Source organism: Antechinus flavipes, chromosome 2 (assembly GCF_016432865.1).
Source record: "Antechinus flavipes isolate AdamAnt ecotype Samford, QLD, Australia chromosome 2, AdamAnt_v2, whole genome shotgun sequence".
NCBI classification, from domain to species: domain Eukaryota; kingdom Metazoa; phylum Chordata; class Mammalia; order Dasyuromorphia; family Dasyuridae; genus Antechinus; species Antechinus flavipes.
This window is the reverse complement of record NC_067399.1, coordinates 201,073,458-201,217,636: the sequence shown is the minus strand read 5'-3', so window position 1 is coordinate 201,217,636 and position 144,179 is coordinate 201,073,458. Positions and strand designations below refer to the sequence as shown.

Genomic DNA, 144,179 nt, shown 5'->3' with positions numbered 1-144,179 from the left:
TAATCCCAAACCTAAAATAGTTTACATTTTACTATCATATATGTATCCTCCATGGAAAGGAGGAGTGAGACCAAAGAAGAGATCTAAAAAATTACCCTATGAAAATTTGGGGAGGAAGAGAACATGGCAGCAGGTGAGATAAGGAAAGCAAAGGTACCATTAGAAGAATATTACAATAATCCAGATGAGAAGAGCTCCCTTACTTCTCATATCCCATTACTCAAAGCCCCTTTACATCTTCTACTATACTCTCCTACCCTTATTATAATCTCTGAAAAAGACTTGCATAGGATTTCAAGGCTAATATATAGATGGAAAGTCTTCTACATAAAAGTGATCCTTAAAATCATAAGAACCAGCAAAATCACTGATGATGGGAATTCAATAAGGGGTTAAATAACAGCTTAGATTTGAAAATTGGGGCATACACAATAAAGAAGAGGAGGACCAGTCAGTAAAGGAAATTTAATAGCAAAAAGACTGAATGGAATAAGCATCTATTAAGCTTTTATCTATTATGTGTAAAAATGCTTTTACAAATATTAACTCATTTGATCTTTACAAAAACCTTGAAAAACAGGTGCTACTAATTATTATCCATATTTCACAGTTGAGGAAAATGTCAGAAAGAAGTGACTTGACCAACTAGTAAGATTGGATTTGACCTCAGGTCTTCCTGATTCCAGTCTTAGTTCTCTATTATTTGTGTCACCAGCTGCCTACAATGTTCAACCAGACAGGAGAAAAACAAGTAGAAAAGTACATTTTGGTGGCCAGAGATGTTGTAATACGGGAGCTACCTGCCAGTGGCTGCTGGAGGTCTATCTCAAACCTGTAAAATGGATCTCTTCATGTGAAAGGATGTAATATTCTTCTCTAAAATATAATTTTCTCTGTGAGTAGGTTTCTTGGGGGGGGGGGGGAGGAGGGGCTTCTGGAGGTAGCCTGGGAGCAAGTTTCTTTTCAGTTCAATAATCACCTCAAATGCAGCCAGGAGTTAAAGTCCAAATCCTTTATTGTCCCCTTCAAAATCTTATCTCCTTTACTTGGGGGTCAGCTAATTTTCTGGAGGCCCTCTGGATCTTGATTTCAGTGTTCTCCACAGGACAGCCTGCTACCACTTCTCTGTCTTCCTTTGGTTGCCCGACTGCCTTCTTTGGCTTGTGAATCTCCTCGACTGAATCCTGGCTGAGGCTCAAAGCTTCTACTGGGCTTCTCGTCTAGTGGGCTTGTCCTGCTTGGTCCTGACAGCTCCTCCTTATATATGCTCCCTTAAAGGTGTGAATCTTGTGGAATTATAGTAAGTACTAAGTACATGTAAATTAGAGAATTATTATCTCATCAATTCCACTGACCTGGCACCTTGTAAGAATCCTAACAAAAGGGTGACAACAAAATAAGGAGCCTAAGAGGCAGTTGCATTCTCTGAGCGCTCTTCTCTTCCCTCTTGTCTCCAACTTATTTCATTCCCAATCCACAAGGAACATCTGCGTTAGTAAAGGCTGCTTTACAACTCCTTCAAGTGTTACAATTCTCAGCTGTAAAGGCTTTCAGAGAATTGACCTACCCCTTCACTTAGGCATGGTTCTTAACACAAAGAAGGAAAAATAAAAGAAAGGAGATAGTGACTAATAATTCTGAAGGGTATAAAAATAGGATTGAAAAGAGAAATGGCCATCAAGTGAAAAATTGAATTCATTGGTCGCATCATGTGAAATAGGATCTAAAGAAAAGAGAATGAGTAAATATGTAGGAAATGTTTTGAGGATGAAATAAGAAAACTCCTAACAAAAGATATGTTTTTCTGAGTAAATAAGAACCATCATTTGGTAAGTGAATTTAAAGCTGGGGTCTTGAAGAGAGAGGGTACATTTTGTAATATCACAATGGAACACATGATAGAGTACAAATCAGAAATCATTTCTTTAAAACTGCTACAGAATGATAGGGACTAGTTTAGGTTACAGAACATAACATTGTAGTATTGCCAGTCATCACATTTTCATGCCTTTACTCAAATGCGTTCAGTACACAAGAATGAGTTTAGAAAAGACAATTGTTCTGTGTGATCAAGAATTCAGTATGAGCAAGATATAATCTGCATAAAAAAGGAAAGAAAAAGATATTAAGGCAGAGAACACTTTCTTGTTGAAGTGATTAAATCTATGGTCAAAGTTGTAAATGGTAAGAAAATGTGATATGATAAGAATAATGGATTGTAAAGTTAGAAAGGGATTGAAAGGCTAAAAGATGTGTTAAAAGATAAAGAGTAACTCCAGGAGTGAAGCAGTAAGAAAGGGAGAAGGGAAGAACATTTAAATTCTTGCATGTGGAACAATTGGGAATAACAGGTCTATAGTATGACAACAACTATACATTTATGAGATAAGAGTAGGAATGAAGTTCATGTAAATGGAAGAAATTAATGAACATAAGGGCCAAATTTTTTTAATAGTCTCGTCAAAAGTCAAAATATGTCAAAAATAGAGACCAGGAATTAGGGTAAAGAAGAAAACTGTGAACCAAGCAATGATTTTTTATTGTTGAGGCAATTGGGGTTAAGTGACTTGCCCAGGGTCACACAGCCAGAAAGTGTTAAGTGTTTGAGGTCATATTTGAACTCATGTCCTCCTGAATTCAGGGCTGGTGCTCCATCCACTGCACCAACTAGCTGCCCCTAAGTAATGAATTCGAAAATAAGTAAAAGAAGGAGCAGGGGGAAGAGAAAGAGGAAGAGAAGAAGGAAAAAGAAGGAAGACAACAGCAAGAATTGAAAGGTTGTAAATAATAGTAGTCAATATCTTGCAAAGATTATATTACTGGTTGAAATTACCTTTAAAAAAGATGGATGTTTACTAATGACAGAGGAAAAAAGAGGAAATGGAAGTGTCTGTGGGAAATAAGGAGTATCGTAAATCTTTCTTCTTTCCCAGAGAAAGTATGGGAACAATGTAAAAAATGCAAAAAATTGAGATATTTTAAAGAAAAAATCAGGTTTCAGGGAATCTAATAAAATGGGAAAAAAGGTTAGAGGAAGATATCTAGGATATAGGGGAATATATGTTTTAAAAGGTATATGGATATCACAGAGTACAACCAAAGAGAAAGATGGAAATACTTAAGTTCTAGAGTACTTAAAGATGAATCAACATGACTGCATAGGGTAAGTTGGTGAGAAAGATTTTTTGTTATTGTTTTTATTTTTTTAACTGAGTAGAATCACAGAAATCAGAGGAACATGAAACAACAATTATTCCTTTTAGTCATAGGGCAGAGGATGGACTGAACAAGAAATTGTATTCTAAATAAATTATATAGTTCTAATCAGAAATCTAATATGATAGTATCAGCTATTTGCTAACCTTTTAGCTGATTAAAATAAAGAAAGTGATGGTCAATGGAGATGTCAGTTTTGGTTGATGAAAAGGTAAAAGAGAATGACAATTTTTTTACAATTTTAATCTCTATGTGAAATCCATTCAAGTGAACAAGTGAAAAGAACCCATCAAAATATCAACTTTATAGAGTAAGAAAAAACAATAATGAAATTTATCTGGAAAACACAAAATCAAAGACTTCAAGGTAAGAAAGGGAAAAAAAGTGGAAAAATGGAGTCTTGGAAGTCCCATATTTCAAATTATACTTCAAATTATTAATCAGTATAATGATTTAATAATGGTTAAAAATAGAGAGTTCAATTAGAGAGGCAGAGTCAAGATGGCAGAGAGAAGACATGTCTTTATCTGAGCTCACCCTGATGTTCTAAAAACTGATCTGGTTTTTAAGTGACAGAATGCACAAATAATAATCGGAGCATAACAAATTTCCAGCACAATATATTTTGGAAGAAAGTAGGGAGGTGGCTGATCACAGACACAGTGCAGAGACCCAGAGCAGTGCAGGCTTCACCTGATGGAGAATATAATAGAAGGAATCTATAGCAATGTTGGTTACTTTGTCATGGTTGCAAGCCAGTACAGCAGATTATTTGTAAGACATCTAACACAAATACAAAAGGAAAATAGTGAATCCCTAAAACCCATAATAATGTGGGACCTGGCCATGGCCACTCAGCACCAGAAATTAATTAGTATCAACCCATCACAACCACTATCACCTGTAGAGGAAGCTTGGATAATTTCCCCTTTAACCTAAAAGCAGGCATCAACTTTTTTTAAAAAAAAGCAGAAAAGCGACTTCCGGTTAAGATGGCGGAGAGGAGGCTCACAGCTGCATAAGCTCCACGCTTTCTCTCACTATCCACTTCATTACAAGCCTCTGAATCAATGCTTGACTGAAAAAAACCCACATATAGTTACCAAGAGAAGCCATCCTTGAGATCCGCCAAGAAAGGTCTGTCTTTACTGGAGGGCTGGGACGGTTTTAGATCGGGCGCAGGCGGCGGGCAGTGGCAGTGAGAGCACAGAAGCAGACTGGAGAGGGGGTGGGGAGTGATCGCAGCCGTCTCTGCGGGGAGAGCTTCGCTACAGGTTTGGATACTTTGCTCCGGCAGCAAGTCAGCAGCCCAGTAGAGAAGCTAAAAACACCGGGGCTGAAGAATACAACCCCAAACAGCTGGAGTCTCTCAGGACCTGGCCGCCCCCCCCTTCCTCCCCCACAGTGACTCAGCACGCTCTGGGATCTCAGAGCCCACGTGCACACAGTCCTGCTAGTGCCTCACTACTGCCCCCTGCAGTCTGTAGAGGAAGCTCGATAACACACCCAGCCCCCCCCCCCCCAAAAGAAAGACTCCAGTTTTTTCTGTTTTTCTTTGGTAGTTTGTCTTTGATTATTAGACAGAATGAGCAAGAAGCTGAAGAAGACTTTAACCCTTGACAGCTTCTATACAGATAGAGAGCAGACTCTAAATCCTGAGGAGACTAAAAACAGGCAGTCCCCAGGTGAATCCCCAAAGGAGGAGATCGTCTGTTCCTCAGCACAGATGAACCTCATAGAAGTGATTAAAAAGGCTCTCACAAGGGAGCTAGAAGAAAAATGGGAAAAGCAGAGTGAGGCTTGGCAAAAGAGCCTGGAGAAGTCAGTTAAAGAGAGAGTGGATAAAGAAGTAAAATCCTTGAAAAATAGGATTAGTGAACTGGAAACAGAAAACAGCTCTCTAAAAAATAAAATTGGTGAAATGGAAAAAAATTCCACAGAACAAAAGAACTCAATTGGACAATTAGAAAAAGATTTTTAAAAAGTGAGTGAAGAGAATACTTCACTGAAAATCAGAATTGAACAAGTGGAATTGAATGACTCGAGGAGACAAGAAGAATCAGTCAAGCAAATCCAAAAAAATCAAACAATGGAGAAAAATGTGAAATACCTTCTGGGGAAGACAACAGACCTGGAAAACAGATCCAGGAGAGACAATCTGAGAATCATTGGACTCCCAGAAAAACATGATGAAAAAAAGAGCCTGGACACTATTTTCCAGGAAATTATCAAAGAGAACTGCCCAGAAGTCATAGAAACAGAGGAAAAAATAAACATTGAAAGGATTCATCGATCACCCACTGAAAGGGATCCTAAAATCAAAACACCAAGGAATATAGTGGCCAAATGCCAGAACCCTCAGATGAAGGAAAAAATATTGCAAGCGGCTAGAAAAACCCAATTCAAGTATCAAGGAGCCACAATAAGGATCACCCAGGATCTGGCAGCATCCACATTAAAAGATCGAAGGGCCTGGAATATGATATTCCGAAAGGCTAAGGAACTTGGTATGCAACCAAAAATAACTTACCCAGCGAGAATGAGCATCTTTTTCTAGGGAAGAAGATGGACATTCAACGAAGTAAGCGAATTTCATCTATTTCTGATGAAAAAACCAGAACTTAACAAAAAGTTTGATCTACAAATATAGAACTCAAGAGAAATCTAAAAAGGTAAAGATTAATCTTGGGAACTATATTTTGACTATATAGATGTATAAAGAATACATGTATACCTTGTTCTAGAAATTGATGTGGAAAGGACATTGTACCAGAAAAAGGGTAAAGTGGGGGTAGTACATCTCATGAAGAGGCATAGGAAACCTATTATATCTGAGAGAAAGAATGGAGGGGGATGAATATAGTGGGTATCTTACTGCCTTCAGAATTGGCTTTAAGTGAAAAATCTTAAGACATATTCAATCTATGGTGAAACTTCTCCCATCTCATTGAAAAGTGAGAAGGGAAAAGTGAAAAGGGAAGGAATAAGCTAAGAGGAAGGGAATACAGGAACTGGGAGGGAAAGGGGTAAGATAGGGGGAGGAACTCTAAGGCGGGGGGAGGGATACTAAAAAGGGAGGGCTGTGAGAAGCAAGTGGTGCTCACAAGCTTAATACTGGGAAGGGGGGAAAGGGGAAAGAAGGGAGAAAAGCATAAACCGGGGTTAACAAGATGTCAAGTAATACAGAATTGGTCATTCTAACCATAAACGTGAACGGGGTAAACTCCCCCATAAAGAGGAAGCGGTTAGCAGAATGGATTAAAAGCCAGAATCCTACAATATGTTGTTTACAGGAAACACACCTGAAGCGGGGAGATACATGCAGGTTAAAGGTAAAAGGTTGGAGCAAAATCTACTATGCTTCAGGTGAAGTCAAAAAAGCAGGGGTAGCCATCTTGATCTCAGATCAATCTAAAGCAAAAATTGATCTAATTAAAAGAGATAAGGAAGGACACTATATCTTGCTAAAGGGTAGCATGGATAATGAAGCACTATCTATATTAAACATATATGCACCAAGTGGGGTAGCATCTAAATTCTTAAAAGAGAAACTAAGAGAGCTGCAAGAAGAAATAGACAGTAAAACTATAATAGTGGGAGATCTTAACCTTGCACTCTCAGAATTAGATAAATCAAACCACAAAATAAATAAGAAAGAAGTCAAAGAGGTAAATAGAATACTAGAAAAGTTAGATATGATAGATCTCTGGAGAAAATGTAATGGAGACAGAAAGGAATACACTTTCTTTTCAGCAGTTCATGGAACCTATACAAAAATTGACCATATATTAGGACATAAAAACCTCAAACTCAAATGTAGTAAGGCAGAAATAGTAAATGCATCCTTTTCAGACCATGATGCAATGAAAATTACATTCAACAAAAAAGCAGGGGGAAGTAGACCAAAAAATAATTGGAAACTAAATAATCTCATAATAAAGAATGATTTGGTGAAACAGCAAATCATAGACATAATTAATAACTTCACCCAAGAAAACGATAATAATGAGACATCATACCAAAATGTATGGGATGCAGCCAAAGCGGTAATAAGGGGAAATTTCATATCTCTAGAAGCCTATTTGTATAAAATAGAGAAAGAGAAGGTCAATGAATTGGGTTTGCAATTAAAAATGCTAGAAAAGGAACAAATTAAAAACCCCCAGTCAAACACTAAACTTGAAATTCTAAAAATAAAAGGTGAGATCAATAAAATTGAAAGTAAAAAACCTATTGAATTGATTAATAAAACTAAGAGTTGTTTCTATGAAAAAACCAACAAAATAGACAAACCCTTAGTAAATCTGATTAAAAAAAGGAAAGAGGAAAATCAAATTGTTAGTCTTAAAAATGAAAAGGGAGAACTCACCACTAACGAAGAGGAAATTAGAGCAATAATTAGGAGTTACTTTGCCCAACTTTATGCCAATAAATTCGACAACTTAAATGAAATAGAAAAATACCTCCAAAAATACAGCTTGCCCAAACTAACAGAGGAAGAAGTAAATATCCTAAACAGTCCCATCTCAGAAAAAGAAATAGAACAAACTATCAATCAACTCCCTAAGAAAAAATCCCCAGGACCAGATGGATTTACATGTGAATTCTACCAAACATTTAAAGAACAATTAACTCCAATGTTATATAAACTATTTGAAAAAATAGGGATTGAAGGAGTCCTACCAAACTCCTTTTATAACACAGACATGGTACTGATACCTAAACCAGGTAGGCTGAAAACAGAGAAAGAAAATTATAGACTAATCTCCCTAATGAATATTGATGCTAAAATCTTAAATAAAATATTAGCAAAAAGATTACAGAAAATCGTCACCAGGATAATACACTATGACCAAGTAGGATTTATACCAGGAATGCAGGGCTGGTTCAATATTAGGAAAACTATTAGCATAATTGACTATATCAATACCCAAACAAACAAAAACCACATGATCATCTCAATAGATGCAGAAAAAGCATTTGATAAAATCCAACATCCATTCCTAATAAAAACACTTGAGAGCATAGGAATAAATGGACTTTTCCTTAAAATAGTCAAGAGCATATATTTAAAACCATCAGTAAGCATCATATGCAATGGGGAAAAACTGGAACCTTTCTCAGTAAGATCTGGAGTGAAGCAAGGTTGCCCACTATCACCATTATTATTTAATATCGTATTAGAAACACTAGCCTCGGCAATAAGAGTCGAGAAAGATATTAAAGGAATTAGAGTAGGCAATGAGGAAACCAAACTATCACTCTTTGCAGATGATATGATGGTATACCTAGAGAACCCCAGAGATTCTACCAAAAAGCTATTGGAAATAATTCATAATTTTAGCAAAGTAGCTGGCTACAAAATAAATCCCCATAAATCCTCAGCATTTTTATACATCACCAACAAAACCCAACAGCAAGAGATACAAAGAGAAATTCCATTCAGAATAACTGTTGATACCATAAAATATTTGGGAATCTATCTACCAAAGGAAAGTCAGGAATTATATGAGCAAAATTATAAAAAAGTCTCCACACAAATAAAGTCAGACTTAAATAATTGGAAAAATATTAAGTGCTCTTGGATCGGCCGAGCGAACATAATAAAGATGACAATACTCCCTAAACTAATCTATTTATTTAGTGCTATACCAATCAGACTTCCAAGAAAATATTTTATTGATCTAGAAAAAATAACAACAAAATTCATATGGAACAATAAAAAGTCGAGAATCTCAAGGGAATTAATGAAAAAAAAATCAAATGAAGGTGGCCTAGCTGTACCTGATCTAAAATTATATTATAAAGCAGCAGTCACCAAAACCATTTGGTATTGGCTAAGAAATAGATTAGTGGATCAGTGGAAAAGGCTAGGCTCACAAGACAGAATAGTAAATTATAGCAATCTAGTGTTTGACAAACCCAAAGCCCCTAACTTCTGGGAAAAGAATTCATTATTTGATAAAAACTGCTGGGATAATTGGAAATTAGTATGGCAGAAATTAGGCATGGACCCACACTTAACACCATATACCAAGATAAGATCAAAATGGGTCTATGACCTAGGCATAAAGAACGAGATTATAAATAAATTAGAGGAACATAGAATAGTTTATCTCTCAGACTTGTGGAGGAGAAAGAAATTTGTGACCAAAGATGAACTAGAGACCATTACTGATCACAAAATAGAAAATTTCGATTACATCAAATTAAAAAGCCTTTGTACAAAGAAAACTAATGCAAACAAGATTAGAAGGGAAGCAACAAACTGGGAAAACATTTTCACAGTTAAAGGTTCTGATAAAGGCCTCATTTCCAAAATATATAGAGAACTGACTCAAATTTATAAGAAATCAAGCCATTCTCCAATTGATAAATGGTCAAAGGATATGAACAGACAATTTTCAGAGGATGAAATTGAAACTATTACCACTCATATGAAAGAGTGCTCCAAATCATTATTGATCAGAGAAATGCAAATTAAGACAACTCTGAGATACCACTACACACCTGTCAGATTGGCTAAGATGACAGGAAAAAATAATGATGAATGTTCGAGGGGATGCGGGAAAACTGGGACACTAATGCATTGTTGGTGGAGTTGTGAACGAATCCAACCATTCTGGAGAGCAATCTGGAATTATGCCCAAAAAATTATCAAATTGTGCATACCCTTTGATCCAGCAGTGTTTCTATTGGGCTTATATCCCAAAGAAATACTAAAGAAGGGAAAGGGACCTGTATGTGCCAAAATGTTTGTAGCAGCCCTGTTTGTAGTGGCCAGAAACTGGAAAATGAATGGATGCCCATCAATTGGAGAATGGCTGGGTAAATTGTGGTATATGAATGTTATGGAATATTACTGTTCTGTAAGAAATGACCAGCAGGATGAATACAGAGAGGACTGGAGAGACTTACATGAACTGATGCTAAGTGAAATGAGCAGAACCAGGAGATCATTATACACTTCAACAACGATATTGTATGAGGACATATTTTGATGGAAGTGGATTTCTTTGACAAAGAGACCTGAGTTTCAATTGATAAATGACGGACAAAAGCAGCTACACCCAAAGAAAGAACACTGGGAAACGAATGTGAACTATCTGCATTTATGTTTTTCTTCCCGGGTTATTTATACCTTCTGAATCCAATTCTCCCTATGCAACAAGAGAACTGTTCGGTTCTGCAAACATATATTGTATCTAGGATATACTGCAACATATCCAACATATAAAGGACTGCTTGCCATCTAGGGGAGGGGGTGGAGGGAGGGAGGGGAAAAAAATCGGAACAGAAACGAGTGTCAATATAAAGTAATTATTAAATAAAAAATTAAAAAAAATTTAAAAAATAAAAGCAGAAAAGCAAAAAGAACTCTGACCATAGATAGTTTTTATTTATAAAGAGAAGAACAGATCTCAAATTCTGAGGAAACTAAAAGCACATCATCTCCAGATGAAACTCCAAAGGGTGATATGAATTGGTTTCCATCTTACTGGGCTCTCTTGGAAGAATTCAAAAAGTATCTTAAAATAGAGTTAGAAGAAAAATGGGGAAAAGAAAAGAGAACATTGAAGGAGAATTTGGAAAAGGAAAAACAAATTATCTGAAGAAAACTCCTTACAAATTACATCTGATAAAATGGAAAAAGAAAACAACTCTTTGAAAAACAGAATTTGTGAAATGGAAAAAAAATTATCCATTAAACAAAACAACTCATTTAAAAATTCAATTGGCCAAATTCAAAAGGAGCTAAAAAAAGTAACTGAATAAAATAATTCACTAAGAATTAGAATTGAACAAATGAAAATGAATGACTCAATGAGACAGAAAGAGACAGTCAAACAAAACCAGAAAAAAATGTAAAATAACTCATTGAAAAGACAACTGATCAGGAAAATAGATCTAGGAGAGACAATCTAAACTTCAATGATACAAGTCATTTGTATTTATTTCTTATAAAAAGACCACAGATGAACAGAAAATTTGCTCTCCAAACATAGAACTCAAGAGAAGCATAAAAAGATAAAAAGGAAATTTATTCTTGAGAACTATATCTCTGTTATGGATATGGTTGCAAGTAGTTTGATTATATTGTGATAATATAAAAAAGAAACTAGAGGTGGAAAGGGGATCATAATGGAAGAAGAGGAAAATGGAAGTAAAATGAAGTGAATTACATCTCATGAAGAGGCAAAGAAAACCTACTATAAATGAGGGAAAGAAGGGAGGGGGGTGAACATTGTGTGAATTTTACTCTCATCAGATTTGGTTCAAAAAGAGAATATCAGATATTTTTGACTTCACACAGAAGCTTGTCTCATCCTATAGGCAAGTAGAAGGGAAAGGAAAACATGAGGCTGATAGAAGGGAAAACAGAAGTAGTATAAGAAAGGGAGAGGGTATGTAAAGGTGGAGGGCTTTTTGAGGGAGGTGGTGGTCAAAATACTGGTGAAGAGGGAAAGGGGAAAAGCATGAGAAAGCATAACTTGGGGAAAATCAGATAGCAGGAAATAGTTATTATATCTGTAAATGTGAATGGGATGAACTCTCCTATGAAACAGAAGTGGATAACAGACTGAATTAAAAGCTAGAATCCTACAATATGCTCTTTAAATAGATAGCAAAATTATACTAGTGGGGGATCTCAACCTTGCTCTCTCAGAACTAGATAAATCAAACCACAAAATAAATTTTTAAAAAATAAGTTAAGGAGGTAAATAGAATTTTAGAAAAGTTAGCTATAATGGATCTTTGGAGAAAATTGAATTGAGGCAGAAAGGAGTCTACTTTTTTTTTTTTTTCGGTTCATGTAACCTAGATAAAAATTGGCCATATGATAAGGTACAAAAACTCTAAATCAAATGCAAAAATATAAAAACAGTAAATGCATCTTTTTCAGATCATGATGCAACAAGAATCCCATGTAATAAAGAGCCAGGGAAAAATAGGCCAAACATTAATTGGAACCTGTATAATTTAATTCTAAAGAATTAGTGGGTAAAACAACAAATCATAAACATAATGGATAATTTCATTGAAAAGAATGACAATAATGAGACAATATATCAAAATTTCTGGGATGCAGCCAAAACAGTTTTTAGGGAAGATTTATATTTCTATCTAAAAGCTGCTTTTTATAAATTTGGTAGAATTCACATGCAAATCCATCTTGCCCTATGCAAAATTGAGGATTTTGTTTGATTAAAATAGAAAAAGAGAAGATCAATGGATTGGGCTAAAAAAAGAAAGAAAAAGAACAAATTAAAAATCCTCAATTAAATGCCAAATTTGAAATTCTGAGAAAAGAGGAGATTAATAAAAATGAAAGTAAAAAAAATCTATTGCACTAATAAACAAAACTAAGAGCTAGTTCTATTTAAAAAAAATAGATAAACTTTTAGTTAATTTGATCAGAAAAAGAAAAGAAAAAATAACATTTTTAGTATGCAAAATGAAAATGGTAAACTTTCCATAAGTGAAGAAGGAATTAAAGCAAAAATTAGGAGTTATTTTGCATAACTGTATACCAATAAATCTGATAATCTAACTGAAATGGATGAATATTTTTTAAAATATAGATTGCCCAGAATAACAGAGGTGGAAGTAAAATACTTAAATAGTCTCATTTTAGAAAAAGAAATTGAACATGCTATTAATTAATTCCCTAAGAAGATACAGCAAGATGGATTTGCATGTGAATTCTACCAAATTTATAAAAAAAATAATTTCAAAAAAAAATAATTTCATTATGAAACTCTTTGGGAAAAAATGAAAGAAGGAACCCTACTATTTTTTTTTTAAATGTCCCTGACATGGTTCTGATACCTAAACCAAGAAGCGTCAAACAGAGAAAGAAAATTATAGACATATTTCTTTAAGGAATATTGATACAAAAATCTTAAATAAATTGGGGGGAAATTCTGATAAAGGGCTCATTTCTAAAATGTGTAAATTTATAAGAATTCAAGCCATTTTCCAGATGATAAATGGTCAAAGGATATGAACAGGCAATTTTCAGATGATGAAATTAAAAACATTTCTATGCATATTAAAAGATGCTCTAAATCAAATTAATCAGAGAAATCTGAGATTCCACTACTCATCTCTCATATTGGCTAAGATGACAGGAAAAGATAATTTTCTGTAATCTTTTTGCTAATATTTTATTTAAGATTTTAGCATCAATATTCATTAGGGAGATTAGTCTATAATTTTCTTTCTCTGTTTTCAGCCTACCTGGTTTAGGTATCAGTACCATATCTGTGTCATAAAAGGAGTTTGGTAGGACTCCTTCAATCCCTATTTTTTCAAATAGTTTATATAACATTGGAGTTAATTGTTCTTTAAATGTTTGGTAGAATTCACATGTAAATCCATCTGGTCCTGGGGATTTTTTCTTAGGGAGTTGATTGATAGTTTGTTCTATTTCTTTTTCTGAGATGGGACTGTTTAGGATATTTACTTTTTCCTCTGTTAGTTTGGGCAAGCTGTATTTTTGGAGGTATTTTTCTATTTCATTTAAATTGTCGAATTTATTGGCATAAAGTTGGGCAAAGTAACTCCTAATTATTGCTCTAATTTCTTCTTCGTTAGTGGTGAGTTCTCCCTTTTCATTTTTAAGACTAACAATTTGATTTTCCTCTTTCCTTTTTTTAATCAGCTTTACTAAGGGTTTGTCTATTTTGTTGGTTTTTTCATAGAACCAACTCTTAGTTTTATTAATCAATTCAATAGTTTTTTTTACTTTCAATTTTATTGATCTCACCTTTTACTTTTAGAATTTCAAGTTTAGTGTTTGACTGGGGGTTTTTAATTTGTTCCTTTTCTAGCATTTTTAATTGCAAACCCAATTCATTGACCTTCTCTTTCTCTATTTTATACAAATAGGCCTCTAGAGATATGAAATTTCCCCTTATTACCGCTTTGCTGCATCCCATACATTTTGGTATGATGTCTCATTATTATCGTTTTCTTGGGTGAAGTTATTAATTATGTCTATGATTTGCTGTTTCACCCAATCATTCTTTAGTATGAGATTATTTAGTTTCCAATTATTTTTTGGTCTACTTCCCCCTGCTTTTTTGTTGAATGTAATTTTCATTGCATCGTGGTCTGAAAAGGATGCATTTACTATTTCTGCCTTACTACATTTGAGTTTGAGGTTTTTATGTCCTAATATATGGTCAATTTTTGTATAGGTTCCATGAACTGCTGAAAAGAAAGTGTATTCCTTTCTGTCTCCATTACATTTTCTCCAAGATCTATCATATCTAACTTTTCTAGTATTCTATTTACCTCTTTGACTTCTTTCTTATTTATTTTGTGTTTGATTTATCTAATTCTGAGAGTGCAAGGTTAAGATCTCCCACTATTATAGTTTTACTGTCTATTTCTTCTTGCAGCTCTTTTAGTTTCTCTTTTAAGAATTTAGATGCTACCCCACTTGGTGCATATATGTTTAATATAGATAGTGCTTCATTATCCATGCTACCCTTTAGCAAGATATAGTGTCCTTCCTTATCTCTTTTAATTAGGTCAATTTTTGCTTTAGCTTGATCTGAGATCAGGATGGCTACCCCTGCTTTTTTGACTTCACCTGAAGCATTAAAGATTTTGCTCCAACCTTTTACCTTTAACCTGCATGTATCTCCCCGCTTCAGGTGTGTTTCCTGTAAACAACATATTGTAGGATTCTGGCTTTTAATCCATTCTGCTAACCGCTTCCTCTTTATGGGGGAGTTTACCCCGTTCACGTTTATGGTTAGAATGACCAATTCTGTATTACTTGCCATCTTGTTAACCCCGGTTTATGCTTTCCTCCCTTCTTTCCCCTTTCCCCCCCTTCCAAGTATTAAGCTTGTGAGCACCCCTTGCTTCTCACAGCCCTCCCTTTTTAGTATCCCTCCCCCCGCCTTAGAGTTCCTCCCCCTATCTTACCCCTTTCCCTCCCAGTTCCCGTATTCCCTTCCGCTTAGCTTATTCCTTCCCTTTCCACTTTTCCCTTCTCACTTTTCAATGAGATGGGAGAAGTTTCACCATAGATTGAATATGTCTTAAGATTTTTCACTTAAAGCCAATTCTGAAGGCAGTAAGATACCCACTATATTCATCCCCCTCCATTCTTTCTCTCAGATATAATAGGTTTCCTATGCCTCTTCATGAGATGTACTACCCCCACTTTACCCTTTTTCTGGTACATCTAATAGCTTTTTGATAGAACCTCTGGGGTTCTCTAAGTATACCATCATATCATCTGCAAAGAGTGTTAGTTTGGTTTCCTCATTGTCTACTCTAATTCCTTTAATCTCTTTCTCGACTTTTATTGCCAAGGCTAGTGTTTCTAATAAATATTGAATAATAATGGTGAGAGTGGGCAACCTTGCTTCACTCCAGATCTTACTAGGGAAGTCTCCAATTTTTCCCCATTGAATATGATGCTTACTGATGGTTTTAAATATATGCTCCTGACTATTTTAAGGAAAATCCATTTATTCTTATCCTCTCAAGTGTTTTTTATTAGGAATGGATGTCGAATTTTACCAAATACTTTTTCTTCATCTATTGAGATGATGATATGATTTTTGTTAGTTTGGTTATTGATATAGTCAATTATGCTAGTAGTTTTCCTAATACTGAACCAGCCCTGCATTCCTGGTATAAATCCTACTTGGTCATAGTGTATTATCCTGGGGATGATTTTCTGCAATCTTTTTGCTAATATTTTATTTAAGATTTTAGCATCAATGTTCATTAGGGATATTGGTCTATAATTTTCTTTCTCTGTTTTCAACCTACCTGGTTTAGGTATCCATACCATGTCTGTGTCATAAAAGGAATTTGGTAGGACTCCTTCAATCCCTATTTTTTTCATATAGTTTATATAGCATTGGAGTTAATTGTTCTTTAATGTTTGGTAGAATTCACATGCAAATCCATCTGGTCCTGGGGATTTTTTTCTTAGAGAGTTGGTTAATAGCTTGTTCTATTTCTTTTTCTAAAATGGGACTATTTAGGGTATTTACTTCTTCCTCTGTTAATCTGGGCAAGCTATATTTTTGAAGGTATTTTTCCATTTCATTTAAGTTGTCGAATTTATTGGCATAAAGTTGGGCAGAGTATCTCCCAATTATTGCTCTAATTTCCTCTTTGTTAGTGGCGCGTTCTCCCTTTTCATTTTTAAGACTAACAATTTGATTTTCCTCTTACCTTTTTTAATCAGATTTACTAAGGGTTTGTCTATTTTGTGGGTTTTTTCATAGAAGCAACTCTTAATTTTATTAATTAATTCAATAGTTTTTTTTTTTTACTTTCAATTTTATTGAGCTCTCCTTTTATTTTTAGAATTTCAAGTTTAGTGTTTGACTGGGGGTTTTAAATTTGTTCCTTTTCTAGCATTTTTAGTTGCAAGCCCAATTCACTGAACTTCTCTTTCTTTATTTTATGCAAGTAGGTCTCTGGAGACATGAAATTTCCCCTTATTACTGTTTTGGCTGCATCTCACACATTTTGGTCTCATTATTGTCATTTTCTTGGGTGAAGTTATTAATTATGTCTATGATATGCTGTTTCACCCAATCATTCTTTAGTATGAGATTATTTAGTTTCCAATTATTTTTTGGTCTATTTTCTCTGGTTTTTTGTTGAATGTAATTATCATTGCATCATGGTCTGAAAAGGATGCATTTACTATTTCTGCCTTACTGCATTTGAGTTACTGCCACTATTTACCTCTTTGACTTCTTTCTTATTTATTTTGTGGTTTGATTTATCTAATTCTGAGAGTGCAAGGTTGAGATCTCCCACTATTATAGTTTTGCTGTCTATTTCTTCCTGCAGCTCTCTTAATTTCTCTTTTAAGAATTTAGCTGCTACACCATTTGGTGCATATATGTTTAATATTGATATTGCTTCATTAGCTATGTTACCCTTTAGCAAAATATAGTGCCCTTCCTTATCTCTTTTAATTAAATCAAATTTTGCTTTTGCTTGATTTGAGATCAGGATGGCTACCCCTGCTTTTTTGACTTCACCTGACACATAGTAGATTCTGCTCCAATCTTTTACCTTTTCTCTGCATGTATCTCCCTGCTTCAGATGTTTCCTGTAAACAACATATTGTAGGATTCTGGCTTTTAATCCATTCTGCTAACCACTTCCTCTTTATGGGGAAGTTTACCCCATTCACATTTATGGTTAAAATGACCAATTCTGTATTACTTGCCATCTTATTAACCCCTGTTTATGCTTTTCTCCCTTCTTTCCCTCTTACCCCCTCTCCCCAGTATTAAACTTGTGAGCACCACTTACTTCTCACAGCCTTCCCTTTTTAGTATTCCTCCCCCCATTTTAGAGTTCCTACCCCTATCTTACCCCTTTCCCTCCCAGTTTCTGTATTCCCTTCCGCTTAGCTTCTCTTTTTCCCTTTTCCCTTTTCCCTTCCCACTTTTCAATGAGGTGGGAGAAGTTTCACCATAAATTGAATTTGTCTAAATTTTTTCTCTTAAAGCCAATTCTGATGGCAGTAAGATACCCACTATATTCATCCCCCTCCATTCTTTCTCTTGGATATAATAGGTTTCCTTTGCCTCTTCCTGAAATGTAGTACCTTTTCCTGGTACAATGTGCTTTCTACCTCTAGTTTCTAGAACAAGGTATACATGTATTCTTTGTATATCTTTATAGCAGAAATGCAGTTCCCAAGATTTCTTTTTACCTTTTTAGGTTTCTCTTGAGTTCTATATTTGCAGATCAAACTTTTTGTTAAATTCTGTTTTTTTCATCAAAAATAGATGAAATTTGCTTATTTCATTGAATGTCCATCTTCTTCTCTGGAAAAAGATGTTCATTCTGGCTGGGTAAATTATTTTTGGTTGCATACCAAGTTCCTTAGCTTTTCGGAATATCATATTTCAGGGCCTTCTATCTTTTAATGTGGACACTGCTAGATCCTAGGTAATCCTTATTGTGGCTCCTCTATATTTGAATTGGGTTTTTCTATCTGCTTGCAGTATTTTTTTCCTTCATCTGAGGGTTCTGGCATTTGGCCACTATATTTCGTGGTGTTTTGATTTTAGGATCCCTTTCAGTAGATGATCAATAAATTCTTTCAATGTCTATTATCCCCTCTGTTTCTATGACTTTTGGGCAGTTCTCTTTGATAATTTTCTGGAAAAGAGAGTCCAGGCTCTTTTTTTCATCATATTTTTCTGGGAGTCCAATAATTCTCAGATTGTCTCTCCTAGATCTATTTTCCAGGTCCATTGTTTTCCCAAGAAGGTATTTCACATTTTTTACATTGTTTGATTTTTTTGGTTTTGTTTGACTGATTCTTGTTGTCTCCTTGAGTCATTCAATTTCATTTGTTCAATTCTGATTTTCAATGAAGTATTTTCTTTACTAACTTTTTAAAATATCTTTTTCTAATTGTCCAATTGAGTTTTTCAGTGAGTTGTTTTGTTCTATGAAATTTTTTTCCTTTTCGCCAATTTTGTTTTTTAGAGAGCGATTTTCTATTTCCACTTCACTAATTCTATTTTTCAATGATTTAATTTCTTTATACACTCTGTCTTTAAGTGAGTGGGAGGACTTCTCCAGACTCTCTTGCCAAGCCTCCCTTTCCTTTCCCCATTTTTCTTCTAGCTCTCTTATGAGAACCTTTTTAATTTCTTCTATGAGATTCATCTGTGCTGAGGAACAAATGATCTCCTTTGGGGATTCACCTGGAGACAGTCTGTTTTAAGTCTCCTCAGGGTTTAGAGTCTGCTCTCTGTCCATATAGAAGCTGTCAATGGTTAAGGTCCGTTTCGATTTTTTGCTCATTTTGTCAGAGAAGAATCAAAGACAAACTAGCAAAGAAAAAAAAAATGGAATCTGCTTTCTTTTTTGGGCTGGGTGGTGTTATTGAGCTTCCTCCACAGACTGTGGGGGCATAGCAGTGAGGCACTAGCAGGACAGCAATGGCTGCAAATATAGAACTCAAGAGAAACCTAAAAAGGTAAAAAGAAATCTTGGGAACTGCGTTTCTGCTATAAAGATATACAAAGAATACATGTATACCTTGTTCTAGAAACTAGAGGTAGAAAGGACATTGTACCCCTGTGTTTTTAGCTTCTCTGCTTGTCTGCTGGCTTGCTGCCAGGGCAAAGTAGCCAATCCTGTAACAAAGCTCTCCCTGCAGAGACCGCTGAGATCACACCCCACCCCCCTCTGGTCTGCTAGACTGTGAGCTGCCTGCCTTGCTCTCGCTGCTGCTGCTGAGGCCCTCAGCCTGCGCTGGATCTAAAACCGTCCCCATCCTTGAGCAAAAACAAATCTTTCCTGGTGAATTTCAAGGATGTCTTCTCTTGGTAACTATTTGTGGGTTTTTTTTTTTTCAGTCAATCATTAATTCAGAGGCTTGTCATGAAATGAATTCTGAGAGTAAACGTAGAGCTTACACAGCTCTGTGCCTCCTCTCTGCCACCTTGGCCAGAAGTGAACCAAATCAGTTCTAATGGACCAGTAATGAACTGAACCAGCTACACCCAGAGAAAGAACCTGGGAGATGGCTAAGAACCATTACATTGAATTCCCAATCCCTATATTTTTGGCCACCTGCATGTTTTGATTTCCTTCACAGGCTAATTGTACAATATTTCAAAGTCCAATTCTTTTTGTAACATAACAGTTTGGACATGTATACTTATTTTGTATTAAATTTATACTTTAATATATTTAACATGTATTGGTCATCCTGCCATCTAGGGAAGGGGGTGAAGGGAAGGAGGGGAAAAATTGGAACAAAAGGTTGGCAATTGTCAATGCTGTAAAATTACCCATGCATATTAAAAGCTATTAAAATTTTAAAAATTATTCCCTTTTCCACTGATCAGACAGGTATTTTCCCCATTTTCCTCTAATTTATTTTTGATATCATCATTTATCTCTAAACTATACACCTATTGTGATCTTTTATTGCTATATGTTGTGAGATGTTGGTCTATAACCAAACTGCCAAACTGCTTTATCATTTTCCCAGTGATTTTTGTCAAATAATGACTTCTTACTCCAAAAGCTTGGATCTTTGGATTTATTAAATAATGTATCCCTATGGTCAGTTACTAAAATATAATGGTTACATAATCTATTAGAATTATCCACCACTCTATTTTTTTTAACCTAGAATCAGATTGTTTTGATTATTACCAATTTGTATTGTACTTTGAACTCTAGTTCTTTCAATAGTTTTCATTGATTCCTTTAATAATTCTTGACCTTTTATTTTTCCAGATGAATTTTATTATTATTTTTTCTAGCTATATGGATTTTTTGAAAATTTGATTGGAAAGGCAGTGGATAAGCAAATTGATTGTTATAGATTGGTCATTTTATCATGTTTGGTCAGCCCAAATACAAAAAATCAATATTTCTCTAGTTACTTAGATGTCTTTATTTGTGTTGAAAATGGTTTTCATTATGTTCATATAGTTCTGTGTTTGTTTTAGCAGGTAGCCTCCAAGTATTTTATATTTTCTGAAATTACCTTAAATGAAATTCCTCTATGTGCTACTACTAGAATTTGTTGGTAATCTATAGAAATATTCATGATTTATTTGATCTTATTTATTATCCAGAAACTTTGCTAAGTTGTTATTTATTTTAACCAATAAAATACTGGTTACTTAGGTAATTCTCTACCTCCTAATGGTCTTCAAAGAATGATAGTTTTAGTTCTGCATTGCTTTTTCATATTCCTTCATTTTTTTCTTATTGCTATAACTAGAATTTCTAATACAATATTAAATAATAATGATTAATAATAGATATCCATCCTTTACCCTTTTTCTGACTGGGAAGACTTTTAGTTTATTATCATTATAGATTATGCTTGTGCTGGGTTTTTAGATAAATATTACTTCTTATTTAAAGAAGAGCTCTATTTGTTCCTAGAAATCCTTTTGTTATTAGTAGGAATGGGTATCTATTTTTTCTTTATTTATTGAGATTAGTGTTTGTCGGTATTATTGATATTCTTGATTATGTTTCAGGTTTTTCTAATATTGAACCAGTCCCTCATTCCTGTTTTAAATTACAACTGATCATGGTATATAATCTTTGAGATATATTGCTGTAAAATACAAAGCAAATAAGTAGCTCTGTCGCTTCCTCTTATACCCACCAGACTGGTAAAGAAGGAAAAAAAGAGAAACATAACAAATGTTGAAAGGAAAACAGTTAAATGGAGTATAATAATGCAATTTTTGTAGGGCTGTGAAGTAGTCCAGTCATTCTGTAAAGCAATTTGTAATTAAGCTCAAGAATTACTAAACTGTGCATACTCTTTGAATCATTACTACCATTTATAGATTTATACTCTTAATAAAGTTAAAGAAACAAGTCTCATAAGCACACAATTTTTGCAGCTCTCTTCGTAGTAGCAAATAGCAACCAAAAAATCTGAAATTTATTGAGGTTCACATCAATTGGAGAAAAGCTAAACAAAATATTGTATTAAATGTAATTAAATATTTTTCTCCATTAAATTGGAAAAATGGACAAATGCAAAGGAACTTGGGTGGAAAAATTACTAAGATTTATGCAGAGTAAAATGAGAAAAATAAAGAGAAATTTTATGTGATAAAACTGTAAAGAAAAACAAGTTTGAAGACTATACAATGATCAATTCTGATGGATATGGCTCTCTTCAACAATGAAATGATTTAAATCAATTCCAGTTGTTGAATGAAGAAGAGACCCATCTATACCCAAAAAGAGGACTGTGGTTGCTGAGTGTGGACCACAATATAGCATTCTCACTCTTTTCTGTTGTTGTTTGCTTGCATTCTGTTTTCTTTCCCAGTTTTTTTCTTTTCCTTCTTGATCTGGTTTTTCTTGGGCAGCAAGATAACTATAAATATGTATACATATATTGGATTTAATATATATTTAACTTATTTAACATGTATTAGACTACTTGTCATTTAGGGGAGGGGGAGGGGAAAGGAGGGGATAATTTGGAACAGAGGGCTTTGCAAGGCTCAATATTGAAAAATTACTTATGCATATGTTTATAAATAAAAAGCTTAAATAAAAAAATTTAAAAAATGAAAAAACAAGTTTGGATAACTAGATTTTTGACAGATGAAAAACTAGTATTCCAGAAAACTACATATGAAGATTGTATCTACCAGAAACATAATGCACTTAAAATGAAAACTATGACATGCTTATTTGATATAGCCAATGTGCAGTTTTGTTTTGTTTGATATTCATAAAGGTTTTTGAGGGGTTTCTTTTTTTATTTTATTCATTAATTCATCCATGGGAAATTGATGGAGATAAAGTAAGTGCCTATTATTTTGCAAAACTGAAATTAAATTGAAAAAAGGAAATGAATGTAATGTAAAAAACAATGATCAATGAAATGTGTTTCATTAAAAAAAAAAGTAATGAAAAAAAAAGTAATGTTTCAAAGTACTTAAGTAAATTGATCATAGAATCATAGATGTATAATTGAAAGAGAAAAAGAGGTTATTTGATTCCACCTTGTCATTTTAAAGATGAGAAACCTGAGAACTTAAAAAATGATGTTATTTTCCTGAGGTTTTATAAGAAAAAAAAAGTAAGTAGGAAAGATGAGGATTGAATGCAGGTTCTGTGTCTCTAAAACCAGTGCTCCTTCCAGTGCTCTACATTTCCTCTCTCTTGTTATGAGACGCTACCATGAGTCCTCTGGCTAAATAGTTACTTTGTTTTGTGCCAGCTGTTTTTATTGATCCCTATATGCCATTGTCTCTAGTTTCCTTACCACATTGATCACTTTCCTCTGGATATATTCTAGTTTGTTAATGTTCTTCCTAAAATGAAGTTCCAAAACTAAATAGAATGAATACCTTAGATTTTGTCTGAACAGTGCAAAGTAAAAGATGATCAATTTGTCAATAAATTTGTACTGATTAACTAATCACTTTTCTAAATAAAGTGACAGATCACTTTCTTCATTCTGACTATTTTCCCTCTGTTATGTTATATAATGATTAGAATTCAGAATAGTCTCTATCGATATGGTATTTCCTAGAGAGTGTAGATCAGTATTTTACACATGTAGATACTTAATAATTGTTCATTAAATGAATCTCTATTTCTGATCACAGAGCACATGTTTTCTTGTTTTTTTTTTCCATATAAACAGCAGTAAACAAAAGGCTCTGGGAGGACAGTGGTGGAAATGGGAATTATTTACTAGAGCAACCTTGACTGTCAGGTCCCTTGAGCGATTATTTACACACTCATTTGCATGGATCTGCATAAATCATGATGCCATCTGTACTCTTCTTCTGTGATTAAATTTAACACAGTAAAATAACTTTGCTATAGCAAAAGTTGTCATGTTTGATGTCTTCTCTATCATTTTTGATCACTCCCTATCTCAGCCTCCCAGGTTCTTCAGATACAGGCAGTCAACCTAGAGCCACTGACTAATATGTTTTGGTCACAACCTCTTTTTAAGTCCTAATTTCCACAGTAACAATAAAAATACACACATTTTAAAAAGATTTTAAAGAAATGTTTGGATCCTCCCACTCACTGAAAATATATGTTTTGGTGGGGTCTGTTTCTCTTGGGTGGTAAGAAGATATGAAAACTCTTGTGTGTCACTTGAAACACTGTGTTTCCATAGCCACCAATCTGCTGATTTTAAGTTTGTGTAATAGGCAATAACTGTATTGACCTGATTGAATAAAATATGGACATGTTGGGATATCAATTCAAAAGAAAAGGAAGCAAAGGATGCAGCTATCATACAAGACTGCTGATTTAGTGAAATTGGTAGAGTCATACAAACACCATTTTCTTGAACATACCAATCCTTCAAGTGATAAAACTGGATCAGGATGAACCAGATTTAAATCTACCTGTTAATGTTTCCTAATTGAGTTAATATGGACATATAACTTAAATTTTCTATTCCTCAGTTTCTTTATATGTAAAAAAGAATCTAATAAGTTTCAAATTCCCTCACAGAGTCATTGTGAAAGCAACATAAGACATTCCCAAAGTGTTTTGCAAACTTTGATTAAGTTCTATAAATATTAGCTATAATTATCACTCCAGTTTTCTCATTTTTTTCCTGATTGAGTTCAGCTATCAATAATCTTGAGACAGATCTCCATACTTTTTTAAATTAAATGTTATTAAAATTAATGAAAAGGTGGATAAAATTAATGTGCTCTAGAGACTTAAGTAATCTATCTAAACTCATTCCTCTGTTAGTAACAAATTCCAACTCAATCATAATCTCCTATCTCTCAGTGATTTTGAACTCCTGAATTATTCTTCAATTGTCATTTAATGCCTCTCATGCCTATTTCTTTATTCCTATCCCTTCAACCCAACCCTTCCCATCGACAATGTCCTCTAAGCAAGAAGCTTGGTTTCATCTTAATTTATTTTTCTTTGCTGGTTCTTCCCTTTTTTAGATCTCACTGATATGTTTAATTCCTGGTGATACAATCTTCCTTTCCAAAAATGTTTGAACTTCAACTCACTTCCACTGACTCAATAATCAGATTAGGGAAATCAAAATACTCCTTGATCCCTGCTGTCATTTCCAAGCTTGTCTTCTATCAGCATTACCCAGTCACCTCTCATGCCCTGAACTTAATTTAATCCATATTCACTATCCTATTAAAATTCTGGTACCTGTTGAATAATGTCCAAGACATTCCTCTTCTTTCTATAATGACTTCAATGACTGTCTCTCCTCTCCAGCACCTACCTTTATACAAGACAATTTCAAATATCCCAAATACCTCTCAGTTCCCCAAGTTGGTTGTTTCTCATTATCTTCTTCCCTAACCAACCTCAGCTACACACAGAGATTGTCATGCCCTTGCTATAACTCCCAAATGTAAACTTTCATGTTCTTGAACTTTAATGTTTCCTTATTGGATCATAACTTTAGCTATTCTATTTCTTCCTTTGGCTTGCATCCTCAAATCCTGATCTTCATATTAGCTGTGATTTTCAAATTTTTGCCTCCATAATTCTTTCCTAAGTTGTCATCTCTGTCTTGCCTACTACACTATTCTTTCTGTAATAAAATTGTTTAATCAAAAGTTTAGTTTTATATGTGTCTAGAATATATATATATATATATATATATATATATATATATATATATATATATATATGTGTGTGTGTGTGTGTGTGTGTGTGTGTGTGTGTGTATGTGTATACATATATATAAAACTTTTGATTAAACAGTTCAAATTAATACTGTCCTCCTTTCACTACTCCTCTGCTCCAATATCTTATCATAATGCTTGCCCTTTCAAGGCTCATCACTTCACCTATCAAGTGTCACCATTCCTATTCATGTGCTGCTCAATAAAGCTAGAGAAAACCATAAAAGTTTTCTAATTCTACTATAAGTTTTTGTTACATGATCTCCATTGGGTCCTCATTATTAAAATAAAGGTGTTTGATAATTCTATAATCAACTGACTTTCCCACTCACCATGTCTTTGCCAATCTTTTTTCATCACATTCTTGTTGGAATCCTTACTAACTGCTAAGTAATTATGTAATTTGCTGTAAGGAATAGGACTAAGCCCAGTTCATGTCTGTTGGACTGTTTCCCAGTTTTCTAGCCATTTTAATCAAGGGGGAACTTTTTCTTAAATAATTTGTTTCCTAGTTTATCAAATACTGGGCTATTGAGGTCCATTGGTTTTGATTCTTCTTTGTTAGTATGTCCAATTTTAATCAATATCAAATAGTTTTGGAGACTCTTGCTGTCTAAGTTTCACTATTCAGTTCTAGAAAAGTCATTTCCCTTTTATTCCAACATCTCCCCCTTTCTTTTGTTTTAAATCACCTGGCTGCTTTTTGAGAAGAAAAAGCTCACAACATTATGGCGCCCTGAACGTGGGACAAACAGACCCCTCAGTGGATTTCAGTGGAAAAGCTACGATCCTGATTCAAGTGGAAAAGCCTCTGATCCTGATCCAGTGGAAAAGACTCTTCAACCCAGAAATTAGAGTGAGTACAACAAAGAAATTTTGTTAAAAGAGTTAAAGTAGAATTTCATCTAAGATGGGACAGATATTTAGAAAACAGCCTGTTTCTGTTCAAGGAAAATGTTTAGAGAGCATTGTCAAAATTATGAAAAGCCAAGGTTTAATTATAAGTTTACAGCAAATCACTGAATTTTTACAAACTGTAAAGGACATATGTCCTTGTTTCTCTCTTGATAAGGAATTAGATCTAAATGAATGGAAATTGGTTGGAGAGGATCTTTGTCAATTCTATGATAAAAATGGGCCTAACTCAATAATTAATACATATAATGTAATACAATTGGCTATAAGAAGTTATTTAAGTGATAGAATGATGAAAATGAAAGTACAGGAGGAAGAATTGCCAACTTTACTAGGTGAAAAGGAGGACGAATCAGATGAGAATGGAGTTAATTACAATTCTGAGTATGATACTTCACAGCAGGAGGAATTAGGTGATTCTACATCTCATGACCCTCCCCCCGCAATTAACCCTTCATGGGTGGAACAAGGGGGAGGGAGAGAGACAGAAACACAGTCAGCTTCTCCTGTAAAGCAGAATTTGACGAGATTAGAAAAAGCATTAATTAAAGCAAAAAATGAAGGAGAAGATATATCTGATTTTATAAATGCATATCCTGTGATTGAAGAGCTCAACTCCTCAGGTCAGAAAGGGAGAAGATACACTCCTTTTAATTTGGAAAAAATTAAAGATTTGAAAAAGAGTTGCACTCTTTATGGGGCTACATCATCTTATGTGAAGATGTTACTGGATAATTTGTCTTATGAAATCCTAACCCCAAATGACTGGAAATCCATAACGAAAACTTGTCTAGAACCGGGACAAAATTTATTGTGGCTTTCGGAGTTTCATGAATTATGTAGGATTCAAGCCCAACGCAATAGGCAAACAGGAGCTATTGTACAAGTTGCTTTTGACCAACTAGCTGGTGAAGGTCAGTATGCAGAGAGTTCAGAACAGATTTATTATCCCATAACAGTGTATGAGCAAATTTCTAAGGCTGCAATAAAAGCTTGGAATTCTCTCCCTGGACAGAAAGATGGAAATAATGTTTTCACAAAAATAGAGCAAGGTCCCAATGAACCTTTTGCAGATTTTGTGGGACGTTTACAAACAGCTGTAATAAGAACCATTGGAGACAATGCAGCAACAGAAATAATGACTAGACATTTGGCTAAGGAAAATGCCAATGAGATTTGCAAGAGAATTATATGGGGGCTAGACAAAAATGCTCCTTTAGAAGAAATCATAAGATGCTGTGCCACAGTGGGCACAAATGCTTATTATGCCCAGACTATGATGAACATGGAAAGACAAGGTCCTTCTTGGCAGAGGAATTCTAGAGAAACTCGTCGATGTTTTCAGTGCGGAAAAGTTGGACATTTGAGAGCTCATTGTAGATATGGAGATAGAGTGAGAATACAGGGTGAGAGAAAACCCAAAACCCCATGTCCAAAATGTAACCGAGGCTTTCACTGGGCCTCTAAATGTATATTGACCCAGAGGAATGAGAGGCAGGGCCCAGCTCTAAAGTATCAATCAAAGGACAGGTGGGGCATGATAGCAGCTGAGGTCACACCCAGAGAGACTTTAGAAATTCAGAACTCTGATGTCATCAACCAACAGAAAAGCAATCAGGATTACAGTTGGGAAGAATACAGGCCTTTTAAGACAACAAGACAATATCCAATGCAAACAGCTCCAATGTAATTACCAGATGATGAGGAGAAATCCCAAATTTGGTAAATAGAAGGGAATTAGATTAACTGCTTGGGGAAGAGGATCTGCTTATATTTCCACTGATGAAGAAAGAATCAGATGGCTGACAATGAGACTGTCAAAAGGACTCTTAAAATCTTCAGAAATCTTTGAATTTCCTAACACAAGATGAAACTATTTCAGTTCCTGAAAAACCAGCAAGAATCATTGGGTTCCCTGAGATGAAAAATTGTTGATGAGACTTTTGCAGTACTTCAGAGCTTACAGGAATTATTAGATTCCTGGCGCATGAACTAATGAACAATGGATTCCTTATGGACTATTTCTAGGACTTATGGACATTTGTAAATTTTCAGGTCGATTTATGTTGTTACATTACTACTAGCCTGTGTTATATTACTTATGTGCTTATGTATTTTAAGCAATTGCAAGAATCATTGGATTTCTTGAGATGAAAGATTGTTGATGAGACTTTTGCAGTAGTTAAATTTTCATGTTGATTCATGTTATTTGTTACATTACCACTAGCCTGTGTTATATTGCTGTGTGCTTTTGTAAATTATGTATAATGCCTCCCATATTGATGGATTTATGTATACCATGTATATCTGTTACAAAGTTCTGGCCCATATTGATGGATTTATGTGTACCCCTCAGAAACCCCCTATGTTTTAAAACAAAAGAAAGGGGGAGATGTTGGAATCCTTACTAACTGCTAAGTAATTAGAGTTGATCTAATCTTACAAGAAGTTGTTTTGGCCAGAACCTGAAACAAGGTACTAAGTAGAACTAATTAATACAAGGCTTGTGTTCACACCTTTACTCATTGAAGTTCAATGAGTTCACACCTCCCTTGAAGCTCGTTGGGCCAGAGAGCACTATGGGAGAAAACCCATAATCCCTCTCTCTCGTATCCCACAATTCCTCCCTCTTGGATAAAAGAAACAGACAGAAGCTCTCGGTCAGATTTCAGTAGAGTTACGCCAGAAGCCCTCTCTCCGAGGCAAGGCAGAATATTTTCCACTTGGCTGGCTGGAGGCCCAGGAATCCCATTCTAAATACCATCAGGCTGCTCGAGCTTTGCGTTTACAGTTTGGGATTACAAAAGAAGAAGCTAGGAGCATAGTGAAAAGCTGTACAGCTTGCCTTCCCTTCCACGCTCCTACACTGCCTCCAGGGAAGAACCCTCGTGGTTTGAGACCCAATGAAATCTGGCAAATGGATGTGACTCATTATAAAACTTTTGGTCGTCTGTCTTTTATCCACGTTGTGGTAGACACCTTTTCAGGATTCACTTTTGCCATACCAGCAGCAAAAGAGACAGCCCGAGTGGTCACTGAATTCCTCATTCAAGCATTCGCAATTATGGGTGTGCCACAAGAAATAAAAACAGATAATGGACCGCATATACCTCCAAACATTTTGAACACTTTTGTGCACAGTATAAGATTCTACACACTACTGGCATACCCTTCAATCCTCAAGGTCAAGCAATAGTAGAAAGAAGAAACAGAGACATTAAGACACTTCTCCAAAAACAAAAGAAAGGGGGAGCCACGGGTAACCCTAGAGAACTTCTAAATTTAGTTCTCTATACCATTAATTTTTTAATCTTTGATAAAGATGCACTGGCTCCAGCAGACAGGTTTTATAACCCACCAGAAGAGCAGTGTCCAGTGCGAGCAGCTCCACTATCCTTAGATAATCGCCAGGTGATGTGGAGAGACCCAGAAAGTGGTGAATGGAAGGGACCAGATAGGCTAACTGCTTGGGGGAGAGGATTTGCTTGCATCTCTACAGGTGGAGAAGGAATCAGATGGGTGCCTACGAGCCGCATTCGCCTTGTCCATCACAGAAAGATGGAGCAGACCCTTGAAACAAAGGAGAAGACCCAAGAAATATCGGGTGGTTCTGTTGCTGATTGTGCTCATAAGAATTATTAGATTCCTGGCACATGAACTAATGGACAATGGAATCCTATTGGACTGTTTCTAGGACTTATGGACATGTGTAAATTTTCAGATTGATTCTTGTTATTTGTTACATTACTACTAGCCTGTGTTATATTGCTATGTGCTCATGTAAATTATGTATAATGCCTCCCATATTGATGGATTTATGTATACCATGTATATCTGTTACAAAGTTCTGGCCCATATTAATGGATTTATGTGTACCCCCTCAGAAACCCCCTATGTTTTAAAACAAAAGAAAGGGGGAGATGTTGGAATCCTTACTAACTGCTAAGTAATTATGTAATTTGCTGTAAGGAATAGGACTAAGCCCAGTTCATGTCTGTTGGACTGTTTCCCAGTTTTCTAGCCATTTTAATCGAGGGGGAACTTTTTCTTAAATAATTTGTTTCCTAGTTTATCAAATACTGGGCTATTGAGGTCCATTGGTTTTGATTCTTCTTTGTTAGTATGTCCAATTTTAATCAATATCAAATAGTTTTGGAGACTCTTGCTGTCTAAGTTTCACTATTCAGTTCTAGAAAAGTCATTTCCCTTTTATTCCGCTTTTCATAATTTTGACAATGCTCTCTAAACATTTTCCTTGAACAGAAACAGGCTGTTTTCTAAATATCTGTCCCATCTTAGATGAAATTCTACTTTAACTCTTTTAACAAAATTTCTTTGTTGTACTCACTCTAATTTCTGGGTTGAAGAGTCTTTTCCACTGGATCAGGATCAGAGGCTTTTCCACTTGAATCAGGATCGTAGCTTTTCCACTGAAATCCACTGAGGGGTCTGTTTGCCCCACGTTGGGCGCCAAAATGTTGTGAACTTTTTCTTCTCAAAACACAGCCAGGTGATAAAAGTTCAGATCTTTTATTATCCCAATATAGCCCGGTTAGCTTAGAGGCCTATCTCTCTGCTTGGTTCCAAGAGCTCTCTCCGAATGTCACCAAATCCAAAGGTCTGATCCTTCAGCCTCTGCCTCAGTTTTCTTCAGCCTCCAGCCAGCTCCAACTCTTCATGTCATTCCGCTGAAATCTCGACTTGTAGCATCTTCACTCTCCGAAGAACACTTCTGCCACCAGCCAGCCAAGTGGAAAATATTCTGCCTTGCCTCGGAGAGAGGGCTTCTGGCGTAACTCTACTGAAATCTGACCGAGAGCTTCTGTCTGTTTCTTTTATCCAAGAGGGAGGAATTGTGGGATACGAGAGAGAGGGATTATGGGTTTTCTCCCATAGTGCTCTCTGGCCCAACGAGCTTCAAGGGAGGTGTGAACTCATTGAACTTCAATGAGTAAAGGTGTGAACACAAGCCTTGTATTAATTAGTTCTACTTAGTACCTTGTTTCAGGTTCTGGCCAAAACAACTTCTTGTAAGATTAGATCAACTCTAATTACTTAGCAGTTAGTAAGGATTCCAACACATTCTTAACTTTATTATTTCATCACTAAACTTCTCTATTCTCTCAACCTTTGAAATTACTACATATTGCTATCTACAGATAGGATTGTTCCCATAGTTCCATCTAAGAGTGACTATAGCAACCATGATGTGATACTAGCATCTGGGAAGTTTCTGATCTAGCTCTAAAGCAGGTGAGAAGCAGGATATCTGGGCAGTAAAAATAGATATTCATTCCTTTATAGGCTGCTCACTACCCAGTCATTATTCAAACCAAGCTGAGAAAGGTCTATTTTGACAATTCATAGGCAGGGAAACTAACTGTGTTCTCCCTTTAGCATGGGCACAGATCATCAAGTTTAATTACATCACCAGACATATCCAAGTTGAAAGTCTATATGCAATGGACTTATCTAAAACTATAATTTATTCCCTGGCTTACTTATCTGTCAACTCCTTCAGTTAGATAGATAGATAGATATTTGTTTATACATATACATAAACTTTAGATAAATAATAGAAATGTATGTGATTCTATAAAATAGAATATATATACCTAACATATAATACACATGCATTTAAAGCTAAATGTGAAGCAAATAAAACAAATTATGTTTCCTGTTTTATATATATGAAACATATACAAATAATATATTTGCATATGTGTATATAGAAACATAGGTTTACATGGATACATAACTAAAAATATTTTTTCATTTGTAATACAAAGCATAAATACATAATTTATATGTATTCATGGATACATATGTATACATATCAATAAATGCAGATCTATCTAGAGCTATGCTTTTTTTGTATACCTAAACATGTAGTGTATCTAAACCACAGTAATCAGTAGATATAGCTATATGGATAGACAAATCTAGAGCTATGAATATCTGTATTATATATACATATATATTTATTTATTTATGCAAATTCTATATATCAACATATGTATTTATGTAATTTGTACACAGGTATGTGTACATAAGTGTATCTATGTATATTATATACAAGTATATATATGCTATATACCTTCTATTGGAGGTGTGTGATTTCCTTAATATTATATATAATCATTATACATTATAGGTTTATATATTTATGTAATATTTAATAATGATTATTCTATATATGATATTTAATTACACTTTATTATATTTAATATTATATATATATACATTATTTAATATCATATACAATTATTATATTATGTATAACAATAGCTAACATAATCAGAACTCACATATATATGTATGTATGTGTGTATATATATATATATATATATATATAAACTCACACTAATATATAATCAGAACTTTGTAATTCACAAAGAAAAATTTGTATATGTTATGACATTTAGTTTATCTCTCATGGCAATCCTATAACATAGGTATTATTATCACCACTTTATAGATTAGGAAATTGAGACTGAATATCACACAGCTTGGAAATGGATAAGTCATTAAATAAACTCTGATCTTTCTATATCTAAGCCCAGTACTCTCTTCTACACCAAGGCTTCTTAAACTTTTCCCACTCACTGCCTCTTTGTTCCTGAGAAATTTTTACATAATCCTAGGTCTTTATGTATACAAAATAGGTATAGAAATCAAACATTTACTGATAATAAATCTAAATTTCACAACCTCCACATTCAGGTAAGAGACCCCATTTGTAGTTGTAACTGAAGTTTAAGAAGCTTTGCTCTATACCAACTAACTTCTTCTAAATCTTTTGGCTCTCATCCAAGTAGTATTTTTTTCTCCACTGCACTACATTCTATGATTTTTATAATTCTTTAAGGGATATTAAATTTGCTGGATTTGGCAGATGCTCCTGTAGCTTCTCTTTGAGAAAAACAGTTGGGGTTTGGGAACCAATGTTCTTGGTCCTCCTGGTTTCACATTGTCTTTTTGATTCAGTTTCACTATGAACTCCCTTGTGAAAAGAATGGTAGCAATCCCCAATTTTTCTCTCTATTTTCTATGGAGTTGAATTTGTTATAAGTGTCCTATTGTCTATTCCTGTCTTGTTTAAAAATGATTAGAGAGGTCATATCTATACTCCATTGACTATAGTAAAATTTTAGACTTTTTAAAAAGTGAACAATTTTTGAAGCACAAATATTTTTCAAAGGTCATTTAAAGTTTCCAGTGGGAAACTAGTCCAATGTTCAAATGATATTAAACCCCAAAAAAGCCTTAAAAAGGTACATTGAAGTAGAAGAAAGAAATTCTAGCATATTGCTTTTATTTAGACCTAGAAAGAGGTCACAACATGTACATTATTCTGTAGGTAATGTACTTTGCTAAATTAAACATTTCTTTTCAATTGGCTAAACTAGAGAATGTAGAAAACAAAATGGTTTTCTTATGATCATAGGTACATACTAAATGAAAGGACTCTCAATAGGTAATTCATGTGAAATAGGAATATTAGTTTTATTACGGCTTCCCTTTTTTACCCAATTGTAAATGTCATTATTGGCTTGCAGGATTATTACATCTAGTACCAAAAAAAAGCATTTCAATGCCATCTAATCATAAGATTATATCTTCAGAAATAAAAAAAAAAACACTTCGAAAAGCATATAATCAAAACCACTCCAATTTACAAAAGAATAAACTGAGGCTTACGTAGAAAAAATAGCTTATTCATAAGAAAAACTTTAAAATTGGGTATTTTGACTCCTCAAAATGTCTCTATTCATATTTATCCATCAGGTACTATTCTGGCATTGATGGGATCAATAAAAGGTTATATTTAACATTGTAGAGGGCAGGAACTCTGAAAAAGTATACCTAAGGCTCATTATGATTATGTAGTCTTACAACAAGATATTAACTCAGTGGAATTAATTGATGAGATAATGGTTCCCTAGTGATATAATGATTGGTTTATACTCAGTATGATGAATTGATGTAATTGTAATAGAATATTTGAGAGATCAGAGTCAGACTGAAGTCAGAGACTGAGATGTACAGACTGTTGACTGGACGGCTGGAAGAAATGAGAGACTGTAGACTGGCTGACTGACTGAGACTGCTAGCTGACTGTCTGAAACTAAAGGAGACAATAAAGACTTTGGACTTTATTCCTGACTATTCTTGTGGTGATTATTCTTCTGAGACCAAGGCTGGTCCCAAGGCCCTCCAGAAAGCTAGCCCAGACATTACAAACATGAAATTAGCAAAGCTGTTTTATATGCTAGAGGAAAAAAACCCCTACTATATGATGTGCTTACCATTAGCAAATCTTCAGTATGGTGTGATGAAAAATACACTCAACTAAAAACTGAAACCAAGATTTGAATCCTGGTTTTGGCAAATGGATGAATATTCATTCAAATAATAGAAGTCATGTAATATTTCTTAAAGTCCTACTTAGACTAGATAGTTTTTGATATTCTTTCCACTTCTGATGTCCTATGATTTGCAATGCTAACTGTGATATCATAGGAAATAAATGAGCCATTTTACATATAGGGCCTCAGTTGCTTCATTTGTAAAACAGGATAAAAATAGTTGCATTCCATAACATTCAGAATTTTTTGTAAGTGAAGCCTTCCTTTACAATCTGTAAACTTTAAAGGGGTACATAATTGGGAGTTATCATTATAACTATTACAAAAAGAGAGAACTTCAAAGGTCTTTAATGCAGTCTTCAAAGATTTGCCAAAATCTTCTTGCAAAATTGAATCTGGATTAAAATCATAGTTCAGGGCATTTATATCATTCATCTCCAACCATAGCTTTCCTCTTTTTTGTCCACCTAAGAGACATCATAGTACTTTGGGAAAAAATTGAACTGGAGGCCTAAGGACCTGATTAAAAATTGCAATCTTTCCAACCACTTATTACCTGTGAGACATTGGCAAACTCATCTAAATATCCTAGTCTTTGATTTCTACTGTCTAAAATGAGGGAATTGGACTAGATCTCTGAGATTTCAGATCTAGCTCCATAAGCTTTTATTTTATGAAGTGCAGATCTCGAAGAAACATACTTATTGGTATAAAGATCATATCTGTGTGTAGAACTACCACTTTGTACTACTAAACCAGTAAATTGGATAACGGATAGTACTGGACTTGAAGTCAAGAAATTTGAATCTTAATTTTGCTTGTTACTTCCTACTCATTTGACAAAGGGAAAGTCACTTCACTTCCCTTATTTGTAAAATGGGGATAATAGCATTCATTTCTCAGAATTGTTGGAATGATGAAATGAAATTATGTATAGAAAAGTTTTTATAAACCTTAAAGTTATATAAAAGCTATGACGATGATGATAATGGACCTGGTGATGACTAAATACCGTTGCACAAGATTATACAGTATCCTTTAGTTACTTGAAAACATACTGAGATTGAGAAAGAAAGAAAATCACACAGTACAGAGCTGTGAGTCAGAGGTCAAAAAAGAAAAGAAGTAGCTATTTGGAAACATCAATGGATTTTTTTTTTAATTTCTCTACAGGGTTTATTCCAAAATGTTAGAGACCTTCCTTGTTTTTTGTTGACATTATGAGATTATAGCATAAATCATATCACTTTATATGTGACATAAATAAATTATAGAGTATTCATTAAGCACCTACAATGTGCCAACCACAGTGCAAATATTTTAAAATATAAAGACAATAAATGAAATAATATCTATTCATAAGGAATTTACATATCAAATAAATATAAATAATTAAATAAAAGGTAATAAAAGAATGAATCATTTATAAATTGTATTGCTGTCCTTCCAATAAAAAGTCAGTATGGATTACCTTATTTGAATGAACATGTTCTTCCAATTATTTTCCTAGCAGAGAAGATATAAACTGGTTAATTCATACTTCCTCTCAGTACTGCCATAACCCAGAGCAACTCAAAAGGAGAACAATGAAAGTAGAGTCTCAATTCCTTGCATCTACTTACTCTTTCTCTATATCTCTTTGTTTCTCTCAGTCTCTCTTGGAGTCTGTGTCTCTGTCTTTGTCTATCTATCTCTGTCTCTCTGTTTTCTCTTTCTGTTCTCTCTCTCTTTCTCTCTCTCTCTCTCTCTCTCTCTCTCTCTCTCTCTCTCTTTCTCTCTCTCTCTCTCTCTCTCTCTCTCTCTCTCTCTCTCTCTCTCTCTCTCTCTCTGATACAGTGATAAGTACACTAGAGTTGGAGTCAAGAATCCTGGCTCTATTGCCAGTTACCTGTACAGTTTGGTCAATTAACTTCTTTGGACCTTAAAAAGAGTTGTTATACCTGATACCTTCTAAGTTCCCTTCCAATCCTAAACACAGGGTGATTATAGAGGTAATAGATTTAGAGTTAGAAAGAATCGTAGAGGTTATTTAGACTGTCTTCATTTCAGACAATGAAACAATTTTAACATCTCTAGGTACCAATTTATTTCATAAAATGAAGGACGTTTGCTACATTAGCTCTGCAATGATATTATTAGATGAAAATGAAATAACATATATAACTGATTTTCCACAAGTTAAAAAATTACATAAATGTCAATTTTATTGTCATTACTATTATTGTACTTCTGAATCTTATATATATTTTTTGCCATGATGGCTATAATATTATCGTTTAGCAATTAATGTTTTTATTGATGAGTTCATAATCAACTATAAATACCCGAAAGTGTCTGATATTCTGCTAAACCCTGGTCATACAAAGGAGGGCAAAAAAAAATCTCTACTCTCAACAAGATCACAGGTTAGTAAAGGGTTCTCATAATAGATGAATGAGCCTGGAAGATATCCCAATCTGCCTTTGGTTCCAATTTAATTCAATGAGTATTATTTAATCACCTACTGTATGCAAAACCAATTTATCATGGATACTAAAAAAATAGTTTCCATAACTCCTGATTTCACTAGGTTTGCTTTCTGATTTAAGTCTGGTCTAGTGCCATAATACACTATATTTTTCTATGCACAGCTGTAAACACTACAAAGATAACGAAACTTCATGGAAACCCACTGTGTGATCAGTGATGAAGCCGAGTGGTGCTCCTAAAGGCAAAGACTGCATTTATTCCCGGGACAGTTTACAGTTCATTAGCAAGCAGCAGTCAAAGCCATCTGACAGTTGGCCAGAACAGAGTGCTAAACTGGATTCTAATGAGCTTTGGAAAATTTCTTAGAGGGATGCAAGTATCCCAGGAGTAGCCCCTGATTGCCCAGAGAAAAATTGCAAAGAGTTTGATAGATCTTTGCCTTTGGAGTGTCTCTGGGGTAATTTTGTAATGCAGCATTAGGAAGGCACAAACACATTTTCACAGGAAGAGGCCGCTTCTGCCAAAAGCCAGTAGCAAACTTGATGAGCTCCACAGACTCTGTGTCTCTGATTCACCATGGTGAATTCAACTGACTCTGTGAATGCAGGACCTGGAATATGAAACCAGTGATACTTCTAGGGGATATGAGGAGGGTCAATTAGTCAACTGAATTTTATGATAATGTCATAGAATCATAGAATTTAGGAATGTAGGGGGATCTTAGTGGCTATTTAGTATTATTTTTTAATAAAAAAATAAATAAAATACATATGGAATAAGAAATTTTATAATATAATATAACACAACAAAACACAACATAACATAACATAATATAATATAATATGCATAAATCTTTATAGTCCATATCCAAAGTCCTTTCACCAATGATTGTAATGATATGAATGACAATGCAAGTTTTTTATTACTGTGCAGTGAGGGTTTCCTTTTCTCTCGGTTTTCAGGTAATTTTTCAGTCAATATAAACATTTTAAAATAATAATTATGTGATCTAAACAATTAGAAAAATGTTAAGTGCTCTTGGATACGCCAAGCAAATATAATAAAGATGACAATACTACCTAAACTAATCTATTTATTTAGTGCTATGCCAATCAGACTCCTAAGAAACTATTTTAATGAACTAGAAAAAATAGCAGCGAAATTCATATGGAAGAACAAAAGGTCAAGAATTTCAAGGGAACTAATGAAAAAAAAAATCAAATGAAGATGGCCTAGCTGTACTTGTCTAAAACTATATTATAAAGCAGAAGTCATCAAAACATTTGGTATTGACTAAGAAATAGAATAGTTGATCAGTGGTTTGGGTTAGGTTTACAGGACAAAATGGTCAATAACTATAGCAATCTAGTGTTCCAAACCTAAAAACTCCAGCCTTTGGGATAAGAATTCATTATTTGACAAAAATTGCTGGGAAAATTGGAAATTAGTACGGCAGAAACTAGGCATTGACCCATACTTACCACCGTACACTAAGATAAGATCAAAATGGGTCCATGATTTAGGCATAAAGAATGAGATTATAAACAAATCAGAAGAACATAAGACCGTTTACCTCTCAGACTTGTGGGGGAGGAAGGAATTTGTGACCAAAGAAGAACTAGAGGCCATTATTGATCACAAAATAGAAAATTTTGATTATATCAAATTAAAAAGCTTTTGTACAAACAAAACTAATGCGGACAGGATTAGAAGGGAAGCAACAAACTGAGAAAACATTTTTAAAGTTGAAGGTTCTGATAAAGGCTCATTTCCAAAATATAGAGAGAATTCACTCTAATTTATAAGAAATCAATCCATTCTCCAATTGATAAATGGTCAAAGGATATGAACAGATGATTTTAGATGATGAAATTTTAACTATTTCTACTCATATGAAACAGTGTTCCAAATTACTATTGATCAAATTAAGACAACTCTGAGATATTACTACACACCTGTCAGATTGGCTAAGATGACAGAAAAAAATAATGACAAGAATACCGTACATTGTTGGGGAAGTTGTGAATGGAAGTTGGGAAGGATATCAGACAACAGTTCAGAAGAATATTCCCAGGAATTCTTTGCTGGCAACAGGAGCAGGATTCTATTGAATTGACTGTATTTGGGTCTGGGTCACTGTCCTAAGTCTTAGTTTAAGGGTGAGAAGAAGTATTAGCACAGCAGAACTTGTTGTCTCTGAACCAAGATCCTGTTGACTGTTCCAAGTTGGAAAAAATGCTTATGATTGCATTATTATAGAAGAGTAATAAACACACCTCTTCCTGGGTCATATAACCTTATCATATAGCCAAAAATGCACAGATCCTCAGAATAACCTCTGAAACAAAAAACTTGAAGCTTGGGACAATGCTCCATCCACTTGAGAAGTAGAGCTCCACTTTAGCATAAAGTTAAAAATCAAGATAGAGGCTAGAAAATGATCAAAAAACAACAACAAAAAATTCTTACCATAAAAAGTTAATAAGATGATATGGAAGATCAAAGCTCACACTCAGAAAAAGTATGGATGCAAAATTCCTGCATCCAACGAATAATATAAGTAGATTTTGGAACAATGAAGAGTTTGAAAAGATTTTTAAAAATCAAGATTGGTAGAGGAAAATTTGGGGGAGGGGGATGAGAGTAATGCAGGAAAATCATGAAAAACCTTGGTAAATAAGGAACAAAAATACTGGAGAAAATATCACTTTAAAAAAAGAACAGACTACATGGTAAAAAGAGGTACAAGAATTAAATGAAGAAAAGAATGCCTTGAAAGTATGTATGTGTGTATGTGTATGTGTGTGTGTGTGTATACACACACACACACACACACACACACACATGTTTACACAAAAATTCACTGATTTTTAAAAATTCCTTATATAGTAGAATCGGTCCAATGAAAGGGAGATGCAAAAATATACTGAAAAAAATAAATCTTTAAAAATTAGAATCTGGCAGGTGGAAATTAATGATTTCATGAGATAGCAAGAATTAGTCAAACAAATCAAAAGAATGAAAAAATATATAGAAGAAAATGTGAAACAGTTCATTGGAAAAACAACCAACTTAGAAAATAGATCTGGGAGAACTAATTTAAGTAATATTGCATTACCTGAAATTCATGACTAAAAAACACTCTAGATATCATCTTTCAAGAAATTATCAAGTAAAACTACCCTGGTATTCTAGAAGCCCAAACATAAAATAGAAATTGAAAGAATCCACCAATCACCTACTGAAAGAGAACCCAAAATGTATACTCTCAGAAGTAGCATGACCAAAATTTAGACCTCCAAGATCAAGTATAAAATGCTGCAAGGAGCCAAAAAGAAACAATTCAAATATTATGGAAGAACAATCAGGATACCACATGATTTAGTAGCTTCTACGAAAGACTCACAAATTTGGAATATAATATTCTGGAGGGCAAAAGAGTTAAGTTTACAACCAAGAATTACCTATCCAGCAAAATTGAGCATAATCCTTTGTTTGATGTGAGAGGGAGGAGTGGGGAATAGACATTCAATGAAATCTGATAAAAAGATGGGATCCTGAATATAATTTGACTTTCAAATACAAGATGCAAAAAAAGAATTAAAAGGTAAACCAGAAAGAGAAGTCATAATGGATTCAACAAAATGAAAGTTTTTATATTCCTATATGGAAAATGGTATTTATAGCTCTGAAAACTGTTATCATTAATAGCACAACTAGGAGTACAACCTAGACAGAAACCAGAGGTGTGAATTGAATGTGATGATATGTTTATCTAAAAAACAAACAAACAAACAAACAAAAAAAAAAACCTTAAAGGATAAGAAAAGAGAATGCACTGAAAAAAAAAGGCAAAGGAAGAAGTAGAATTAGAGATAAATTATCTGCCATAAAAGAGTCTTGAATATGATTTTACAGTAGAGGAGGAAATAGGGAAAGGGTGGAAGAGAGCACATTAACCTTACTCGCATCAGAATTGACTTAAAGAGAGGATAATATATACACTCTCAGTTGGGTATAAAAGTCTGTCTCACATATCATAAAGTGATAAAGAAAAGGGATAGCAGATTGGAGCAGGTGAGAATAGACAGGGATAAAGAAGGAAAGACAAAGATAAACAGAGAAGAAATAGAATGGAGGAAAATACATAAATGGTGATCATTACTGTGAAAAAAACTTACACTGAATTTCTCTGATAGAAAATTAATTTCTCAAACATATAGAAAATTGAGTCAAATTTATAGAAATAAGAGCTTTTGGAACTATTTCCAATGATCTATAAAACCATGAATACCTTTTGACCAAACAATACTACTACTAGAACCGTATCCCAAAGAGATAACTCACAAAAAAGAAAAGGATCTCTATGTACAAAAATATTTATAACAATATTAGTGGTGGCAAGGAATTGGAAATTGATGAGATGTATATCCATTGGCTGTTTTTCTAGTGTCTATTTGTCTCCTACTTTAGTTCTGAAAAACAAAACAAGTTAAATTATTAATTTGTCAGACTTCAGTTTTATAAAATACTCAGAGTATTATTGTACCTTCTACTGAAAAAGATAACAGAAATAATGAAATCCATATATCTCATTTTATCCATGGGAAAAAATCAGCCTTCGTCATGTCAATCCTAGACTCAAAGAGTTGTAATGGCTCCTCATTTCCTCAAAGATAAAAGATAAGGTCCTCTGTTGGATATTTAAAAACTTTCATAATCTGATTCCAGCCCATCCTTCCAGATTGACTCAACATTTCAACTCATTACACATTTATATTAAATTGTCTATTTGCTCTTCTGTTGATGACATTGCATTTCCTACTCCTGTTTGCCTTTACACAGTTTATTATGTTCTTCTTTCACAGACTGCTATATCTCTTCACCACTATTTCTTGAACTCCCTAATTCTCCTCAGTGTTCAGTAAAAGTAGCTCTTTCCCTGAGGTCCTGTCTAATTCTCTAAATTGTTAATCCTTCCTACTCTGACCCCTAATACTTTGAATATGCCTTAATATTCTTAGTATGCATTGATTTCCTCTACTAGAATATAAGTTTCATGAGGGCAGAAGAGCTATCTTCTTTTATCTTTCTAAACCTTGTACTCACTTAATAAATATTTGTTGAAATAAACTTAAATAAACTCACTTCCTTCCTAGTACTCTAACTTCAAACCAACCTGAACTAATTGCCATCATTTGTTTGTGTCTTGCCTTCTCTAATCTTGATGATTTTGTTCCTGATGTTCCCCAGATTGGACCAGACTCTTTCCTCTATCCTCCAATCATCAATTTCCATTAAGTTTTCTCCTGCCCTTTGAGGGCTAATTCAGTAGCCATGTCTTCCACAAAACTTTTCCTGATCTCTGGATAAAAGTGATCTCTCTCTCCACCTGTTTGATATCCCTTTGCTGAACTTCTGATTTTCCCTTATTATATTTACCTTATAGCAAGCTTATTTAAATATGAGTTGTTTCCTTCCCATAAGCTTTTGGAGGGCAAGATGTATGTCATTTTTCATCTTTTTATGCCTAGCACCTGCCAGAGTGCTTTGTGCATGCTTGATTACTAATAAATGTTTGCTGAATTTTAATTTGAAAGATAAAGTACATGGGGAAATACTAAAATGCTTTCCAAAGCATTTCTCAAATCTATTATCTCTCACTTTTGCTATGCTTTGGCTCCCCAGGGATAATATTCATTTTTGATTATTGGAACTTCATCTTTGCATAGATCCATTTCTAAAATTTCCCCCCTCTCTAATTCCAAATTTTAGAATCTTGAATAAGTTTAAGACTAAACTCAAATGTTATCTCTTTAAAGAGGTATTGCAATCCCCAAACTGATAATACCTTTCCCTATAAAGATACTCCATTTATTCTGTATTATCTTGTACACACTGGTTTATATTCACATTGTTTTGCCTATTCGAATATAATCTCCTTGAATACAAGAATGATTTTGGCTATTCCTTTTCTTGTTCTCAGCACTTAGTATGCTTCTTTTTGCCTGATTTTTTAGTAAAATGAAAGGATTGGATGGTCTCATCACTAAGAGTCATAGAAAGATTTCTAATTCTATGATTCTCTATGTGCTAAATGACAAATAATTCAGAGAAATGGAAGAGGTTTACGTGTTGCTAATAAAAAATGGAAAAAAAAACTTTTAAAAGGACAATTCCATTTTTAAGTGCTATTGTTATTAACCATAAAAATACAAAATGAGACCAAGACTTACTATTGAAATAAATATAACTAAACATTTTATGTATTATATGCATATGTTGTATGTATTGTATATATTTTATGTATTATGTATTATGTATTACCCTAAATTCTACATTTAATTAATTATTTTCTCACATTTGAAATATTCCACTTCCAGTGTTTCCTTTGATAATCTTTTTCAAAAAATATTATTTAACACTAGATCTGGATTTAGAAAGAAGGTCTGAGTTCACATCCATTGTTAGATACTTACGCTGAGTGACCCAGAAAAATCACTTTTGCTTCAGTTTCCTCATTTAAAAAATGGAGATATAATACTTTCCTCCCAGGATTGTTACAAGGTTTAAAAGAGATAATATTTGTAAATTTCTTTGGAAGGCTTAGGGAACTATATAAATTTTAGTTATTTGTATTACCGTTATTATTATCCTTGCATCCATTTTATGTGCAGAAGAGATTTAAGTTTCCCTACAAGTCAAAAATATATTTAAATGTAGAAACCTTGACTAGATCAAAATTGTAAGGAACATTTATATTATTGTGATGATTGTGATTATGAGGGTGAATGTCCCACTTTGAGGCAATATCATACAATGGAATACAATATAGATGTTTATTATTGACATCATTACTGGGGCAATAGTTACAACAATAGTTGTGATAATAGTAGTAGTAGTAGTAGCAGCAGCAGCAGCAGCAGTTTTAGAAGCAGTAATAACAGTAACATTAGTAGCAGCAGTAGTGTTGGTGGTAGTAGTAGTAATGGTAGTGATAGTTGTAGTGGTAGTTATATTAGTAGCAACAACAGCAGCATCTGTAGTTATTTAGCAATAATAGTATTTATTGTTTTTGTTTTCCAGAGTCATGTAACTAGCAAGTATCATACTCAGAAATTGATAGGAGCACTCACATCCCGTAGTGTGAAAAAATAAATACAACACTGAACAATATTGAAGAGTAAATAAAAGTTAAAATTGATTTTTATCTGTAATGCTTACTAGCTGTGTAGCACTGAGTGAGGTACTAGGTCTCTTTAAATCAGTTTGTAAAATGAAGGTGTAGTCTCCTCACAGAATTGTCAGAATCAGATTATTTAATATACATAAAGTACTTTGCAAAACTAAAAGCTCTCTAGAATGCAAAATATGATTATAGAAAGATGTGGCACAAAATCAAATATTTTAGTATAGTGATAATAATAATAGCTATCATTTATATAGTACTTTAATGTTTACAATTTTCTCTACATATTTGATTTTATTTCATCTACCCAAGAATTTTGGGAGGTAAGTATTGTGATTATGCCCATTTTACAGATGACAAAAAAATTAAGTGAGTTGTTCAGGATTCAAACAGATAGTATGTCTAAGCAGACCTTGAACTCACATCTTCAAGTTTATCTAATTTCAAGTCAGCACACTATCTCTGTGATTTATAGATGCTGGATATAGAAAGAAGGAAAGAAAGAAAGAAAGAAAGAAAAGAAAGAAAGAAAGAAAGAAAGAAAGAAAGAAAGAAAGAAAGAAAGAAAGAAAGAAAGAAAGAAAGAAAGAAAGAAAAGAAAGAAAGAAGAAAGAAAGAAAGAAAAATGAGAGAATGAGGGAAGGAAGGAAAGAAAAAGAAAGAAAAATGAGAGAATGAGGGAAGGAAGGAAAGAAAAAGAAGAAAAGAATCAAGGAAAGAAGGAAGAGGGGGGAGAGAGCAGGGAGAGAGAGAGAGAGAGAAGGAGAAAGGAAGGAAGGAAAAGAAAAAAAGAATTATATGTAAATATAGCTATAAATACATGTAGGTAGATGAACAGATAGAAAATATATAGCTGGATATATATATATATATATATATATATATATATATATATATATATATATGATAACATTTGTAATATGTATAACTAAATATACTTTCTTTGTTCAGATCACTGTACAAATAAAATTACCCTTCTAAAAAATAATGTTATACAAACTTGGTACTTTTTTTAATATTTAGAAGTATTCTGAATGCAGACCAATGGATAAATACATTCTCAAAAAGCAGAAAGATTTGATCAAATTCTTGAAAAAACATCAGTCTACTAAAAAGGTCAGTAACATGACATTTTTAAAGACCTTAGGAAAATGAATCACTGTGGCATTTTTCTGCATGGATATATGTATATATGCATATATGCATGTGATCAATTTGAGACATTTGGATCCATTTTTATATGGCTATTTGCAGCATGCCTCTAACTTTACACATCACAAGGTTCCATTTTGGCATCAGCTCCACATACACATTTCTAAGAGCTCCACACCGCCTCTGAATCTTTCCTCAAAATGTTCTGACAGCAGTTTAAATGGTAAAGGGCCCAGGGATGTTTAAGGGATTCTTTTCATGGCCTATTGAAGGATAACAGCTTGCAGAGACAAGGGGGAGGTGTGTGTGTGTGTGTGTGTGTGTGTGTGTGTGTGTGTGTGTGTGTGTTTGTGTGCCTCCGTGTGTGATTTGTAAGTTGTCTGGGTAACTCATGTTTATTGTCATTGTTTCTACCACACAGAATGAGAGGTGTTGTATGGTGCAAGGAAAGTTCTCCTCCAATGACCCCAACAGACTGTGAGAATCTTGTGTTTGGTAACAGAAGACTTTCTTTCTTTTTTCTTTTTCTGTTGCAAGAGATCCGGAAGCTTTTCACTTAGTATAAAAGATATTATGACTGCTTCTTGAAATATCTTTCTAGAGAATAACAAGAATCTTTCCTAATATTAACAATCTTGGTAAGGAAGTTGAACCACTGTGACATCTCCAATGGAACATTGGTATCAGGCCAAAAGAAATGAGTTCAAATCCTTCCTTTAGCATATGCTGCTTGTGTGGAACTCAATAAATCACTTAACCTCTGAGTGTTTTAGGCAGCTCTGTAATACTACAAATTCCAATTTGCCTCAGTTTCCCCACTGGAAATTAGTCAGTCAACAAGATCTACTTTGACATGGGTCTAATTCAATAATCTTAATCAAATTCACATTTTATAATGATTTGTGGCATTCAAAAACATTTTTCCTACAATTACCCTTTGAAATAGGTTTTCCAATGATCAAAAAGATTGAATAATTCAGGGAGATTCAGAGAGATTCAGAGCGAACTCGAAAAAGAGATCATAGGAGAGGCCAGGGGGAGGGGAGAGGAAAAAGGTAAGTGGAGGGAGAGAGGGGGAACAGGGGAAGAGAAAGAGGAGGAAGGGAGAAAGAGAGGCAGAAAAAGGGAGAAGGGAGCGGGAGAGAGATAGTTTGTTTAAATGGTAATCTTCAGGAAGTCATGGATTCTTACCTACCTTTTTTTCTGAGGGAAATTTTCTGTCTGGAGGGAAATAGGAGATTGTGATCATGAAATTGACATGATTTCTTTTTCTCAGAGAAAGAATATCATACTAGAATAACATATATCATATAATATCTATAAGGTTGTTGTCCATCCTTCTCTAAGATGACCCAAATGATATCACTATGTGAGGATCTCATTATAGTGTATCTGTTGTGGCTGATCAGACCAATATGAGCTTGGGATGCTCTGACATAGGTTGGACACAAATATTATCTACAAACATTTGAGATAGTTTTGCCTAATTTTGCAAATTTCGTGTTTCTTCTGAGCTGACTCAATTCTGCTTTGCTCATATAATACAGCATATTCTCTGATGAGGACACAACATACTGGTGGTACTGTCCCAGTGTCTTCCATGTCATTCAATCATTTCTAAAGTTCTTAAGACAGACCTAACTAGTGACCTTGCATCAATTTTTCTGCCACTCTGTGAGCACTTACACTGGGTAAGTTCTCCATAAAGTAATCATTTTGGCAAGCATACATTTGACATTTGAACAATGTGGTCAGTCCAATGGAGTTGTGCTTTCTGTAATAGAGTTGGAGTGCCTAGCAATTTAGTTCAAAAAAGAATCTTGATGTCTGATAGGTCTCCTTGGGGTATGGGTGGGGAAGGCTCTCTTACATGCTTTCTGAAAGGTCAAATTGAGAATTTTAATCTTATTTTTTGTAAAGATGCCCTGAGTTTCTCAGCATTTGTATAAATAGGTAAATGGGGCTTTGAATTTCTTCCATAGTTTTAATGATGTTATATTAAATGGCATGAACTCCTTCCATTAGAAAAGTTACTTGCTATATATCAAAAAGACATGGAATACAAATCTTTGAAGAATTAACAACAGACATGGGATAATGGACAGCACATTGGGTGTGAGCATGATGAACCCTATCATTAATGAACTTTGAAGTAACAAGAATAAAAGCTGTAATCAGAGGCTAGGAAGAGATGGGCTGATAATATACTGAAGAAGAGGAATGATAGGTGACAGTTAATGTTCTAATCTATTTATTTTTAATACACATTGCTTTAGAATCATGTTGGGAGAGAAAAATAAAAAAATAGAAAAGAGAAGTGAACATATCATGCGTTGATTTACTTTCAGAATCCTTAGTTCTTTTCCTGGATACAGTTGTCATTTTCTGTGCAAAGTCTATTGGGATTGCTTTGGATCACTGAATGATTGAGACTGAAGTCTTTCATAGTTGACAATCACACATTCTTGCTGTTATTGTATACAATGTATTCCTTGTTCTGCTTGTTTCACTCAGCATCAGTTCATGGAAATCTTTCCAGGCCTTTCTATAATCAGCTTGTTCATCATTTTTATAGAAAAAAATATTCCTTTACCTTTATGTACCACAACTTGTTCAGTCCTTCCCCCATTGATGGGCATCTACTCCTTTTCTAATTCTTTGTTCCCACAAAAAGAACTGCTACAAAAAGTTTTGCACATAGAAAAATCCTTTTCCCCTGTTAATAATTTCCTTTGGATACAAACTTAATAATGGCAATGCTGGGTCAAAAGATATGCACAGTTTAATAATCCTTTGTGCATAGTTCCAAATTTCTGGAATGGTCCAACCATTTCACAACTCTACCAACAATGCATTAAGTGTCCCTGTTTTCCCACATCCCCTTCAAGATTTATCACTATCTTTTCCTGTCATTTCAGCTAATCTCAGAGCTGTGAGGTGGTACCTCAAAGTTGTAATTTACATTTCTCTAATCAATAGTGATTTTAAAGCATTTTTTCATAAAACCATAAATGGATTTAATATAGCCATGTGAAAATTGTCTGGTCATATCCTTTGACCATTTATCCACTGGGGAGTGACTTGCATTCTTACAAATTTGACACAGTTATTTATATATTTTAGAAATGATACCCTTATGAGAAATACTGTCTATAAAGATTTTTTCTAGCTTTGTACTTCCCTTTTAATCTTGTTTCTGTTGTTTTTGCTTGTGCAAAATGTTTTTAATTTAATGTAATCAAAATTGGTCCTTTTGCCTTTCATAATGTTCTCTAGTTCTTCTTTGGCCATAAATTTTTTTCCTTCTCCAAAGGTCTGATAGGTAAATGATCCCATGTTCTACTAATATGTTTCTGGTATTCTGCTTTCATGCCCAAATCATGTATCCATTTTGCTTTATTTTATTATAGGACTATCACAATTCTTTTTTCATGTTAACCCATTCAGGAGTTCTCTTGGGAATCATCAGATTCCTCTGATTCTTCAGGTATTGATTTATTTTTCTTTGCTTTATAATTTTAATCCCTAGACTCTTTTGATTGATCTGGGGCCCATATTCTATTCTGATAACAATATCTTTTCTGTTGATTTATCTTCTTAATTTAAAAGTCTTTGACTAAATTTTCTTTCTCCTGACATGTTTGGTAATTTATGTCTTTACTATTTCTTTCTCTCTATTGCTCACCTTCTCATTTCTTTCTTTTTGATGGAGGTTTCCCTAGGGATTAGGAACTCAAAACCATCTCAGATTTTTCTTACTTTGAACAATTCATGTTTGAGCACCCTAGATTTCTTCACCAAATGATTTCTGGGAGAATAGAACAGGCTCCAACTGGGTTCTGAGCTCTTTATCTCAAGGATAGTAGAAGTTTGCATGACCACATGTACATCGCTTGCCCAAATTCCTCTGTTCCTAATATTCTGGTCAAACTGTACTGCAGCATGAAATGCTGTCAAACTACTGTCCCAACCAGAGCAAAACTTTTATTTTTTTGCTTTTTGATTTTTCAAAGCTCTATTGGGAGAAGAGAGTGAAGGTTGTGGAGTAGTATTGGATTCTATTCCATTCATAAATTTCTATAATCTCGCTGAAGGGGAAGTGCTGAGTGAGCAAATTAAGAATTAGAGATTAGGGCTCAGCATTTTTACTGTTAATTCATTAGGTTATTACCTTTTAGAGACCAGAGATTTTAAATCCAAGATCATGAAGGTAGGTGAAGTTGCTTTTATTCTGTATACATAATTTTTATCTGGAAAAGATTTGAGAGGTCCTGAAGATCAGAGAAAATATCTAGTTTATTTCTTGGTCACATGACCCAAAATTATTCTCTGAATTATTTTAAAAATTCTTCACAATCTAAATCTAGATCTAGTCTTATTACTAGTCTCTCCATAGTCTAGCCTATCAGGTCTTCTTACTATTACTCATGTATGATACTCTGTCCCAAAACTCAATTCTTCTCCTCTGGATATCCTTCATGCTTAGAGCACACTTCTACTTCACCACTTTCTCTGTAAATTCTTTTTGTTCTATTTAAAAGAAATTAAATTTCTAATCACCTCAACTTTATATCCTTGCTACATATACATATATACCTCCATACATATACATATATATGTGCAGGATACTCCCAAAAGATTTGGTGAGGGTTTGTTTTAATAGCTACTAGCTTAAGCTATTAAAAATTTAAATTTCACTATTTCAGCAGTGTAATTCAATTTGTCAATTGAATCCTATAATTTTGAATAGTATACTTAATTTGACATTTTTACATATAATTGCTTTAGATTGCTATATGCTTGATATTGGCCTTAAGATATCAATGATAAATTTCTCTCTTGAAGTGCTATCTAACATGCATTTTTAGTGACAAATTTGTTGAGTTATAAACAATCACCTGACTGAAGATTAATATTGAAAGAAATACTCTTGCCAATATTGTTTATAATGGGCTGATTTATTTTAGTGATAAAAGTCACATATGCTCACTTTTTATATATCATTTTTGTAATGGAATATTTATAATCATGATAACATAATGGTTTTCTAAATGTGACTTTCTCTTAAGATAGAATTGTTCCTTTTTTAACTCTCATTGTTTTATTTACCTATTTAGGGTCTTTCCTTTTTTTGGCTTTTTTAAGGTGAGGGAGGCATGTGCCCATCTGCTGGTATGGGGCATAGGCCAAGGCTGGGGTTGGCACAGCTAGACCCAGACGGCTCCTTGCACACCCACTTTGGTATCACAAATTTTTCATGCTGATCTTCTAAGTTGTCTTCAGCTGAAAATGGTTCTCCTACATTTTGGCCGTGTTCTGATGTTCTAAAATTTATGTAGAGTCATTATTTAAAGGAATTTGAAGCAGTTTGTGAGAAAGGTTGGCAAGTTCCTGACCTTACTCCAAGATCTTGATTCTGCCTCTCTCCCTCATTTTACAGGTAAAGACAATGATAGGGAATTTAATATCTTTCCCAAAGTCATATAGCAGATGGGAAACTTAAAGAGAGATCCTCTGACTACAGAATCAGTTCTCTTTCTGTTGTACCAAGGTATCTGCTAGCAATGTTAGACTTTTTTGTTAGATTTTTTTCCCCATTTGTATAAATACAAAATCATGGACCAAATTCATATCAAAAGTATAATACAAAATTCTTTAAATTCTAGAAATACAGATCCTCAGAGTAAAAAGGGGTCTCCAATGATGGCTATACCAACATGTACTTGAACAATAATCTCCTCTCTAACATTTCATTTCTTCAACATTTCCTCAATTTTATGTAGCCCCTCCTCTTCTCATGATACTGGTTGCTCTCTTTTCAATATCAATCAGCTCATTAGTGTTTTTAAAATGTGGCAAATGAAATAAAACAGAAAATTTTGTTTAGTTATAATTAATAATTAGTAAAGCTGTCCTTTAATTTAACTTGCTCAGAATGCAATTTGAGTAATATAATCTCTTACTCATAAAGTTTTTTTTAACTTACCATGTAACACAATTTATTTAAATTGCATGTGCATTCCTCTAAAAATCACATTTTTGTATTATTTTGCTTTTATTTTTTTTCATAAGCACTATTTTTATGTCCATATCCACTCCTTCCTTTGTGTAGTTCTTTTCTTGAATCTAATTATAGAACTTTTCAATTATTGTCATTAAGTGTTATCATAGTAGATTTGGTCTGTCATTCTAATTTATTGAAGTTTGGGGGATCATCCAATAAGTTAATCAATAAACATTTTTTTAATTCCTAGTAGGTGCTGAGAAATGTGCTAAATACTAATGATTAATTTTAATAAGATGTCACAGTAACTATAACAAAAAAGTAATCATATACTATTATATATTAAAAGACAAAGGAAAAAAAGTCTCATGAGCAGGCATAATATCTTGGAGGGGGAGGAGAAGAATGAGTGTGATCCCCTGAAGGAAAAAAAAGAAACTTTAATAGACTAGAAAATTTTTCCATAGAAAAACATTCCATGTGTAAAACCAGATTTTGATAAGACCTTAAAAACCTAAAGGGAAAAGACATATAAAAGTGGAAAGGCACATATATTTGAGTAATTTTTAAATATAAAATTATGGTTAAATTCTAAAAATTCTTATAAGCAGAGAAGAGAAGATTATTTTTTCAGAAGTTCACTGTCTTCAGGGATATAAAAGGGAGTTAAAAAAACACAAATTGAAAGCTTCAGTGAGATTTTTTTTTGCAAACTTTTTTTTCTTTTAATAGGAAAAGGGAAGAAAATGAGAAAAAACAGACACAAGGGAAGGGTAGAATGTGACTTCTTTTAATGCAAGTGTAACAAAGGAAAAGATGGCTATGGTTGTTGGGGCAGATTAGCAGGCACGTCATGAACCTAATTCTTGCATAAGAAGAAGTGTAATTGAACATAAACAATACTAATATGCTACATGATCATATACAAACACAAATACCCCCCAAAATGTTAGTGTAAAAAATACATTAAAGTCAATAGAGAAATAGAAAAGGACAGTCAGAACAAAGGTATTTATTTAAGAGAAAGGGCAAAACTGAGGAGGAAAAAATTACAAGGAGAATAACTAGCTATAAAAAGATGATGATAAAGTGGAGCTTCAAAAGAGAGAAAGAAATAGTTAAATTAACTAGATCTAGACTGATTGGATGGAGAGAAGAAAGGCAGAAGAGTAAGATTATAGATTATGAGTGTTTTCGCATTTCTTTTCTGTGTAAATGGGTAGTAAATAGGTAATAATAAGAAAAAGTTAGAATAAAAATGAGTGGAGAAAAGCTAACAATTACAGGACACAAAATTCATGTGAAATTTCAAGATTCATACAGAGATTAAAAAAATAAGGTGCAAAATAGCATCTATTAGTTAAATCTAAAAATGATGAGCTGGTAATCATTATCTTAGGTATAATAAAAAGGAGATATAATTAAAACAAATAAGGAGGGAAATTAGATTATACTTTAAGTTAGCATAGGTAATAAAAGCATCCATACAAAACATATATGCAATAAATGAGGTAATATATAGTACTTAAAGGAAGAAAATTAATCAGAAGTAAAATACATGGAAAAGAATAACCACTGGGGACTCAAATATGCCACTTTAAGATGTAGATGAATCTAACAAAAGGATAAAGGCAAAGAAATTAAGGGTTTGAATAGAATTTTAGAAAAGTTAGATATGATAGATTTCAATTTCTAAACAGTGAACATAAGAAGCATATGTTTCTTGTTTTACATTACATTATTTTAAGACTACATATTAAGACATAAATGACTCAAAATTTAACATGGAAAAACAGAAATGTTGAACACAACACAATGGACTGCAATATGAATATATATATATATATGTATGTGTATACACACACACATATATAGATACACACATATATATCAACAAAGGGAACTGAGGAAAACATTCAGATTTAAACGTCAACTAAATAATACATTTCTAAAACTGAGTGAGCCCAAGGATGAATTATATACTCATATGGTGGTTTTACTGAAGACATAACATATCCAATCTTTTGAAATAGAACCAAAGTAATCATAAGAAGAATACATGACAGAGCAGCTAGGTGGCACAGTAAATAGAGCACCAACCCTGAAGTCAGGAGGACCAGAGTTCTAATCTGGCCTCAGACATTTAACACTTCCTAGCTATGTGACCCTGGGCAAGTCACTTAACCTTAATCATATAACCAAAAGAAATCAAAGAATTATGCCAGTAATTATCAAAAAAAACCTAGAAAACAAGCAAATCAAATCAAATACCAAGTAATTTAAAATAAAAGATCAAAAATAAATAATATTGAAATAATAGAAATTATGAAGACAAGCAACTATTTTCAATAGCACTAATGAAATAGTTTCATATCACAAGAAAAGAAATCCAAATTTTCACCATGAAAAATTAAAGTGGAAAATGCATTGTAGTTGAAGAGAAAATTATTAGAAATTATTCTGACAAAACTGATAATTTAAATAAAATGCATGAGTTTCAAAGAAATATTCAAGTTATCCATATAAGAAATAGAAAAAAAAAACATAAACCTGATATCAGAGAATGACATTTAATATGCAAGTAATGGACACTAAAAAAAGAAATTTACATTAGTAAAAGTGAATTTTATCATTCAAAGAATAATTAGTTTTAATATTACTTTTTTAGCAAAAAAAAATCTAGGAACAGAAAACCTCCTATGAAACTAATTCTTTAAATTCCAGACAAACATGTTTTTTGTGTTAAAATCAGGAATAAACAAATAAAGAGAATAAACAAAGAAAATTATAGAATATTATTTTAAATAAATATTGTTATAATGTATTGAATAAAAATTAGAAAAGAGGCTATAATAACATTTAAAATATTAAAAATTATTAGGTTGTTTTTGTACCAGGACTACAAGAACAGTTTAATATTAGGAAAACTATAAATATACTATATTATGTTAATTTTAAAAATCTACAGTAGTATGATTATAACCATAGATGGAGAAAAATCCTTATGACAAATTTCAACACATATATAATTTAAAACACAAAATACTAGGAAGTAGATATGCATTTTATTAAAATGATGAATTGTATCTATTAAAGTTAAGAGCTATTTTTATTTATAATAAGGATTTACAAGAGACCTTTCCAATGAGATTAGGTATATAATAATATATTTTCGCCAGATTTTTGTACTGTCCTAAATGTTTCAGTAAAACAGTAATGAAATTAATAGGATAATTAATAAGAAACAAAATTATGACTAATAGAAGATAACATGGAACTTTGTTTAGAGAAGCCTGGGGTTACAAGCAAAAACTGATAGAAAAATAAGAAATAAAGCAACAGGATACAAAATCTATATATATATTTTTTTAAATAAATTTACATACACTAACAAAAAATTGTTCAAAAAACTATAAAATTTCAAGAATTTCAGATAGAGAACATTTTAGTATCCATTTTGTACATAACAACTGCAGATAATTTCTTATATAAATAAATAAATAAATCTGGAGATGTTAACTAAACATACTTCATCTGAATCCCAAAGAGATAATAAAAGGGAAAAGTAGCCCCATGTGTAAAAATATTTGTAACAGCCCTTTTTGTAGTGCAAGGAACTGGAAATTGAGTGGATGTCCATCAGTTGGGGAATGGCTGAATAAGTTATGGTATATGAATGTAATAGAATATTGTTCTATAAGAAATGATCAGCAGGATAATTTCAGAAACGCCTAGAGACACTTATATGAACTAATGCTAAGTGAAATGAGTGGAACCAAGAGAACATTGTACACAGTAACCACAGCATTATGTGATAATCAACTTTGTTCTATGTGGTTCTTTTCAACAATGAGTCTATTCAGGCTAATTCAAATAAAATTGTGGTGGAGAGAGCTATCTGTATCCAAAAAGAGGATTATGGGGACTGAATGTGGATCATAACATGGTATTTTCAATTTTTTGTTATTTTTTGCTTGCTTTTTTATGCTCATTTTTTTCCTTTCAACCTAATTTTTCTTGTGTAGCATGATAAATGTGGAAATATGTTTACAAGAATCTCATGGTTAACCTATGTTAGATTACTTGATGTCTAGAGGGGAGAAGGGAGGAAGAAAATTTTGGAACACAAGATTTTGCAAGAATGTATATTGAAAACTATCTTTGCATGTATTTTGAAAATAAAAGGCTATTATTAAAAATTTAAAACTATTAATACTTGAATATATAATAAAATATAGTAGATGATATTAAATTATTTTATAAAATACCAGCCAAACTAATTGTGATATGACTTTAGAGAATTAGATAATCTTCTGGAGAAACATAAGCATAAGAACTTCAAGGAAAATCTTTTAAAAATAATAAAAATAAAGAAATCTTAGACATATCTAGATCCCAAACATATGTGTTATCAGATAAACAATAAAAAACTTCAACAATAGTCAAATGATTCAGGAAATAGGATTTAGAAGCAATTGGGCATGACATAATTTTCAACAAGACAAGGCCACCAATTTTGGCATAAGGATTTTCTATTCAAAAAAATACAGGAAAATGGAATTCAACTTAGCTGAATTTAGTTTTAGAATAATATCTTATACTATACATCACAATAATTTCCAAATAAATATATTATCTAAATAGTAAAAATCAGGGCAGAGAGAGAAGAGAGAAAAAAGACAAATTTAACGACAGAGAAAGAAGATAAAATACTTTTCATACTTAGGCCTGGGGGGAAATTCTTAATTAAACAAAAAAAAAAGGGGTAATCATGGAAGAAAAAAATAAAGAAATTTGATTACAGAAAATTATATAGTGATTTTGGAAATGGGTGAAAACTATGTGTTTGTGAATGTAATGTAATTTATTATGTAGTAAAAATAATGAATGTAAAGAATTAAGAAAATACAGTTGAAGAGCTACATAAAATGCAGAGTACAAAAAACATATTAAAAATAACTATACATAAAATGAATATAAAAAGTGAAGGAAAATAAATCAGTAAAGAGAAGTCAAACCATGAGTGCCAGGCCTACCTCTCTAAAAAAAAATCCACATCTTATCCTAGGAAGCAATTAATAAAACATACTTTTTCCCCCTTCAGAGAGTTATGAGACTCCTAAAGTAGAATTTACAGATAATGTCACTCTATCAATTTTTTTCCTCAATTGTTTTTCATTGTCACAAGAAGAAAATGGAAGAGAGAGCGGAGTGTTTTTGTCTTATTTTTATTAATAAAGCATTGTTTGTTTTAAGAAGGTATTTTCCAAACAGATGAAAAGGAAGAGGAAGGACAGTCTGGAAAAGGGGTCCTGCTTGAATAAATGTGTAAGGGCTTACCCTTTTTCAAAATAAAAAATTTTAATGTCTTCATCCTTCCAATGTTGCCAAGATCCTCCCCTTTTAACATATAAACACTTAAAATCTACAATGGAAAGAAGATCAGAATAGTATTATAAACAAAGTCACAGAATTCAGGAATGAAAGAAACCTAGGTCGTGTGTGTGTGTGTATGTGTGTGTGTGTGTGTGTGTGTGTGTGTGTGTATGTGTGGTGTGTGTGTGTGTGTGTGTGTGTGTGTGTAATGAGAAAGACTATTTGATGGATCAGGTGAACTCTCAGAATAATGTTCTTAAGTATATATAAAACACCTAGTATTACAAAGAATACTGATTATCTTTGATATATACTAATCATTCTTTAAATTTATCGACCTCATCCCAGTATCTTTATTTTATAGATGATGGTGATGATGATGAAGTTAAAAAAAAAAAAGTTAAATGATTGTCCAAATGTTACAGATTAAGAAAGTTGAAGTTTGAGGATTCAAATGCTTTTCTTCTGATGCTAAACTCAGGCAATATACTCTTTCACTCAAAAACAGGGCAAGAATCAAGGCCACTAGTAGTCCTAGGTCATTAACCAGAAGGCATGAAGTAGTTACACTATTTTAGGATAAGCAAAGCCAGTCAGGTGATAGTTATGGAGGTAATGGTGAGGAACAATAGTTTACACTTGAGATTTCTCAAGAGTTGCTTACTTGAGGTTTCAGGCCTCATGTCAACCTTTATTTGTGTCTGTCAATGACCTTAAAGACAGAAATACAGCATATAACTGTGTTATCCCAGCTTTATTTATTAGGCAGGGAATGTGTCATCTATTCATACAAATCTGCAATAACAATTTTCTTCCTTCAGGGACTAGCACAGATTCCAATGCTTTACTCATTAAGTCATACACTGGGCTTACAAAGAAAAGCAAAAGATATTCCTGCTCTCAAAAAACTCTATTGGGAAGACAGCATGCAAATAGTTGTGTATGAACAAGATATAAGTTTATGTATATTTGTCTATATCTATAATTTATCTGTGTATCCAAATCTTGAACTAGTCCTGCAGATAGACGAGATTGGAGTCAGAACAAGCTAAATTAAAATTAGAAAACTATGCTTTTAATAATCCAAAGCACTTTATATTTCTCACTGATACTGTCATTGGATATATCAGAACACCATTATCTCTTAAGAGTCAGTTTCAAGAGACTCAAAGACACAAAAAGACATATGCTAAGCACAAATAGTCTTAGTGTATTATCAATGTAAAAGAAGAGTCACAAGAAGTTTCATCTCAGAAATGTATATCTTCACAAGGAAGTGATTTGATCCTATGTCTATATTTAGGAGTCATAGATAAAAGAACAGTGTTGTACTGATATTTACAAAATTCCATAAAGAGTAATATAGATTCATGTCTTGAAGAAAGTTAAATAAAAATATATGCATCATGTTATAAATTACATTGCATGTCCAGTGGCTGGCCTGTGCATTCTTAAAGCCTGAGCATTTACCGAAGTTCTCAGGAAAGAGTGTTCTTGAGCAAGTTATTTCTCATTTATTCATTTGTTTGTTTGTTTGTTTTTCCTCATTTATAAAATGATGGACTACATAAACTACTTCTAAAGTCCTCTAACTCTTCAAACTCTAAATCCTGTGAAAATAATAAAAACATTTCTTTTCAGTCCCATCTCTTGAACATGGGTGCCAAATGAAACAACATATGTTATGTACTTTATAAACTTAGAAGCATTATTTAATGAGTTGCTATAATTATTATCATCATAACTTCATCAACAGCAAGGTAATCATCTGTATGGCACTAGATAGATATATACAGGGAGGTCATGATATATATATATATATATATATATATATATATATATATATATATATATATATATGTAGAGAGAGAGAGAGAGGAAGAGAGATATAGAGAGAAATATAGATAGGTATGCTTGTGCGTGTTTATATCTATAATCTATCTAATCTATCCATTTATCCATCTATATCTTGAACCAACTCTGCAGATTGACTAGAAACTGAACTGAGAATTAAATAGAAAGAGAACAAGCTAAGTTGCATTTAGAAAACTGTGCTTTTCATAATCTAAAGCTCTTTATATTTCTTTGAAATTCTTATATTACTCTGAAGTGACTAGTATGTCAGGGAATAACTAACTATGATTCTTAAAATGTATTTTCTTTTTTCTCAAAATGAGGAGGCCAAAAAAAAAGAACCTTCCTAAACTTATAATTTTATAGGTAGTTGGAATCAAGATGGTTGAGTGGAAGTACTACATTTAACTTCTCTCACCATTGCCTTCCAAATTGCTTTAAAATAGTGCCTCAACTTAAATTTTGGAACACTACAGACAAAAAAGATTTGGGATGAGGCAATTTTCAAGCACTTAGAAAATGTAGGGGTTTAGAGAGATTTGTGTCATTGGAATGACTCAGAGTGCACATTGTGGCAATGCCAGTAGTAAGAGTTTTAGGACATCTTAACCCAAAGACAAGAAGAGGATTGGATAGAAAGAGATTACAGGGGAATCCTGTGCTAAAATGGGTATAGGAGAAAGTACTATTTGGCAACTCCATTGTCCATATCCATTTCTAGATCAGGATTTCAGAGTACAGAGGAGTGTCAGTATTTGCAGTCACAAAGAAGTAGAGTCTCTGAGCAGTAATAGAACTTCCCCTTGTGCAGATTCCTTTCTGGGTAAGGAATAGATCACAGATAAGGAGAGTAGTAACCACTCCTCTCCCCACATCTCACCATTTTGAAAGCACTGGAAATTTACAAATCCTAAGAAATTAGTCTGAAAATAGCAGTTCTCGATTCTGTAGAGTAATTTGGAAATATGCCCAAAGGATTATAAAATTGGGTATTCCCTTTTTTGCAGCAGTATCTCTACTGGATCTTTATCCCATAGAGATCATAAGAGAGAGAAAAGGACCTATATATCACAAAAATATAAAAATTGAGGGATTGCCTGTCAGTTGGGGAATGGCTCAATAAAGTGTAGTATGTGTTTGTAATGGAATATTATGGTTCTATGGGAAATGATGAGCAGGATGCTCTCAGAAAAAAAAATCTGAAAAAGTCCTCTATGAACTCAAGCAAACAGAAATGTACTATATACAAAGTAATGGCAATGTTCTGGGATAACCAGATGCTAATGACTGTGATTTTCGGCAATTCAATGATCTATGTCGACTGTGATTCGGGGTTTAGATTCGGTGATGAAAAATCCTATCCATGCCCAGAGAATGAATTGATTGTATCTGACTACAAATTAAAGCATTCCCTCTTTCTCTCTCTATCTTTTTTTTTAAACTTTATTTTTCTTGAGGCTTTTTAAGTTTTTATTTTCATTAGCAGGGGGAGATCTATGTTTTTCTTTTCACAACATGACTTTTAGGGAAATAGTTTACATAACTTCACTATGATTTCTTAATTGTGAGTGGGGATAAGGGAGAGAACCTAAAATCCATAAATTTTAAAAACAAAAGTAAAAAAAGATTTTAATGTAACTAAGGAAAATATTAAATAAATAAATCAAATAAAAAATAAATGATTAGTTGACAAAAATTACCATATTAATCTGGGATTTGGAAAAAAAAACTAACTAAGAATCTAAGCCATGGGGGCAAGAACTTTCTATTTCACAAAAACTACTAAGAAAACTAGGGGAAAAGTTAGGCAGAAACTAAGTATAGGGCAACATCTAGCACTATATACCAGGGTAAGATCTAAATGGAAACATGATTTAGACATGGACACTGATATTATAAGCAAATTAGGGTAGTATGTAAGAGTTTACCTATCATACTATGGATAAAAGAAGAGTCTGTGACAGAACAAGGAAGAGAAAGAAAAAGGATAATAGAAAGGACAATGGATACTTGTGATTACTTGAAATCTAAAATGTTTTGAACAAAGCCAAAATAGCCAAAATTAAAACCATAAAAAGAAACTAAGGAAGAGAGACTTAGAGTGTTTCGTTCACAAAACCTTTTTTTTTTCCTTAAATATATAGAAACTAACCCAAATTTATAAGAAGAACAATTGCCTGGCTGATAAATGGTCAAAGGGTATGAGTAGACAGTTTCCAGAAGAAATCAAAGGGAACTACATGGGAAATGTAGTTACCAAATCACTATTGATTAAACAATATGAATTAAAACAACTGTGAGATATCATCTTATACCTATCAAATTGGCTAAAATAAGAAAAACATAAGAAAATAAATGCTTTGAAGGATTGTGGAAAAATACACTAATTCACTCTAATGCACTATTGGTAGAGTTATAAACTAGTACAATCATTCCAGAGAACAATTTGAATTATATCTAAAAGGTTATTGAACTATGCCTACTCTGACTGCAATACTACTACTCTGTCTGTATCATGGAGTATTAAAAGAAGAAAAAGGAGTTATATGTACAAAATATTTATAGCAGCTCTTTTTGGTGGCATCAATGAACTGGAAATTGAAGGGATATATCTTAATGGGTAAGTGGATGAACAAGTTAGGGTATTTAATTATTAGTTTTTATTATTATACTTTTTATTTATAAAACATATGTATGGGTAATTTTTCAACATTGACACTTGCAAAACCTTCTGTTGCACCTTTTCCCTTCCTTCCCCCCATCCCCTCCCCTGGATGGCAAGTAGTCCCATATATGTTAAATATGTTAAAGTATATGTTAAATCTAATATATGTATATTTATATAGTTATATTGTTGCATAAGGAAAATCGGATCTAGAAAGAAAGAAAGAAACCTGAGAAAGAGAACAAAAATGCAAGCAAATAATAACACAAAGTGTAGAAATGCTATGTTGTGTTCCACATTCATTTCCCATAGTTCTCTCTCTGGGTATACCTGATTCTCTTCATCACTAAACAAGTTACATTGATTTGAACAGTCTCATTGGTGAAGAGAGCCACATCCATCAGAATTAATCTTCATATAATCTTGTTGTTGCTGTGTATAATGATCTTCTGGTTCTGCTCATTTCATTTAGCATCAATTCATATAAGTCTCTCCAGGCCTCACTGAACTAATCCTGCTGGTCATTTCTTACAGAACAATAATATTCCATAACATTCATATAACACAATTTATTCAGGATTCTCCAATTGATGGCCATCTATTCAATTTCCTATTTCTAGCCACTACAAAAAGGTCTGCCACGAACATTTTTGCACTTACAGGTCCCTTTCCCTTCTTTAAGATCTCTTTGGGATATAATCCCAGTAAAAACACTGCTGGATCAAAGAGTATGCACAGTTTCATAACTTTTTGAGCATAGTCCCAAATTGCTCTCCAGAATGGTTGTATCTGTTCACAACTCCACCAACACTCAGGCAGAGAGAGACTTCAAGATAGAAACCATCCTGGTGGCTCTCCTGCCTTCTGCACTGAAACCAAGACCCATTCAGGAGGGCCTTCAGAAAGCTAGCTGAGCCCCAGGTGAAGGAGACAGATTATTTTTGTGGTGATTATTCTGCTGAAACAAAGGCTGGTCCCAAGACCTTCAGAAAGCTATCCAGAACATTACACTCCTCCAAAGGTCTAAGAGATAAACTATCCCATGTTCTTGCAATTTATTTATAATTTCATTATTCCTAGATCATGAACCCATTTTGACCTTATCTTGGTATATGGTGTTAAGTGTGGATTAATGCCAAGTTTCTGCCATACTAATTTCCAATTTTCCCCAAAGTTTTTGTCAAATAGTGAATTCTTGTCCCAAAAGCTGGGGTCTTTGGATTAGATATTGACCTATTCACTATCACTATCACTAGTGTGATCACGCCACTGATCATCTCTTAGCCAATACCAAATGGTTTTGGTAACCTCTACTTTATTATATAGTTTTAAATCTGGTTCAGCTAGGCCAACTTCATTTGATTTTTTTTTTCATTAGTTCCCTTGAAATTCTTGACCTTTTGTTCTTCCAGATGAATTTTGTTGTTTTTTTTTTTTCCCTAGGTCAGTAAGATAGTTTCTAGGGAGTTTGATTGATTGTTCTAGCACTAAATAATTAGATTAGTTTAGGTAGTATTGTCATCTTTATTATATTTTCTCAGCCTATTCAAGAGCACTTAATATTTTTCTAATTGTTTAGGTCTGAATTTATTTGTGTTGAAAGTGTTTTGTATTTTTGTTCATATACTTCCTTCCTTTCCACATTCCTACGCTCCCTCCAGGAAAAAAAAAATGCTTGTAGTTTGAGACTCAATGACATTTGGCAAATGGATGTGACCCATTATAAATCTTTTGGCCATCTGTCTTTTATCCATGTTGTAGTAAGCACTTTTTCAAGATTTACTTTTGCAATACAAGCAACAAAAGAGACAGCCCTAGTGGTCACTGAATTTCTTATATAAGCTTTTGCAATTATGGGTGTGCCACAAGCAATAAAAACAGAAAATGAACATGCATATGCTTTTAAACATTTTGCACACTTTTGTGCACAGTATTAGATTTTACACAGCACTGGCATACTTTTTAATTCTCAACGACAGGCAGTAATAGAGAGGAGAAACAGAGACATCAAGACACTCCTCCAAAAACAAACGAATGGGGGAGCCACAGGTAACCCTAGAGAACTTCTCAATTTAACTCTCTATGCCATTATTTTTTTTTTTAACTTTTCAGTAAAGATGCACTGACTCTGGCACTCAGGTTTTATAACCCACCAGAAGGGCAGTATCCAGTGTGAGAAGCTCCACTAATATTCAGGTGATGTGGAGAGATCCAGAAAGTAGTGAATGGAAAGGACCAGATAGGTTAACTGTTTGGGGGAGAGGATTTGCTTGTATCTCCACCAATGGAGAAGGAATTAGATGGGTGCCAATGAGCTTTATTTGCCTCGTCCATCAGAAAGAGACTGAAAAAGAGAAAAACCTTGAAACAAAGGAAAAGACTTAAGAAACATCTGACCCTGAAAGAGCATAGCTGATAATGAGAGTGTTACAGAACTTCAAAACTAGCAGGAATCATTGGATTCGCTGAGATGAAAAATTGTTGATAAAAGTGTTGCAGAACTTCAAAACCCACAGGAATCATTGGATTCTCTGAGAAATGTTAAGATTGTTGCAAGACTTGAAAACCATCAAGAATCATGGGATTTCCCGACACATAATAAGACTGTTGCAGGACTTCAAAATCTGCAAGTATCATTGGATTCCCTAACACATGATGAGACTATTTCAGGACTTCAAAACTTGCAGAAATCATTGGATTCCCTGACACATGAAGTAATGGAAAACAGATTGGATTATTTCTATTTGGACTGTTTCTAGGACTCATGGACATGTATATTTCCTTATGTTGATTCATGTTGTTTGTTATGTAATACCTCCCATGTTGATGGATTATGTATACCTGATTCAAATGAGACCCTTCAGAAATCAGCTAATCTTCTTTGATTCCTTTGGTTTTCATATTCCTTCCTGAGAAATCAGGAAGGGCATGATCACCTCCTTTTGCTGGGGGTTCTCACCTCCCTGAGAAATCAGGGAGGCCATGACCACCTATGTTCTAAAATAAAAGAAAGAGGGAGATGTTATGGGCCAGAGCTCTGAAAGAAGAATTCTTACAAGGTATTAAGTCAATGGAATTGATAAATACAATGGTTATCTAATTTAGCATGGTCCTTAATAGTTCTCTAGTTCAGTACATGTACTTAGTACTTAATATAGTTCTATAAGAGCCACACCAATGATAATGGAGTATATAACAGCCAGGAAGGACTGGCTGAGATTCATTCCATCTTTGGTCAGGCTCTTGGTGGCTCTCCTGGGGGACCAAGAGGCTCAGAGACAGTGTCAGATACAGAGAAGATGAGGACTGCAGGCTGAAGCACAAGCCTGGAGGTCCTGAGAGCCAGATTCATTCACTTCATCTCACAGAACCGTGGCTGGCCTGGCCTCCTGCACTTCCCCCATTGAGACCAAGGCCTGTCAGAGCCAGAGACAGACTCAAAATGGCTTGGAGAAAGACTCAGAAGAGCCAAGGCTAGACTTGGAAGGGATCCAGAAACAGATTCATTCCATTGTCTACCTTTGTGATGGCTTGTTTTTCCTCTTTAGCTTCTCCACTGAAACCAAGATTACTGAAGGCCTATAAGAAAGCTAGCCCAGAACTGAGAAAAGGAAACCAGATTGTGAAGGAGACAATAAAGACTAGACTTTAACACCTGGCTATTCTTGTGGTGATTACTCTACTGAAAAGAAGGCTGCCCCAAAGACCTCCAGAAAACCAAACAAAGAACATTACATTTTTATATCTCTTGCTATTAGATTTTGTTAATGATATATAAAAATATTGATGATTTATGTGGATTTATTTTGTATCCTACAATGTTCCTAAAGTTGTGGGTTATTTCTTTTTTTATTTTTATTATTATTTTTTAAATTTTAATAGCTTTTTATTTACAAATTATATGCATGGGTAATTTTACAGCATTGACAATTGCCAAACCTTTTGTTCCAATTTTTCTGCTCCTTCCCCCCATTCCCTCCCCTAAATAGTAGGATGACCAATACATGTTGAATATATTAAAGTATAAATTAAATACAAAATAAGTATACATGTCCAAACCATTATTTTGTTTTACAAAAAGAATCATACTCTGAAATATTGTACAATTAGCCTCTGAAGGAAATCAAAAAATGCAGGCAGGCAAAAATATAGGGATTGGGTAATAGTTCTTAGTCATCTCACAGAGTTCTTTTGCTGGGTATAGCTGCTTCAGTTCCTTACTGCTCCATTAGAACAGATTTGGTTCATCTCATTGCTGAAGATGTACAGGTCCATCAGAATTGATCACCATCTAGTATTGTTGTTGAAATATATGATGATCTCCTGGTCCTCCTCATTTCATTCAGCATCAGTTCATGTAAGTCTCTTCAGGCCTTTGTGAAATCTTCCTGTTGGTCATTTCTTACTGAACAATAATATGCCATAATATTCATATACCACAATTTATTCGGCCATTCTCAAATTGATGGGCATCTACTCAGTTTCCAGTTTCTGGCCACTACAAAGAGGGCTGCCACAAACATTCTTGCACATACAGGTCCTTTTCCCTTCTTTAGTATCTCTTTGGGGTATAAGCCCAGTATTAACACTGCTGGATCAAAGGATATGCACAGTTTGAAAACTTTTTGAGCATAGTTCCAAATTGCTCTCCAGAATGATTGGATGTATCCACAATTCCACTAACAATGTATTAGTGTCCCTGTTTTCCCACATCCTCTCCAACATTCCTCATTATCTTTTCCTGTCATTCTAGACAATCTGACAGGTGTGTAGTGGTATCTCAGAGTTGTCTTAATTTGCATTTCTCTGATTAATAATGACTTGGAGCATCTTTTCATATGGCTAGACATAGGTTCATTTTCTTCATCTGAGAATTGTCTGTTCGTATCCTTTGACCATTTATCAATTGGAGAATGGCTTGATTTCTTATAAATTAGAGTCAATTCTCTATATATTTTGGGAATGAGGCCTTTATCAGAACCTTTGGCTGTAAAAATGTTTTTTTTTTTCCATTTTATTGCTTCCCTTCTAATCTTGTCTGCATTGGTTTCATTTGTACAAAAACTTTTCAATTTGATATAATCAAAATTTTCTATTTTGTGATCAGTAATAATCTCTAGTTCTTCTGTGGTCATAAATTCCTTCCTCTTTGTGGATTATTTCTAATAGCTTTTTAGTAGATTCTCTGGGATTCTCTAAGTATACCATCCTATCATCTGCAGAGTGATAATTTGGTTTCCTCATTACCTTCTATAATTCTTTAATCTCTTTCTCAACTCTTATTGCCAAAGCTAGCATTTCTAATACAATATTGAATAGTAATGGTGATAGTGGACAACCTTGTTTCATTTCTGATCTTATTGTGAATGGTTCCAATTTGTCCCCATTATATATGTGTGATGACCGCATATTTAAAATCAGTTGGAGTCAGGAATTCAGGTTAAGGGGAAAATCTTCAATCTTTATTCTTTTTGAGGTGAAGGGGAATTGTGATAGCAATATGGATAGCTATGACAGGAAGCCAGCCAGCAGAGGTGAAGGGGGATTTCAGGTGAAAGGGGAATTGGAGGTGAAGGGGGGTCGCGATAGCAATGCGAGCAGCTGTGTCAAGAAACCAGCCAGCAGTCTCTCTTTTCACTTCCCTTTCCACTCCCATGCCTCCACCCACCAAAAATGCCATTTCCTATACAACACATCAGGACTTGCACAAAGAGTGGGCAGGGGCCATTCTTTTTCCAAGCATATATATTAATAGAGTATGGTCCAATTGCTATTTAGCCTCACGTACTTGGGACCTCAGTGCATCAACTCAAGCCTCAGCCCATTACACATATGATACTTACTGATGGTTTTGAATAGATGATATTACTATGTTAAGGAAAAATCCATTTATTCCTATACTGTTTAGTGTTTTTAAACAGCCATGGGTGTTGGATTTTATCAAATGCTTTTTCTGAATCTATTGAGATGATCATATGGTTTTTGTTAATTTGGTTATTGATATAGTCAGTTATGCTAATAGTTTTCCTAATATTAAACCAGCCCTGCATTCCTGAAATAAATCCTACTTGGTCATAATATATTATCCTGGGGATGATTTTCTGTATTATCTTCGATAATGTTTTATTTAAGATTTTTCCATCAATATTCATTAGGAAGATTGGTCTATAATTTTCCTTCTCTGTTTTCATCCTACCTGGTTTAGGTATCCATACCATGTCTGTGTCATAAAAGGAATTTGGTAGGACTCCTTCATTTCCTATTTTTTCAAATAATTTACATAGTATTGGGATTAATTTTTCTCTAAATATTTGGTAGAATTCACATGTAAATGCATTTGGTCCTGGGGATTTTTTCTTAGGAAGTTGATTAATAGCTTGTTCTATTTCTTTTTCTAAGATAGACAATTGCTAAGATAAGCAATTTACTTCTTCCTCTGTTAATCTGGGCAATCTATATTTTTGTAGGTATTCATCCATTTCACATTATTGGCATAAAGTTGCAAAAAGTAACTCCTAATTATTGCTCTAATTTCCTCTTCATTAGTGGAAAGTTTTCCCTTTCCATTTTTAAAATTAACAATTTGATTTTCCTCTTTCCTTTTTTAAAATCAAATTTACCAAAGGTTTATCTATTTTGTTGGCTATTTCATAAAACCAACTCTTAGTTTTATTTATTAATTCAATAGTTTTATTTTCAATTTTATTAATCTCTCCTTTTATTTTTAGAATTTCAAGTTAGTATCTGGAATTTTTTTTAATTTGCTCTTTTCCTAGCTTTTTATTTGCAAGCCCAATTCATTGATCTTTTCTTTATTTTATGCAAGTAAGCTTCTAGAGATATAAAATTTCCCCTTATTACCACTTTGGCTGCATCTTACAAATTTGGGCATGTTGTCTCATTATTGTCATTCTCTGGGGTATATATTATGATGAGATACTATTTCTTTATGACCATTGAAAAGAGAAATGATTTAGAAAAACTTAGAAAAAATAAAGTGAAACAAGCAGAAACAGAACATTATACAAAGTAACAGAAATATTAAAAGAATGATCAATAGTGAAAAACTTCCAACTGGAATCAATTCAATAATTCTTATTTCTTTCACTGCATTTTTCTTGTTTTTGTTTTGTTTTATTTTGTTTTTTGCAATGTGTGTAATATAGACATGTTTTGAATGACTTCACAGGTATAATTAATATGATATCACTTTTCTTCTTCTTTACAGAAGGGCTAAAAGAAGGAAAGGAATTGAGAACTTTAAAAAGTTTTTAACTGTTAAAATTTAAAAATGCTTTAAAAATTATTTTAATAGTGTAATGGCAACAACATAATTAAGAATGCTTTGGTTGAAAAGCAGCAAATTCATCATCAGAAGGAACTGGCCTTAAGTAATTAATACCTTATGACCTTGAGTAATGGATTCAGAAATTATGAATGCCTTGCTTTATGAGTTGTGACTATAGTTTGAAAGTTTTGATTGAGTAAACAGCTACAAATTATAAGTTACTAATGTTTAAGTGAGAACAATTTTCTTGTAGTATTTAAAAAGAGGATGCATAGCAACACTGCTTGGCAATATCAAAAGCCACATTATCTGGAAGTTAATGATTTTCAAGTGTCTAGAATCTGGAACCTTAATATTTCATATCTGGAACAGTTCCTTCTATCAATGGCATTGATCTACATTTGAGAATTCGCACTAAAAATTTAATTCTATATGTTGTAAGTTCTATATGACTGTTAAAAATCTGCTGAATTATTTCTTTTTCTGGCTCTATTTATATTTATATCTTTTTTTCTCTCTCTCTCTCTTTTCCTTCCTGTTTTTCTCTCTCCTTTGTCTGTGTGTTTGTGTCGCTCTCTCCCCTCCGCCTCTTTCTTCCCATCTATTTATAACACTCCATCTTCATCCCCAACACACACAGACACAGACACAGACACACACTTACACACACACAAAGAAAATACACACATATCTTCAATTAAAGACAATTTTGATTGCTGGATAAGATGGGATTTTGAATGTTGGAGGACAGAAAGTTGTTATATCTTTATACTCACTCTCTGATTTTAAACTTTGTGATTCTAGGCCAAGCATTTTTTCCATTAATAGATTAAAAAGCCAGAAAATGTAGACTCACATCTGTTTAATAGAGAGAAAGCTCATGGAAAGCAAATGTGTTTTTCCTCCAAAGGTACAGCTTCCTTTTCAATCATAGGTGTGTGCTCAAGATGGTTCTGTTTCAAAATTACCATTGGTGATGTACATGTAATTGTGGAGCAAAGCCATCAGTTAGGAACTAAATCATGAAGAGATAAATATCAATAATTGGTATCCACTGTTCAAGATCAGTGCACAGTAAGGAAGTAGAAGGATCTGAGTACAAATATTACTTCAGATACTAATGGTATGATCCTGGGCAAATCACTTAACTTGTTTGCCTCAGTTTCCTCAATTGTAAAATTGGGATAAGAATAGAGGCTACCTTATAGGACTTTTGGAAGAATCAGATATTTGTAAAGTGCTTAGTATGGTGTCTGGCACATATTAGGTGCTAGATTATTTCCTCCCTCTGATAGTTGTCAAAGTTGGCAGTCACTAACACAGAGGACCAGAGGCTCATAGATGTAGACCTGGAAAGACTCTAAACTCCCTCAAGTTCAACTCTTTTTATTTAACAAAGGAAAGTGAGCACAGAAAAATAAGAAACTGAGGCAAGATTTGATCTAGATTTTACCTAGTCAAAGTCCATTGCCCTGTCCATTATACCACACTGCCTCTGTGCCTACAAATAAGAGACTAGAAGTTATCCTTATTTCTAAGAACTATCCCATTTGGCATTAAGCATTCAGTTTTCTCTCTTTCATGCCCCACTCAATGTGCAAGAACTGAGCCTTGGATTGCCTCTGGCACAGAATCTATGCAAAGGTCACACTGCAAACTGGACTAGATTTCCTGATTTGCATATGAGCTTTGTTCCACCAACTCTGATTCTATGTGTGATGCATATGTACCTATTCTGTGCTCTGCCTGGGGCTTGGGACATTAGCCAGTAGTTTGAAGAAAAAGAAAGATAAAAGTAATAAATTTAAATAACTGAGAGATCAGGTCAATTCAAGACATTAAACATTTATTTTTTTTATTCTTTCTTTAACTTATTTTGGGAATTTTTTTTGGGGGGGGAGAACAGGATTTGACATGCTGTGTATTTTTTTCTTTTTTTATGGCTTTTTATATACAAAACTGATCTTTTATATACAACACTGACCCTTGCAAAAACTTGTTTCAACTTTTCCCCTCCTTCCCTCCACTCCCTCCCTAGATGGAAGGTAGTCCTGTACATGTTAAATATGTTAAAGTATATGTTAAATACATATTTTGCATTTGTATTGTAAATTATAAATACATAATTTATATATATATATATTTATACAGTTATCTTGTTTCACAAGAAAGATCAGATTTAGAAAGAAGGTAAAAATACCTGAGTATTTTTCTGAGAAGAAAAAGCAAAAATGCAAGTAAACAATAATAGAAAGAGTGGAAATGTTATGTCATGGTCCATATTCATTTCCCAATGTTCTTTCTCTGGGTATAGCTGATTCTGTTCATTACAGTTTGGATCCTCTCATTGTTGAAGAGAGCCGCATCCATCAGAATTGGTCATTTTTGTTGTTGAAGTGTATAATGATCTCCTGGTTCTGCTCATTTCACTTAGCATCAGGTCATGTATGTCTTTCCAACCTCTCTGTATTCATCCTGTTGGTCATTTCTTACAGAACAATAATATCCCATAACATTCATATACCACAATTTATTCAGCCATTCTCCAATTGGTGAGCATCCCTTCAATTTCCAGTTTCTAGCCACTATAAAAAGGGCTGCCACAAACATTTTTCACATGTGGGTCCCTTTCCCTTCTTTAATATCTCTTTGAGCTATAAGCCCAGTAGTAACACTGCTGGAAAAAAGGATATGTACTGTTTGATAACTTTTTGAATGTAGTTCCAAATTGCTCTCCAGAATGGTTGGCTCTGTTCACAACTTCACCAACAATGCATAAGTGTCCCAGTTTTTCCACATCCCCTCCAACATTCTTCATTATCTTTTCTTGTCATCTTAGCCAATCTGAGAGGTGTGTAGTGGTATCTCAGAGTTGTCTTAATTTGCATTTCTCTGATCAAAAATGATTTGGAACACCTTTTCATATGACTAGAAATAGTTTCAATTTCTTCATCCAAAAACTGTCTGTTCGTATCCTTTGACCATTTATCAATTGCAGAATGGCTTGATTACTTATAAATTAGAGTCAATTCTGTATATATTTTGGAGATGAGGCCTTTATCAGAACCTTTAGGTATAAAAATGTTTTCCCAGTTTATTGCTTCCCTTCTAATCCTGTCCACATTAGGTTTTTTTGTTTGTTTGTTTGTTTGTTTGTTTGTTTGTTTTTTTTTTGTACAAAAGCTTTTTAACTTAATATAATTCAAATTTTCTATTTTGTGATCAATAATTACCTCTAGTACTTCTTTGGTCACAAATTCCTTCCTCCTCCAAGGTTTGAGAGGTAAACTATCCTATGTTTTTCTGATTTATTTACAGTCTCATTCTTTATGCTTAGATCATGAAGCCATTTTGATCTTAACTTGATGTATGGTGGTAAATATGGGTCAATGCCTAGTTTCTTTTTTTTTCTTTTTCTTTCTTTTTTTTTTTTTAAGAATGATAAACTTAAAAAAAAAAAAAAAACTTTTTATTGACAGAACCCATGCCTAGTCAATTTTTTACAACATTATCCCTTACACTCATTTCTTTTCTGACTTGTCCCCTCTCTCCCTCCACCCACTCCCCCAGGTATCAAGCAGTCCTATATATGTTAAATATGTCACAGTATATCCTAGATACAATATATGTGTGCAGAATCAAACAGTTCTCTTGTTGCACAGGAAGAATTGGATTCAGAAGGTAAAAATATCCTGGAAAGAAAAACAAAAATGAGAACATTCATTTCCCAGTGTTCTTTTTTGGGGGTGTAGCTGCTTCTGTCCATCACTGATCAATTGAAACAGAGTTAGATCTTCTCTTTGTCAAAGAAATCCACTTCCATCATAATACATCCTCCTACAATATCATTGAAGTGTATAATGATCTCCTGGTTCTGCTCATTTCATTTAGCATCAGTTCATGTAAGTCTCTCCAAGCCTCTCTGTATTCATCCTGCTGGTCATTTCTTACAGAACAATAATATTCCATAACATTCCTATAGCACAATTTATCCAACCATTCTCCAATTGATGGGCATCCATTCATTTCTAGCCACTACAAACAGGGCTGCCACAAACATTTTGGCACGTACTGGTCCCTTTCCCTTCTTTAGTGTCTCTTTGGGGTATAAGCCCAGTAGTAGCACTGCTGGATCAAAGGGTATGCACAGTTTGATGACTTTTTGGGCATAATTCCAGATTGCTCTCCAGAATGGTTGGATTTGTTCACAATTCCACCAACAATGCATCAGTGTCCCAGTTTTCCCACATCCTCTCCAACATTCATCATTATTTTTTCCTGTCATCTTAGCCAATCTGACAGGTGTGTAGTGGTATCTCAGAGTTGTCTTAATTTGCATTTCTCTGATCAGTAGTGATTTGGAACACTCTTTAATATGCGTGGAAATAGTTTCAATTTCATCATCTGAAAATTGTCTGTTCGTATCCTTTGACCATTTATCAATTGGAGAATGGCTTGATTTCTTATAAATTAGAGTCAATTCTCTATATATTTTGGAAATGAGGCCTTTATCAGAACCTTTAGGTATAAAAATGTTTTCCCAGTTTATTGCTTCCCTTCTAATCCTGTCCACATTAGGTTTTTTTGTTTGTTTGTTTGTTTGTTTGTTTGTTTGTTTTTTTTTTGTACAAAAGCTTTTTAACTTAATATAATTCAAATTTTCTATTTTGTGATCAATAATTACCTCTAGTACTTCTTTGGTCACAAATTCCTTCCTCCTCCAAGGTTTGAGAGGTAAACTATCCTATGTTTTTCTGATTTATTTACAGTCTCATTCTTTATGCTTAGATCATGAAGCCATTTTGATCTTAACTTGATGTATGGTGGTAAATATGGGTCAATGCCTAGTTTCTTTTTTTTTCTTTCTTTTTTTTTTTTTTTTAAGAATGATAAACTTAAAAAAAAAAAAAAAACTTTTTATTGACAGAACCCATGCCTAGTCAATTTTTTACAACATTATCCCTTACACTCATTTCTTTTCTGACTTGTCCCCTCTCTCCCTCCACCCACTCCCCCAGGTATCAAGCAGTCCTATATATGTTAAATATGTCACAGTATATCCTAGATACAATATATGTGTGCAGAATCAAACAGTTCTCTTGTTGCACAGGAAGAATTGGATTCAGAAGGTAAAAATATCCTGGAAAGAAAAACAAAAATGAGAACATTCATTTCCCAGTGTTCTTTTTTGGGGGTGTAGCTGCTTCTGTCCATCACTGATCAATTGAAACAGAGTTAGATCTTCTCTTTGTCAAAGAAATCCACTTCCATCATAATACATCCTCCTACAATATCATTGAAGTGTATAATGATCTCCTGGTTCTGCTCATTTCATTTAGCATCAGTTCATGTAAGTCTCTCCAAGCCTCTCTGTATTCATCCTGCTGGTCATTTCTTACAGAACAATAATATTCCATAACATTCCTATAGCACAATTTATCCAACCATTCTCCAATTGATGGGCATCCATTCATTTCTAGCCACTACAAACAGGGCTGCCACAAACATTTTGGCACGTACTGGTCCCTTTCCCTTCTTTAGTGTCTCTTTGGGGTATAAGCCCAGTAGTAGCACTGCTGGATCAAAGGGTATGCACAGTTTGATGACTTTTTGGGCATAATTCCAGATTGCTCTCCAGAATGGTTGGATTTGTTCACAATTCCACCAACAATGCATCAGTGTCCCAGTTTTCCCACATCCTCTCCAACATTCATCATTATTTTTTCCTGTCATCTTAGCCAATCTGACAGGTGTGTAGTGGTATCTCAGAGTTGTCTTAATTTGCATTTCTCTGATCAGTAGTGATTTGGAACACTCTTTAATATGCGTGGAAATAGTTTCAATTTCATCATCTGAAAATTGTCTGTTCGTATCCTTTGACCATTTATCAATTGGAGAATGGCTTGATTTCTTATAAATTAGAGTCAATTCTCTATATATTTTGGAAATGAGGCCTTTATCAGAACCTTTAACTGTGAAAATGTTTTCCCAGTTTGTTGCTTCCCTTCTAATCTTGTTTGCATTACTTTTATTTGTACAAAGGCTTTTTATCTATGGAATTTTTTTTAAAGAATTAATTTCTTTTTCCAATTCAGAAATTTTGTTTTCCTTGGAATTGTTTATCTTTTCCAATTCACATTTTCTTTTTTCCTAGTTTGTTTATCTTTTCCAATTCAGAAATTCTATTTTTCAGGGAGTTGATTTTTTTTATCAATTTTTTAATGAGTAACTTGATTTATCCTGACCCTCTTGAAAAGCTTTCCTTTCCTTTCCCCATTTTTCTTCTAGCTCTCTTTTAAGATAGATTGTATGAGAGCCTTTGTGAAGGGACCTGATCATATTCATCTTTGGATCTAGAGACAAACTGTTTTTAGTCTCCTCAGAGTTTGAAGTCTTTTCTGTTTATGTATAGAAGCTATCAATAGTTAGAGCCTGCTTTGCTTTTTTGCTCATTTTAAAGAAAAAGAAACAAAATAAAACAAGCACATTTTGCTTATCAGGGGCAGTGGGGTATTTCCATGCTGCCTCTACAGACAACAGGAAATGGCAGTGAAGGGACAGTGGAACAGCACCCATTGTATGTGCTGGGATTAGCATCTGTGCTGAGATTAGCAGTTGTGCTGAAATCAGCAGCAGCAGAACGGTATCTACTAAGACTGTGCTGCAGCTGCACTGGGACCAACTACTGCAATCATGATGAGTCACTCTGGGTGTTGGGTGGGTGTGGCCAGGTCCCTACAGAATCTAGCATTTTGGAGCTATAGTCTTTACCCGCTGTGTTTATAGCTTCTCTGCTGATCTACTGGCTTCCTGTCAGGGCAAAGTAGCCACACTGTGATAGAGTTCTCCCTGCAGCTTTTCCACCAGCAGATACCACTCTTCGCTCCCCTCCAATCTGCTTAGCATGAGCTCTTTTTCATGCTCTCACTGCTAACTTGCCTGACAATGCACCTGGCTTAGCCATCCTTGCCCACAAGCAAAAACAGACCTTTTTCTAGCGAATTTCAAGATTATCTTTGATAGGAAATATTTTTTACTCTCAATGTTTGTGGGTTCTGACAGTCAAGCACTAATTTAGAGGCTGAATTTCATTAAAATAGATTGAGAGAAAAGAAGAGTTTAAGAAGATAGTGTGTGCTCTCCACCATCTTGGCTCCGCCCCTGACCTGCTGTGTATTTAAGTTCAAATTTTTATTCACTCCTTGAAAATATTAATGATATTCCTGACCCATGAGAAAATGGCACTCGTTACTATATATGGAATCTCCTTCTTTACCAACCCCATATCTATATTAATCAAAAAATTTGCAAATAGAAGTTAACTATCCCTAAAACCCACTTCCTGTTCTCTTGTCCCCAATTTCTGTCAATGCAACCCTATCCATTTGTATTATATTACAAGGCTGACCACCCTTTCTTATTGAGCCATCTAATTTTGCTATCCGATATTAAATAAATTCCCCAAAGTATTTGGGATTACTTTCTATCAAATTGCTTCTATTTCCTAGGTTCCTTGAGATGTGGTTTCCCCATAACAATGTTATAACTTTGGACTTCTATTATCATTCCTACAAGGTACTAAGACAGTAGAATTGATCTGATTCTACAAGGAAATGTTATGGGCCAGAATTTGAAACAAGTTACTAAATGGAATTGGGGAGACAATGGTTAAAGTGCTAATTTAGCATTGATTTAATCCTACAACAAATAATGGTTTCCTAGTGATATATGATTGATGTATACTCAGTGTACAGCATATAAGCAAGAAGCTCTCAGGTCAGACACAGGAGCCCACTAGAAGCTCTCAGAGGAGGAGACAGATTCATTCCAACTTCTACCTTTGTACTGGCTGGAGGCTTTGGAGTTGGAGAAAACTAGAGGCTGAAGTTGGCAGAGGCAAAGGACAAGCAACAGGAGCTCTTGGAACCAACGAGAGAGATAGGCTTCTAAGAAAGTTAACTGGGCTATTTTGGAAGAGACAATTAAGGGCTGGAATTTTAACACCTAGCTGTATTTGAGGTGATTATTACTCTGAACTGAAAGGAAGGTTGCCTCCAGAAGCTCCCCAAGAAACCTGCTCCCAGAGAACAATATATAATTAAGAGAAGAGAAGACTTCCATCAAAACATTACCTTTATCTTCAAAAACAATTACATTTTTGGGGTTAGCAAAGAAATTGGAGGGGAATAAACATTTACATAACATCTATTACACATTGAAAACTGTAGTCATATTGCTTTTTCCATTTTAGAGAAGAGTAAATTGAAGCAAACGCAAAGGTTAGGTAACATGGCCAGAATCACACACCTAGTAAATGTCTAAGAACAAATTTGACCTCAGGTTTTCTTTTTTTTTTTCTATTAAAGCTTTTTATTTACAAAACATATGCATAGATAATTTTTCAACATTGAGCCTTGCAAAGCCTTTTGTTCTAAATTATCCACTTTCCCCCCCATCCCCTCCCCTAGATGGCAGGTAGTCCAATACATGTTAAATATGTTAAAATATATGTTAAATCCAACATATGTATACATATTTATACAGTTATCTTGCTGCAAAAAGAAAATTGGATCAAGAAGGAAAAAAATACTAAGAAAGAAAACAAAATGCAATCAAACAACAGAAAAAGTGAGAATGCCATGTTGTGGTCCACACTCAGCTCCCATGGTTCTCTCTCTGGGTGTATGTGACTCTCTTCATCACTGAACAAGTGGCATTGGTTTGAATCATCTCATTGTTGAAGAGAGCCACTTCCATCAGAATTGATCCTCATATAGTCCTATTGTTGCCATGTATAATGATCTCCTGGTTCTGTTCATTTCACTTAACATCAGTCCATGTAAGTCTCTCCAGGCCTCTCTGAAACTATCCTGTTTGTTGTTTCTTATGGAACAATAATATTCCATAACATTCATATGCCATAACTTATTCATTCTCCAACTGATGGGCATCCACTCAGTTTCCACTTTCTAGCCACTACAAAAAGGGCTGCCATAAACATTTTTGCACATGTGGGCTCCTTTCCATCCTTTAAGATCTTTTTGGGATATAAGCCCAATAGAAACACTGCTAGGTCAAAGAGTATGCATAGTTTGATAACTTTTTGAGCATAGTTCCAAATTGCTCTCCAGAATGGCAGTTCTACCAACAAGATACTAGTGTCCCTGTTTTCCCACATCCCCTCCAACATTTGTCATTATCTTTCCCTGTCATTCTAGCCAATCTCACAGGTGTGTAGTGGTATCTCAGAGTTGTCTTAATTTGCATTTCTCTGATCCATAATAATTTGGAGCACCTTTTCATATGACAACAAATAGTTTCAATTTCTTCACCTGGAAATTGTCTGTTCATATCCTTTGACCATTTATCAATTGGAAAATGGCTTGAACTATTATAAGTTTGAGTAAATTCTCTATAAATTTTAGAAATGAGGCCTTTATCAGAATCTTTGAATGTAAAAATATTTTCCCAGTTTCTTGCTTTCCTTCTAATCTTGTCTGCATTAGTTTGTATAAAAACTTTTTAACTTAACATAATCAAAGTTATTTATTTTGTGATCAATAATGATCTCTAGTTGTTCTTTGGTCACAAATTCCTTTCTTCTCCACAGATCTGAGAGGTAAACTATTCTATGTTCTTCTAATTAGTTTATAGTATCATTCTTTATGTCTAGATCATCAAGCCATTTTGACCTTATCTTGTTATACAGTAGTAGGTATGGGTCAATGCCTAGTTTCAAATTTTCCCAGCAGTTTTTGTCAAATAGTGAATTCTTATCTCAAAAGCTGGGGTCTTTGGGTTTGTCAAACACTAGATTTCTATAGTTATTGACTATTTTAAAATCAGGTTTTCTTAATTTCAGATTTGAACTCAGGTTTTCCTAATTTCAGACCTAATACTCTAGCCCCTGTCCCACCAAATACATGGGAAAGGTCCTGGAGAGAAAGTCAAAATGCTCCTTGCTCCCTTTTATTATTTATTCTCTTAGACTCTCCCTTTAATGCTCTGTGATTTCTTATTCTTTTTCATCAATATCATCAAATTTTTTTGTGCAATCAAGTCAATGGTGGTTTTATATGTATGCCTAGATCATCGTCACATTTCTTTGAATACAGAAAAACTAGAAAGGTGGCATTTTAATATACAAAGCAGAATAGTAAAAGAACTGGGATCTGAGAATCTCAATTATGCACATGATGCATATAACGAATGTATATTAATTTCAAAGCTATCTCATCTCTGTTTTCTTCTGAATTTATGACTTTTAAATTCTATTCATTCACTAATAGATTTCAAGTATCCTCTATCATTTCTTTTTTATTTTTTGCCTCTCATTCTCTCTCTCTCTCTCTCTCTCTCTCTCTCTCTCTCTCTCTCTCTCTCTCTATATATATATATATATATATATATATATATATAGCTAGTTCTCTTCTCCCCCTTTGATAACTCACCCAAATAAAAATAAAAAGGAGAAAAAAAATGTCATGTTAGTTAATAAACAGCCAAACAAAATAAATATACTTATTATCATATCTAAAAATGTATATTTAATTTTGTACTACCAAGCCTTTAGCCTTCAATTAGAAGGTGGTTAGCATGTTGTATCATATATCTCTGTAGTGGTAATTGGTCATTGATCAGAGTTCTTAAAACTGTCTTTTGTAGAGTTTTTTGTTTTTCTTTTTATTTTTATAAAGACTTTTTAGAGGGTTTTTTGAGGATTTTTTTGTGTTTTTTTTTAACCTTTTCTGCTCACTCGACTTTACAACAATCCACATAATTTTTTCCAGGATTTTGTTTCTGAAATCACCCATTTCATCATTTCTTACAGTGTAATAACTTTCCATTGCATTCATGAAACATATTCAGTCAGTACTCCTTGATGACAATCCCTTTCTTGACAATTCCATAATAAAAGAGCTAATGAAAATATTTTTGTAGATAAGACTATCCCTCCCCCCCCCTTCCTTTTGATATCTTTAGTGTATAGACCTACTAATAGCTTCAATAGGTCAAAGTATGTATACAATTCATTAATTTTTGGCGATGTATTCCAAATTGTTTTCCAGAATGGCTAAACTATTTAAAACTGCACCAACAGTTTTTTCGTTTATCTGTCCTGCACCAGTCCCAACTCCAAAGTGACTGTACTCCTCCATCTTCTCCATCATTACCGCCTTGTGAAGTACTTTGTCACTTTTTGACTTCTTAAGTGTATTGCATTTAACCATTAGATTTCAGATCATTCAAAGCAAAACTTGTCTTTATTTTTCATATCTGTATTCCCAATGATTAATACCTAGTAGTGGATGTTTAAAAATATTTATTTGCTGACTTACTGATGATCTTTCCCAATCAAGTAGGTATGGATTTTTCTAATTTTCCATGATTAGCAGGATTTTTAATTTGGCTATGAGAACAGCTATTCATATTTCAATACCATTTATTTATTTGGGGATAAATAAATAGCATAAATTGAATATGTTCTTTATATATCTTAGATATAATTGTTTTATCAGAGAAACCTGCTTCAAACATTTCCCCCAGTTAAAGATTATCTTGGGAGACTTCCAGCCAAGATGGCGGAGAGGAGGCACACAGCTGCATAAGCTCTGTGTTTTCTCTCAGAATCCATTTTATTACAAGCCTCTGAATTAATGCTTGACTGAAAAAAAAAAATCCACAAATAGTTACCAAGAGAAGACATCCTTGAAATTCACCAGGAAAAATCTGTTTTTGCTCGAGAGTGGGGACGGTTTTAGATCGGGTGCAGGCTGAGGGCAGGCATCAGCAGCGAGAGCCCAGCAGGCAGCTCACACTCAGCAGGCCGCAGGGGGTGGGGGGTGATGTCAGCTGTCTCTGCAGGGGGAGCTTTGCTACAGGATTGGACACTTTGCCCTGGCAGCAAGTCAGTAGCCCAGGAGAGAAGCTAAAAACACCAGGGGTGAAGAATACAACTTGGAACAGCTGGAGTCTCTCGGGACCTGGCCACGCGCCCCTCCCTCTCCCCCCCATCCCAAGCGGGCTCTGAGAGTCTCAGAGCGCAGACGCAGCACAGCCATCACTGTCCTGTTAGTGCCTCACTGCTAACCCCCCCCCCCCCCGCAGTCCGTAGAGGAAGCTTGGTAATACCACCACGCCCCTCCCCCAAAAAAGCAGATTCCAATTGTTTTTTTTTTTTCTTTGCTAGTTTGTCTTTGATTCTTCTCTGACAAAATGAGCAAAAAATTGAAATGGTCCTTAATGATTGACAGCTTCTATACAGATAGAGAGCACACTCTAAACCCTGAGGAGACTAAAAACAGACTGTCTCCAGGTGAATCCCCAAAGGAGGAGATCATCTGTTCCTCAGCACAGATGAATCTCATAGAAGAAATTAAAAAGGCTCTCACAAGAGAGCTAAAAGAAAAATTGGAAAAGGAGAGGGAGGCTTGGCAAGAGAGTCTGGAGAAGTCATCCCACACATTTAAAGATAGAATGGATAAAGAAATCAGATCCTTGAAAAATAGGATTAGTGAACTGGAAACAGAAAATAGCTCTCTAAAAAATAAAATTGGCAAAATGGAAAAAAAATTCCATAGAACAAAACAACTCAATTGGACAATTAGAAAAAGATATAATAAAAAGTGAGGGAAGAAAATACTTCATTGAAAATCAGAATCGAACAAATGGAATTGAATGACTCGAAAAGACAAGAATCAGTTAAGCAAAACCAAAAAAAATCAAACAATGGAAAAGAATGTGAAATACCTTCTGGGGAAAACAACAGACGTGGAAAACAGATCCAGGAGAGACAATCTGAGAATCATTGGACTCCCAGAAAAGTATGATGAAAAAAAAAGCCCGGACACTATTTTCCAGGAAATTATAAAGAGAACTGCCCAGAAGTCATAGAAACAGAGGGTAAAATAGACATTGAAAGAATTCATCAATCACTTACAGAAAGGGATCCTAAAATCAAAACGCCAAGAAATATAGTGTCCAAATGCCAGGACCTTCAGATGAAGGAAAAAATACTTCAGGGGGCTAGAAAAACCCAATTCAAATATAGAGGAGCCACAATAAGGATCATCCAGGATCTAGCAACATCCACATTAAAGGATCAAAGGGCCTGGAATATGATATTCCGAAAGGCTAAGGAACTTGGTATGCAACCAAAAATAACAACCCAGCCAGAATGAGCATCTTTTTCCAGGGAAGAAGATGGACATTCAATGAAATAAGTGAATTTCATCTATTTCTGATGAAAAAACAGAACTTAACAAAAAAGTTGATCTACAAATATAGAACTCAAGAGAAACCTAAAAAGGTAAAAAGAAATCTTGGGAACTATATTTCTGCTATAAAGATGTATAAAGAATACATGTATACCTTGTTCTAGAAACTAGAGGTGAAAAGGAATTGTACCAGAAAAAGGGTAAAGTGGGGATACTACATCTCATGAAGAGGCAAAGGAAACCTATTATATCTGAGAGAAAGAATGGAGAAGGATGAATATAGTGGATATCTTACTGCCATCAGAATTGGCTTTAAGAGAAAAATTTTAGACATATTCAATTTATGGTAAAACTTCTCCCACTTCATTGAAAAGTGAGAAGGGGAAAGTAAAAAGAGAAGGAATAAGCTAAGTGGAAGGGAATATGAAAACTGTGAGGGAAAGGAGCAAGATAGGGGGAGGAACTCTAAAATACGGGAGGAGATGCTAAAAAGGGAGGGCTGTGAGAAGCAAGTGGTGCTCACAACTTTAATACTGGGAAGGTGGGGTAAGAGGGAAAGAAGGGAGAAAAGCATAAACAGGGGTTAACAAGATGGCAAGTAATACAGAATTGGTAATTTTAACCATAAATGTGAATGGGGTAAACTCCCCCATAAAGAGGAAGTGGATTAGCAGAATGGATTAAAAGCCAGAATCCTACAATATGTTGTTTACAGGAAACACACCTGAAGCAGGGAGATACATGCAGAGTAAAGGCAAAAGGTTGGAGCAAAATCTACTATGCTTCAGGTGAAGTCAAAAAAGCAGGGGTAGCCATCCTGATCTCAGATCAAGCAAAAGCAAAAATTGATCTAATTAAAAGAGATAAGGAAGGGCACTATATCTTGCTAAAGGGTAGCATAGCTAATGAAGCAATATCAATATTAAACATATATGCACCAACTGGTATAGCATCTAAATTCTTGAAAGAGAAATTAAGAGAGCTGCAAGAAGAAATAGACAGCAAAACTATAATAGTGGGAGATCTCAACCTTGCATTCTCAGAATTAGATAAATCAAACCACAAAATAAATAAGTAAGAAGTCAAAGAGGTAAATAGAATACTAGAAAAGTTAGATATGATAGATCTCTGGAGAAAACAAAATGGAGACAGAAAGGAGTACACTTTCTTTTCAGCAGTTCATGGAATCTATACAAAAATTGACCATATATTAGGACATAAAAATCTCAAACTCAAAGGCAATAAGGCAGACATAGTAAATGCATCCTTTTCAGACCACGATGCAATGAAAATTACATTTAACAAAAAGCCAGGGGAAAATAGACCAAAAAATAATTGGAAACTAAATAATCTCATACTAAAGAATGATTGGGTGAAAGAGCAAATCATAGACATAATTAATAACTTCACCCAAGAACACGATAATAATGAGACATTATACTAAAATGTGTGGGATGCAGCCAAAGCAGTTATAAGAAGACATTTCATATCTCTAGAGACCTACGTGCATAAAATAGAGAAAGAGAAGGTCAATGAATTGGGCTTGCAACTAAAAATGTTAGAAAAGGAACAAATTAAAAACCCCCAGTCAAACACTAAACTTGAAATTCTAAAAATAAAAGGAGAGATCAATAAAATTGAAAGTAAAAAAAAAAAAAAACTATTGAATTAATTAATAAAACTAAGAGTTGGTTCTATGAAAAAACCAAAATAGACAAACCCTTAGTAAATCTGATTTAAAAAAGGTAAGAGGAAAATCAAATTGTTAGTCTTAAAAATGAAAGGGGAGAACTCGCCACTAACGAAGAGGAAATTAGAGCAATAATGAGGAGTTACTTTGCTCAACTTTATGCCAATAAATTCAACAACTTAAATGAAATGAAGAATACCTTCAAAAAATATAGCTTGCCCAGATTAACAGAGGAAGAAGTAAATATCCTAAACAGTCCCATCTTAGAAAAAGAAATAGAACAAACTATTAACCAACTCCCTTAGAAAAAATCCCCAGGGCCAGATGTATTTATATGTGAATTCTACCAAACATCTAAAGAACAATTAAAAAAGCAGCTACACCCAAAGAAAGAACACTGGGAAATGAATGTAAACTGTTTGCGTTTTTGTTTTTCTTCCTGGATTATTTCTATCTTCTGAATCCAATTCTTTCTGTGCAACAAGAGAACTGTTCGGTTCTGCACACATCTACATATCTACAATATACTGCGACATATTTAACATATATAGGACTGCTTGCCATCTAGGGGAGGAGGTGGAGGGAAAGAGGGGAAAAATTGGGATAGCAGTGAGTGCAAGGGATAATGTTGTAAAAAATTACCTGGCATAGGTTCTGTCAATAAAAAGTTATTATAATAAAAAATTTTTTAAAGATTATCCTGATTTTAATTGCATTTTTTGCATTTCAAATTTTATAAGAATACATCCATTTTATCTCCTATGATCGTCCTTAACCCTTATCTAATCATAAGCCCTCTTCCTATATGTTGTGAAAAATATTTTTCCTTGATCCTCTAATTTGTGTATGATATAATTCTTTGTAGCTATGACATATGTCCTTTTGTAGCTTTTTGTGTCTTACTAACAAAAATCTAATTTCTATTAGAATGATTTCAGAGTTTTCTGAAAAAGCAGAACCTCATTTCCACAATTTAGGTCTTAAGATTTATCAAATTCTATATTACTATATATTTACTTTACATATTGTGATTTTAATCTATTCTATTGATCTATTTTTGGCAAGTACTAAATTATTGTGATGATTATTACTTTACAGTATAGCTTGAGTTATACATTTCTTTAGAACTTTCTGGATTATCAAGCAATTTTTGATAGTGCAAAATATAATGTGATATAATGGAAAAATCATTTGATTAATTGAATGTAGTACCTTAGGATGTTAGACATCCCTGAGAATGAAATCCCAAACTTTGACATCAATTTACTCATCTGTACAAAGAGACAGTTATTGACATTATTTCATTGTATTATCATAACAACCATGGAGATAGACAGAGAAGGCATTATTTTGATTCTTAATAAACAAAGAACTTAAGGAAAGTTTCCAGAATATTAAATAGAGCATTCATAGAGGTTTTATTTTAAATAAGATAGAAATTCACAAGAAGAGAAACCAGTAGAGGTGAGGGTAGCATTGGAACTTTTTAGGTGGTGACAATGCTAATGATGGTGAAATCAGAGATTCAGTGAAAGATCAAAGAAATAAACTATTAACCAGAAAGTTTCACAATTATTAAAAATGTATTTCATCAATTGAACACAGTTCATTCAACATTCAGTGCAGTAGGTGATTTTATTGACCGTGATATAAGGCAACATGGAAAGAACACTAAATATGCAATTAAAGACCTGTGTTTGAATCCAAAGATGCCGCCCTGGTGTCTGTTACCTTGAGCTAGTGACTCTCTCTTTGGGCTATAGCTTCTTCCTCTGAGAAATAAGATACTTAAAAAACATTGCTATTTGAGATTTCTTTTAGCTTTTGATACTGGAAAAGAGTGGAAGTCATCACTTACATTCCATCTGGGGAATCTCTCAGCTGTGGAAATAGCCAGTATATTATTTTTTCCTTTTTGAAATTCTCTATCAAGTGGCAAATATTAGGATATTTGTAAGATGGGAGGTTTTATGTTGAGGGGCAAAGGGACACAGAGAGACAGAAAGAGGCAAAGAGTGACAGACAGGGAAATAGAAAGAAAAAGAGATGGACAGACAGACAGACAAATTTGTAGATGGAGAGAAAATAGAAGTGTTATAGTCTGCAAAACTTTCTCAAGTCTAACAAATGTTAATGCAAAACCTATGGCACCAGTATGACCTGGCAGCTTCCCAACGTCTGCACCTGCACAATTACATCTGAGCTTTTCTTCCCTAACAGTTTGTTTTGTTTTTGTGTGTGTGTGTGTGTGTATGTGTGTGACCATGCACCCCCACACACATGTTGTGTATACATGCTTCATTGTGGGAGTCTGTATTCTTATTTTGAATAGTTAAGGAATCATTTTTCAGAGATTTTTTTGGTTGTCTTATTTGTTTGTTTGTTTAGGGGAGATAATTTTTTTTTTAAGCTAATGGAATATGCCCCTCGGGAGGCATAGCAAGACTGGCCAGGGCAGAATCAGGGGCAGAAGCTGCCACTGAAAACCTCAGCCACCTGGTTTGCCTGAAGGGCAATAGAAGATGCTGTTTAAGGAGTGCACAATGAACAGCTGTTTTTTAATTCTGGCCACTCTGACAGCTCCCCTTGTACCAATAAAGCTGGAGCTATCAATCACAGAGTAAGATGAGCCTCGAGTCTATCATCTCCCTTCCTAACCCCATATATTTACTCACTCATCTTATTCTCGTATTCCCCCAAACTACCCAATCTTGTTCCACTGCTGCAAATGGGTTTAAAAATAGGAATTGGGACACAGGGTACAGGTGTTTTCACAAGTCATTTTCTTAAATATTCAGAACTGTCAAAGAAGAAAATGAATAGCAACCCATTTCTGTTACCTCTAGGGCAGAACTGTTTCCAAAACCAGAAAAAAAGGAAGGGCTAGATTATTTATGTACATTTCTGTGCTTTCTATGCAGAAAAATGCTTTGTTAGGTGCTAAGGCTACAGAATTAAAAAAAAAAATCTCCTGCCCTCAAGGAGCATATGGTTTATTGGCCATATATAATGTGTATATAAATAAGTACGTTATTCATATATGAAACTGAAAACATCATGTACTAAATATATGAAAATTTTCATATATATGCATATATAAAATGCTCTTCAGGGATACCACCATTGAATAGAGGTGTTCTGATTTCTTATAGATGATGACAGAGAAACAAAAGCTCTGTAAGTATCTACTAAATCATAGAGGTTTTGAATGCAGTCATAGTGAGAATGTATGCTGGTTATACAAGTGCTAACTAAATGAGAAAAATCACAGATTACTACATAAAGTAGGAGATAAACATAAACAAATATTTGACTAGGTGCTTATATATGTGTAATCTTAACTAAATGAGAAGACAGCCCTAATGAAATAAAAATGACTTATCAGCATGTTGCAAGTTTATAGTAAGGTATTGATACATAATGTATAATTTGAAATTATTGAAATAACTACAATTGAAGGTCTTTCTCTTAATTGTCTAAAATAGTTTTCTATTATATAGTGAAATTATAAAATTTAATTATCTCTAACTGACCCAAATTTAAGCTTTCTTTCAATTGGCAAATTGTATATTCTACTATCTTGAATGTTGCTTCTTTTGTCAATATTTCCAGACAATTTTATTGTTACTGTATTATTTTCATATCATGCTATTTATGCTTTAATATTCATTTTTTCTCAAAGAACAGCAATCCATAAATTATTTCAGACAGCTAAATTAATTCAAAGTCATTTGCTTGAACTTGCAAAGAACTCATACATTCTTCCACTGATGTTGCTTGTAGAATATATTCATTTTATTTTTTTTCCATATTTCTAATTTCAAATTCCAAACCTGTTATTCCTTTTCTAGAATGTCTATTATTTTTAGAGATAGTTTCCATCATGTGTTTTAAAATCCCTATTTTGTTTGTTTTATTGATTTTTTTAAGAATCCTAATTTCTGTACAACTTTCTATTTTTAATCTTTAAGTTTATTTTACAAAATAAAGCTTATTTTTTTTATTCTGAACTATTTTGGAATTTTTAAAAATTTCTACTTATTTGCTTTTACTTCAAAATTTTTATTAATTTGTCAATTTCTTTTTTATAGAGTATTTGCTCATTGAATTCCTATCTCTTGCTTTATGTTCTTGCTACTAGATTTACTGCTTTAACCTAGAGTTATGTCCTGACATTTGCTTTAGACTTTATTCTCATTTAGCTTTTGTCTTCTTTTCAAGATCACTTTAGATGAGTTGTTTTTATATCTACTATCACTTTTTTTTTCTATTAAATACTAAGACTAAGTCCCCATTTAACACCATTTGATGAAATAATGTGAAAACTTAAGAAAAAAAATTCTTATTTATAAATACTTCATATTCATTTGCAGACATCCAATATAATAGATATAGATATTTAGTCTTGATCTTAGGATCAAAAATTTATAAATACAAGTGACTTTACTGGTTAAGAAATTAATTTTTCTTGTTAGGAAACTAAGGCTCAGAATAGTTAAATGACTTGACCAAGAGAGCAAAAAGAAAAAAGTTTCAACTATAAAGGAACTTATATTCTTTCTTAAAATTGTTTTCCTTATTTTTTTTATTTTTAAAGCTTTTTTTTAATTTTCAAAACATATGCACAGATAATTTTTCAACATTGACCATTGCATAGCTTTGTGTTTCAGATTTTCCCCTCCTTCCCCCAGCCCCTCCCCTAGATGACAAGCAATCAAATATGTAACATATTAAAATATATGTTAAATCCAAACTTAGTTATACAATTCTCTTGCTGCATAAAAAATCTGATCAAAAAGGAAAGAAAACAAGTAAGAAAACAAAATGCAAGCAAACAACAACAAAAAGAGTGAGAATATTATGTTGTGATCCACATTCAGTTCCCATAGTCCTATCTCTCTGGGTGTAGATAGCTCTCTTCATGACAAGATCATTGGAACTGATATCAATCATCTTATTTTTGGAAAGAGTCACATTCAACAGAATTGATCATAATATAATATTGATGTTGCCATGTACAATGATCTCCTAGTTCTGCTTACTTCATTTAGCATCAGTTCATGTAAGTCTCCCTAGGCCTCTCTAAAATGAGACTACTGATCATTTCTTATAGAACAATAATATTCCATAACATTCTACCATAACTTATTCAGCCATTCTCCAACTGATGGGCATCTACTCATTTTCCAGTTTCTTGCCACTACAAAAAGGGTTGCCACAAATATTTTTGCACATGTGGATCCCTTTCTCTCTTAAGATCTCTTTGGGATACAGGTCCAATAGAGATACTGCTGGATCAAAGGGTATGCAGTTTGATAATTTCTTGAGCATAAGGAACTTATATTCTAATGGAAGAAAAAGACAGTTAATAGAAGAGGACAACAATAAAGGTACTAGCAGCAAAGAGATCAGAGGAAACCTCTTGCAAAAGAGAATTTGAGTCAAGTTTTGAAGGAAGACAGCAAAAGCAAAAGGTGGAGGTGATAGTGCAGAACAGTCTGCACAAAGGCCCAGATGTTTAAGATATGTTGTACTGTTTGAAGTAAAGTATGAAGGCCAGTATACCTGCATCACAGGGAAGGGGGATTAAAGTAATGTAGAGGAAAACTGGAGAAGGAAAAAAATATGATTACAAAAAGCTTAAAAATGCCAACCAAAATAATGGGGAGTATAGACAAAAACTGGAGCTCATTAAGCAGAGATAAGACAGAATTAGACTGATATTTTAGATAAATTTCTCTCGCAGCTGAATGCAAGATAGAGTGGAAAGAGGTATCAGGGTATCAGGTAGAAGATGATTATAAGAATCCAAGAAAGATATGAAACTAAGTTGTTAATGGGCAGCATATATATTTTTGAGAGCTAGAAGATAGAGTTAAAAAGAAAGGTGTTTACTGTGAAAGGAAGTTTATTAATTATGGAATAGGCATTCCAGATGGTAAAGTTGAAAGGGTAAAAAAAATCTAAAGTGAGACATTTTTTGGAGGAAGATTGCAGGAGATAAGTGTACTAGTGGCAGGAGAATATTGTTAATGATCAACAAACAACTGCCTCTCTTGGAAAAAAAAAAAAGAAATGTATGCATGACACACTTTTAGGTTTGATTTGAATTATTAGCATTTTCTCTATCAGTTTCTTAAGTCTAGACAATCCACAGAACAATAAAGTTTTGTTTAGTAGTATTTTCCAGTTTTCGAGAGATAAAGGCTTAAACTGAAAAAAATAACAATTTCTCTTAAAACAGTACTAGGAAGGCTCACTACACCAAGAGATAGTAATGAGTTAAAAATGGGGAAAGGGGTCTGTACCCTGGCAGCCAGGACTTCAGGATCTCTAGAATAGACTAGGAAGGGAATGAAACTATGTTAACCATAGATTATTTGATAGAGACAAAGATGTCAGTAATTGGAGAAAAGTCCACTGAGAAAAATACATGTTTCGACAATTTAAACTCCTTCCTTGATATTCAGTTAACAACCAGGTATAATAATGGTGTAGCCTATGAATTTGCAAGTCTTCCTCATACCAGATGGAAGAAGGCGTTATGGGAGTCTGGATAAGATAAGGAGGATGCTTTGATTGTCTTAGAAATAGTATGGGCATAAGGGCAGAAGATAAAATATCTTTCCAGATATTTCACCCTAATATTTATTTAAATATACACTGTATTTCCATAAAAATAAATAAAATTCAATGTTAATAAATCAGTATTATGAGCAGCAAGGTAATTCTTCATCTCAAATGTAAGTAATATTTCTAGAAAATTATAAGATTTTTGAATTGAAACAACTTTAGAACATCTGATTTTAACCTTTTATAATTTGAAAAGTTAGGAAAATCAAACAAGAGATCAAGTGACACCACATAGTAAATTAGTGGCAGAGCTTGAATTTGAATTGGGGTCTTATTGCAAATTAAAGTTCCTTAATCACTATACCTCCAAATGATAATATTTTAAAATTATATTTGTCAAATATGCTCTTTTTCTGGGAGAAAATAGGAAGCTGAGATGGAAAAATTTCCACCTACTTAAGATCAACTACATTTTAAGAGATCTCAGAAACACTGGAACTTTTCATTGCTTTTCATGCTGTATCCCTTTGTCTCAGTCATTCCAAGAATAAATTTGTTGCTTACTTCCATTTTAGGCATTTCAGCTTCCACCTCTATGTCTTTTTACAGGCTATATCCCCCTTTAATTTGGAATCCACACCCTTCTCACTTCTATTTGTTAGATTCTCTAAGTTTCATAATGCGTCATCAAAATGACATTACTCCAGAAGCTTCCCGATCTTCATAATTATTAGCATTTCCTGCTTTCTCAAACTATCTTTTATTTACATATTTTATGTGCATGTTTCATCCTCAGTAGAATGCACGCTAGTGGAAGATTGGAGTCATTTTTCACTTTTTTTTCTTTGTAGGACTAGCACCTAGCACAAAACCTTGTACATAGTAAGAATTGTAGAAATTTCTGTTGATTTTAATTAAATTGACTCCAAATTCAATATATTTCCCATTATGTGAACCTACATGTTTCTCTATCAATTCTCTTCTATTCCATTTATGGTCAAGAATATAAATAAATTGACAAAATGATAACATGTTGATTAATCCATGAAGATTTTTGAGGGGAAATATAGAAATAATACACTTTTAAATCCAAGTTCTTTGTTCTATGTTGCTTCTACAATGCACAGACCAGGAAACCATTTATCCATGACCAGCAAAACCATAAAGAGAAAACAATCTACATTTTTTCAGTCATCTTCCATTGTATTAAATTCGTCTTGGAATTATTTTGGGTTTTCTTGGAAAGGATATTGAAATGGATTGCTATGTCCTTCTCCAACTCATTTTACAGATGAGGAAACAAAGTAAATAAAGCAAATTTCCCAAGATCACAAAACTAGTAAGTATTTGAAACAAGATTTTAACTCAGGAAGATACCAGAAAATCCATTGTTCCCAATGAGGAATACAGGAGTTCTTAAACTTTTATATGTGTAATAGAATCCTTTGGCATCTGAAAAAACCTATGAATCCATTCAAAGAACTAGGCTTTTAAATGCAAAAAGAAAAAAAAAAGGAAGGAAGGAAGGGAAGAAGGAAAAAAGAAAGGAACGAAGGAAGGAAGGAATGAAGGAACGAAGGAAGGAGGGAGGGAAAAAAGGAGGGAGAGAGGGAAGAACAAACAAGGAGAGAAAGAAAAGAGAAAGAAAGAAAGAAAGAAAGAAGAAAGAAAGAAAGAAAAGAAAGAAAGAAAGAAAGAAAGAAAGAAAGAAAGAAAGAAGGAAGGAAGGAAAGAAAGAAAGGAAAAGAAAAGAAACTATACCTAATATTGATTAGCAGGGTAGCTAGATTGTGTAATGGATAAAATTCAGGTAATCCAGAATGGAAACCCATCTTCTTGAGTTCAAATCTGGGTTCAAATACTTACTAGTTGTGTGACTCTGGGAAATTTGCTTAAGTGTTTATCTCATCTATAAAATGTGCTGGAGAAAGAAATGGCAAATTACTTTAATATCCTTTCCAAGAAAACCCACAATAGGACCAGGAAGAGTTTGACACAATGAAAAATGACAAAACAGTGTAGATTGTTTTCCCTTTATAGTTTTGTTATCATGGATGAATAGTTTCCTGGTCCACGCATTATAGAAGCAACATAGAACAAAAGACTTGAACTTAAAAGTGTATTATTTCCATATTCCTCCCCTAAAATATTCATGGATTCATCAAAATGTTTTCATTTTGTCATTTTATTTATATTCTTGACCATAAGTAGAATAGATGAGAGGTGATAGAGAAAATTCCTCTCTGGGAGTATTGGACTGGACTATCTTACTATGTGCTATTAAACTGTCCCACTGACCCCCAAAATAGAATTCTTGTTCTGTTATAGGCCAGAACTCTGACACAAGGATTCTTACAAGGTGTTAAGTCAGTGGAATTGATAAAGACAATGGTTATCTATTTTAGCATGGTGATTAATAGTTCTCTAAGTTCAGTATAATTGATTTAATCTTACAACAAATAATGGTTTCCTAGTGATATAATGATTGGTTTATACTCAGTGTAGAGCATATAAGCCAATGTCAGAGCCAGATTCACTCAGAGCCAGAGAAGACAAGCGGACTGGAGGTGGGAGCTCAAGCTCTCAGAGCCAAGGAGAGAAAGATTCATTTCTATCTTCATCAGCCTTCTGGTGGCGGATCTGGCCTCCTGCATTTTCTCCACTGAAACTAAGTCCCCTCTGAAGTCCACAAGAAAGCTAGCTGAGCAGCAGGTAAAACAGACAATAAAGACTTTTGAACTTTAACACCTGGCTATTCTTGTGGTGATTACTAAACTGAAACAAAGGCTGTCCAGGCACCTCTAGAAATGGTTTTCTGTGTTGTAACCAGGAACATTACAATATTCTATAAGTCATGTAGGTAAGGGATTCCATACCATATCTTTCATTATATTTGGGGGACATTCAAACTTGCATTAAAATGTTAAGTTCTTCAAGAGCAGATGCTGTTTTTCCCTTTTTTCTTTAATTCTTTGTATCTGCAGTGTTTAACATGGCCCTTTTCATATAGTAAGTACTTGGAAAATGCTAATTGATTGATTGATATGAACAGCAATGTTCTTTTCTATGAGGAATTCTTGATTTAATTATAATATGAAGATCATATATCAAAAGCTAGAAGTCTCTTAGAAGCCAACTAGTCTAGTCCTCCCATTTTAGAGATGAAGATGCTAATGCAAAGGGTGATTCAATGATATGATCAAGATTACACATGGCTATTCCCTGTTCAGATAGTAAAGAAAACAGGACAATCTAGAAGACTGCTATTTTAGTATCACATAAGATGAAAGCAAACCATGAAAAATTCAGTGTCTAAGAAAAAGAATTTGTATATACATTCAATGTAGGAAGCTAGTGCTTTAAGCTTATGGTGTCTCTAAAATTTCCTGTTTAAGAGAACCCAAGTTACTTGAATAAATGTTGATACTTCTCCACAATTTACCTTGATTGACAGAAAGTGATTTAAAAGAATTTTTGAGCCAGTTTATAGAGGAAAAATCTCTAAAAGTTTTTATTTTTAAAAATGAGCCTGAGGGGCAGAGCTAAGATGGTAAAGAGGACACATGTCTTTTTTTTGAGCTTTTCCCACAACTCTCACATTAACATCAAATCCAGCCTCTCAACTAATTTTGCAGTGACAGAATCCATGAATATCAGGAACATAACAAATTATCAGCAGAGGATAATTTCTAACATCTCTAGAAAAAGTCTGTTTCAATTGGGCATTGAAGGAGGTGGGTCAATTACAAGTAGACTGAACACAGACACCAGTGCAGGCAGTGTAGTGTAGTGTGGGCTTCACATACCAGGGAGGAATCTACAGCAGTGTTGGCTATTCTGCCCTTGTTGCAAGCCAGTGGATCAGCAGACTAGTTATAAGAAACCCAACACAAACACATAAGGCAAATAGTGAACCCTAAAATGCCAGAATTTCACAGAACCTAGCCACACCCACCCAGCACCAGATGTCAGTCAGCCCTTACCCAGCACAGTGACTACAGCTTGTAGGGGAAGCTTGGAAAATCTCTCCCTTGTGCTAAAAGCAAACCTCAACTTTTTTTTTTTTTTTTTTTTTTTTTTTTTAATGAACCAAAAAAAAAAAAAAAAAAAAAAGACCTCTGACCAAAGATAGTTTTTTATGGTGAAAGAGAAGAACAGTTTTCAAACTCTGAGGTCACATTGTTTCTAGGTGAAGTCCCAAAGGAGGATATAAATTGGTCCCCGTCTCACAAAGCTCTTGGAAGAAATGAAAAAGGATTTCAAAAGAAATCTAGAAAAAAAATTAGGGAAAAGAAATGAGAATTTTTCAAGAGGGTTTGGAAAAGGAAATAGAAAATATCTGAAGAAAATTTCATACAAAATAGATTTAGTGAAATGGAAAAAGCATATAACTCCTTACAAAATAGACTTGACTATTAGAAAATTGAAATGGAAAAAGAAAACAATTCCCTGAAAAACAGAATTTATGAAATGGAAAAAGAAAATAATTCCTTGAAAAACAATTTGTGAAATGGAACAAAATCCATAGAACAAAACAATTCACTTAAAAATTCAATTGGACAAATATAAAAAGAACTAAAAAAGATAAATATAGAAAATAATTCACTAAAAATCAGAACTAAATAAATGGAAATCAAAGACTCAACAAGACATCAAAAATCAGTCAAACAAAAAAAAATGAAAAAATAGAAGAAAATGTAAAATACCTATTTGATAAAACAAGTAACCTGGAAAATAAATCTAGGAGGGAAAATCTAAGGATTATTAGACTTCCTGAAAACCATGACGAAAAAAGAGCTTAGACATTATCATTCAGGAAATCATCAAAGTAAACTGCCCTGATGTCCTAGAATCAGAAGGTAAAATAAGAATTGAAAGAATTCACTGATCACTCTCCTGAAAGAGACCTCTAATGAAAACTCCAAGGAATATTGTGCCTAAATTTCAGAACTAATAGACAAAGGAAAAAATAATATAAGCAGCCAGAAAGAAACACTTCAAATAACAAGGAGCCACAATAAAGATTACCCAGGACCTCACATCTTCCACTTTAAAGTATTAAAAGGCATGGAATATGATATTCCAAAAGGCAAATGAATTTGGAATGCAGCCAAGAATAAAATACCCCACTAAACTGAACATTTTATTTCAGGGAAGAAGATGGACATTCAATGAAACAGGTGAATTTAATTTATTTCTGAGGAAAAGACCAGAGCTGAACAAAAAGTTTGACCCCCAAATATAGAACTCAAGAGAAACAAAAAGATAAAAAGGAAAGAACTCTTGAGAACTGTATCTCCATTATGGACTTACTTAGAGAGTTCAGGTATAATTTGATTTTTCTATTATAATATAAAAAGAAACTAGAAATCAAAAGGGGATTTTACTGAAAAAAGGAGAAAGTAAAGGTAAAATGACAGAAATTATATCTCATGAAGAAGCAAAGAAAACCTATTATAATTGAAGGAAAGAAGGAAGGGGGATGAATATAAAAATGAGCCTAAACTAGAAACTTTGGAATCTGGAGATGTTGATGTATACCAACTGATAAATGCCTGGGTTAAAATTTATACTGAGATGACATAAAGACATGCAAGACTTAAAGAGCCAAGTTGGGAATGAAGATTTTGCAGATGTGTAACAGTTCTAAATCATTCACCTGCCTCTGAAACTCTTAAATTTGGAACACAATTATTTGTTCATTTCTCAGTAATTATTGGAGAAAGAGATATGTAACTGAAAATGACAGAAAAAAAGTAAAATGTAAAAATGGATAATATAATGCAGGAATTGAGTAACTCACTAACAGATCAGGTCATAAATTCATTGGCTCTTCAACATTTTGAATCCAAACATATCTTAGAGAATAAATGAACCAGTGAGCTAAAACAGTCAATCACTAGACAAAAAAAAAAAAAAAATATCAAGAATGGGTAATAAAACTTCACCAAAACCAAAAAAAATCCAAACAAATTTGTCAGAAGAAATTAAATTTCAGCTCACTCAATTCAGAAAAACTTTAGAAGCAAATATAAGAATTTATGAAGATCAAAGAAAGTTAAAAGAAAGCTTTATCATTCACTTAGGAGCTCAAACTCCTAAACTGAAGACCATGCATAATTTGGGATTTCTGAGAGCAGATATGTTAGACTTCTGCAAGCACAACTGAAATCATCTGAGTGATATAAAGCTCCATTAGCAACAGACAGCACCTTCTATTCATCATCTTTCTGTGTCTTCATTTTATTGGTAGATAATCATACCAATTCACACAGTGGTACTAAAAGAGATTTTTGCTACAGTTTGTCAAGAATTCACTAGCTTCCATTTTTCTTGTATTTAAGGGCAGATAGAAATTGTCCAGATGGTGGTGCTTTGTGCATGAACTCAACAAGGAATAAATTGAAAGAACCAAGGGATTCAAAAAACTGGAATGGAAGAAGTGATGTTAAAGTTAAATATATTGTGGATGACAACATCGGATCTGGTAGAATAACAATTTGCTAGATCACAATCATAATCCTGCCATAATGGGCCTCTAAAATATTCTGAAACTCTGCTGTACTAATGACAACACAACAACTAGTATTCTTTTCTTGCTGGCACATGCCTATACCATGGTGCTTAAGGAGAACAGAACCTGTATTTAAATTTGTAAAAAATTTCATCATGGGAATGACTTGGTGGGGTGGAAGAATTTCTAGGATTGTACAGTTCCTCTTATCACAGAATATTTCTGAAGAAATGTTCTATAAGTTGCATAACATTCTCATGAAAATATTTAAGGTATCATCTACATTTACATTGACATCTAAGCATTAATCTTTTTGGCCAGCAAATTATGAAAGTGGGTTATTAAATGTTTTGTGATTGAAACAACACTGGAATTATCTCAAGGCTTAAGTAATGAGAATATAACTATATTGTTGTTGTCATATTATAAGGCATATATATTAAGCTTGCTAAATGATCATTTGCTACTGAGTCACTGATATTCAATAATTTCCTCCTTCACCAGTCCCTAAAGCATCTTAATTAGGCCAGTCATAATATGTAGACTACATGTATATTCCCCATTTTTCTTTTACCATCTAAAAACTTTTCTTTGCTATATATAGACCTTTCACATAGGAAGCTAGCTGTATCTTTTTTGGTGGAAGAGGGTAGACATAACATTACATGATCTTATAAAGACCTGAGTTATATTAGATATTGATTAGATATCTCTTTCTTTATAAAGTAATGAAGCATTTCAATGTCAGTCATGTGCTAGGCTTAACTGCAAATGAAACTTCTCATATAGTATTTACCAAGTAAAAATTAAAATAAGCTAAAATATAAGCAGAAAAAAGAAGACATATGAAATATATCAAAGGCAGTATTTCAATACAGGAACTACAATTCCAAAGCTGCTTCTTTTGGGGGTCCTGTATTCTGAATCCTTGTTCTGCCACTTACTTGCTGTATGATCTTGGGGAAAAAAAATATCAAACCTTTATAGGCCTTAACTGCTTTCTCAATCAGAGTAATTGTGAGAATGGGAGAGGAAGAGGAAGACAAGAAAAGTTGATTCCTAAGATACTCACAAGATTTAAAATTCTACAACTCCATATGAACTCATCTTGGTTCAGACAATTCCTAAATATAGGTAAGGATTCCCACTCATTATGACCAGCAATGCCCCAGTGCTTCTCCTACACAAAGACAAAGTGCTTGAAAGTAGTGAACATTAATCAATGGCATCTTCATCAAGCTTGCTGACACTGAACTTCTGACACCCACAGATGACACAAAAAGTGAGTGGAGGGCCCAGCTTGATGGCACAACCCAAGATGACGGCTGTTGCAATTGGCCCTGTCAAGCAGAAATGCCAGCTCTGATTTGATGAGAGTGATGATTTTAAAAGAACCTTGTTTGCTGAGAAACAGAGGGCATCTAACAGTCTGCTTTCTGGTCCCAATCTGTTGCAAAGAAAGCACATTATAAAAACATTAGCTCTCAAGCAAAGCTACAGCAACCTAGGAAGGGCCTGCGAGGGCAAAGCTGATGAATCAGAACCTGGGAAGGCAGCCCCTGTGGTGTAACAGAGTAAGACTCCAAAGCCCTGGAGGGGGGTCCCTAGCCTCATTCAGACAAAGGCCAGAAGCCTGCCCTCCATCTGTGCACACAAAGCCTACTGATGTCAGGATAAGTTACTCGCCTGGATCAATAGCAGAGTGTGAGCTTCAGATTGTGCTTCCAAAGGAACCAGATGGTGCAGACAGTCTTAGGTGCAAGGAAGAGATGGCACAGAGATAGCATGAACATTTGGACAAAAGGAGGAGTTAATCACTGATCTATCCTGACTTGCCAAGGGCATGCAACTGGACCTTCATAACAGCAAACGGAAGATCTCCTAGGGGTATGGGTGGGGAAGGCTCTCTCACATGCTTTCTTAAAGGTCAAATTGAGAATTTTAATCTTATTTTTGTGTAAAGATGCCCTGGGTTTCTCAGCATTTGTATAAATAGGTAAATGGGACTTTGAATTTTTTCCATAGTTTTAGTAATGTTATATGAAATAACATGAACAAATCCTTCCATTAGAAAAGTTACTTGCTGTATATCAAAGAGACATGGAACACAAATCTTTGAAGAATTACAATTAACATAGAGCAATGGACAGCATGTTGGGTGTGAGCACAGTGAACCCTATCATTAATGATCTTTGAATAAACAAGAATAAAAGCTGTAATTAGAGACATATTAGCTAGGAAGAGAAGATGAGCTGATCATGTGCTGAAGAAGAGGAATGATAGGTGATAGTTAATGCTGTTCTAAACTATTTATTTTTAATACACATGGCTTTAAAAATCATATTGAGAGAGAAAAATGAGAGCAAAAAGGAAAGCCATGTGAAAGAGAAAAAAACAAAAAAAAACAAGAAAAAAAAAAAAGCAAACATAGCATATGTTGACTTACATTCAGTCTCCATAGTTCTTTTTCTGGATGTAAATGGCATTTTATGTACCAAAATCTGTTGGGGTTTCTTTGAATCACTGAAACACTGAGAAGAAACAAGTTTTTCATAGTTGATCATTGCATATTTTTACTGTTATTGTGCATAATGTATTCCTGGTTCTGTTTGTTTCATTCAGCATCAGTTCATGTAAATATTTCCAGACCTTTCTCAAATCAGCTTGTTCACCATTTTCCATAGAACAAAAAAATTCCATTATCTTCATGTATCACAATTTGTTCACTCATTCACCAATCGATGGGCATCTACTCATTTTCCATCAATTGGTTAGGAAGCATCGATTGCTACAGTTTTGCACATGTGGGTCCTTTCCCCTCCTTTGACAACTAATGCTGTTCTTTGGTTTTTCTGATATATCTTGAGAGAGTAAAGGGCTTCTAAAATGGTGAAAGGTGACATGGGTAATAAATGTACAAAATACATAGATATGAACAGTTACTATGTTTTTTTCTGAAGATAATATTTGAATTGATGAGATCGCAGATTCACTTGAATCTTATGGAAATCAGAATAGCATGTTGAAAGAAATAGTACCAATCTATTAAGAGATTGCTTCTCCATATAAAGAAAAACTTCCTAACAATTACTGCTCTCCAAAAATGGAATAGACAGCTTCATAAAGTAATGAAGTACTAGTATTGGAAATCCAAAGAAAAGCTAGATAAGCACTTCTCAGGAATGTTGGATGGTAGATTTTTGTTCGGAGTATGGGTTGAAATAGAGAGCCTCTGAGGCACTTTTCTAGCTCTGAGATTTTCAATTTTTGATTCACATGGTCTTTACTTCTTGAACTTCATAGTTAGTACAGTTATTTCTTGCACATCATGACTTTCCCTATCATACTTTCAATATATTGTCTACTATGAAGGACCTATAGTGAAAAATAGAATCCATACCCAGAGAAAGAACTAAGTATGTCTGCATACATACTTTATTTTTTTTTTCTTGAGGGTTTTTTTTGCGGGGAAGTATTTTATGATTTTTATAAAAATATTTTACATGACTTTACATGTGCCTTCTCAATGAAGAGAGGGAAATAGAGGAGAGAATCTGAAACTCAAAAATTTAAAAACAAATGTAAAAAAAGATTTCAAAATATCATGAATTAGCATAAGAAATTTTAAAAGAGTTTTGTTGAACTCACAGAAGACAAATGAAGGCCAACAGATGTCACAGAAAAAGTTTAGAAACTCAGAAATTATAGGTATAGTCTTATAAAATATTAATATATTTTATCTTTTAATACCATAATAATTCAGACCTTTTCTCTCATATGAAGAGAGGACCAAAACATTTTACATGGGATTTTCCATATCACTAGCCCCCATAATGTGTAAGAAATAACTGTAGCTTTAAAAATCACTATATCAAAATGCATAATTGTCCTATCCAATGCAACAACCTAATCTGAGACTAAATAATGAACAATAGGTTAAATTTATTAAGAACATCTTGATATAGATGCTACAAGTATCTACACTGTTATTTTACAGTTGAGAAAATTGAATCACTGAATAATGTGCAAATGAGTTTTTCATTGATGTAAATGCTAGCCAGTATCAAGGACTGGTTACAATGGAACAAAGCCCTTACCAACTCTAAATCCATATACAATTCCATGATGTCTTTACTATAGTTTTCCACAATAAATTTATTTTTTTAAATAAACTATCATAACATGACTTTCAGTTAAAATGCTGACAATTTTTTTCTTTTTTGCTTTTTTTGTAATAACCGCACTTTATTTTCAAAACATATGTAAAGATAGTTTACAATATTCACCCTTGAAAAACCTTGTGCTCCAAAATTTTCTTCTTACACTTCCTCACCTCCTGCTCCAGACAGTAATCCAATATATATATATATATATATTATATATATATATATATATATATATACACATATATATGTATATATATGTATATATATATGTGTGTGTGTATATATATATATATATATATATATATGTTTAATTCATATATATATATCCACATTTATCATGCTGCATAAAAAAAAATCAGAACAAAAATAAAAGGGGGGGAATGAGAAAGACTATAAAAAGCAAACAAAACAAAAACAAAAAAGGTGAAAATACTATGTTGTGATCCATATTCAGTCCCCACAATCCTCTCTCTGGGTGCAGATAGCTCTCTCCAGCACAAGTCTATTGGAACTGGCCTGAATTACCTCATTGTTGAAAAGAGTCATGTCCTTTAGAATCGATTTTCACATAATCTTGCTGTTGTTGTATACAATATTCTTTTGATTCTATTTACTTCACTTACCATCAGTTCATGTAAGTCTCTCAAGGTCTTTCTGAAATCATTCTGCTCATCTTTTCTTATAGAACTATAATATTCCATAACTTATACCATAATATACCAATAATGTAGCATAATTTATTCAGGATTCCCCAACTGAAGCGCATCCACTCAATTTCCAGTTCTTGCCACTAAAAAAGAACTACTACAGACATTTTTACACATGTGAGTCCTTTTCTCTTTTCTATGATCACTTGGTAAACAGGCCCAATAGAGACACTGCTGTATCAAAGGGTATGCAGTTTCATATTCCTTTGTTCAATTCCACCAATAATGCATTAGTGTTCCAGCTTTCCCACATCCCCTTCAACATTTATCTTTATTTTTTCTTGTCATCTTAACAAATCTGAGAGGTATGTAATGGTACCTCAGAGTTGTCTTAATTTGCATTTTTCTAATTAATAATAATTTAGAGCATTTTTTCACATGATTAGAAATGGTTTTACTTTCTTCATCTGAAAATTGTCTGTTCACATAATTTGACGAAGAATGGCTTGTATTCCTATAAATTTGAGTCAATTTTCTATACATTTTAGAAATTTGATCTTTATCAGAACCCTTGGATATAAATTTTCCCCAGTTTTCCACTTCTTTTTTATTGTTCTCTGCATTAGTTTTGTGTTTACCAAAATTTTAAACTTAAAGTAACCAACATTTTTTGTTTTACATGTCATAATATACTTTAGTTGTTCTTTGGCCATAAATTCCTTCCTTCTCCACAGATCTGAGAGATAGACTATTCTTTGTTCTTCTAATTTGTTTATTTTATCATGCTTTTTGTCTAAATCTGAACCCATTTTGACCTTACCTTGGTATAGGGTATTGGGTATTGGTCCATGTCTAGTTTCTGCCATACTATTTTCCAACCAATTTCCCCAGCAATTTTTGTCAAATAGTGAGTTCTTATCCCAGAATCCGGTGTCTTCGGATTTAACAAACACTAGATTAGTATAGTTATTAACTATTGTGTCTTGTGAACCTAATCTATTCCACTGATCGACTACTCTTTTTTTTAGCCAGTATCAAATGGTTTTGATGACTGCTACTTAAATACAGTTTTAGGTCTAGTACAGCTTGGACACCTTTAGTTGCATTTTTTCATTAATTCCATTGAAATTCTTTTTGGTCTAGTTTTCCCTGGCCTTTTATTACTTGTAATCTTTATTGTATCATGGTCTGGAGAAAGATGCATTTTCTATTTTTGCCTTTCTGCATTTGATTTTGTATTTTATGCCATAATATATGATCTATTTTTGTGTAGGTACCATGTACTGCCGAGAAAAAAGTCTATTCCTTTCTGTTCTCATTGTTTTCTCTAAAGGTCTATCATACCTAAATTTCTAAAATTCTATGTATCACTTTAACTTCTTTCTTCATTATGTGATTTTGTATATCTTGTTTTGATAGAGCAAGATTGTGGTTCCTCACTAACATACTTCTGCTGTCTATTTCTTCTTGCAACTCTCTTAACCTATTTTCTAGGAATTTGGATGCTGTGCCATTTGGTGCATATAGATTTAATACTGATATTACTTCATTATCGATGATACCCTTTGGCAAAATGTAGTTCCCTATCTTTTTTTTTCCTTTGATCTATTTTTGCTTTTGCTTGATCTGAGATCAGAATAAGTATCCCTGCTTTTTTGTACTTCAGATGAGGCATAATAGATTCTGCTCCAGCCTTTTATTTTACTCTGTATTTATCATTCTGCTTTAAATGTATTTCTTGTAAACAACATATTGTAGGGTTCTGGTTTTAATCCAGTCTCTATCCTCTTCCATTTTATGGGAGAGTTCATCCCATTCATATTCACAGTTAAAATTACTAAGTCAGTATTTCCTTCTATCTTATTGTTCCCAACTTATACTTTTCTCTTTCCTTTCCCCCATTTCCCTCCTCTCTAGTATTTTGCTTCTACCAACTACCTACCTCAATCTGGCCTTTTCTTTTACAGCCCCTCTTCCTCTCTTATCCCTTTCTTCTTCTATATGTTTTCTGCCTTCTATTAATCTCCCTCTTTCCTTTCCCCGTTCCCCTCCTACTCCCCTATAGGGTAAGACAAGTTTCTATATCAAACTAAATATGTCTGATATTCTTTCAGCCAAATCTGATGCCAGTAATCTTCACACAATGCTTATTCCAATCCTTTCTTTCCCTCAATTTTAATGGAGTTTTTTGGACTCTTCATTTGATATAATTTATTGCATTTTACCTTCCCTTTGCTATTCTTCTAGAAAATCCCTTTTCCAAGATTAGTTTTTTTTTTTACTATCATCACAATTGAGTCCAATTACTCCTGTACCCTTTATGTATACTTTTAACAAAGACACAATTCGTAAAAATTAAACATATCTCTTCTAATAGGTATATTTACTTTTTAACCTTTAAAAAACGGGGGGGGGGGTCTCCTTTTTATGGTTTTATGTTTCTCTTGAGTTCTGTATTTGAAAAATCAAATTTTCTGTTTAGCTCTGGTCTTTTCATAAAAAATAAATAAATAAATAAATAAATGAAACTCCCCTATTTCATTGAACATCCATATTTTCCCCTAAAAAAAATGCTTAATTTTTCTAGATAGTTGATTTTTGACTGCAATCCAAGCTCCTTTGCCTCTGGAATATGTTAATCCATGCCTTTTGTTCTTTGAAAATGGAAGCTGCTAGGTAATCTTATTTTGTGACTCCTTCATATTTGAATTGTTTCGATCTGGCTGCTCGCAATATTTTCTTCTTGATTAGATAATTCTGAAATTAACTTTAATATTACTTTGAGTTTTCATTTTGGAGTCTCTTTTAGGAGGTATTGGTAGATTCTTTCAATGGCTTTTTTACCCTTTGGTTCTCAAACATCAGGGAATTTTTCCTTATTAATTTTTTGGAAGATATTATCAAGGCTCTTTTTTTCATCATGGATTTCAAGTAGTTCTAATAATAACCTAAGGATTGCCATGGATCTATTTACCAGGTCAGATGCTTTTCCAATGAGGTATTTTACATTCTCTTCTTTTTTTTTTTTTTTTGGTTTTGTTTGATTGATTTTTGATGTCTCGTTTAGTCATTTACTTCTATTTCTTCAATTCTAATTTTTAGTGAATTATTTTCTTCAGTTAGCTTTTTAATCTCCTTTTGCATTTGGCCAATTGAACTTTTAATTGAGTTATTTTGTTCATGGAATTTTTTTTTCATTTTCACCAATTCTATTTTTTAGGGAGTTGTTCTTTTTTTTCATTTTGCAATTTCTTTTTTTCATTTCCATTTTCCTTCACCAAGTCTATTTTTAAGGAGTTGGATTCTTTATTTTGCCAAATCTATTTTAAGGAGTTTTCTTCAGAAAATTTCTGTGTTTCTTTTTCCAAACTTTCCTGCGAAGCTCTCATTTCTTTTCTCCATTTTTCTTCTCACTCTCTTTTATTATCCTTTTTGAATTCTTCCAAGAAAGCCTTTTTAGTTCCATTATACATGGAAAGTGATATCAAAGATATATCAACACATATCACCCTTTAGGGCTTCATCTGGTAACATTTTGCCTTTAGTGTCTACAGGGTTTGAAGTCTGTTCTTCTCTGTCTACATAAAGCTATTTATAGTCAGAGCTCTTTTTACTTTTTTGCTCATTTTAAAAGGTTGAAGTCTCCTCTTAGGGCAAAGATAAGATTGTCCCAAGCTTCCTCTATAGTCAGCAGGAGCTTCATTCTGCCCTGGACCCAAGGCTGCCATCTTCCTTCCCTCTTGTAGTATTGCCAAGTCCCTCTTGTAGGGTTGTGGTTCAGAGGCTCACTATTTGACTTTTATAGTTGTGATAGAAGTCTCACAGCTAGTCTGCTGATCCCCTTGCATCTGAATCAAGACAGGGTGGCCAACACTGCTATCTTTTGGGTAAGAGCCTCTCAGTAGAGTCACCAGATTACAGCAGCCTCTGGGGATCTGTGTACTGTGTATGTGTTGGATTGCTATCCCCCTCCCACCACTGTTCAATTAATTGAGACAGACCTTTCCTGAAGTTCTTCCAAATATCTTCTGCTGGAAATATGTTACACTCCAAATATCTGTGTGTTTTGTCACACTAAAACCCATTCAGAGGCTTATTCTAATGTTGATCTGAAGGAAGCAAGGAAGAAGTCAGACAAAGACCTGTCTACTCTCCACTGTCTTGGCTCTACTTCCCACAAGTTGTCTTATGAAAACAGAAATAATATGGAAACAATCTGTTTTCTAGTGGTATTCCTGTCAATTTTTAAAATTTAGACATTTTATTAAATCTCCCTCCTAACCTATCACTTGACATATCATGTGAAAATTTTGGAAATGCATTATCTAACTCTCCTCTGTATAAACAGATTTTTAAAAAATTAATAAATGGATGAAAAATAAATAAAATAAAAAGAATTTCATGGATTCTATAGCTAATGATTTGTAGAAAAGAGTAAAAGAATGGCTGTCTTATTCCTAATAATGTAATTACTCTTTTTATATGATAGTCCTCTTTCCCATGAACTGCTAGTGGCAGTGCTTGATTTGTAAGCTTGGCAAAACACTTTGAAAATTTTAAATTAAGACATAAATGTGTATCCGTGGATTAGTATTAAAAGAAAAAATCCATTCATTCTTTCTGAATTAAGGTCTCATCATACTAGTCCCCTTTACAATAAATTTCAATAGAGTTCTATCAAATACAAACTTATTTGTTGGGCATTTAAATATTCTTTTATTTTCTAATTTTGACTTTCAAATTGTCTTCCTCTCTCTAGCCCTTCCCCAGTCAATGAGAAGGCAAGTAATATGAAACCCATTATACATGGAAAGTGATATACAATATATTTCTACATTAGCCATGTTAAAAATAAAAACAAGAAAAAAATTTAAAAGTGAAAAAGAACATACTTCAACTTATATTCAGAGTTTGCCACTTCTCTCTCTAGAAATGGATATTATTTTTCATTATGAATCTCTTGGAATTGTCTTGGGTCACTGCATTATAGTGGAATAGCTTAGTCTTTCATAGTTGTAATATTGTTATTATTATGTTCAATATTCATTTGTTCTGCTCATTTTATTTTTCATCACAAATTGTTTTACTCTGCATTGCCCTCTCTTCATTTCCACAGTTGTTCAGTCCAACTGTCTTTCCTCCTATTTCTTATTTATGGTACTCCCATCTCCTTCCTGTACATGTTAGGCATAATGTTGGACACTGGAGACACAAAGGAAGAAAAAGAGACTTCTGCCTTGAAAGAGTTTACATTCTATTGGGCATGACTGGGAGAAATATTTCTGAGAAAGGCAATCATAAACATTATTCCATTTCTGTTGGAAGACATGGGAGAGCTGCTGGAATACACGGGAGCCACCTGACAATGGTTGCTGGAGATCCAACCCAAAATGGATCACCTCTTGTGAGATGAAGATACAAGGAGACTAAGAGGAAATTGCTGTTCTCTGACCTCTCTGACTGAGAGACTTTTGCATTGTTTGACCTCTCTCCTCTTTCCTCTGCCTCCAATTTATCTTGTTTCCAGTCCACAACAGCTGAGTCAGCAAAGGCTGCTCTGCAACTCCTTCAGATGTTATGATCCACAGCTGTGAAAGCTCCCAAGGAATTGACCTGTCCCTTAACATATCTCCTTATTCCTTCTTGACTCCAATTCTTGGAATCCTTAATTATCTTTAGATCTCAGTTTAAATTCCACATTCACTGTGAAGTCTTTTAGAATCCCCACCCCAACTACTAGTGACTTTCTTTTGAAGTGATCTTATTTATATTTTGTATAAATATGTACATGCGTTTATCTTGGACAGATGGTAAGCCCCTTTAGAGTTAGGACTGTTTTCCTTTTGTTTCTTTTTCACTATCTGGCACATAGGGAGTGCTTTATAAATGTTTGATTGATGGATTGGTCTATGTGATACATTGTAGAGAGAGGAATTGAGAAACAATTTGAAAATGCTCTTATATTAGCAAACACATATCAAACATTTATGCTTTTAGCAATTAGATTTGGAAGAAAATTCTCAATCATTATTTTTTTCATTAAACTATGGCATCAAGATTGTATACATGGTAAAAGACTTTAAAGGTGATAGGTTCCTACGTCTTATGACTTGGAGGAATGGTGAAGTGTCTTACCACAGAATACACAACCAAAAAACAATAGAGTCAGGATTCAAACTCACCTCCTCTAACTTGTATTTTTTCCCAATCTATTAATAGTCCCTTTCAGGGATTGGGACTCCTAAGTACTGCCTTTTTTTTCTAGCCATACTTCAGTATCAGAGAAAATAACGCCATCACACAAGTGGTAGCATTTTCTCTTTCTATGAATAAATTGTAGCCTTTCTGTGATTGCTTTAATACAAAGTCAATGTTTGCCTTACAAATATTTCCTCCCATTCATGTCCAATAGAAAGTTCCTTCAAGGAAGAAGTTGTTTTATTTTCTGCATTTATAGTTCCAGTGACTATCACTGTGTCTAACATATATTGGTGCTTAATAGATGCTTACTGAATTCAACTGAATGGTTAATTGGTTCATTTAAAATGTTATTTGTACTAATCTGTATATGTATTAGAATATTATTGTGCCACCATACATAATGGAAGGAAAAGCTTCAGAGAAAACTAAGATTTGTATGAACTAATGCAGAGGGCAGTGAGCTAATCTAGTAGAATAGCATAGTAGAGTAACAACATAAAAAATTCTCAATAACTTAAAATTCTGATTAATAAAATGATTAATAATACAAAAATGAAAAATGTTATCCAACTACAGATAGAGTTTACTATGAAGGACACTAGTATTAGATCTTCATTCAGGAATAAAATGAAGGGTTTTTCTTTTAACCCTAATCCACAGGATACAACTCTTAATCTTAATTTAAATTTGTCAAAGTACTTTGCAAAGCTTTAAAAATCAAATACTACCACCAGCAACTCCCAGGAAAGAAGGCTATCAAATAAGTAAAGTGGTAATAGGAATAGGATAACCACTCTTTTTGTTATTACTACAACTCCAGGATGAGATATGAGTTTTGAAATATGGCCATATGGCCAAGGTGCGAATTTAGTTTTGTTACAAGAATTATATTTTTTCTTTATTTTTATTTTAGAACTAGGAGGAATAAAATACAGAGAAATTAAACATTAACTAAAACATATTATTTGTAAAAGAGTTTGATAAATGTAAAATTTGTTATGGCCATCATTTTTTAAGTAGAAAAGAAACAACCAGGATTGTTGTTTTTAAGAAAATTGCTTTAGGGCAATATATTTCCTTTACCTTTTCTGCACAAAGAATCCAGATATGTGGAAGTACTACAAAAATCCTGCATTCGCTTTACAATTGCTAAGTCAACCATCTTTATTTTTCCAAAGAAAATGTGGGCTCTTGGCAATAGTTAATCACTGTGAGCCTTCACAGCTTTACCCATTATTGGTTTCCCGCTGTACCTTTCAGCAGATTGGACACACAAGGTGTCACTCTATTTATAAGTTCATGCTGAACATTTTGCTCTGTTGGAGAAGATTAAGAGCCATGAACGGCACAGTGTTTTGAGCATCTGTTCAGGTAAAATGGTGATATGAGTGCCCCCTCTAATGGGCACCCTGCTGCTGAAAGACAATTCAGGCATTTCTCTGTCCACTTCATGTGAAACATTTAAAAATGAACCATGTTACATCTCTGAATTGCAATTTCTCAACATTGTATTGTTTCATTACAATGGCCCAAGCTGCCTACACAAAAGAAGCAGGAACCTCTCATCTACTCCTGGAGAGGGAAATTCTCCTGCTTGCTAAATAATAGACCACCTGAGTTGAGTTAACACTACTTATGATTATGAAACACACTCACATACTACACAAGCTTGAAAGCATTTTTTTTTAAAAAGGCTCAATATGTAGTTGCATATGTACAATGCAGAATAAATAATTTGATAAATTTTTCATTGAATTGAATAAATATATTGTTTCCATGTTGATCCAGAATGAGGTAATCTTATTTCTTCCCCTTTCCCCTTGTGCTTCTTTAGAATTGGCGATTTTAAAGTACCATTTCAGATATAATCTCAATCACTACAGAATTCAGCCACAATATATCCTTGGTGGTCTCTCTGAGCAATTTGATCACCTATGGCCAATGTTGTGGTTATTGCCCTCTACCCAAAATTGAGCAGAAATGGGCAGATTATTCTATTAGTAATCCCTTCTCCCCCAAGATCATGCACAGGGTTGTCTCTGCTCTTTCTCCAGACAATACCAATAGGGAAGATAACCTGGGAATATCATAAATTATTGCTGTGCATGGTACAAGAATGAAAAAGAACCCCATTCTATGATAGTCTATGATTTCCCCAGAGACATCAGTCCTGCAAATGTCATCATCAACAAATTCACAGAATTTATCTTAGCCTAGCCCTAATAATTTTGCAAAGGAAAGAGGCCAGCTTCAGATCAAGATCATATTACAAGCTGAAACATATTGCTACTATTGGTTTTTTTATAGACTGTGATGACAGCTTTCAACTTTTAACAGACAGGGACACCAAACAGCCATTGCTCTTCATCCATACTATACTTATGGGATCACACTCTCTCTGGCCTGATATACTTGATCTCATTTTCCTTTTTTCTTCAAAATACTTCCTTTGTGTGCCTAAGATCCTATTGTTTATTTGTTCTTTTGGCTACCACCTGAGATGCTCATACTTTCAAATAGATGATTATTATGATGATTATTAGAGATAATAATAACTAACCTTAATAAAAATGTAAATTTATTTGTATCTATGAGGAAAAGGTGTAAAATATGTTCTGTATTAATAGTCATTTTGCACTCATAAGTGTGGTTGTGAAAGAACTTTTGCTTAATCCCCAGCCCTACATTGGAAAAATAATAATCTACAAATTGGGAAATTTAGCTCTAGCCCTAAGCCAGGAAAGTTTCCTCCTTCATGTATTTTCCCTATTATGCCCTGGTATCATAAATAAAGAGACATTAACCAGCCTAAGGACAAGTCAATCTCAGATGTTTATAAGAAATGATATTAAATAGAGCAAACATATTATTTAACAGAATAAATTTTAGAAAATGTAAACTGATGTAAGATGACAGCAGTCAGTATAGCAAATTGAAATAAAGTATCCTCAAAGGGTACTTTATTTGATGAGAATCAAATGAAATTTTTTTTCTTTTTTTTTTTTTTACTGATTCTTTTTTATGACAGCTTTTTATTTTAAAAATACATATGTGGACAATGTTTCAACATTTATCTTTGCAAAACTTTTTGTTCCAATTTTTTTTTCACTTCTCCATGCCCCCTCCCCTAGATGGCAAATAATCCAATATATGTCAAACAAGTTACAAAATATATGTTAAATCCAACATATGCATACATATTTATACAATTATCATTGTGCACAAGTAAAATCAGATCAAAAAGAAAAAAAAAAAAAAACAGAAGGCAAGCAATCAACAAAAAGAGTTAAAATGCTATGTTGTGTTAGGATTCTTACAAGGTGCTAAGTAAGTGGAATTGAAAGGACAGTGGTTAAATCTGGTTTAGCATTGATTTAATACTACAACAAATAATGGTTTCCTAGTGATATAATGATTGATATGTACTCAGTGTACAGCATATAAGCAAGAAGTTCTCAGGGCCAGAAGAACAAGCCCATTAGAGGACAAACCCACTAGAGGACAAGCTCACTAGAAGCTCTCGGATCTCAGCCACGATTCAGTTGAGGAGATTCACAAGCAGCTTAAGCTCTCAGAACCAAGACTACAGAAGGCCTCCAGAAAAATTAGCCAAGCCCCAAGTGGAGACAATACTTTGTTTTTTTTTTTTGTTTGTTTGTTTGTTTGTTTTTAATAACTTTTTTATTGATAGAACCCAACCCAGGGTAATTTTTTACAACCTTATCCCTTGTACTCACTTCTGTTCCGATTTTTCCCCTCCCTCCCTCCACCCCCTCCCCCAGATGGCAAGCAGTCCTATACATGTTAAATAGGTTACAGTATATCCTAGATACAATATATGTGTGCAGAACCGAACAGTTCTCTTGTTGCACAGGGAGAATTGGATTCAGAAGGTATAAACAACTCGGGAAGAAAAACAAAAATGCAAGAATTTATATTCATTTCTCAGTGTTCTTTCTTTGGATGTACCTGTTTCTGTCCATTCTTGATCAATTGAAACTGAGTTAGATCTCTTTGTTGAAGAAATCCACTTCCATCAGAATACATCCTCATACAGTATCATTGTTGAGGTATATAATGATCTCATTCTGCCAGTCCTCTCTGTATTCATCCCGCTAGTCATTCCTTACAGAACAATAATATTCCATAACGTTCATATGCCACAATTTACTCAACCATTCTCCAATTGATGGGCATCCATTCATTTTCCAGCTCCTAACCACTACAAACAGGGCTGCCACAAACATTTTGGCACATACAGGTTCCTTTCCCTTCTTTAGTATTTCTTTGGGATATAAGCCCAGTAGAAACACTGCTGGATCAAAGGGTATGCACAGTTTGATAACTTTTTGAGCATAGTTCCAAATTGCTGGAGACAAGACTTTGAAGGAGAAGATAAAGGATTTGCATTTTAACTCCTGCCTACATTTGGGGTGATTACACTGAACTAAAATGAAGGCTGCCTCCAGAAGTCCCCAGAGAAACCTGCTCCCAGAGAGCATTATATTTTAGAGAAGAATGAGTCCTCTCTCTCTGTGTAGATGGCTCTCTTCATCACAAGATCATTAGAACTGTCCTCAAGCATCTCCACATACATCAAAACTGATCTTCAGATAATGGTATTGTTGCCTTGTACAATGATCTACTGGTTCTTCTTATTTCAATTAATGTCAGTTCATGTAAGTCTCTAAAAGCCTTTTTGAAGTCATCCTGCTGGTCATTTGTTAAAGAACAATAATATTTCATAACATTCATATGCCATAACTTATTCAGCTATTCTCCAGTTGATGGACATCCACTCAATTTCCAGTTTCTTGCCACAACAAAAAAAGTTGGCATAAACATTGTTGCACATGGGAATCTTTTTTCTCCTTTAAGATCTCTTTGGGATATATACTTAGTAGAAACACCGTTGGATCAAAGGGTATGCACATTTTGATAGCTCATTGGGCATAGTTCTAAAATGCTCTCCAGACTGGTTGGATCAGTTCACAACTTCACCAAAAATTTATTAGTGTTCCAGTTTTCCAACACTCCCTCCAACACTTATCATTATTTTTTTCTGTCATCTTAATCAACCTGAGAGGTGTATAGTGATATTTTGCATTTAGCTGACCATTAGTGATTCAGAGCACTGTTTCATATAACTAGAAATGGTTTCAATTTCTTCATCTGAAAATTGTCTGTTCATATCTTTTGATCATTTATCAATGGTAGAATGGCTTGTGTTTTTATAGATTTTAGTCAATTCTCTATATATTTTTTAAAATGAGGGCTTTATTGGAACCTTTAATGTAATTTTTTTCTCAATTTATTGCTTCTCTTCTAATTTTGTCTGCATTGGTTTTGTTTGTACAAAAACATTTTAACTCAATATAATCAAAATTATCTATTTTGTGTTCAGCAATGTAATCCAGTACTATCTTTGGCCACAAATTCCTTCCTTCTCCACACATCTGAGAAGTAAACTATCTTTTGTTCATCTAATTTGCTTATAACATCACTCTTTATGTCTAGATGATGAAACCATTTTGACTTTATCTCGGCATACTGTGTTAGATATGGGACAATATGTAGTTTCTGCCATATTAATTTCCAATTTTCTCAGCAGTTTTTGTCAAATTGTGAGTTTTTCACACCCTAGGGTTTTTCAAATCCTAAGTTACTATAGTGATTGACTATTTTGTCTTGTGAACCTAACCTGTTCCATTCATTGACTATTCTATTTCTTAGCCTGTCCCAAATGGTTTTGATAACTGCTGCATTGTTATATAGTTTTATGTCTTGCATAACTAGGTCATATTTAGTTGCATTTTATTTTCATTAATTCCTTTGAAATTCTTGACCTTTTGTTCTTCCAGATGAATTTTGTTATTTTTTTTCTAGATCTGTAAAATAATTTCTTGGGCGTTTGATTGATATAGCACCAAATAAGTAAATTAATTTAGGTATTATTGTCATTTTTATTATATTTACTTGGCCTACCCATGAACACTTGATGTTTTTTTTCCCAATTGATTAGATATGACTTTATTTATGTGGAAAGTGTTTTATAGTTGTGTTCATATAGTTCCTGATTTTCCTCGACAGGTAGTCTCCCAAATATTTTATATTATTGACAGGTATTTTAAATGGAATTTCTCTTTGTATCTCTTGCTGCTAGATTTTGTTGATAATATATAAAAAGCTGATAATTTGTGGAGATTTATTTTATGTCCTACAACTTTGCTAAAGTTGTTGATTGTTCCCATAGTTTTTGAATTCATTCTCTAAATATATACCATCATATCATTTCCAAAGAGTGATAATTGGGTTTCCTTATTACCTACTCTAATTCATTTAATCTCTTTTTCTTCTCTTATTGCCAAAGCTAACATTTCTAATATAGTATTGAATAATAATGGTGATAGTGGGCAACCTTGTTTCACCCCTTTTACTGGGAATGGTTTTAGTTTGTCCCCATTACATATGATGCTTGCAGCTGGTTTGAAATAAATGCTACTGATCCGTTTTAAGGAAAAGTCCTTTTATTTTTATATTTTCTGGTATTGTTAATGGGAATGTTTTTGGATTTTGTCAAATGCTTTTTCCACATCTATTGAGATAATCATAGGATTTTTGTTAATTTGGTTAATATTGGTTATTGGTTATAGTCAATTATACTAATAGTTTTCCTAATACTGAACCAGCTCTATCTTCTTGGTATAAGTCCAAATTGGTCATGGTATATTATCCTGGGGATGACTTGCTATAATCTTTTTACTAATATTTTATTTAAGATTTTTGCATCTATGTTCATTAGGGAAATTGTTTTATAATTTTCTTTCTCTGGTTTCACCCTAGTTTCAGTATCAGCAGTATATCTGTGTGATAAAAAGAATTTGGTAAGAACTTCTTCTTTCCCTATTTTTTTCAAATAGTTTGAATATTATTGAAATTCATTGTTCTTTAAATGTTTGGTAGAATTCACATGTAAATCCATCTGGCCCTGGAGATAGATAGATAGATAGATAGATAGATAGATAGATAGATTTAGGGAGTTAATAGCTTGTTCTATTTTTTTTTTCTAAAATGGGACTATTGAAATAATTTATTTCCTCTTCTGTTAATCTGAGCTATCTATAATAATTCCTACTTATTGCTCTAATTTTCTCTTCATTGGTGGAAAGTTCTCCCTTTTCATTTTTTGAGACGAACAATTTGATTTTCTTCTTTCCTTTTTCTAATCAAATTAACTAAAGGTTTCTCTATTTTGTTGGAATTTTCATAAAACCAACTCTTAGTTTAACTTATTAATTCAATAGTTTTCTTATTTTCTATTTTATTAACCACCCCTTTTATTTTCAGAATTTCAAATTTGGTATTTGATTGGGGGGGGTTAATTAGTTATTTTTCTAGCTTTTTTAGTTGCAACCCCAATTTATTGTTTCTCTCTCTCTCTCTCTCTCTCTCTCTCTCTCTCTCTCTCTCTCTCTATTTTATGCAGGTAAGCATTTAGAGATATAAAATTTCCCCTAATAACTGCTTTGGCTATATCCCACAATTTTTGTTTTGTTGTCTTATTATTGTCATTCTCTTGCATGAAATTATTGTTTGTGTCTATAATTTGCTGTTTCACCTACTACTAATTTACGATTACATTATTTAATTTCCAATTAATTTTTTGTCCATTTTCCCCATACCTTTTAAAAAGGCTATGTAATGCATGTAATTTTTATTCCATCATGATCTGAAAAGGTGCATTTACTATTTCTGCCTTTCTGCATTTGATTTTGAGGTTTTTATACCCTAATATATAATCAAATTTTCTGTGGGTTCCATGTACTGCTGAGAAAAAAAAGCATATTTCTTTCTGTCTCCCTTTAATTTTCTCCAAATACCTATCATATATAACTTTTCTAGTACTTTATTTACCTCCTTAACTTCTTTCTTATTTATTTTGTGATTCAGTTTATCTAGTTCTGAAACAGCATCTTTGAGATCCCCCACTAGTATAGTTTTGCTGTCTAATTCTTTTTGCAGCTCTCTTAACTTCTTCTCTAGGAATCTGGATGCTATGCCCCTTTAGCCTCTCCCTTTCCCCTCCTACTTCTCTATAGGGTGAGACAAGCTTCTATGTGAAGCTAAATGTGTCTGATATTCTCTCTTTGAGCCAAACCTGATGAAAGTAAAATTTGCACAATGCTCATTCCTCCTTTTTTCCCCTTAATTGGAAGAGGTCTTTTTTGCCTCTTCATGAAATGTAATTTACCCTATTTTAAATCCATTTTCCTCTTCTTCCTGTATGATTGTCTTTCCTCCTCTAGTTTTTTTTTTAATATCTTCACAATAAAATCAAATTATACCTACAACTTCTAAGCATACTCATAACAAAGATACAGATCTCTTATCTTCCTATATAGGAATATTAAGATTTTTAACTTTTAAAAGAATTTTTTTTCATTTTTTCCTTTTTATGCTTCTCTTGAGTTCTGTTTTTGAAGATCAAATTTTCCATTCATCTCTGGTCTTTTCATCAGAAAAAAAGATGAATAAAAAGTCAAAAAAAAATTGGCCATTGATATTTTTTATGGTGAAAGAAAAGAACAGATTTCAAACCCTGAGGAGACTAAAAGCAGATCAACTCCAGATAAAATCTCCAAAAGTGATATAAATTGGCTTCCATTACACAAGGAAGATTGTGTGGTGAACAAGAAATTAAAAGGATCTTAAAAGAGAGCTAGAAGAAAAATCAGGAAAGGAAATGAAAACAGTATAAGAGAATTTGGAAAAGACCACACAAAATAGACTTAGTGAAATGGAAAAAGCATATAACTCATTAAAGGATAGATTTGACAAAGTGGTAAAAGTAAACAATTTCCATAAAAACAGAATTTGTGAAACAGAAAAAGAAAATAACTCCTTAAAAAACAGAATTTGTGAAATGGAAAAAAAATTCCATAGAACAACAACAAAAAAAAAAAAAAAACCCTCATTTTAAAATGCAATTGGACAAATACAAAAAGAAGTAAAAAAAAAAAAAAAAAGTAAATGAAGAAAATAATTCACTAAAAATCAGAACTGAAGAAATGGATATGAATGACTCAATGAGACCACAAGAATCAATCAAGCAAAACCAAAGTAATGAAAAATTACCCAAAAAAAGAAGTAAAATAACTAATTCGGAAAACAACTGACCTAGAAAATAGATCTGGGAGACACAATCTAAGGATTATTGGACTTCCTGAAAAACATGATGAAAAAAAGAGCCTATTCACTATTTTTCAAGAAATTATCAAAGAGAACTACCCTCATGTCATAGAATCAGACAGTAAAATAGCCATTGAAATAATTTACCAAAAATTTCTTGACAGAGAGCCCCAAAATTAAAACTCCAAGGAATACTGTGGCTAAATTTCAGAACAATTAGACCAAGAAAAAAATATTATAAAGAGCCAGAAAGAAAAAAATCAAATACTGAGGAGGCACAATAGGACTGAGGATCTTGCATCTTAAAGGATCAAAGAGCCATATATTAGGACATAAAGGACATAAAGACCTAAACATCAAATGCAGAAAGACAGAAATAATAAATGCATTTTTTAAAGATCATGATGCAATAAAAATTATGTTCAATAAAAGGCCAGGGGACACTAGACCAAAAAGTAATTGGAAATTAAATAATGTCATCCTCAAGAATGAATGGATGAAACAGCAAATAATAGATACAATCAATAATTTCATCCAAGAGAATGACAATAATGAGACAACATACCAAAATTTTTGGGATGAAGCCAAAGCAGTAATAAGGGGAAATGTTATATCTCTAGATTCTTACTTGCATAAAATAGAGAAAAACAAGATCAATGAATTGGATTTGCAACTAAAAATGCTAGACAAAGAACAAATTAAAACCCCCTATCAAATATCAAACTTGAAATCCTAAAAGTAAAAAGAAAGATTAATAAAATTGAAAGTTAAAAAATTGAATTAATAAATAAAACTAAGACGTAGTTTTATGAAAAAAAAACAACAAAATAGATAAATCTTTCATTAATTTGATTAGAAAAAGGAAAGAGGAAAATCAAATTGTTAGTCTAAGAAATGAAAACTTTCCAACAATGGAGAGGAAATCAGAGCAATAATTAGGAGTTACTTTGACCAACTTTATGCCAAAAAATTTGACAACCAAAGTGAAATGGAGGAATACTTACAAATATATAAATTGCCCACATTAACAAAAGAGGAAATAAATTACTTAAATAGTCCCATTTCAGAAAAAAACAAATAGAACACACTATTAATCAACTCTCTAAGAAAAAATCCCTACGACCAGATGGATTTACATGGGAATTCTACTAAACATTTGAAGAAAAATTAACTCCAGTAGTATATAAATGATTTGAAAAAATAGGGAAAAAAAGACTTTTACCAAATTCCTTTTATGACACAGACATGGTACTGATACCTAAACCAGGTAGAATGAAAACAGAGAAAGAAAATTATAGACCAATTTCCTTAATGAATATTGATGCAACAATCTTAAATAAAATATTAGCAAAGAAATTACAGAAAATTGTCCCCAGAATAATACACCATGACTAAGAAGGATTTATGCCAGGAATGCAGGGCTGGTTCAATAGTAGGAAAACTATTAGCATAATTGACTATGTCAATAACTAAACATATGATCATCTCAATAGAGGCAGAAAAGGCATTTGATAGAACACCCATTCCTATGAAAATCATTAGCGAGTATAGGAATAGATGGACTTTTCCTTAAAACAATCATTAATATCTATTTAAAACCATCAGCAAGCATCATATGTATTGGGGATAAATGGAACAATTCCCAATAAGATCAGTAGTGAAACAAGGTTGCCCACTATCACTGTCACTATTCAATATTGTATTAGAAATGCTAGCTTTGGCAATAAGAGTTGAGAAAGAGATTAAGGGAATTAGAGTAGGTAATGAGGAAACCAAATTATTGCTCTTTGCAGATAATATGATGGTATACTTAGATAACCCCAGAGATTCTACTAAATCCATTAGAAATAATCCACAACTTTAGCAAAGTTGCAGGGTACAAAGTAAATTCACATAAATCATCAGCATTTTTATACATCACTAACAAAATCCAACAGCAAGAGATACAAAGAGAACTTCCATTTGAAATAACTGCTGATAGTATAAAATATTTGGGAATCTATGTGCTAAGGGAAAGTCAGGAACTATATGAGCAAAACTACAAAACATTTTAAACACAAATAAAGTCAGATCTAAACAACTGAAAAAATATCAAGTTCTCTTGAATAAGTTGAGCAAATATAATAAAGATGAAAATGTTACCTAAATTAAGCTATTTATTTAGTGCTGTACCAATCAAATTCCCAAGAAATTATTTTACTGACCTAGAAAAAATTAGTAACAAAATTCATTTGGAAGAACAAAAGGTCAAGAATTTCAAGAAAAATCAATGGAAAAAAAAAGCAAATGAGTTTGGTCTAACTGTACCAAATCTAAAATTATATTACAAAGCAGTGGTCATCAAAACCATTTGGTACAGACTACGAAATAGAGCAGTTGATCAGTGGAATAGGTTAAATTCACAGAACAAAATATTCCACTTTCTTTTGATAAGGTGGTCATGACCTCCCTGACTTCTCAAGGAGGTGAGAACCCCAAAAAAGAAGGTAATCATGCCTACCCTGACTGCTCAAAAAAGAAGTGAAAACACCATTAAAAAGAAGGTGGTCACACCCTCCCTGACATCTCAGGAAGGGAGATGAAAACACCAAAGGAAATAGAAAATCAAATCAGATTTGCAGGTTTCTAAAGGGGCTCACTTGAAACAGGTATGAAACAAGGTGTACATAAATCCATCAATATGGGAGGCATTAAACATAATTACATAAGCACATAGCAATATAACACAAGCTAGTAGTAATGTAACAAATAACATGAATCAACATGAGAATTTATATATGTCCATAAGTTCTAGAAATAGTCCAAAAGGAATCCATTGTCCATTAGTTCATGTGCCAGGAATCCAATAATTCTGGTAAGCTCTGAAGTACTGAAATAGTCTCATCAACAATTTTTCATCTCAAGGAATCCAATGATTCATCTTGTGTTAGGGAATCCAATGATTCCTGAAGATTTTAAAGTTATTTTAACAGTCTCATTATCAGCTATGCTCTTTCAGTGTCAGATGTTTCTTAAATCTTCTCCTTTGTTTTGAAGTTTTTCTCCTTTTCTGTTTCTCTCTGATGGACAAGGCTAATATAGCTCCTTGGCACCTATCTGATTCCTTCTCCATCTGTAGAAATACAAGCAAACCCTCTTCCCCAAGCAGTTAACCTATCTGGTCCCTTCCATTCACCACTTTCTGGATCTCTCCACATCACCTGGCAATTACCTAAAGATAGTGCAGCTACTCGCACTGGACACTGCTCTTCTGGTGGATTATAAAACCTGTCTGCTGGAGCCAGTGCATTTTTATCAAAAATTTTAAAAATTAATGGTATAGAGAACTAAATTTAGAAGTTCTCTAGGGTTACCCATGGCTCCCCCTTTCTTTTGTTTTTGGAGGAGTGTCTTAATGTCTCTGTTTCTTCTCTGAACGATTGCCTGACCTTGAGGATTAAAGGGTATACCAGTGGTGTTTAAAATATTATACTGTGTACAAAAGTGTTCAAAATGTTTGGAAGCATATGCAGGTTCATTATCTGTTTTTATTTCTTGTGGCACACCCATAATTGCAAATGCTTGCGTGAGGAATTCAGTGACCACTCGGGCTGTCTCTTTTGCTGTTGGTATTGCAAAAGTGAATCCTGAAAAGTTATCTACCACAACGTGGATAAAAGAGACGACCAAAAGATTTATAATGGGTCATATCCATTTGCCAGATTTCACTGGGTCTCAAACCATGAGGGTTCTTCCCTGGAGGGAACATAGGAGCATGGAAAGGAAGGCAAGCTGTACAACTTTTTACTATGATCCTAGCTTCCTCTTTTGTTATCCCAAATTGTAAATGTAAAGCTCGAGCAGCCTGATGATATTTAGAATGAGATTCCTGGCTTCCTGAAACAAAGGAGTACTGGCTAACATAGTTAAAAGGCTATCTGCCTTTGAATTTCCATCAAAAATAGGACCTGGAAGTCCACTATGTGAGTGGACATGCAAGATATAAATCTTGCCTAGATGCTTTCTCACTTGCTCTTGAAGTTCCTTAAAGAGCTGATATATATTAGAAACTGCAAATTTTATTTAAGTTGTGGCAATTCTTTGTACCACACCTACTTAATAGGCTGAATCAGATATTATATTTCTGTCTCCTTCACTTGGGGCTCAGCTAGTTTTCTGGAGGCCTTCTCTCTCCCTGTTCGGGAGTCAAAATGTGGTGTTCTTCTTCTTTAATATAATGGTTCTCTGTGGAAGCAGGTTTCTTGGGGAGGTTTTCTGGACGCAGCCTTAGTTTCAGTTAAAAGTAATAATCACTCCAAAATACAGCTAGCTGATAAAATGCAAACGTTTATTTTCTCCTTCCAAAATAGTCTGGTTAGTTTTTCTTAGAGGCCTATCTTTCTGCTTGGTTCCAAGAGCTCTTGCAGTTGTCCTTTGCCTCTGCTTTCTTCAGCCTCCAGCAAGCACAAAGGTGGAAGATGGAATGAATCATTCTTGCCTCCGAGAATGGGCTTCTTCTTAACTGACCAACTGGCTCACTGAAGCTCTTTTTATGCTCAGTGTAAAAGGTTGACTCCTCCTCCAAGAGAGTGGGATTATGGAATCTGAGAGTGGGATTATGGGTTTCTGACTTGTGAATCTCATACTGAATACTGACTTGTGAATCTCCCCAAAGTGGGAACTCCAATGAGTACTTAAATACTTCTTGCTTATATGAGCTTGCTAAAGGTATGAACACAAGCATTGTATCAATTCCATTGAGTTAACACTAGGATTCTAACATCTCCCTTGAGTTACCACCTTGTTTCAAGTTGAGTTAACACTAGGATTCTAACAATAATAGTCAATGACTAGCAATGTAGTATTTGACAAACCCAAAGATCCCATCTTTTGGGATAAGAATTCACTGTTTGATAAAATCTACTGGGAAATTTTGAAATTAGTATGGCAGAAACTAGGCTTTGACTCACACATGACACTGTTTACCAAGATAAGGTCAAAATGGGTTCATAATCTAGACAAAGAATGATATTATAAACAAATTAGAATGTAAGATAGTTTACCTCTCAGAACTGTGAAAGAGGAAGGAATTTGTGACCAAATTAAAACTAGAAATCATTATTGATCACAAAATAGATAATTTTGATTATATTAAGTTAAAAAGGTTTTGTACAAACAAAACTAATGCAGACAAGATTAGAAGGAAAACAATAAAGTGGGAAAACATTTTTACATTCAAAGGTTCTGATAAAGGCCTCATTTCCAAAATATATAGAGAATTAACTCAGATTTATAAGAATTCAAGCCATTCTCCAATGGCTAAATGGTCAAAGGATATGAACAGATGATTTTCAGAGGAAGAAATTAAAACTACTTGTAGTCATATGAAAAGTTGCTCCAAATCACTATTGCTCAAAGTAATACAAATTAAGACAATGCTGAAATAACACTGCATACCTGTCAGATTGGCTAGGATGATAGGAAAAGATAATGATGAAATTGGAGGGGATGTGGGAAAACTGGGACACTGATACATTGTTGGTAGAATTGTGAATGGATCCAATGATTCTGGAGAGCAATTTGGAACTATGCTAAAAAAGTTATCAAATTATGCATACCCTGTGACCCAGCAGTGTTTCTACTGGGCTTATATGCCAAAGAGATCTTAAATGAGGGAAAGAGACCCACATATGCAAAAATATTTGTGGCAGCCCTTTTTGTAGTAACAAAAAAACTGGAAACTGAATGGATGTCTATAGATGGCAGGACCTCTGAAAAGGTGTACTTAAATCTAGATCAGCAGGGTACTTATAGTTAAGCACCTATTCACTGTGAGATAATGGTTCTCTAATGTGAAATGATCAGAAGCAGGAGATCATTATACACTGCAACAATACTATATGATGATCAATTCTGATGGATGTGGATCTCTTCAATAATGTGCTGATTCCATTTGTTCAGTGATGAAGAGAACCATCTATATACAGAGAGAGGACCATAGGAACTGAGTGTGGACCCCAACATAGCATTCTCATTTTTTCTGTTGTTTGCTTGCATTTTGTTTTCTTTCCCAGTTTTTTTTCCTTCTTGATCTGATTTTTCTTGTGCAGCAAGATAACTGTATAAATATGTATGTATGTAAGTGTGTGTGTGTGTATATATACATATACATGTATATATATACACACATACATATGCACATATATATGTGTGTATGTATATGTATATATATGGAGAAGGTGGGGATAATTTGGAACAGAAGTCTTTGCAAGGGGCAGTGTTGAAAAGTGACCTATGCATATGTTTTGTAAATATAAAGCTTTAATAACTTTTTACAAAATCAGAAAAAAAAAAAAAGAAAAGAGAAATAGAATTGATCAGGGCAGCTAGGTAGCATAGTGGTAGAGCACCAGCCATGAAGTCAAGAGGACCTGAATTCAACTCTGGTCTCAGACACAACACTTCCTAGCTATGTGATCCTGTGCAAGTCACTTAACCCCAATTGCCTCAGGGGAAAAAAAAGTAGAATTGATCAAATGGAAAAAGACATACAAAAGCTGCCTGAAGAAAATTACACATTAAAAACTAGAAGAGGCAAATGGAAGCTAATGACTTTATGAGATATCAAGAATCAGTCAATCAAACTAAAAAGAATGAAAAAATGGGAAAAAAATAATAAAATGCCTCATTCAAAAAACAGTCAACCTGGAAAACAGATCCATGAGAGACAATTTAAAAATTATTAGGCTAACTGAAGATCATAACCAAAAATAGAGCCTGAAAAAGTATTCTTTAAAAGATAATTAAGGGAAACTGCCCTGATATAGTAGAAACAGAGGGAGAAATAATCACTGAAAGATTCTATTGGTCACTTCTGAGAAAAAATCCCACAAGGAAAACCTCAAGGAATATTGCTACAAAACTCCAAAAGTATAATCTTAAGAAAAAAGTACTACAACCTGCCAGACAAAAGCAAAGAACAACAGTCAGGATTACCCAAGATCTAGTATCATCTATAATAAAAGATTGTAGGGCCTGTAATACCCTATTCTAGGAAGGCAAAAACCCTAGAAATTACAACCAAGAATTAACTACCCAGTGGAACTGAACATCATCTTTCACAAGAGGAGGTGGATCTTCAATGAAGTAAGAGACTTTCAAACATTTTTATTGAAAAAAACAGAACAAACAGAAAATTTGATCTTCAAACACAGCACTTAGGAGAAGCATAGAAAGGTAAACAGGAGGAAATACACACACACACACACACACACACACACACATATATACATATATATTGATTTAATATATATTATATATAATTTATATATATATATATATATATAAAACCTTTAAATTATATATAATACACACACATATATGTGCATATGTGTGTGTGTGTATATATATATATATATATATATATATATATATATATATATAATTTAAAGGTTAAATTGTTTACATTCTAAATGGGAAAGTGATATCTGTAACTTGAGAACTCTATCTTTTATTGGAGCAGATAAAAGGGGGCTTTACATGGATGAAATTTGTAGTTGTTAATTCACTCGATGTGATGGTATCAAAGAAAAAGACATTAAGGGGTGGAAAAAGGATTGTATTGTGATAAGAGGAAAGGCAAGGCATAATGGAACAAATTAGATCACATGAGAAGGTACAAAATGCCTATTATAATAGAGAGAAAGAAAGGAGGGGGATGAGCATTGTCTGAAGCTTAATTTCATTAGTTTTGATTCAAAAAGGGAATAAGTTCATCATTCATTTGGGTATAAAAATTTATTCTAGTCTATAAAGAAGTAGTAGGAGAAAGGGGAAAGAAAAGCAGGGGCTGATTAGAAAGGAGGACAGAAACAGGAGGAGAAAGAGGTAAGAAAAGAGGAGAGGATTGGTAGAATGTAGGATAGAGTGAATTTAAAACAAAACATTACTAAGAAGGAACAGAGTTGAAAGAGTGACCAAAGGTATGTGGGGGGGATGGGGGAGGGGAGGATAGGATGAAGGGAAATAAAATCTGGTAATCATTATTGTGAATGTGTTTCTTGTAAACAACATATTATAGGATGCTATTTTTTAATCACTATGCTATCGCTTCCGTTTTATTTCACTGAAATATAATTTCAATGCCTTCCATATCTATTGCATGAAGAATTGTCCGTTTTGCTAAGGGAAACCTCTCTACAAAAACAAGTGATTCCATGACATCCTTTTTTTAAATTTATGGAATAAAACAAGTATTTCCATAACACAATAAATAAAAAGAGAATTGCACATAAAACTGTAAATTCAATAAAATTATAGTGTAATTTTTTCATACATATTCATATATAAATATATATGTGTGAGAGAGCTGGTATAAACATTTAGAACATATAGTTTCTTTTTCTTTTTTTCTGATCATGAATTATCCTAATCATTAATCATCATTAAACTATAAATTTATCCAAAGCAAAATCTCCTTGTCTTTCTTTGTGTTCCTAGTGCTTATCTCAGTGTAAGTATAAGTATAAGCCTATAGTGAGTATTTATTAAATGTTTATGGATTTAATTTGAGTTGAATTTCAAATTAGGAAGAGCAAATATACAAACATTTTTCTTAGCATCTCAGGGACAAAATTTGTCAGATATCATTTTGATCTTTGAGAAAAGTAACAAGGGAGTGAGATGGGATAGGAAAGTTGATTAGGCTTAAATCTTATCTCAGTTCCTTATTTAGCTTTAGTTTCATGCAATCCAAATCCAAAGTAACTGAGATATACCCAGGGTTTCCTTTAGCTGCTCAAAATCCTTGCATAGTATAGAACCAATCATTAACTGAATTTTTTATTATGCTACAATCTATTTTGGTCTGTTACAATATGGCAATTCAAATAATCTTATAATCCAGTTCTTTCAGATTAAGCAAATAGATAGCTATTCTTTAGAAATTAATTTCTAGGGGTGAGCTATTTTCTTTGTCAGTGAACCAGTACAAATATACCTAGCATAGAATACCTATGAGGATGCAGACCATTTGTTGCTTCTCATGGCATCTAGTCACCCATCCTGCCCATCTTGCTATGTGTTCTAACCTGAAATTCTCCATACCCTCCATTTTATGTTTTAAATCCCCTTGCTCTAGGTAGTTATCAAACTATTACTATTACAAACTATTACTACTAAAAATAGAATGTCAATTAGTTGCCTTATGTCCCAATTCATGAGGACTAAATTCTCCACATCACAACATTATTCTATGGCCAATTATCTCCTAAATATTGTATATCCCTCTGTTGTTTATTTCATATTCTGTGTTGTTTATATTCATTTTTGTTATATCATAATCTGCCTTTATGAAGCTCTTTCTTTGACAAAACCTATCACAATGTAATGCACACATTTTGTACTTAATTCATGTGTTGATTGAGTTCTAAAATAACATGCAAAATTTTTTTGATTGGTGGTGAGCACATGCCTACAATTTCCTATTGATTTGTTTTGTTATGCTTTTGAATACTTAACTTGATAGTTCACTTTATGATGAATCTGAAAATCCAATATTTTAAGTAAGAGTATCTGTATAATAGAATACCAAGTAAAAAGACTTGCATATTGTTTGATTTTATTTTTAGAGTGTGTTTTATTTGGGGGGATCTATGTTTTCTTTCACAGCATGACTTTTTTGGAAAGATTTTATATAGCTTCACATGTAAAGGTGACAGGTAAGGAAGAAGAAAGGTAGAGAATCTGGAAATCAAAGTTTTAAAAACAAATATAAAAAAATTGTTTTACATGTAACGAGGAAAATAAAATTAAATAATTAAAGAAAAAAGTTTCAATCTTTCTTGACTATGGTTTTACTATCTATATAATTAAAATAATTTTCTATAGGATTCTAAGATCCCTTCACATTCAAAATTTTAGGATTCATTTATTTTATCAAGATTCAAAGCAAGGATAGGCTGCTGGCCAGAGTTCTGATAATCTTAAGAAATCAGGCATTCTGAAGCAAGGATATGTATGTGTATATATATATATACATACATACATACACATATATATGTATGTATGTATGTATGAATGTATTTATATGTATATGTATATATATATGTGTATATATAAATACATTCATACATACATACATATATATACTTAGATATGTGTTGGCTATAAGACCAACATGAAATTTTGTTCTTTACTTAGTATATATTTAACTTTCTACTTCCAGTATCCTGGGGTGATTGCCTAATTTTCTAAGTGCTTTGATTGAGTTAAGATTATTACAAGATTTTCTCCTTTAGAGTACCATGATCAGGACAAATATGGGGATAGAGGCGAAAATATTAATTTCATACCAGTGTTGTTATTTTGTGACTTCTAAGCAAATTTAAGCTGTTATTATTAACCCCAACTATCATTGTTATATATTTGGTGGTGTTTATTATGAAAGACAGCATCCTAATCATAGTCATCCTGACTTTGGGCCCAGGTCTCTCCCTCTCACTCTAGTGAACAACTTGCCTGCCATTGATCAGCTATCAAAATTTAACAGTTATAAAAATTATTGTAACAAAGATAATGGCTCACAAGGAAGTAAGACATTAAATTCTCTCTTTTTTAAAGTCAGAGTCCCCAGAAATCTGAGGGGAGAGGGGGGAGGGTAAGGGGGTGGAGCCAAAATGGTGGAGAAGACACACACTTCATTCTGAGCTTCCCTTCTACCCTCACTACTGATTACCAGATTCACCCTCTGAAATAGTGTTTGACTGGTAGAATCCACAAATATTGGGAGTACAACAAATTACCAGGTGAAGATAATCAGGAAGATCAACAGAAAAGGTTTGTCCTGTCCTGATTGGGCAGGAGGAGGCCAGCACAGGCAAGGAGGCAGAACACAGAGGCTAGCAGACTGAGTGGATCAGGGTGGGGGTGGTCTCTATGGGTGGAGAATTTGCAGGGAGAACTCTACCACAGGTTGGCTGCTCTACTTTAGTTTCAAAGCAGTAGATCAGCAGAGAAGTTACACAAGCACCAAAGGTAGAGTGTACCCCAAAACTCCAGAGTTTAACAGGACCTGGCCACACCCATCCAGCAATGGGAATGACTCAGTGCAGACCACAGAGCAGCTGCGCAGCCACATTCCATAGCATGGGGCTTTGCACAGGGCAGTCACACTTCTGCACAGTGGGGCTCTTCCCAGGGCAGTGGCACTTCTGCTGCAGGGCTCTTTTCATAGCAGTAGCACTTCCGCTGCAGGGAGCTTCCCAGGATGGTAACACTTCTGCAGTTCAGCCACTCTTTACAGCCCATTTTTAGGACAGCTACTGTCCATCTATCCCCGTTCTGTAGAGGAAGTTAATATCCTCCTTACCCTGAAGGCAGACCCAAGAGCATTTTTAAAAATGAGTAAAAAAGTAAAGTGAACACTAACTATCTATAGCTTCTATACAAAGAAAGCAGGTTTTCAATCCTGAGGAGACTAATAGCAAACAATCTCCAGACAAAACTCCAAAGGGGGTAATAACCTGGTCCCTAAACTATAAGGCTCTCTTAGAAGAAATTATAAAAGATCTTAAAAGAGAGTTAGAAGAAAAATGGGGAAAGGAAAGAGAAGTTCTGCAAAAGAGCACGGAAAAGGCATATAACTCATTAAAAGAAAAATTTGATAAAGTGGAAAAAGAAAACAACTTCCTAAATGTGAATTGGAAAAGATAAAGATCTCCCAGGGAAACAGAATTTGTGAATTAGAACAAGATAAAGAACTCCCAGGAAAAGTAGGGTTTGTGAATTGGAGAAAGAAAATAACTCAATTAAAAAAAAATAGTGAAATGGAAAAAAATTCCATAGGGAAAAATAACTCATTTAAAAACTCAATTGGACACATACAAAAAGAAGTTTAAAAAAGCTAATGAATAAAATTGCTCATTAAAAATAAGAACTGAACAAATAGAAATGAATTATTTGTTGAGACATAAAGAATCAGTCAAGCAAAACCAAAAGAAAAAAAAAAAGAAAAATGAAAGAAAGAAAGAAAGAAAGAAAGAAAGAAAGAAAGAAAGAAAGAAAGAAAGAAAGAAAAAAGAAGAGAAAGAAATAAAGAAAGAAAAATGTTAACTATCTCCTTGGAAAAACAACAGACCTGGAAAATAAATCTAAGAGAGATAATCTGAGGATTATTGGACCTCCTGAAAATTATAATGAAAAAAAGAGCCTAGACACTATTTTACAGGAAATCATCAAAGAGAACTGCCCAGATATAATAAAATCAGAAGGTAAAATAGACATTGAAAGAATTCATTGAACATCTTCTGAAAGAGACCCCAAAATAAAAACTCCAAGGAATATTATGGCTAAATTTCAGAACTATTAGACTAAGGAAAAAATATTAAAGCAATCAGGAAAAAAAAAATTCAAGTACTGAGGAGCCACAATAAGGATCACTCAGGATCTAGCTGCTTCCACATTAAAGGATCAAAGGCCTGTAATCTGATATTCTGAAAGGCAAAAGAACTTGAAATGCAGCCAAGAATAAACTGCCCAGCTAAGCTGAGCATTTCCATCCAGGGAAGAAGATGGGCATTCAATGAAACAGATGAACTCAATTTATTTCTAATGAAAAAAACAGAACTAAACAAAAAATTTGACCTCCAAATGTAGAACTCAACAGAAGCATAAAAGTTAAAAAGAACTCTTGAGAACTGTATTTATTCTGTTACGGGTATACATAAAGATTGCGTGTATGATTTGATTTTACTTTTTTAACAAAAAAAAAAGGAGAATTAGAAGTGAAAATGGGATTGTATCAGAAAAAGGGAAAAGGGGAGATAAAAAGAGGGAAATCACATCCCAAGAAGAGGCAAAGGAAACCTATCATATCTGAGGAAATTAAGGGAGGGGAAGGAATATTGTATGAATCTTGTTCTCATCAGTTGGCTCAAAGAGAAAATATTAGACATATCTGGTTTACAGAGAAACTTCTTTCACCTCATTAAAAAGTGGGAGAGGAAAAGGGAAAAGGAAAATGTTAAATAGAAGGGAATACAGAAAAAATAAGGGAAGGGATTCAAAGGGGATGGGAGGGATTCTAAAGAGGAAGAGTGGCGTGAGTCAAGTGGTGCCCATATGTTTAATACTGGGGAGGGGGTTAAGAGGGCAGGAAATAGAAAAGCATATTCTGAGGATAATAAGATGGCAGGAAATCCAGAATTAGTAATTTTAACCATAAATGTGAATGGGATAACCTTAAAGTGGAGGCAGGTAGTAGACTGGATCAAAAGCCAGAATCCTATAATATGTTGTTTATAGGAAACACATTTAAAGCAGGGTGATACATACAGAGTAAAGGTAAAAGGCTGGAGCAGAATCTATTATGCTCCAGATGACGTCAAAAAAGCAGGGGCAGCCATCCTTATCTCAGATCAAGCAAAAGTAAAAATTGATCTAATTAAGAGATAAGGAAGGAAACTATATCTTGCTAAAGGGTAGCATAGACAATAAAGCAATATCAATACTAAACATATATGCATCAAGTGGTATAGCATCTAACTTCCTAAAGGAGAAGTTAAGAGAGCTGCAAGAAGAAATAGACAGCAAAACTATAATAGTGGGAGATCTCAACCTTGCACTCTCATAATTAGATAAATCAAATCACAAAACAAATAAGAAAGAAGTTAAAGAGGTAAATAGAATATTAGAAAAGTTAAGTGTGATAGATCTTTGAAGAAAACTGAATGGAGATAGAAAGGAATACACTTTCTTCTCAGCATTTCATGGAACCTATAGAAAATTTGGCATAATCAAAATTAAATGCAGAAAGGTAGAAATAGTAAATGCATTCTTTTCACATCATGATGCAATAAAAACTACATTCAACAAAAAGCTAAGGGTAAATAGACCAAAAAGTAATTGGAAAGTAAATAATCTGATCCTAAAGAATGATTGGGTGATACATCAAATCATAGACACAATTAATAATTTCACCCAAGAGAATTACAATGAGACAACATACCAAAATTTGTGGGATTTAGCCAAAGGGGTAATAAGGGGAAATTTTATATCTTTAGAGGCTTACTTGAATAAAATAGAGAAAGAGAAGATTAATTGCAACTTAAAAAGCTAGAACAAGAGCAAATTTTTAAAAACCCAATCAAATACTAAACTTGAAATTCTAAAATTAAAAGGAGAAATTAATCAAATTGAAAGCAAAAAGAAAACTATTGAATTAATAAATAAAACTAAGAATTGTTTTTTATGAAGAAAACAACAAAATAGATAAACCTTTGGTAAATTTGATTAGAAAAAGGAAAGAGGAAAATCAAATTGTTAGTCTTAAAAATGAAAAGGGAGAACTGTCCACCAATGAAGAGGAAATTAGAGCAATAATAAGGAGTTACTTTGCCCAACTTCATGCCAATAAATTTGATAACCTAAGTGAAATGGATCACTACCTTCAAAAATATAGGCTGTCCAGACTAACAGAGGAGAAAGTAAATGTAAAGGGCTGAAACTCTTGAATTCATGCACTGAGGTCGGACTTAAGGCTAACTACTGATTGGACAATACTCTATTAGCATATGCATGGAAAATTGCCTGTCCCACTATTCTGTGCTGGCTTGATCTGTTGGTGTATATAGAAAATTGGAGGAAGGATTAGAGGGTAGAGTAAGACAAGCCAATGGGACTTCTGACCAGGAGATAAGGAAGAGAGGTGTGGAGATTACTGTGTCCATCCCTCTCACTTCGACCAAGAAAAAAGACCAAGGACTTTTGCTTATCCTGACTCTGGCTGATTCTAAAGTATCCAGGGTGCTAACTCAGGATTCACAAGTAAATAGTCCAATTTTAGAAAAAGAAATAGAACAAGCTATTAATCAACTCCCAAAGAAAAAATTCCCAGGACGAGATGGATTTACAGGTAAATTCTACCAAACATTTAGAGAACAATTAACTACAATGTTACATAAACTATTTGAAAAAATAGGGAATGAAGAACTCCTATCAAATTCCTTTTCTGACACAGACATGGCACTGATACCTAAACCAGGTAGGTTGGAAACAGAAAAAGAAAATTATAGACCAATCTCCCTAATGAATATTGATGCAAATATTTAAATAAAATATTAGCAAAAAGATTATAGAAAATCATCCCCAGGATAATACACCATGAACAGGTAGGATTTATACCAGGAATGCAGGGCTGGTTCAATATTAGGAAAACTATTAGAATAATTGACAACATTAATAACCAAATTAACAAAAACCATATGATCATATGAATAGATGCAGAAGAAGCATTTGATAAAATCCAACATCCATTCTTATTAAAAATACTTAAAGTCAGAGTTCCTTTTGCTCATGCAGTACAAAAAAGTTCAATTTGGGGGTAGATTCACCATTTATTAGTTGTATCAGACTCTTTTTCTTACACTCTTTTGCTCATTTACCAAGTAGCTAGGTGTAGCAATGGATAGAATAGCAGACTTGGAATAAGAAAAACTCATGTTCCCGAGTTTAAATCTGACTTCAGATTTCTTGTGTGACTCCAAACAAGTCATTTAACCCAGTTTGTCTCACTTTCCTTAACTGTAAAATGAACTAGAGAAGAAAATAACAAACCATCACCGTATCTTTGCCACAAAAACCTATATGGGGTAATGAAGATTTGGACACTACTGAAAAATGACTCAACAACAACTTAGTTCATTAAGTTCATAACTCAGTACCCTAGGAGTAAATTGCATAAAATTTAGGTTTTGTTTCATGTCTCATATGAGAGAGCAAAATATATATATATATATATATTCAGTTTAAAAAAAATAAATCAAGTATGGGATTGGTTTTTGTTTCTTATACTCAAAAGTAATGTTGAACACAAAATATAAGTGCATTTAACAGAAAAAAAAATGAATCTCACGTGAGATTCTCCTGGGAAGCTGCCACTTAAACCTAGGCAGGACATAAAGTAGTTTGTGGGATAGTTGAATAGGAACTGCTACACTTTACCTCATGTAGTATGCATTGTATTCAATCAAAGTCCATGTCTTCTGCTAAACAAAGCCAAGGTTGGACTTTTCATTTTTTTTTTTTTTTCTATATTGTATGTAGAATCCCTTTCATTTGCACTGAATATTACCTGACCAGTCCAAGACTTTTGGACCACTTATATTTAGAAAGTATGGGGAATAAAATTATCTACTACAATAAAAGAGATTGAGACAGAACTCTGAGCCAAAAGAATTTTATCAAAGGGTTCATTGCCTCCTCTAATCAAGTAGATCTCAGATTTTCCTCATTATCTGAGAAACCCCTTTATTTCAGAACCTTTTATTTACAAAGATTGATACCCCCCAAATGTGCAAAAGATTCATGGTAAAATATAGAATCGCATTGGTTGGCATATGGTGCATAAGGTAAAAAAGAAAAATAAAATGTCAGCATAGTTACACATGGAATGAAGCAAGAAATATCTCCATTGACTAGGAGGTACCACAATGGATGGGATCCTCCTTAGGTTAGGTAGAAAGAGATGGCACAAGCTCCTTTACATATCTATATCTGTGTCTATTGATAGATAGATACAATCATTTGTACTTCTAGAGCATATCAGTGGTGGGGGAGATTTTCTGTATCATGCCATTATTTATGCTTGGTTTGGTCATGGAATCTGAGCAAAGCAGGATGGATATATCTTTTTCAATATTCTTGTGGATGCACAAGTAAACTCCATATCTGGGAACAAGTAATGAGCTTTACATTAACGTTTGAGACTTTTTATAGGGCCTTTGTGTTAGAATCTATATTCCTATATGACTTATACAAAGTATGAATTAATACTTTATTATATTACTAATTATTAGATTATTGATTATATATTACTAGATGCATATGTTAAAATAATTACTAACAATCATTATCTCTTATAAAGTCATAATGAATAGAAAAATGCTTATTGGAATTTGCATACTAATGCTCAATGAATCATTTCTTTCAAAAAGTTGTACCTAAATCAGGACATAACCATATTAAGATTAATAGTCACTCCCCATTTGAGGGGAGGAAAATAAAAAGCAGAAAAGGAAGCCAATGCTCAGCATTCAGTGTGCTAAAGAGAAGGTTTACTTCACCTTATCCTTCTAAACCCCAGAACTACATGGTGTACCTGTTAGGATTAAATAGAGAGCCAGAAGCAGAATTATTTCCTTTTTAAATTCCAGGGAATCACTGGATTCCTCTTCATTGGCCAGCCATCCACAAAGAACTTGACTGTTTATCACATATGGCCATCAGAAAGCAACCTGATTATTCATCATCCCAAATAGTACATATAACAAAGATAATTTGCTGGAATAAAGAAGGGTAGTCTGGCACATGCCCTGTACAACTACTGGTTACAAAAGATTTGAATCATAGGATAATATATTTGGAATTCACAGACATTTGAAAACCCAACTAATTCACCTTTTTTATATTATAGAAGGAAATTAAAACCCAAAGAGGTAACATCTTTAGATAAATTTATGTTCTGGTTTTTAATTAACTTTTCCATTGCATTACAAGGACAAAGAGATTTGAATTTGGATCCTCTGACTCCAGAACCAGTTATCTCTTCTCGGTGAAACAAAGAGAAGAACTAAGTTTTTTTCCTTAAAATTGCAAATCTAGTTTGTAAAACTAACATGAAGTTTTCAATGAACACACACATTAGTGCTGCTCTTTACACATTTTAAGCAATAAAATGATTAAACACTCAAGCTATAACTCTTCTTTCCAAGATATATTTAATGCCATAAGAAAAATTGTTTTTGAAATCTCACATAACTTCTAGGATTTTGATGTCTTGGGTTTCTAATTTCACAAGACTTTTCTATTTTTAATGTGCACCATTGTTTTGAAAAGCAAATTTAATTCAAAAAGTATGCATTCTAAATGAGAACTAGACAAGCAATGAAAGGAAAGTGCTCTCACTTGAAGATTGAAGATATGGTAAACTCCAATTCTATTGAAGCTCAAAGTTCAGAAAATTGAAGTTCTCTTCCAAAATCTGAATGTGTATTCTGAAATTGTTCCCATTCCAAATATGAGGAACCAAAGCAACCTGACAATCAGTTTACTCCAATGGGGGAAAGACTGGATTTTGAATCAGAGCCCTGTATTCAAATGCTGACTTTTTCATTTGCTATATATGTGACTCTGCGAAAGTCATAAACACCCCTAGAGTCTGTTTCTTCATCAATACATTGAAAGAATTATATGAAGTGATCTGAGGGTCACTTTCAACTTAGAATATATGATTCTAAGCTGTATGATTCCAATTATTTTTCTTATATCACATGTAAGTAAGCTAATAAAAAGGTCTGCTATCCTAAAGATCAAATTACTAAATTAGATTGAATACATTTTTAAACCACTAAATTTCACATTTGTTTACTTATGTAACACATATGTGCACATATATGTATGCATGAGTGTGTATGTATTGGAGTCTGATTAAGCTTACAGCTCCCTGCTCAGAATGATGTTTATAAATGCATAAAATAAATTCCATAGAGTTACGAAGGAAAGCAATTATAGTGAAATAAATATTAATTTTTAAAAAAGCAAGCCCACAGATCCCAGTTTAAGAACACCTGCTATAGTAGAAAGAGCTAAATTTAGAATAAGAATACTATGTTTCGGTCTTGGGCCCACTGTTTACTATGTATATGATAGTCAAATCCCTTCACCTTTACAAATCTCATTGTATTACTAGTAAAATAAGAATAGTAATAGTTAAACTCAAAAGGGTTGATATTAGGAGTTATTTGCAAAGGGCAACAGTAGCAGTGGTAGGATTAGTAGTAGTTATAGTAATAGTGGTAGTAGTGTTATGCCACAGTTTTCTTTAACTGTCCTGACTCAGTTTCCTTGTACAAGTTTCCCTTGTCTCAGTCTTCCTAATTACTCCCCTAAGCTGTAAATCTCCCTCTGGTCCATGAAGGCTGAGGACCAATTAGTCTAAGGTTATAAATTGTTAGCCCAAGCAAGATAAACAAGAGAGTAGACCTCCTGATTATCTTCTGTTCTTGAGAATTTACAACATCCCTCTAAAATATTCCAAGATATTTCACTAACATCTTTATCTCTGGGTATTCAGACATCCTGTCTCTGGGTTCCTTTTTGATTGATAGCCTTTTCCATCTGGGCTTCCCGCTCTTTCCTACTCTTCCCTCTTCTTTGTCTCACAAAGGTATATAAAGATTAGACATTCTCCATTCATTGCTGGAGAATGGCGGCTGGCGGTGGATGCTAGATGCTGGATTCTTTGAGATGATAGTCTCCTCCAGACCTGGGACCAACATGAATTCCTTGGTCCCAGTATATCTTTATCTCTGTCTGACTGGATAATTTGAGACGAGAGTCCTGTCCAGTCAATCTTACTTTCCCATTAATAAAATATTAAAAACTCTCTAATCTCTCTCCTGCCTCAGTTTCTCTGGCATTACATTTTGGAGGTTCCCCCGAGATAATAGAAACTGAGAACTGGATTAGAGATTGGAGACCTCTCTGTCTCCACCTAGGCCTGGGCTCAGAACCTGGGTCTGTTCCTTGGGAAAAGATCAGCACTCTGGATAGAAAAGTAAGCAGTTCTTCAGTCTCAGTCCGGCCTACAGTGGACAACGGAATCGATTCGGCATTTGGGAGAGTAAGTCTGTCTGCGTACCTTTTGGGGTACCATCTGGTTCTGGTTCTGGTTCTGGTCTGGTCTGTTGCTAGCAACCTGTAGTCTCAGAATAAATACCGACGGGTTTAAAAATTCTGAGACGGATATTTTCTGGGACACTGGAAGATATCCTCTGGGTATATGTTATGTGTTATATGTTTGTTTAATGTTGTAACTGTGTAGTCTGTGTGATGTGTGTTCTATGTTCTGTGTGATTTGTCTGTTTTATTGGTTGGAAAAATTTTTAAGAACAACGTTGCAACTGTGCTTAATAAAATGGAGCTCCATGTTTGTCTGTGTGTGTCTGTGTTAAAAGGTAGCAAGTGTGTAAGAGATAAGGATTCAGCCTCTGTGTTGCAGGTTTAGAGAATATCAAGAAGTTTGAAAAATCTTTCTCTCTCTCTCTCTCTGTCTCTGGCTGACTGCAGCAGCCTGTGAGACAAAGGGAGAAAGGGGAGAGAAAGGAAGAAAGAAAAAAAAAAAAAAAGAAATGAAAAAATAGATTGAAAGGGATTTGGAATTTCAGAAAGTTAAAATATGTATATAGAAGACCAGTGTGCTAACATTAAAGGAAAGAAGTTTGAATGGAATATGTAGACATTCTCTGTGAAGGCAGAGAAAGGCACTAAATGGGCTTGGAAGTTCACAGAAACCCCTTTGGATTCTGAAATGGGAAAAGGTGAAACAAACTTCTCTCTGGGGGTGGAGGTCCTGGAAACAGCTCCTAGTCTGTTTTTGCTGATTTAAAAGCTTTGTTAAGTTTTAAGAACAATGATTAAGAAATTTGGGAATTGGTTGTTTGAAAATTTGCTTGTGATTTTAAAACTTTTAACCTGTTGTACTAACTTTGTAAGTACACGGAATTTACCTATTTTAAACGGACAGAAAAGGTTTTTTTTCCCCTCGAAACAAAGCCTACTAGAGTAAAGAGCAATAAAATTCAAGCTTAGCCTGGCCTGGGCAATAAAAAGCTCTGGAGATAAGATGCTAATAGCTGTTAGAAGAAATGTGGTGGGAAAAAAAAGAGAGAAAAAAACTTTTAAAAACAGCTGTATTGGTTTGATTCAGTTTGTTACCTTCTGAAATATATTGAGTTATTTGTTAACATAAGTTATACTTTAAAACCAGCTCTGCTGGACATGTGTGGTTTTTGGAGGTTTGGGCTATTCACTATAGTGTGAATCTTACAGGTTTTTGAAGGGAAAATGTAAGAGGAATGCAGGTGATTTAGGAAGGACTGATTTGTAGGGAAATTAGAGGTTTGCATGGTTTTAGGAAGGTGAAAGAAAATCTTTTGGGAGTAGGTGAAGAGGTGGGGGAGGGAGCCATCCACCTCCACTGTCTTCTGCTACTTTACAGTAGCATCAGGAGCATCTGATAGGAAAGTTCTTTAAGGAGATTGTTCAAATATGTAGCCAGGGAGAAAGAGAAAGTTGGAAATGGGTAGATTTGGGAAGAAACCTGATGTTGGGAAACTGATGGGCTAAATCTTGAAAAGGATCCCCATGTAGAAAATTGAGTGGGGAACCTGAGGGAAGTTTTTTCTAGGGGGCAGGAGTGGGGGAAGGGTGGCCATGTGGAATCCTCTCCTCCCCTCACTCCTCTAGAGTATGTTCCTGCCGTTTTTTTTTCTTATCTGATTACGGCCAGTGCAGCAAACTTTGATTTTTTAAGGGCATGCTTACTTTTAGGTTAATTGATTGAATATTTGGGGGTTTTTGATACATAAAGGTTTTCTTGGTTAAGAGATATGGTCATAAATGTGATCCATACGTTGGTACGAATATTTCTAAGAGTTTAATTGCTATGTTAAAAAAACAAAAAAACAAAAAAACAAAAAAAACCTTCTTGAATTCTTTTATGTGAAATTGGGTCTCTTGTATAAGTTTAAATTGATTGTATTGGGTCATCCTGAGGTTATTGAAAGGACCTCTGAAAATAATAGTTTTTTCTTTGTCCTTTTGAAAATGTTTCTGTTATGGACAATATGCAGTTTGAGATATTTTTCTATGTATTGGGTATTTTAAAAGCAAAATGATTTGTATGTATAATGTTCACTTATGTAACATCTATCCAGATATGATAATTATTCTAAGTTGTGAACTTATTGAGATGAAATTTCTTTCTGTTATTACTACAAGGTTATAATAAATCTTTGTTTAGGAGTTATCAGAAATTTGATTAATGGAATTTGTTATTGAGGGTAAAATTTTTTGGGCTTAGAGTTAATTAGTTAATGCTATTTGGGAGTTCTAAAGCTCCACCCTCTGACAGTTACTGGGACAATTGATTGATAAGCAGTTAAAACTCAACTGCTTATGTTATGTTATAGTTATGTTCTTGCATTTTTCCTTTTGTAACTGATCTCTCTGATCAGAGCAATGGTCAATAGAAACTGTTAATGCAATTCAGTTATGTCATGACTTGCTATTTTCAGTCTGGTCATATGTAATCATTGTATCCTAAATGCTTGGGCAACTGAGTATTTCGCCTGGTCATCTGTCTGTTACTGGATATTTGTATTTTGTTTCTTTAAGGTTTCTACATAATAAGAGGACAATTAACAGGGGTCTATGAGACTCACTGATGTTACAACTTGGGACTGCACCCGTTTGCTTGGCCTGTAAAGCAAACTCATCTCTTCACATAGGAAACTGCTGGCCAATTTATTTTGGCCTCCTCATGTTTTGCAGCAGTCTGGTGAACTGAGTCTTTCTATCTGAGACTAATCTAATCTTTCTTTGTTAGAATTGTGTTTTTGTTCTAGATTTTGGTGAAATTACAGATATTGGCTTGCTTCTGGAACCTGGATCAGCTTTGATCAGCTTTGATTGTCAGCATGATGCATCCACTCTGCATGGAATAAGAGACTCCTATCACTTCACAGCCTGGAGCAGCAGTTTTAAATGAGACCATGGACTGGACCCTGCATCTACTGTAGTTTGGACTAATATAAGGGGCTTTGGGAATGGTTGATGACTGACTGTTAAACCTTGCCTGGACCATCTATTACTGTGTGTTTAAGATTTGGGATGGGATTTGTTAGAATTGTGTAATTATTGCTGTTATGTTTGAGGGCTTTTTAGGAAATGCTATAGTATTAGTCTGTTATATATAGGGATTTTGATTCACTCTTGGGATTTATATGGGCAATGGTCATTTGATAATTCCTTTCCGTGGGAAAAAGGGGAGGTAGAGATAGAACATTGGGGAAACTGGTATATTTTTTTTCAATACCAAAAAGAATGGGAACCCCTAGCTCCTATTTTGTCTTAGGCATTTCTGTCCCACCCCCTATCTCACTAGTTCAGATTGAATTTGGATGCTTTAGTTTTAGAATCCCTTATTTTGTTAAAAGTGTCCTGGCAGACTCAGTTTTGGGGATTATTTTTTTTAGAAAAGCTTTAGAAATCAGACACCTGTCCTGGGACTGGCAGTCTCTCTGATCTATTTTTCCGTTCCTGTAACCCCAGTTCATTAAGTATTTCAGCATTTCAAAGGACCTTGAAGTTTGGCATGAGGCACCTAAAAAGTTTGGAGTTTGCCTGCCTTGATGGTCTAACTGTGCATAATCTGCTCAGAAATCTATATTCTAATAGCAGCCCTGCCTGTTTCTCTGGGTGGGTATGGGTGGAGCTACTATAGCCTCACCCTTCTCCCCTGGAGAGATCTGCTCCTCTGAATGGGCTTGAGCCCTTGGTCCTGCTGATCTGTAAGCAGAGACAGTTAAGTGCACAAATGACCACAGATCTAACTGTCCATCTCAAACTGGATTCTCTGGCTGAGATGGTGCTCCAGAACTGTAGAGGACCTGACATGCTTGCAACAAGGGAGCCTTTGTACAGCTGTTAACTCTGGGGTTATCAGGGAGAGACTTGCTCTTGCCATATGAGTCCTTACATTTTTCTAGTTTTATTTTTGGCTCATTTGCTTTACATAAGATGGGTCAAAGACCTCCTGGGTATCTAGAGGAAGATGCTAAGATTCAAAGGTTTGAATATTTAGGAAAGAGAGTGTGGAATGTTATGCCACAGTTTTCTTTAACTGTCCTGACTCAGTTTCCTTGTACAAGTTTCCCTTGTCTCAGTCTTCCTAATTACTCCCCTAAGCTGTAAATCTCCCTCTGGTCCATGAAGGCTGAGGACCAATTAGTCTAAGGTTATAAATTGTTAGCCCAAGCAAGATAAACAAGAGAGTAGACCTCCTGATTATCTTCTGTCCTTGAGAATTTACAACATCCCTCTAAAATATTCCAAGATATTTCACTAACATCTTTATCTCTGGGTATTCAGACATCCTGTCTCTGGGTTCCTTTTTGATTGATAGCCTTTTCCATCTGGGCTTCCCGCTCTTTCCTACTCTTTCCCTCTTCTTTGTCTCACAAAGGTATATAAAGATTAGAGATTCTCCATTCATTGCTGGAGAATGGCGGCTGGCGGTGGATGCTGGACGCTGAATTCTTTGAGATGATAGTCTCCTCCAGACCTGGGACCAACATGAATTCCTTGGTCCCAGTATATCTTTATCTCTGTCTGACTGGATAATTTGAGACGAGAGTCCTGTCCAGTCAATCTTACTTTCCCATTAATAAAATATTAAAAACTCTCTAATCTCTCTCCTGCCTCAGTTTCTCTGGCATTACAGTAGTAGTAGTTGTTGTTGTTATCATATACTCATATCTGATACAGTTCTTATACTTTTAGGTTCTACATCCAACATATCCTTGTTTTCTCATTCCTACTCTTCCTATTCATTCTTGCCAATCCTTGGGATCCCAAAAAGGAAGCAGAAATGCCTTGGAGGACTGTATTCAGCAATCCTGACTTTTAGAGTGGTAATACAATGGACAGAGTGTCACACCTGGAATCAGTAAGATAGGAGTTTAAACCCAGCCTCCTGTACTTGCTATGTATTAGCCTATCAATTAATTTAACCTCTGTTTACCTTCATAAACAGTTTTCTTATCTGTAATGCAAAGTTAATAATAGTATCTACCTCCAGGGATTATTGTGGTAATCAAATGAGATAATAAGAATAAAGAACTTACTTAGCACATTATCTGGTACATGGTAAGTGCTATGTAAATGTTAGTTTTGTTATTGTTATGATGATGACTGAGAGAAAGTATTTCTATCACCTGTGTTTATGGAGCTGAATCTTTAAGTATCCAAATATATTCCTGATGCTTTGAATGAGGATAAGGTTCATCCTACTGCAGGTCTTTGTTGGTCCCCCATCCCTTTAACAGTATTTGGGTGAAAAACTGAAGAATCATTTGGAATTGAAGAGGAATGGAGGGAGTGTAGTTATGAGGCTTAATTCAACACTAATTTAAATGTTGGTCTTTCAGTTGTCTCTGATTGGAATTCTTTACAAAATTCTTTACATTAGACAGACAATTAAAATCTTGATTATTTGCTGTATCCTACTTTCAATTCTAACCTTGAATCATAATCATTAGGTAAACCTTCATTTAGATTTTGTTTGATTTTTTTGTTGTTGTTGATTCCACTTTTAGTTATCTAAAGTTAAAAATTACCTTTATAAACAACTTCCCTCCACGGACCATACTTGGTCTAATTATTTATTTATTTATTTTTGGTCAAGAAGCAGCTAAATAATTCTGTAAATAAAATGCTCCATATGAAGTCAGTAAGATTCATCTTTCTGAGTTCAAATTCAGACAGAAACTTATTAGCTGTGTGACCCTGGGCCAAACACTTAACAAAAGGAAATGGCAAACTGTTTCACTATCTCAGCTAAGAAAACCCCAAATGGGGTCATGAAAGGTGAGATGTAACTAAAACTACTCAACAACAACAATCAACTACAAAATATTTTGTCAGCATTAGCATCTTTAGCCTATATGTTATATTGAAATAGATGTATTATTTTTGATGAGGTGCAAATGATAAGTTGTGAGAATTGAGGGAAAGAGATCCCCTAACAGCAATGGGATCCCCTTGGCTAGTGGAGGCTTTGCAAAAGAATTTGCAAATCCCAATGAATATAGGCAAAGAATGGGATTTATTTACACTAAGAAGCAAGATTGCTAAGAAAACAGACTTCTTAGTGAGCAAGGAATATAGCAAAGATGGGTTACACTGAGAAGAAAATATCTTCAGCAGTGGGCAAAATCTTGTTAGAACTTGTACAACGATAAATTTGACTGATCCTTGGTTATATTAGGTACACCTTGGGCTGGGGGAAGGGGGAAGGGGAGGAGCAGTTTGAGCCACTCAACAGAGAACTGTTGACTTTGAGATATCCAACTGAATGAGATCATTTAGCTACGAGTTTGAGCCACTGAGCCTTTCTAGGGACTAATCTTCAATCCAATAGAAGGTGGTGATTAAATCCCTGGCCAAGATCTCCAGTTGAATGAGATTATTTATCTGGGTGTTTCCCTTAAGGATGGAAGGGTGTGCTTCTCCCAGAGAGAACTTGAGACCCTGTATCACCCTTCTCTCACAGATTAAAGGGGACACAATTTCAGGGCCCCCACGAAGGTAAAAGAGGACACAATTTACATCAATTTCACTTAAAAGCAAAATTAAAGAACTTTGGAGCGCCCAAACTATAAATCAATTTTCATTTTTTTCTGATTCCCAGATGACTATGTAATCCTTTTCCTATGTGCAACCACGCAGTCTATAGCATAGAGGAGAAAGCTCTTATATCTCTACCTTGATTCTTTTCTACCTTGATATTCTACCTTGGAGAGTACTTTCTCCTCTGAGCCTCAGCTCCCTTACTGGGGAAATGAGGGACTTATCTTTGAACTCTAAGATCTTTTTCAGCTCTGAGATCCTATGAAACTCAAAACAGCAGAAAATTTCCTACTAATACTGGAGAAGAAAAGTTAGTCTTTGATGCTGCAGATTTTTTTTTTTCTTAATTTGAAACACATATACTCTGATTTTGAGAACTAGGTGCAACACCCATCTGTTTAGTCAATCATATGCCAGATGGGATGTGGGAGGACCAGGAAGTGTATGACCACAGTCTTAGATAATAATAAATATTTAAATGTGTATTTGTTCTTAGTAATGGATTCAGAAGATGATTGAATATACTTTATGTCAATAATAACAATAATGTACATGAACTGTGAATTTAACCTCCCTCCCCCCCCCCACCCCCAGGTAGAACATGTTAGGATGTTAGGATGCCCCTTGTCAGCATTCTTTCAGAAGAAAGCTGAATCTGAGATCTCACATTCATCTTTCATGAGGAACTCTTGCGCTCTTGTCCTCATTATGTGATGATATGATATGTTAGCCATCATTTCAAATTTGGGCTTTTCTCTTTCCAAGTATTTATAGAAATGGAGTTCCATATGATAGGAAAATGCAGAGTACTTATGTGTTAGAAGACTCAGGGTCCCTGACCAGTTCTAAAACTTACTATGTGTCTATGGACAAGAAATTTTTCCTCTATGAACTTCCATTTCCTCATATGGAAAACTGAGATAACAATGATACTACTCACTTCATTGGGCTATTGTAAGTTTATTGTTCTGTGAAGTATAAATTATTATCCAAATATGAGTCTCATTAGCTCCACATGATTTAATTCATGAAAAGGAAACTTCCTTTCAATAAAAATCAAACCATTGTAAAACAGCTTACAATATAA

At 33.9% G+C, this 144,179-nt stretch overlaps 1 pseudogene; it reads left to right on the top strand.

Annotated features, from left to right (window-relative positions):
• Nucleotides 1-95,798: 95,798 nt before the first annotated feature.
• LOC127548603 (protein C12orf4-like) lies at nt 95,799-96,971 on the top strand (annotated as a pseudogene).
• The last annotated feature ends 47,208 nt before the right edge of the window (nt 96,972-144,179 follow it).